The sequence below is a fragment of the Eleutherodactylus coqui genome, chromosome 1 (assembly GCF_035609145.1).
Source record: "Eleutherodactylus coqui strain aEleCoq1 chromosome 1, aEleCoq1.hap1, whole genome shotgun sequence".
NCBI lineage: Eukaryota > Metazoa > Chordata > Amphibia > Anura > Eleutherodactylidae > Eleutherodactylus > Eleutherodactylus coqui.
In genome coordinates this window covers 351,797,427-351,911,313 of record NC_089837.1, presented here as the reverse complement: position 1 = coordinate 351,911,313, position 113,887 = coordinate 351,797,427, and the positions used below count along the sequence as shown (strand labels likewise).

The window sequence follows — 113,887 nt, the reverse complement described above, 5'->3', positions numbered from 1 at the left end:
CGTCCGTAACGACGAGTACAATAGGTTGCACATGCTTTTGACTGTGCACGGAAAAAGTGTTTTAAAAAAACGCTAAAAAACTTAGGCAAAATGCTAATTTTTAGCATTTTGCCTCCCTAAAAACGCAATAAAAGTGATCAAAAAAGCTGTATGTACCCCAAAATGGTACCAATAAAAACTACAGCTCGTCTCGCAAAAAATAAGCCCTCACAGAGCTCCGTTCATCAAAAAATAAAAAAGTTATAGGTAACCTGTTCCACTCATTGATCACCCTCAATGTCAGAAAGTTTTTTCTAATATCTAATCTGTGTCTCCCCCCTTTCAGTTTCATCCCATTGCTTCTAGTCTTTCCTTGTGCAAATGAGAATAGGGCTGATCCCTCTGCACTGTGACAGCCTTCAGATATTTGTAGACAGCTGTTAAGTCTCCTCTCTGCCTTCTTTTTTGCAAGCTAAACATTCCCAGATCCTTTAACCGTTCCTCATAGGACATGATTTACAGGCCGCTCACCATCTTGGTATCTCTTCTCTGAACTTGCTCCAGTTTGTCTGTGTTTTTTTTAAAGTGGGGTGCCCAGAACTGGACACAGTATTCCAGATGAGGTCTGACTAAGGAAGAATAGAGGGGGATAATTACCTCACGTGATCTAGACTCTATGCTTCTCTTAATACATCCCAGAATTGTGTTTAGCTCATTTCCTCCCATTCTCTTTGTGCTTTTTTCATTTTTCTTGCCCAGATGTAGGACTTTTCATTTCTCCTTGATACCATTCTGTTAGTCGCTGCCCATTGCTCAAGCTTTCTAGATCTTTTTGAATACTCTCTCTTCCCTAGTGTTAGCTATCCCTCCTAGCTTTGTGTCGTGTACAATTTTGATCAGTTTCCCCTCAATTCCCTCCTCCAGATTGTTTATAAAAATGTTGAACAACACTGGGCCTAGGACAGAGCCTTGTGGTACCACACTTGATACATTCTTCTACTTGGATGTGCAGCCATTTATGACCACTCTTTGAATACGATCACTCAGCCAGTTGTGAATCCACCTAACAGTTGCCTTGTCAAACCCATATTTGGTCATTTTTTCAATATGTATAGTATGAGATACTATGTCAAAAGCTTTACTAAGGTCAAGATATACTATATCCACCACATTTCCCTGATCAACGTAGTGATTTTGTCATAGAAGGAAATTAGATTCGTCTGGCATGACTTGTTTGTTACAAACCCATGCTGGCTCTGGTTAACATACTCCACTTTTATTCAAGTACTTGCATACATGGCTTTTAATTATTTGTTCAAAGATCTTTCCCAGTATAGAAGTCAGGCTCACAGGCCTGTAGTTTCCTGGATCCAACTTCTTCCCTTTTTTGAAGATACGGACAACATTTGCCCTTTTCCAATCTTCTGGGACTTCTCCTGTTTTCCAAGAATTTTCAAAGATTATGGCGAGTGGTTCAGCAATTACTTCTGCTGCTTCCTTTAGTATCCTAGGATGTAATTCATCTGGACCTTGAGACTTGAATTCCTTTAAGTTAGCTAAGTGTTTCCGGGCATGCGCAGTGCCTATCGCAGCCTTTATGCTATCTCTGCCAGCAGAGTGTAGGGGCTATGATGAGTACAATGGTGCAAGACTTGCAGCGTTGTACTCATGCAGCCATGTGAACGAGCCCTAACTGACAACAATCCTGGTTATTTTTTTTTTGCTTCTCAGAAATTGATGGCACAACTATGTGCATTGTAATCAAACAATATCAGGTAGTAAGTTTTAAGGAAGTTAGTTAAAAATGCCAACCATCACTTTTGCTCAGATAGACAAAGCAAAATATATGACAATAACTTTGTAAATACAAGAAGTATAATTACTAGACTTTTGGCTTCTCATTAGAGAAATAGATGTAGTGAGTTAAGGTCCCTTTATAGGGGATGACTGTTGCTCCTATGCCTTCATGCAGTAGCGGCAGTCATTCAAGCAATGGAGGTGGAGCGTTCCGGGGATGTATTCCAGCCACCCACCTCTATTCACTGCAAACATGCAGTTGTTCATAGATTGTCAGTTTACATGGGCCAATAGTGGCTTGGTTTTTAGGTAATCTAAAAAGTGATTTCTCACTCAGTGCCCTGTAGAGGTGGCATGCACATGTACAACTATTGGCCACTGTTTTCAGGGTGATAAGTATACCATGTAATGGGGCTCTGTGCAACTTATTTCAATTCATTTTAGTGGGACTAGAGATGAGCGAGCATACTCGTTAAGGGACAATACTCGAGCAAGTATCGTCCTTTTCGAGTACCTGCCTGCTCGTCAGAAAAGAATCGGGTGCCGGCAGAGGAGAGCGGAGGAGAGCGGGGGGAACGGGGGGGCCCCCCGCCCCCCGCTTTTCCCTGCTCACTACCGCAACCCGCCGCTCACCCCCGCCGGCACCCTGGGTTCACACAGGACGGATTTGCCACGGAAAGTTCGTGCGGAATTTCCCTGCGGCCGCTAATCCTGGTATTAGCCAGCCATGTGGACGGGATTTGCCAAAAATCTTGTCCCCACGGGATGGCCAATTTGTCGCGGCAAAGCCAGCATTAGCTGGCGCTGCGGCACAGATTCCCCGGCCGCAGCATGTCTATTTTTTTCCATTCCATTGCGGCTGTGCTCCTCTCTATGGGAGGGCTAGCCACAATGGAAAAGCATGCGGCCAAGCCGCTCCAAAACCCGCGACTAAGCGCCGTGGATTTTGAAGCTCCGCTTTCCAGGCGGAAATCTCTCAGTTTTTCACTGCGGCAAAACCGCAAGATTTTAAGGCGGGATTCCGCCCTATGTGAACCCAGCCTTAGTGTGGGAGGTGCAGAAAGCCTGCAGTGAGAAGGATGAGGAAAATGGGATCCCTGTTCTTGGGATTGGTGGAAGTCTCAGCATTGGGACCCCCGCAAATCAGACTTTTATCACCTATCCTATGGATAGATTATGAAAGCATATCTTGGGATAACGCTCACATAGGTTCACATAGAAAGCCTAAATCTTGCTTGAGTATTTGTGTTGAGTATTGCATCACTAGGCTATTGTGCCTTGCATATTTCTCATTTCCCTAGGGAACCCTCTTTCCCAGACTGTTATTATTCTTATGGATTACCTACCACATTGTGTTCCTCACAAATTCCCTCTTGAGATCCCTATCAATGTAATAATCTAAACTGTGCTTAGCTCACCTTTTTCAAGCAATTGGATTCTATTCATGACCCTCCTGCAGGGCTGGATTATTATTGGAGCAGCTGGAGTTCTGGCTCTGGGCCTGCGATATCTGAAGTCTAAGGGGCCCCCAGCTGCCCACTCTCCAGCGGGCTGAGGGAGGCTCCTAACACTGGATCTCAACAGTTCGGTAGAACAGGTGAAAAGCAGTCAGGCCCTTTTTTGGTCTGCTGGTTAAGGAAAAAAAACATACTCATCTGTTGCACGCTCCCCAAGCTACTTTTGGCTGTATTTTCATACTTAGGTATGTGTACATGCTAATACACATGGCCAGAGCTGGGCGATTACTGGGTTCATACTCTGAGACCAGGGATTCACCAGCATCAGTTACATGTATGGCCCGTAACGATGCTACCTGAAACTAGGTAGATACAGTCTAGAGAGGCTTGGGGAACAAGCAACAAGTATGTGTTTTTTTTAAACCAGAACAAAAAGGGGCGCTATTATTCTGATGGTGGGACAGGCAAGGGGCTCCATTACTATGATGGGGGACAGAGAAGGCGCAGTGTTACTCTGATGGGGGACTAAAAAAGGCTACTGTTATTCTATTGGCGCACAGACCATGATGGCGGCCAGTAAATGGGCTTTATCACTTTTATACGGGCCAGTGAAAGGACATTGTTATTTATGGGGGCTAGTAAAGGGACATTATTGTTGTGATGGGGGTTAGTAAAAGGACATTATTGCTGTGAGGGGGGCCAATAAAGGGGAATTATCACTTTTATGGAGGCCAGTAAAGGGACATTATTGCTGTGATGGGGGTCAGTAAAGGGGCATTTTCAGTTTTATGGAGACAGAAAAGGTGGCATAATTAATTATGGGGACAGAAAAGGGGCATTATTGCTCATTAGATCAAAACAGGCAGCATTAACTATTATGGGGGGAAGAGAGCGGGCATTATTACTCGAGGGGGCGGAAAAAGGGGGCATTATTACTCGAGGGGGCGGAAAAAGGGGGCATTATTACTCATGGAGTCAGAAAAGGGGTACTATTAATTATGGGGCAGAAGAGACAGCACTATTACTGATGGGGCAGAAAAGGAGGCATTATTACTCATTGGGGCAAAAGAGCATTAATACTGATCTTTTACTGTGTGGAGTAGACTTAGGCTGTCTGTCCACGGGCGTTGCGGTATCCCGGGAGCAGGAGTTGGCAGATCTGATAGGCTGACCGCAGAGAATCACGGCAAATCGCAGCATGCTGTGATTTGCCGGCCGCGAGTGGAGAATCGCAATAATTCTCCGCTCGTGGACAGGGGGGAAGGGCTCTCCATAGCAACACTATGGAGAGCTTTCACTACGTTCCCCGCGGCCGGATTATCACCACGGGTAACGCAATTCAAACTCATCCGTGGATAGGCAGCCTAAAAGCCACACTTACTGTGTGGGGCCTAATTACTATCGGGACACTATGGATTGTGTAAAGGTGTGGGAAATGTAAAGAATGTGATGGAAAAGAAAGGAGCCAAAGATGTATGTGTGTCAAATTCTGCAGAGATAATCATTCATGTCTGTGCCTGCTCCGGGACCAGGATGAATCTGCTAGAGCTGACCTAGGAAGTAAGTGCAACAGCGCATTCATGTTTCATGGTATTTCAGGTCTCGGTCCTGGGGCAATCAGCTGTCACTGTGTGTTTCTACACTAAAAATACAGAAAATCTAAAGAAAAGGTCAGCAGTGCAAGTAGAGCTGCCTGGGTGCTCTTCTAACTTTTTCATTTCTTTATCTTTATTTTCTATATCTTTATCTTTGTGTGTGGAGCGAGGGTAAAAGGTGGCTTGGGAGGTCCGTCCACATCTTGCTGGTATTTCTTGTTGATCGATTCCAAAAGATGGAAGTGTCAGATGCTTCACTTCTCAGCATGCAACAGACCATATCGACTGTTGGGTTCCCAGCATGCTTCCTGGCGCTTTACCGAATAAAATAGTGCAGCATACTGCATTATTTTATCAAAACTTTATGCTAGATCTACATGGGTGGCTCTGTACATAGCCTTAGTTACAATCATTTTTTTTTGTTGAGGGGGGGGGGGGGGCACCTGATTCCAAATTTTGCTATGGGGAAAAGAGGGGATCAGAGTTACTCAGCTGTATGCTTTTCAGCTTGTTCTAGAGACTAAACTGCTTTTTGACTTTTTAGGGGAGTTTCCTTGCCTTTCCGGCTACAGTGTTCTGCAGTTGGGTGTTGTCATAGCTCCTGGTTTGTGTGTGTGCCATCATTGACGCAGCTCTTGTAGCATAACTTAGAAAGTTCTGGCCCAATTTTTTAATGGTCCACCCCATGAGCATGAATATATACCAACCCACTGGTGTAACTATAGAGGATGCAATTTCACCCAGGTCCAGGAGCCTTAGGGGGCCCATAAGGCCTCCCTTCTCCATATAGGGAGCCCAGTACTATGAATAAAGCATTACAGTTGGGGGCCCTGTTACAGGTTTTGCATTGGGGCCCAGGAGCTTCAAGTTACGCCTCTGTACCAGCCCCATGTAAAAAATTCATGTAAGGACACATTTTACTGCAGGATCACTCTTAAAAAAACTAGGCTGCTAAGTGTGCCCATATCCTTAAAGGGGTTGTCCCGCGGCAGCAAGTGGGTCTATACACTTCTGTATGGCCATAATAATGCACTTTGTAATGTACATTGTGCATTAATTATGAGCCATACAGAAGTTATCAAAAGTTTTATACTTACCTGCTCCGTTGCTAGCGTGCTCGTCTCCATGGTGCCGACTAATTTTCGGCCTCCGATGGCCAAATTAGCCGCGCTTGCGCAGTCCGGGTCTTCTGCTGTCTTCAATGGGGCCGCTCGTGCAGAATGCCGGCTCCGTGTAGCTCCGCCCCGTCACGTGCCGATTCCAGCCAATCAGGAGGCTGGAATCGGCAATGGACCGCACAGAAGCCCTGCGGTCCACAGAGAGACAGGATCCCAGCGGCCATCTTCAGCAGGTGAGTATGAAGACGCCGGACCGCCGGGATTCGGGTAAGTACTACCCGGTGTGTTTTTTTAACCCCTGCATCGGGGTTGTCTCGCGCCGAACGGGGGGGGGGGGGTTTAAAAAAAAAAAAAACCCGTTTCAGCGCGGGACAACCCCTTTAAATGCTTAACAAACAGCTAAGCACTGATATGTTTTCCCAGACCAGCAACTGAGAAGTAACTACTAAACCATGCCTATTGCTTCATTTTTGTGTTGTGAATATGTAGCAATCTTGGTGACTGAGATTATTTGTGAAAAAAGGATCATTTGTGCTCACACATGGCCTAAAGAGATGGGAGAAAGCCTCCAAAACTACCATAGCTGGATGACTGAGAGATGATACTAGCGCTAGCTACAAAAGTGAAGGTATCCCCAACTGGGTGTCTGTGCTCCCTCTACCAAAACCACAGCAACGTCATGGGCAAAACTTGCTCAAATTCCAGCTGAGAGCATCTGTTGGGCGAAATCATGAAGAATACCAAATATCTTCATCCATCATAATAGACTTCTCTGTAGGTGAAGACTCTTCCCTTGGTCATTCAGTTTTTTCAGTTTTGATTTCTGATATTCCCCCCCCCCTCCCCCCCCCCCCAAGGGAATAAGAGAATGTGATATATTCCCATATGTACAGTATGTACTGCTGTGAAGAAAGTCAGGAAAGGTGGGATTTATTCCTCTTTCCTGTAGTCCAAACAGCAGCCCATAATTACCCTCCTAATAAAGTTTTTATGTATGTGCTGCTGTTTCATCTACAGGAAAGAGGAACTGCTTAAGTAAATGCTACCTTTTTATTGCCTACATTATATAGTTGCTGTGAAAATTTTTTGCCAACAGTGATTCTCAAAAACTGGAGCTGGAGTAGGCACTCGTGTCCTTGTGCACAGCTCTTAGGTTACGACAGCTTACATTGACTTTGAGGGCGGCACTGTTTATGGCAGACTTTATTTTATAAGTGAATCTATTACAGTATCATAATGCCTCAGTACATTACAACATTCTCAGAGTATAGTTTAACCCCTTCCATATATTAGTATGCAAACAAGCAGCCCTTGTGGCTGTTGCCTGTTAATTTATGTGATTAATTTGATGGATTCTTTGTGCAGATGGGCTTAGAGGTGCAGCGTCCGAGGAGCAGGCCCTCAGCCGAGGGGTAGAGTTGTTAACCTTGTCACTGGAGCTCTACCATCTCCTCCCTATGGGTAGCTCGGGACCTGACCTCATTACTGCTAGGAAAGATCACAGGGACATTAACCATTATTACCTATAGTCCAATTTGTCACTCATTGTCACCCCAACGTTCCGTCCTCTGCAGTGTATCCTTGGAGACATGAATCCCAAGAAATAAAGTAGTCAACGCACAAAGAATACTGTTCTGAACAGGAACAGGGAACGTTCGGTTCTGTTCGTTTACTTACCGGGTATTAACAACAGTCCAACATTTCTTACAGTGGTGATGCAGGGAGGATTCATGGGGTGTTTGTATCTCTACAGTCCCAGTTATCTGTAGGTCTTGACTCTCCCGGCACCTCTCTTTCTCTCTCCTGCCAGTCACTCACACTCCTCAAACACATGCGGATACCTCGCGTTTCTTTCAGTCCAGGGCACATTCACTTCCCTGGAGATGGCGGCTAAGGTTAGGCCCAGGCGGAAACAACGGACCACCTCTCAGACTCTTCTATGCTCCTGTTTCTCTTTACTCCGTAGATTCTATCACTCACTAGTCATCAGACTCACTTGACTTGTCTGACTCACAAACTCACAGACTGACAGACTGAACCTACTTTGCTTTCATGCAAACACATATATCAAGCATCATCACGTCACCACAAACGATAAATTTTCAAAACAGGACAGAACATACCAGACATTAACCCATTGATGCCTGCAAACAGTAATAAACATAAATTTAATGCACTCTACAAACAAGACAGTGACATGAGACAGACATTGAACATTCTGGGGGGGACCCCATAAACTCTGGGCCACTACAGAGGCATGGAGAGAAGGCATGATGTGTGTCCTTTCTGCATGTATGTGCATACAGATCACAGGTAACAGTGATCAAATGGTCTTACCATTAGATCACTGTTATCAATGATCTCTATGTGAGGACAGCAGGGAGAACATAGATAATTTTACACGGGCCGACGGTCTTTCAAACGACCTGGCAGCATAAACAGGTGCAGATAACGTAGATACGTTTATTCTCCCATAACGCACAGAAATAGCTATGTTTTGACCTCCACAGTCTTTTTCAAGTTGGATCGCGGGCTTCTTGTCTGTTTCTCAGTCACCTCCTATCTGAAGAGCTAAGCAGGGAGCATTTACACAGGACGAGAAGCCAGTGAGCCAACGAGATTTTTAAAGCTGACTGAAAAGTCAGCTTAACATACTGCGACCGAATAGTGAGCAAATTTTTTGCATTCACACTGAAAAATTATCACTTAAATTATCTAAATGAATTTTGAGCAATAATCGTTATGTGTAAACGAGCCTTTACTCCTACTGTGAAATAAAATATTATAAATAAATACCATAACATATACAATAAATACAAATAAATGGGAAAAAATAAAGAAAAAAATATAATAATAAAAATCCTCACTCCACCCCCTAAAAAATGATCATCTCTCCAAACCCATATATACAAATTTCAGAGATCCTGCATGACACATTAGTGTCTTGTGTGAGGGTCAGGTGCTCAAATGTTACACAAAACATGCAAAAATTACCGCCAGGGACTAATTTTATTTCTACCACAATCCTATATGCTTTTGCACCTTTGTGTAAAAAACTATTTTACTTGGATGATTAACATCCATGAATAGACGGGAGGGAGATACATTAAAAGTTAAAATGCGGCTTATGTTTTTGGCGCTGTAGTGACATCATACATTAAACAGCGTGCAAAGAATTGATTTTTCTGTGCAAGGAGAATTAGAGGATTCATTTTTGGTATCACTATTAATTGAACTGATTACCTTAAAGCATACTATGGGAAAATGAGAAAAAATGTATTTTTTCCTATTTCTGACCATTCTCCATAAAAAGACCTACAAAATTAATCCATATTCTGTCTAATTTTAAATAATAAGAAAGGTCCATGTGTCTCAAAATAAAGCCAAAATAGTTTGAGGTAGGGCTTATTCAGACGCCTGTATAACGGCTGGGTTTTCACGCCCGACTGATATACGCTGTCTCTCTCTGGAGGGGGAGGAGGCAGGACGTGAGCAGTGCAATGAGCTCCCGCCCCCTGTCTGCCCCCTTCTCCGGCCCTCGTCACTGTTTGCAACGGGAGGGTGGGGTGGGGCGGAGCTAAGTTCCACCCCGCCCCTTCCCATTGCAAATAGTAGTGAGGGGCGGAGAGAGGGCAGAGAGGGGGCAGGAGCTCGTTGCACTGCGCCCCGTCTCCTTCCCTGTAGAGACGGACAGCGTATATCGGCCGGGCGCGACATAACGGGATATAACAAAACTTTTAATGTTAATGGTTTCATTTCCACTATTAGGATTTTCGTGTGTTAATTGTATGTGCGAGAAAAGATAGTACTTGCCCCATCTTTCTCGCACGTAGTTAATACTGTGTCTGATAAACATAGGGCAGGATCGATCTTCCCGCTTTTCTTTTTTCAAACTCGTATGCAATAGTTTGAATCGTCCAGAAAATAAAAACACGATCCATGCGCTAATACGCTGCATGCGCCCATGTGCTTTTGCCCTAAAGGTACATCTTTTTTTCTCTATGCTCACTGTGCGGCTCTTCCTGGTGTGATTTCAGAGCTGTGCTGTGTGTGTCGATCTAATTATGAGATGTGATAGATGTAAGTTACAATATGTCGTAGTTGTCACCTCCCTGCTTCTCTCCCTCCTATTTCACAGCATGAGTATCAAACACAAATGTTCTGCACTAGATGGATTTTATTGGTGACAAAGAAGATTTGTGAACCTTTGTAGAGAGAGCAGGCTGTTAGAAGGTGAAGAAAACTACACTTTCCCCAAAAGTTCATATATTCACATGTACTACAAATTCATGTAAAAATACATCTATTAGTACTCTCTGTAGCTATTTGAGTTAGCACCATTCTTGCAATTTGTAAAATTGTAGACAACCATTTAGGAATACAAAAGAGTTTGGGTCTTTATCTCAAAATTAACTTCAATGTATAGTAGCATCCCCCGTGATAACGTGATCACCAGGAGCTGCAATGACATTTTAACTAGTGCTTAAAGGTACTTATATTAAATATTAAATGAAGGCACATGAAGTCCAGTTACTGACCAATCTGTCCTTCTCAAGGAATATATTTTAGTGTGAACTAAGCCTTGATGCAAACCACTTAAAGGCTGGGGTCATACGGGACAGAATTTCTGCAGAATCCTCGCGGAACAGCAGCGCCGAAAAAACGCAAGATTTCCGCCGGATAAGCGCACTGAAAAACCTGCGGCATTTGGCCGCAGGTTTTGGAGCGGTTTGGCCGCCAGCATTCCACTGCGGCTTTCTCTCCCTCAAAAGATGTGTTGTAGAGAAGCTGGTATATATTGCTATGTTTGGAGGAAAAAATACTACACACCAACACCAAAACCTCATCCCAACTGTGAATCATGGTGGAAAGAGTATCATGGTTTGGGCCTACATTACTGCCCCAGGACCTGGAAGTCTTGTGATCATTGAGGGAACATCTAAGATGTATCAAAACATTTTACAGGAGAATGTAAAAGCAGAAGTTGATGACCTTCAGCTAAATTGATGTTGGGTGATGAAAACAGGAAGGTTGTAAAGGATGATTTGTGCTTTGCATGGCCAAGTCAGATTCTTGAACTTAACCACATGAAGATGCTGTGCTGTGGTCTGAAAAGGGCTGTGAGCGCAAACTGAAATGCATTTCCAGGAAGGAAAGGTTCAAAATTCTTCCTCAACATTGTACAAATCTACATTACAGCTACAGGAAATGTTTGGTGGAACCGATTGCTGCTAAAGGGGGAACTACAGAGTATTCAATTCAAGGGTTCACATTCTTTCTCCTTGCACTGTAGATGTTTACTCAATGTGCGCACTAAAATACATTAATATTACTTCTGTATATTATTAGTTTAGTTTGTGTTTGTCTATAACTGTAGCATAGATAAAAATCTGACATTTTATTAGTAATCAATGCAGATATTAAGGAAGTTCGCAAGAGTTCACTTACTTTTACTTGCAACTGTACTTACCTTTTAAAACCTGGGTGGGGGGAGGTTCTTTATTTTTGCATTGATTTGATACATGATACTATACTTCTTCTGAAGCGTTCCGTAGGGAGACCCCGGACACCTGACATATGTGGGGAGCTGGGAGGGTAGAGTGCTAACTTGCCACGGTGGCACTTACCAAGCTCCATCCTGGAGGGACACACGCAGCCAAGGCCAGAGTAGCACTGCAGCCCATTAAATGGAGAGAACAGGGAAACATTTGTCACGCATGACGCCAACGTTCCTACACACCGATATGTCCCTCGACGGATAAGAAATTCAGCCATATACAGTTCTTAAGTACCATGGGTCTCTAGGAATGGTTAGAGCCCAGCATAAGCTTTACTTGAAATTGGAAGCAGATGCCCGTAGACTCAGAGCAAACCCTCCCATGAGTCCCTGTTATAGACTACGTACCAAAAGTGGCATAATTACAGCAAACCTGCTCACAATAGTCTCAGAATTTTGATGCTTTCTAGTTAAATTATATTCTTAACCTCCCCCTTCAGAATAATTATCTTCAAATTTTCAAGTTATTACGCTTTCCTTGGTTACTAAAACATTTATAGAAATTCTAGCATAAGTAATCACTTCAGACGAGGTAGCAGATGCCATTAAAACACTCAAGGTTAGTAAACGCCCAGGCCCTGATGGCTTTTTAGCTTTATATTATAAAAAGTTTTCCTCGATTTTAAATGTACACCTCGCTAATTATTTTAACACTATGCAAGAAGAACGCCAAGTATGACAATCCACTCTCTTAGCAGCTATCTCAATGATTCCCAAACCAGAAAAAGACCCATTAGATAAGCAAAATTATCGCCCCATTTCTCCTATTAATGTGGATTTAAAACTGCTCACCAAAATCTTAGCCTCACGTCTAACAGTCAGCCAAGGCCAGACTAGCACTGCAGCCCAATAAATGGAGAGAACGGGGAAACATTTGTCACACGTGACGCCACCATTCCTACACACACTGATGTGACCCTTGGCGGATAAGAAATTCAGCCACAGCCAGTTCTTAAGCACCAAGGGTCTCTAGGAACGGTTAGAGCCCAGCATAAGCTTTACTTGAAATTGGAAACAGATAACACAAGGCAGTTCAATTGTAGACTTCACAGTGCAGGCAAATGAATAGACTTCAGAACTTAGTACCTCCACACGGCTCTTACAGGCTCAAAGGCGCACATGTGAACAGAGATTATTATCTTGTAGTACCTCCACCCAACTTTTGGAGACGCGTGGCTGTTACAAATAATGGGTGTGTTTCTACGCGGTGATCCAGACTTCAGATGGCCCCATAGGAAAATTAACACTACAGATAGTACCTCTGCAATGGCCTTGATGAAACCCAGATTAGAACTTACAGATGCTCTCTCTCTCCTGGGGCTCACACTCCTTACATCCAGCTCACAAGCAGTATGGGAAATCTCTCCTCCTCTTCTATCTTCACCACATGAAGGCTGAAGGTGCCCCCATGTGACTTTGTACTTTAGCAGCCTTAGAAGATGGACGCTTGAAATTCTAGAAGATGGAACTCTCTCCCGTTCTCAAGCACTCACTTTTATAAACTCTCTCACACCACATGACAGGACATAACTGATACATTTACATGCAGTCTCCAAACTCTGCAAACACTTAACCCCTCACTTACTGCAGCTGTGCAATACACATAACACTATGACAGGACATTTTGCACAGCGCATCTACACAGGACATACATGTATGACATTTATGCAGGGGACCAGGATAATGTACTGGGTTACTACACTTCTCTTTCATATTACTGATATCCTGCTACAGTATATTCCAGGAAATAGCATAGTACATTGTATAATAATATTATCAGCACTATGTTACTGTGTTATGATTCTATGCTACTACATCTCTTCACTATCTGGAGAAAACAATAGGAGTGGACAGATGAAAATCCAATTGATCAGATTTCCCTAAGTGGGGAGATCAATGGATCCCAATAAATGACAGATTTTTCCATCAAAACCATCAGGATCTGCAAACTAATTTCAACTGACCGTAATCAGTTTCCAGAAGAAAGATAGCATCCCTGACAGCTCTTTATACGGTCTTCAGCAGTTCTCAACCTCATGTGTTTTCCAATGCATCCAGAACTTGTTAATGATAAAGAAGCTAATCATCTTTCCTTTAAATTCACATCTGCGCTAGGGATTCCGTTTTTCTGTTCTGATATGAGAACAGGAGACCAGAATCCCCTGAATAAACGGATCCTACTTCTAATGTGCCGAACATACCCCATTGACTATAATGGGGTCCGTTCAGTTCCTCCACCTGTCCAGCATGTTTGCCCTGCATGCATTACATAGCTATGAACAGAGCCTCTTACGCAGATGTGAATAGAGTCTAACAAGTCAGTAGCTGGAACCTCATCATATTGTCTTGATTTGGATGCTTTCAGCACTGCAGTTCCACTTTACCATATATCACATGTGCTTGTGGTGTTAGTAAATTCTCATGCACAGCCAACTACAGTGAAGTTTAGCAATGATCACACCCCTCCTACTTCCACCCTCAGTCCAGAATCGACAGCATGTACTCATATAGGTCTTCTCTGCTGTCCAGGAATCCTACTACATCCTGCCCTCTGTCAGAAGCTCACTGGAATACTACTGTGCCTCTTGAGCAAACAAGAATTCAGTAAGATACCAAGGAACTCCACCCTGCCACTCCAAGGAGCTGCTCCAAGCTGTCTGTTCTCAGAAGACAGAGCTCAGAATGGGGCACAAGTTTAAGAAAGAGATATCCGACTTCTTTTTTGAATATGATACCCCAAGGATGGTCCTGGTCCGGGACAAGAAAGTTGGGCTGACTTTTAGACTCATCCAGTTTGGGGTCCTGTGCTACATCGTGGGGTAAGCAATTGCATTGAGATGACAAGTACAGAAATGATAAGAACATGCTTATTTATATGACTCTACAACTGCAATACTTATATGCTGTCTGTGTTATATAAAATACCAAAAGAACTTTGAATGTTATCAATCAAATAGTCTGCAGCTCACATCATTAATATTTGATATTTGTGAATGCTATACTATTATAGACAAATACATTATATAATACTATAGTCCAATATACTACCACTGTCTACATTTTCACTGTTTCTTATTACGTTTATTTATACTATTGCATTGGAATTTTTTTTCCAGTGCCCTATGGCTATATGTGGCTTTCACAACCTCCTGTACATACCACTTGCATGTGCATGCAAGCATTAAAATAGTGGACTGTAACTTAATTGTCTATAGGGCATGTATTCTATGCATATTCTTCTTTATGTACTTACATGTGCCACATATTAGTATGTCTATAACTCTAAAACAAACTGAATTGTTATTCTATGGAATATAACTTTATACTACTGATGATTACATACTTCCTTGTTCTGCGACTGCTTTTACTTTTTGATGTCAGACGTAGTGACGCGTCTGTTTATCCTCACGCTGCCCTACCAATCCATTATTATTTGCAAAAGATGTTGAAAACACAGGTGCTTCCCATCTACATCAGTAACATTAACCTCATGAAGGTGTCATTTGAATGCGTTCTAGCATTACCGTATCTTATTTTACAGGTACATTACACCGTAGGAGTAATGCATAGTAATCACTAACTATGGTACATTCTAGTATTGATGTGATCAACATATTATTATACGTTTTATATATATATATATATATATATATATATATATATATATATATACACACACACACACAGAAATATATCTATAAACACCATTAGCACATTACAAGAATTGAGAGACCGTCTCTGTAATGTTAAAGAAATTACTTTCCAGTAAAGTGAGGAAGACTGCCTATTATCAGACAGAAACGAGTGCAGGAAGCTGTCTGCTATCTGCTTTCCTTTTAGAAATGTATCTGTTGAACCCTTGTGACTCAGCTTGATCAAAGACAGTTAGAAGATCTAGTATATATTACTCAGAAAGTAACATTTCCCGATCATTTTCAGTTAGCTTGTAAAAAGTGTATATATTTGGTGTGTTGGTGGAAATAGGGACCTGCAGCTTGCAGACAATATACTTCCTGTAAGTAACTTTAATTAAGATAACGGATAACAGCGATAACAACAGGCTTCTACGCACTGGTATAAACATACTGCAAAGTGACAAAAGTCTTTAATTCCTTCAAGTTATGGAATACTCTAGATGTATGTAAGTAAATGCTATTCAGGGTCAGTTTCAGACAAAGTGTGGTCCTGTGCAAAATTAAAAAATTGGGCCCCAAATGCTGAAATACTGTACTAACAGGTAGAGAGGTATTTAGAGTTCATGTGGCCCTAGGCATTTTTAGCTTTCACACCTCGTATTTAGTCAGGTTAAAGCTGCTAACATAACATTTTTGGTAGTTGTCAACAAACGCTTCTCAGGCGGGATCCATATGGGGCTGATTTCCAGCGGAATGTCCGCAGCAGCCACGGAAAGCCTAGCCTGGTGCGGGTTTCATTACGAATTCCTGTGTGGAATATACCCTGTTGTTCAGAGGGGGAAAATTCCACAGCGGAGATGGCGATAAAATTGCCATGTCGCGGATTTGAATGCCACACGGGTTTTGTGCGGGTTATTTCCGCAGCTTGTGGACGAGATTTTCAAAATCTCATCCATTTTGCTGCTACTGTAAATGTTGCTGAATTTCTGTGTGGAGGGTTCATACAGAAGTTCTGTGGCAATTCCGCTCCGTATGAACCCCACTTTAGGGCCAACAGCTGTCCCTCCCAATTCCTACATGCACATAAACGCTTGCACAAGATATGATACCAAAACGAAGTTTACTAACTACAGTTGCAATCCAAATGATTCACTCCCTCTTCTAAATTAGGTTTATTTGCCAGATTTATAAACTTTCAGCTGTTTGCAAAACAACAGTCAAGTAAGAATAATAATGACGACTGCATTTTCAGAATTATTCAACTCCTTCATGACAAGCTTCTTTAGTACTTGGTAGAGCAAATAAGCCTATTTTGCAATGAGAGTTGAATACTTTTGATTGCAACTGTAGATACGGTAACAGGACCAAGCTTAATGTATAGGCACGGTAACAGAACTGAGCTTATTACATAGATACAATAACAGAACCATGCTTGCTATGTAGCTACTGTAACAGAACCAAGCTTAATACAAAGATGCAATAGCAAAAACAAGTTACTGCATAGTTATGGTAACAGAACTGAGCTTACTGTATAGATATAGTAATAGAACGAAGCTTATTACATAGTTATGGGACCAAAACAGAGCTTACTACATAGATAAGGTAACAAAACTAAGCTTACTTTATGAATGTAATAACTAAATAAAGCTAACTGCATATATACAGTACCAGAACCAAACTTATCACAGACTCCTGAAAACAATAGCGCCAGAGAGATAGTGCTTCTAAAAAGAATACTGTCAAATAATGCCCCATGTTGTTCCCCATAAAGTAGCAGTACCCTTAATGGTAATAGTGCACAATATAGTAAAAGTGTTATTTTGTACCCCACATAGTAGAAGGGCCACACAAAGTAATAGGACTCTTCTGAGTGCCAACTAACAAAAACTATTCCCCCTTTAGACCTCACACAGAAATAGAAATATAAGAAATTAAAGCTGTGCAGTAATTGGTTGCCATAGGTCTTCCGTTTTGACAGTTTTCATGATTCTTCCCTGCTTTTTCTTAGTCACTATTGCTTAGTACCAGTTCTCATGCAATTTCTTAGTAAGTAAATATTGTAAGTGCACTTGTCACTATGAGGGGGATTTACATTCACGGATTGGGCTACCCCTGCAAATCATTGAGAGCATGGACGATCAAGTTTAACTAAAAACAATAGTTTTAGAACTTATTGCTGATCTTATTCTTCAGTCACACCAGACTATTATAATGACAGAAATGAGTGAATCGTAACAATAAATGATCATTGTAAAGTGGAGACTTTCAGAAGACCAGAAGTCTCAACAGATGCATTTGACTGCACAATGTGTAGAAAACATACGGGCTGTGTATCGATGATACAACTAGGATGAATATCTAATATTGTCACTAACCATATTGGGGGAAACATATTACTACCTTAAATTTAGACAGCATATAACTAGATAAAGCTGGCAGAAGATTCTCCAAAGTTATTATAGTCAAGGAAAAAGCAGAAGGGCATCAGCTCACCTGCATGGACACTGCAATGTGATCCCAGCTTGATGGAACAGGTTGGCTCTGTGGATGCGTATACCATACTGGGAGGAAGGTCAGCTTGTCCAGAATCACAAGAAAAAGCTTTATTATTATGCAAACAACAGAAGTAAAAACCATAACTAGGTCTAAAAACATTCTACGCATTTGGAGCTTATTCATAGCATGTTGCATAAGGCCATGAATAAGAGCTATTGCTCAAAACACAGAGGATATTTTAAAACCTATGTATCTTTTTTTACGCCTGTTGTTTTGCATAATTAAGCTTTTTCCTGCAAGTCTTGATGGACTTTCTCAAAGCATATAAATTTATCATAGTGGTTTACGTTGTATGATAGATTTGGTGCACCTTGCTAGACATAATAAAGACTATTGTGTTCCTTATGCCACCTCCTGATTGCTTTATTATAGAACATTTTGTGACAAACGTTGGCACACTTTGGGTGCGATTTTATGCCTTTTAAGATTCCTATAAGCCATGCCTCCTTTTCCAGACAATTTTTCAAAAGTGTTTAGTGAGGCACAAAAAGTACATACTAAATCTGGTGTAAGGTAGGTTTGCCAGTTGTTTGGCATAAAATGAGCCATCTTAGTAAATCTCCCATTCTTTAAAATGGTACGTATCACTGATAATGTAGACCTTTCTAAAACAGACACTAACTGCACACTAGATATAGCCTGCCGCATACTTATTCTCCATTTTTATAAATCCCAGCCGTGGTGCTTTCATAGAGTCTTAAAACATCAGGGGCACATCATTCAAGTCTCCCTCCCTCAAAAACATAATCGGAGACAACATAGTAGTGTTACAGTGTGTGTCCATGGCTGTTGACTTATCCCTCTTGGCGACGGCTACAGTGTACACTCAGCTCCTCTTTCTGGCAGATGCCCATCACTGGCATCTTCACTGACTGTGACAGAGGCCCAGGAGACACCTGCATCTGGGTGTGCTCTTATAGGGCCGGTGTACTCAAGCTAAATGCCCCCTTTCCAATCATATTTGACACCTGCCTATATCAGGCACTCTCCCTATTTGGAGGCTGTCTGAGCATTGTGATCATTTTGGTCCTGCTCAAATTAATATCAAATTGTTCATACTCTCTGATTTTCTGACATTGGCTATCTCTGACTATGACCCCGGATTGTTGTACTGACTACGCTACTGTCTGCCCTGGCCTGTGGTCTGATTTACCATGCTGAATCTGTTATATGTGATTTGATCTTTGGTTTGTTCCTCATGCTCATTGTGCCGCCTGCCCTAAACCGGAATGTCTGACTACATTCCCATTTCACACCCTCAGGCAACGCACGTAGGCCTATAGTAGAGTCAGCTGCACCAGAACTGGGACCCCTTCCTGACTAATGGCCTGGGGACCCTGTAGTAAAGTCCACATCCTGAGTGGTGGGGTAAAGGGTGAAGACCGGGTTACCTTAGATGGCGCCTCCTGATTTGAATCAAAGCAGTCTGTGGGTTGGTGCATCTACTTCTGTGTTGCTGACAAATACAACTTTTATAACACTACTGGTTTAGAAACAAAAGCTCAGCTCTAGTATACCTGTAAATAATGCAGTCACCATAGAATAGTCAGATACCAACTCTACACTGTAATATTGATTCTAGTGAAGTTACTTCCTGTAATTGCAGGTGATGTCCTCTCTGATTTGGTTTTATTCACTTTCCTTTTTCTTCTCTATCTGGGCCCAGACCACCATGAAGATTTCTTCCAGCCACTCCTTCAACCAGTTTCTGCACGTAAACTCACAATCTTGCTGCTACTTCTGCACCCCTCAGTACCCCCTTTGCTCCCCACACAATATAGTTCCCTTTCACAGAACATTTACTGTGCTCTGTGTGAGGGCACAGTATAATGCCTCCTTTTTGTCCTCACACAGTACAAATTCCCACTTTTTGCCCAAGCAAAATAATATGCACTCTTAGTGGTCGACAGTCATAGTGTCCTTCTTTGTGCCATCCACAAAGTAATAATGCCCATTAGTGTCTCCCACAAACTAATCATGCTCAGCAGAGTTATAGTGCTCTTCACTGTGCTCCTCACAAGTAATAGTGCCAACTTAGTGGCCCCTCACAAAGTAATAATACCCCATTAGTGCCTTAGGCTGCCTGTCCACGGGCGTTGTGGTATCCCACAGCGGATCTCCGCCGCGAGAGCTGCCGCCCGGGAGCAGGAGCCGGCAGACGGATCTCCGCTGTCAGCCTGATAGATAGGCTGACCGCAGAGAATCGCGGCAATTCACAGCACGCTGCGAATGTCCGGCTGCGAGCGGAGAATTCACAGCATGCTGCGAATTTCCGGCTGCGAACGGAGAATCACAATGATTCTCCGCTCGTGGACAGGGGGCCAGCACTTTCCATAGCAACGCTAAGGAAAGCTTCAGATAGCGTGATTCGCCAGCGATTTACCGCCGGCAGAATCACACCCGTGGACAGGGGGCCTTACACAATGCTTCACAAAGTAATAATGCTCCCCTAGTGCTCCTCAGTAATAGTGCTCTTCATTGTGCCCCCACAAATCAACAGTGTCCCACAGCTATAGCACCCTTCTTTGTGCACCTTGCAATGTATATGTCCTTCACAAAGTAAGCTAATGGTGGCATCTTAATACCCTCATAAGCCCATGGCATTTTCTTAGTGTCCTCACAAGCCTATGCTGCTCCATGTGTATCCCAACAAGCCCGCAGTGGCCCCTTGTACACTCACAGGTTGACATGTCAATGTCCACTTTGGGCCTCTCAAACCCATTTTGTCCCCTTTGGGTCTCACAAGTTCATGCTACCCAATTTGTGCCCCCACAAGTGCATGCTGCTCAGTTTGTGCACCCAGAAGACCCTCTTTGCATCTGCCTTATAGCTCTGTTTTACTTTTAATATGTGTCTCACATTCTTCGATCACTTCCCTTTACACTCCCCATGTGGCTTCAACCACTTCCTGATAGAGCATCTGAACATCTCAATGAATCCTCCCTGGCCTTGTCTCTGCTTCTCAGATGTTCTGAGGCACCAGATTGGGTGAGAGTAGGATGAGAGGATTTATTGAGGTGCTAAGAAGTCAAACATTGACTATCATAAAGCTATTGCCACCATACTGTATATAGGAGCAACAGCCTGAGGCATTGCGTCTTATCATCAGGTGCATCTTATTTTTCGCTATGAGATGCACCTGATGATAAGATGCAATGAAGAAAATAGGAAAAAAATATTTTGAACTCCCCCAGACCAGGCAGTGAGAGAGGTATTATGGGAGGAATAAAGAGCAATAGTACCGCCTCGGAATGAAGTACCGTATATACCACTTGTAAACCTGCCATTCAGGATCCAGGAAAGCTGGGTGTAAATGTAATGGTGATCTTATAACTTGTCACCCATCTTTCCAGGAGCGCTGAATGTTGTGTCTCATTATGGTTATGTATGGTATATAGATTTGTGCACAACTAGGCATGTATAGACCATACAGGCAGCTCTTTCTCTTCCTTCCTCTCCTTCTTCCTCTATGTAGCCGGCAGATGTGAGAGCCATCTATACCAAAAGCTGATTGGTGAGAGAGGGGGGTGGTGGCAGCAGTTTCCTCTCACCAGAGGCGTAACTTGAGGCTTCTGGGCCCCAGTGCAAAATGTGTAAGAGGGCCCCCGACTATAATGCTTTATTCATACCACTAGGCTTACTATATGGAGAAGAGAGACCTTATGGGCCCCTTAAGTTTCCTGGGCCCGGGTGAAATCGCATCCCCTGCACCCCCTATAGTTACGCCCCTGCCTCTCACTAATTAGCTGTTTTACGGGTGCTGAGCGCTGCTATGGAATGGACCTGCGTTCTTTATCATACTGTCAGCTACATAGCAGGAGCTGCCCTCCCCTTTTAACAGCTGATTACTGAGCTCCCTGCTGCTGCCCTGCCTCCAGCAATAAGCTATTGTATGGCTGCTCTGGTTTCCTGCTGTGCCCGCTTTATATGTGATCCTTTTGAGCTGCCAGCTGGGTCCAATTTCAGCATGTTCGCTCTACAGGACACACTGACTTTTCCCCCTCACTTTGGAGGGAAAAAAATGTGTCTTAGGGCTCACACCCTCTTGCATTTTTTTAACGTTGCGATATTGCTGCGTTTTTTTCACGAGATTGTCAATTGGAATTTCTAATGTTAAAAATGCACCGTAAGTTTGTGCTTCGCAATTTTTGTGTGATGCGTTTTTAACATTAGAAAGTCCCATTGACAAACGCAGCGATATCCGTGAAAAAAAACACTCAAGAAAAACGCAAGTGTGCAGGAGCCCTTATAGAGCGAAAAATACGGTAGTTATAATGCAAAAGGGTCAGCTATTTCGAATAAAGGAAATACCCTAGGCAAACCAATGTCAAGGCCCCTTCATTGTCTTGCTCTGATTGTGCAGCTCAACTCTTCTCTTTGCTATTATATATATTAGACGATGTGCCATGATTTCACAGGACTTAAGACTGAAATGTGTTAAATCAAGATTTAGCCACTTTGTCAAACCATTGTTATGGATCTTCAGCAGATGACTGATAAAAAGTGTACGTTTTATGATATAGGCTTGTGTGTTTGATTGAGAGAGGTAGTTTCACGCCACTTGTGTAGATGTAAATGATGCGAGGTATGGTACGGTGATGATGAGTGAGTGTGATGCATAGCGTGTAGTGGTACATAATGCATACACACAGGGACAGAGTCATTTTAATAACATCAGGCTAATATATATATATATATATATATATATACACTTAAGATTACAACATTTCTTATCTTCCGTTTTTCTATTAATGTATAGAAAGTCATTTATAATTGGAGGTATGCGTTAAGCAGCATCTGATCTGTCTTACACTATGATAAGCATTTACAAGTTTATTCTTTTGCCTTAGAGATGTTTAGATTAGCTAATCGTTTCCACATTAAATATTTGTAAACATGTACATTGCCAGCTGTGTTTTGTTATTTACAATGAATTTCATTTATTGAAGACGTCAAACAACATTTTTTCAAACACTTATTTAGTTTATTTTCAACAAATAATGATGTTATATTGAAACACATTGTTACCATCTGTGTACTATTAGAAATAATCATGTAATTCTGGTTTCACTTCCTTCATATTGAGGAAACCTGGAAGTTATGTTTCCTGCTACACAATATTTGTTAATGATGGCGACAACTGGTTGGTACTGTAATCTGGGTTTGGTACTTAGCAGAGCAGAACATTTCTCCTGCACATTTGTATTTCACAATATTTATAACATGTATCTTCAAAAGTCAGGAAACACCAAAGTATCAGATGGCTTCTCTTCCTTTGAGATAAAAATAAAAAAATTAAAAAAAATACACTGAGACTCGATGATAGCAGTATGGCAGATAAATGTGCTGTTTATCAGTCTGCAGGACTTTCAACATGTTGCAAAAAAAAGTCTTATAAAAAGAAGATAAGTTTAGAGTACATCAATACAGAGCAGATTTGCTGTGGAAATCCCATCCCTATTTTCTGCAACAAATCCACAGGGAATTCCACAGTGCAAATCTGCACTATTTTGGTACAGATTTGTTTGTGGATTTCTTGTCACTGACAGGTTTTTTAAAAAAAAGTATACTCACCTCCTCCCTGCTCCTGTACAGAGGCTTGACTATTTTCCTGCCAGTATTTCCTGGCCTACAGCAATGACTTTTCGACCTATGACCACTGTAGCCTGTGATTGCCTACAGTCATAACATGTCATTGCCAGAGGTCAAGATGCAGAGACCAGTGCGGGAGCAGGCGAACCTCTGCATGGGATTTTCGAAAAGATGAAAATCTACAGTAGAATGTTTTTTCTTTTATTGTTTCACTGCTTTTTCATATTTTATAAATGTATATACAATATATATATATATGTGTATAAAGCCCCATGCACGTTGTAGAACCGCGGCAGAGTTCATCTCTGCCAGCAGCCGTGCCCATGCATACCTGGTTAGTTTCATTGTTTGCAGTACTGTGGATGGTCGGCGCGGCTCGCCGTCTGACGTGCTCAGTACAGGTTTATCGGTTTAAAACTGCTGCTTTTCCTGCATCATCGCCTAGCGAAGACATGGAATGCGCGAAATAATGCTGCATGCTGTGACTCTTCCTCTGTTTGGGGAAACCGCAATTGCTTTCCGCAAGTGTGCAGGTAGAATGGATTTCCCATAGCATGCTATGGGCGCTATGTGCTGTGGAGCCGTGGTGCGGACACCTGCCTCGGATTCCGCAGCAGATATCTATCTGTGGGCAGGAGCCCTTTGTGTTTATATTTTAAAAACGTTTGCTGAGGACCTGGAGGTAATCTGCAACAAAGTCCACAACAGTTGGGATTTGTTTAACATTTTGACTTCAGTGGTTAAAATCTGCAACAAGCCTGCAGCATAAATTGACATGCTATTAATTTAGAACCTGCACTGCAGGTCAATTTTTTAGAATATTTTTCCATAGTATGTAGATGAGATTCCTTACAACCTCATCCACTATGCTACTACTGCAATACACTTGGCCACTACATTCTCACTGTAGTGGCCAGTCTTCATATTACACCTATTTACTGCAATGGGAACTTTGCATGTAATACCAAGATTGGTCAATGAGAATGGAGCTGTCTGCTTCCTGCTAAAATCAGCTCAGTGGACAAGCACACTTACCTGGTGAATAGCAAAATTGTGCGGGTCCCGACTAGCAGACCCCTGCTGATCTCTTATTGTTGATGAGCTATCCTAGGGATAAGTCATGAATAGTTTAAGACTGGACAATCCCTTTAAAGCGGGTTCCTTATGAAGAAAACCTGTCTCTATATGCCCTATTAGGGCTATTATCTACGCTCAGATCCATTGTTCTCCAGCAGGAAACAATGCTATCAGCACTCCCAGTCGAGAACTGCTGATAAGGCTGAACAACGATTTTTAGGTTGGACTGAATTTAACGATCAGCTAGCAGTGCACGAAACGTGCACAATGGGCGCACATTTTGACGCAACGATTATCGCTAAAATGATCGCCTTTTAGCGATTTTTTTTTAGCTATCATCGCTCTGTGTAAATAGGCCTTTACTCAAGCAAGAATTGTTCAGGGTGACACTCTTTTTAATTTTAAGTCCACTGAGCAATCACATTTACACACAGCAATTTACTTTAGAAGTGGTCTGCAAGTCTTTACACATTGGGAAGATAGTAAGGGATTATCAAAACTAGTCAGAAATTGTCAATTTATATTCATAATCAAAGCATATTCAACCATCCTTAAACCCAATGTTTGCAAACTGAGCAATTAACAAGTGGGACTGCTGCTGTGTGACTCAAAAGATAATGAACACAGCAGCACTCCCAAACAAACACCACTGGTGCGAGGCAAATCGCAGCATGCTCCATTTGTCGGTGGATTCCGCGCAAACGGCTTCACTAAAGTCAATGGAGGCCGTCCGATCCACGGCCCGTCCGCAATGACCATTCGCAGTACAGATGAAAACAAAACAGACAAGGTACGTGTGGACGCTGCTGCTTCCAGGGCTGGATTGCACTGTGGAATTCTGCATGTGGAATCCGGCTCTGCCATGTGCAGAAGCCCTGACACTAGGGATTACTTTTTACAGTTGTGAAGCAGCAGGCATTTAGGAGAACAGTAGGATAAAGTCTCTAGATTTTTTATCTTTATTATTGCTGTCTGTGAAACTTTATTTACTAGAACCTAGACAACTCTACATTCTTTGAGTTTAGTAGCTGTCATAAAACTAGCTTAGATCATGATAACCTTATCTTTTGGCATTTATATAGTCTCCACCTGTTGTGCTTATTTAAATGTTAACAAATAATTAACACAAGGTAAATAAAGGGAGGAGGTTGACGCCAGGTATATTTATATAAAGGCTATTCTGTAGTGATAATAAAAGGTAATAATTGTGTCATGCCATTCTCGTATATCAGCGCATAGTATCTGTCTATCTGCCTATCTACTGTATATTGTAAAACATAATATTATACTGTACATTGATTGTAGTTGATTGCTTGAGGTGGATGGTCGATCTTGGGATTTATTCTGATTTTTACGTTACAGATGGTAAGGAATATTCCCAGTAATGCGGCAAATGTAAAGGTCCATTTACACTGGATGATTATCGCTAAAAATTCGCTAATCGGCGATCGCTTTAGCGATAATCGGTGCGTGTAAATGGGGGCGGGGCACCCGCATTTCGGGCACTTTTTGCTGATCGTTAAAATCAAGCTATCTTGATCTTAATGATCACTTTTATCAGTAGTTCTCCATGGCGGGGTGGGGGGGCCTTAATATGGGCTCTTTTTCTGTCTGCTCAATCAGCACTGTAGGTTGAATTTAATGGACTTAATCTCTCAATTTACCATACTGTATTTATTTACATTACTGTTTACTGTACACTTTGGTGGTATAATTTTCAGTCAGCGGATTTCTAAAGTCTTAAGCCCCATTTACACTGATAGATAATCGCTCAAAAGTCGCTCAAAGGATAGTCTGAGTGTCAGTTTTGAGCGACATCTTTGCATACTTTATAGTAGCTAATTAGCTACCATAGAATATGCAAGCGGAGCGGGACACAGCTGCAGCCACTAATAGAACAATACAGCTGTTTTGCATAAACAAACAGCTGTATTCTTCTCCGCTCTGACTGCCAGTGAATTCACAGCAGGACACAGGCACAGAAAATTTTATCAGCACAGCTGGCTGATAGCTTGCTCCACCGATAAGAGATGATCGCTCAGTTCTAGCACGCTAGAATTCAGCGATCAGCGGCTCGTGCACGAAAACTGCATGATGTCCCTGCATTTAGACAGAACGAGAATCGCTCAAAAGACAGCCTTGGAGCGATTTTTGAGCGATTCTCGTTGTGTCTAAAAGGGCCTCTATAGATTAGTGGCCCAGTCTGTGGTGTTCATTATCAACCATTTTTTCTACTTCCTCCTATGCTCTACCCCAACAAACAGGACAATGAACACATTCAACTGACCTGCTGTTTCTTTCTGGACCAACGTATTTATAATACTATTAGATAAATCATTTGAATATGTTCATTGTTTGGGGCAGAAAAATAGGATAACACTGCAAGCAGAATTTTGCTTACTTTACCAAAAAATCAAACTTTATGAACAGTTCGCAGTTATCTAACCTCAAGGATGACTAAAGGATGTCCCCGAGGTGAGCTACACACAGGGGCTGGATATCATCTACGTAGTGACCAAGAATGAAGCGTTTTTTTACTTGGACTAATACTCTTTTGATTGAACCTTCTGAAAAAAGGACTCTCCTTGAAAGGGACCTCCTGCAAAGAGTAAGTGGTTTTACCTATATACCCCTATTTTTGCACTCGTTCCATGAGCACTGGATCACTTTTTTATATATCAATATTGTTCCAAGGATTAAAAGGCAAGCCTTGAAAGTTTTCACTTGCCTGGCACCTGAGCTACATGGGCACGATGATGCTATAAACAGAGACTTTAATCAGAAGGTTTAACCTCACCAAGTGGTATACCACAAAACGTTCTGGAGTCTGCAACAGAGACCAACTGATAGATATGCAGATATTGTGAGCAGTTTCAGGACCACTTTCTGGCAGGGAGTTGGATTGGCACGGTCAAGGACCAATTTCTCCAATCTGTTCCATGGATGTATGCAACAGGGTTTCTAAAATTGCTGATCAGGCTGCACAGATTGCAGTCTCCTATACCACTAACAGGATGTCTGAGACAAAGAGTGGAACATCACTGCAGAGATCACCAAGCCAGGAAAACACTACACCCTATTGTTTCCAAGTCGGGTGAGAAAATCCCTTTGGAGGAAACCCTACATCAGAGAAATTTGCGTAGATGTGTAATGAGAATAAGCCCAAGAAAACAGTATGACAACAAAGTAGCAGAAACATGGCTGCCTATGACAGAACTAGTAGTGTCCCAGTGTGAGAAAACAAAGGGTGGGAGTTGAGCAATCCCTTGGAAATCTCCTAGTCATTAGCTAATATTGTTGAGAGTACCAATCATTGCTCTACAGACCTGTGTAAAGGGTCAAGCATTGATTTGAAGGAATCCTGCCATCCAATAGGTGGCGCTGCAGAAGTATTGTTCCATCTTTCTTAAGTGCTCATAAACACACTCATGAGCACGTTGGTTGACATCCCATGGTCTAGTAATGTATTGATGTCCAAGACTCAGAAGACTGAGGTATATGATTTACTAATGTGATTCCACCTAGAACTTGTCTCAAAATCATGTCACTTCAAATTGTAAACCTATTTATGAAGCAAATGTGCCAGAAAGTATAATCTAGTATGCCTCACTTGTCAAAGAAGTGTCGCTTTACAGGATAGAGGTGTAGCTTAGTGGGAAACAGTGTAGCTTAAATATAACAACATATATAAAAATTGCATCAAAATTTGGTGCAAACTAAACCAACCAATAGATAAAAGAGTTAAAGTTGCACAAAATTTATCATTAATCAAGTCAATTTGATACAGGTGTTTATATGTTGTTTGCATGTAAAATTTTGTGAAGTCAAGGTTACTTTTGAGTAACTGAGGAGTAAAATATGTATACACATAGAGGAGTGTTAGATTCTCCTCAGGCTGCTTGTACCGATGTCCCTCTGCAGAATGCACCATCCATCACACTCTCCTCATTTAGCACCTAAAAAATACTCGCACCAAATGTCATGCTTGTACAACACCGAGAAGTTACATTACATAGGGGTGCACTTACTTTTCCAATTAGCATTAAATAATCGAATTGTGACCCCTTTACTTTTTCTATTTAGGACGTAAAGAATGCTCCTGACGAATTTCATGTTTGTATGAGACTGGGAAGTTACATTACATAGGGGTGCCAATACTTTTGCACTTAGCATTGAATAATCAAGTTGTGACCTCTTTACTTTTCCTATTTAAGACCTAAAGAATGCTCCTGCCAAATTTCATGTTTGTGCGACACCGTGAAGTTAGAGAATTAGTGGTGAGTCTGTCAGTCAGTGAGGGCTTTCAGCTTTAAATATATAGATGATACTGAATTTTGGATCTGTTATTGGTAACTGTTATTGATTTGTGGGCATTTAGGATGACATGCTGTTTTGAATTCAAATGCTCTAAAAGGGGGAGATGCAATGAAAACAAAGGTAACGTAACTGTGTGTATTGGGCATCCACACAGTTACTTTTATAAAAAGAATGAACTCTTTGAACTGGCCACGCATTTTATTGCAGGTTACACGGATGGGCACATGCTGGACCATGTGGCCAGAGCTTATCAGGCTATCTTTTGAAGCAGAGAAAAAGAGTGACATTTGACACTTAAGGGTACATTCACATGTAGCAGAAATACTGCAGATTTTCTGTAGTGGAAAATTCCACGACAAAATCCACAGCATTTCCGGAAAAAAAAACAAGTCAAAATCTGCAGCTGATTTTGGCAGATGCAGTGCTCCCCTCATCTTCCAATTCTTTTCGCTTATTGATCATTGCTTTTTTCACGGGCCCAATAATCCTACCCATGTACAAGGACCTTAGATACTTTTGTTATTTCTCTAATTTGGAACTGCTTGTATTAGTATGTCACCTTATGTTCTCTTTTTTGGTACTATTTTTACAAGCATTGTACCTTTTCTATTAAAGGGGTTGTCTCGCAAAAGCAAGAGGGGTTATACACTTCTGTATGGCCATATTAATGCACTTTGTAATGTACATCGTGCATTAAATATGAGCCATACAGAAGTTATTCACTTACCTGCTCCGTTGCTAGCGTCCCCGTCTCCATGGCTCCGTCTAATTTCGCTGTCTTCTGGCGTTTTTAGACGCGCTTGCACTGTGCGGTCTTCTGCCTGGTGAATGGGGCTGCTCGTGCCGGAGAGCTGGTCATCGTAGCTCCGCCCCGTCACGTGTGCCAATTCCAGCCAATCAGGAGGCTGGAATCGGCAATGGACCGCACAGAGCCCATGGTGCACCATGGGAGAAGACCCGCGGTGCATCGTGGGTGAAGATCCCGGCAGCCATCTTGGTGAAGGAAGAAGTAGAAAGAAAGAAGAAGTTGCAGAGCGGGGATTCGGGTAAGTAATATATATATATTTTTTTTAACACATCCCTTGGGTTTGTCCTGCGCCGAACGGGGGGGCCTATGGAAAACAAAAAAAACCACGTTTCGGCGCGAGACAACCCCTTTAAAGCTTAAAACTTTAATAAGTTTGTTCTTGGATGTTATTAACAATCCATAGCCTTACACAAAGTATTTATCTCTTTTCTTGCTGGAGAGCAGTATGTATTATTAAGACTTATTGCTCAAATTAATAATAATTGGTGACTGCAGGTTGTGTATCTGGGGTGTGCAGACTGTGTTGGAGTATGATTTATGCTCAGTCTACAACTTGAGTGGAAGTGAGTAGAATATTGACTGAGTGGATATAGTTTAACTGCCTACAGTTGTGTGCAAGTAAAGTTCTGTGACAGTGTGTATGTAACACCCAATATAGTTTTTTTTGTATATTAGAAGCACTAGGCATGTTTCAATGTCACATGTATGTCAGGTTAGACAGGCCTTACCTATAGATCTACAAACATAAATCAACCATGCAGATTCCAGTAGCAGAAATTTCCCAAAAGCCTGAGAAAGAGGTCTTCTCATGAAATGTCACCTGTAAGATTACAAACATCTATGGTAACCAGATCAGTAGAGGAAATAGAGAACATATTTCTTAGATGCTCTGTCTTCTGATTTTTCAAACTCATTACCCTTAGAAAAGTCACTGAGTGAAAAGCAGCATGTTTGGAACAATGAGCCCAAACTTAGAACTTCCTGTATCCAGATCTGCGAACACTTCTGGTATTAGCAGTGTCTATAGATATTGTATCAGGGTAGCTACTAAAGAATGAAATAAGTGTACCTCGCAAATGTATATGAGTATAAAGTAACCAGAACATATGCTTGTCAGGAAAAGGGTTTCTTTCTTGGTGATGGTTTTGGAAGAAAATCTAGAAAACGCCTATTAGATGGAGTGGAGAAAGTTATGGGTCCTTGCCCTCGGCTTTCCCTGCAGTCCCACTGAAAGTGAATGGAGTATCAGAACTCTTATGCAACCAGCACTCTATTCAGTCTTCTCCTCACTGCAGGAGGTGCAGTAAGCCTGAAGTGAGGACACAAGACCCCCTTGAATAGTGCATAACTTGTAATTCCAGTGCATAATTGTAATTTAATCTTTCAATCATAAGAATAACATATTAAAGTTAAACACCAAATTATTGGTTTAACTTTACTTCAATTACAAATAATATTTCACTTAGCATTTTGGAGCTAAACATAACACATTTCAAGTTAACTCTGAACAGGCTATGCATTTTATAGGAGTTGCCCAATGATTAAGTATTAATTTGCTCTCTCAGACTGAACGTAACATAACACGTTTTCAAAGGCTCTATGTAATTATTTACCCATATGATAAAACTCTGTTCTGATTCTGGGAAAGTTCATCATCACTAAGTCTTGTGTAAATGTAACCCATCATTCCTATCAGTGTGCACACACATACAGTACACACAATGGCTACTATTCAAGACAATTCAAATTTGACCATTAAAGGGATTGTAGCAGAATTACAAGTTGTCCATAAAGGATAGGGGATAACTTGCTGAACGGTAGGGGTCTTACCACTGAGACACTAACTGATATTCCAAGTTCAGAGAAACGTTAGAAGGATGGTGAACGGTCTGCAAATCATGTCCTGTAAGGAACTGTTAAAGGATCTGGGAATGTTTAGCTTGCAAAAAAGAAGGCTGAGAGGAGACTTAATAGCTGTCTACAAATATCTGAAGGGCTGTCACAGTGCAGAGGGATCAGCCCTATTCTCATTTGTACAAGGAAAGACTAGAAGCAATGGGATAAAGCTGAAAGGGGAGAGATACAGATCAGATATTAGAAAAAACTTTCTGACAGTGAGGGTGATCAATGAGTGGAACAGGTTACCACAGGAGGTGGTGAGTTCTCCTTCAATGGAAGTGTTCAAACAAAGGCTGGACAAATATCTTTCTGGGATAATTGAGTGAATCCTGCACTGAGCAAGGGGTTGGACAAGATGACCCTGGAGGTCCCTTCCAACTGTACCAGTCTATGATTTTATGGGGTTCCAGTGTCTCCTGTCCTCCTCATTACGGGTTTGCTTCACTCCCTGCAGTGAGGAAGAGAATGAATGAAGCAACAATCACAAAGCGACCCCCACAGTGACAGGAAACTTCTAAATAAGGTCTGGTTCAACTAATGAATTTCAAAAGCCACATAATTGCTTGAATAAGGTCCCCAAAGACCCCTGAGTCTTCAACACTAATAAGCAAGCAGCATGAAGACCAGGGACCAAGTGAATGGGGCCAGCTGCAGTTCTCGACATAGTAGTTGGCCGGGGTATTGCTGTACAGGGCAAAAACAGCTAAGGGGATTCAGTGCTAAAATTTTGCTGCTTCTCCTTCATTCCCATTAAGTGTTACTGCTGCATGTGTAACTACAGTATAAATGTTAACAACACTTTACTCTTGTTTGCATTTAGATGGGTGTTCTTGTATGAGAAAGGCTATCAGGCCGTAGATGACATCATCAGCTCAGTCTCTGTAAAAATGAAAGGCATAGCAATTACCAATGTTCCTACCATGGGCACAGAAATCTGGGATGTTGCTGACTATGTTTTTCCTCCACAGGTGAGATAAAGTTTTTAATTGGTTTTAAAGACATCTGCATACTTCTAGTATATACAGGGCTTTATGAAATATTCGAAAAATATAATGACTAAGGCTGCCGGTCTACGGGCGCTTTTGAATTGCGTTCCCTGCGGCGATAATCCAGACCCTCTGTCCATGAGCGAAGAATCATTGCCATGCTCCGCTCGCGGCCGGCAATTTGCAGCTTGCTGCGAATTGCCGCGATTCTCCGCGGTCAGCCTATCTGTCAGATAGGCTGACCACAGAGATCCGTCTCCAGGCTCTTGCTCCCGGGCGGTGGCTCTACCGCAACGCCAGTTGACAGGCAGCCTAACTAGAGTAAACTTGATTCATTCTCATTTCTTTTAGGCTCATATTTTGTGAGCACATAAAAGAGGAGCATGCTCTACTTTTGTGCATATTTGCTGACCTGTAGAAGTCTATGGAAAGTGTGCATTAAGAACTCATTAGACTAAATAGTCATTTAAATTGAGGTGTGTTAGTCTACAGTGTGCAAATAAACATGCCCTGTGAGCCCAAAAGGTACAGTAAAATATGCAGAAATACCTTGTGCTGAGTTGTATGCTATAATGCAATGCAGAGATGAAGTTGACATCTCACTGCAGTTCTTTCTACACGTGGATTCCCATTGAAATGCATAGGACACTTTTGGATTCGATTTCACCGTGGATTCTACATCAAATCTGCAATTAACCCCTTGATGACATGGCCTTTTTTGGCGTTAAGGACCAAGCGATTTTTGATATTTTTCAAAAGCCATAACTTTTAGAGATGAGCGAGCGTACTCGGATAAGCACTACTCGCTCGAGTAATTTGCTTTATCCGAGTATCGCTGTGCTCGGGTCTGCAGATTCGGGTGCCGGCACGGAGCGGGGAGCTGCAGGGGAGAGCGGGGAGGAACGGAGGTAAGATCTTTCTCTCCTTCTCTCCCGCCCGCTCTCCCCTGCTCCCCGCTGCGACTCACCTGTCAGCCGCAGCGGCACCCGAATCTTCAGGGACGAGCACAGCGATACTCGGATAAAGCACATTACTCGAGCGAGTAGTGCTTTTCCGAGTACGCTCGCTCATCTCTAATAACTTTTTTATTTTTCTGTCGATGCGGCCATATAAGGGCTTGTTTTTTGCGTGGCAAACTTTAGATTGTTTTGGTACCATTTTTGCGTACATAGACTACATTGTAAAACTTTTATTATTTTCTTTTATGATCGTAGGGAGAGAAAACGCATCAATTCTGCCATAGATTTTTAGTTTTTTTTAAAAAGCGTTAATTATGCAGCATAAATGATACAACACATTTTTTTTTGCGGGTCGGTACGGTTACAATGATACCAAAATTCTTATATTTTTTTTTAGGTTTTTCCACAATAAAAACCCTTTTTTTTTAGAAATTATTTTTTTTTCTAAACTCGCTGCATTCAAAGGGCTATAACTTTTTTATTTTTCCATCGACGGCGCTCTGAGGGCTTATTTTTTGCAAGACGAGCTGTAGTTTTTCTTGGTACTATTTTGGGGTACATACGTTTTTTTTAATCACTTTTATTGCGTTTTATGGGAGGCAAAATGCTTAAAATGAGCATTTTGCCTCAGTTTTTTAGCATTTTTTTTACGCTTTTTGCCGTGCAGGATAAAAAGTGTGTTCAATGTATTGTACGCGTCGTTACGGACGCGTCGATACCAAATATGTGGGGTTTTTAATTTAAAATTTTTTTTTTATGCTGATATGAGAAAAAGCATTTAAAAAAAGGATTTTTAACGTTTTTTTTACATTTTTACTTTTTGAACTTTATTTTTCTCTTTTTTTTACCACACATGTGTCCCTCTGAGGGACTTTTACTGAGGCACTGCAGATCGCTGCAGTAATGCATGGCAGGGCTTCTGCCATGCCTTATCACTTACTATAGGGATCATAGGCTATGGCAGTACAGTACGCCGGTATCCATAGCAACCGGCCGGGCTCTCGCGAGACAGAGAACCCTACTTAGAACGTGGCAGGGAAGGGGTTAACAGCGGGGGTTGGGGGCTGTTGCAGCGGGACGCCGGCTACTAGTGACAGCCGGCTCCCGCTGCGGGATAGCGCGAGATCTGCTTTGATCTCGCGCTATCCCTATGACGTAAAGGTACGTCATTTTGCGGGAAGTACCTGTCTCCCATGACGTACCCTTACGTCATGGGGCGGGAAGGGGTTAAACGCACCGTGTGAATAAGGTGCGTTTAATTGCAGATTTGATGTGGAATCCACGGGTATATTCACACTCTGCCAAAATTCTGCAGACTTTTCTCAGTAGAATGCTGTGGAAAATTTACTGAATTTTACCATATTAGCAATGTGGATGAAGTAAAGAAACCTTGTTCACGTGTTGTGGAGAAAAACATTTCTGTAAGTTGATGTGCGCTGTAGATTTTCACTTTTTTCACCCCTTCAAACAAGGCGGTGAAATCTGTGGCAAATCTGCAACATTTTGGCAGCAACTCTGTGGCAAAATCCATACCGATCGGTGTGGATTATGCCTGTGAAAAGTTTCCGCTATGGAAAAAGTGTAGAGGATCTGCAAAATGTGAAATTAAAGGTGAAACCTTCTCTTAGGGCTCACGCAGGAGTATTATCACTGTGTATTATGCACATAACATGCATATTTTCTGGGTGTTTTAGGTACTCATTGCCTATAAGGGGTGTATTACACACCAAAATGGAACATACTGTGTATTATGCTTGCGAGAAAAATGCAGGTGAGAGTGGCCCAATATAAGGCATTGGGCTTTTACCACTGCATATTACACATGTAAAATATACGAGTGTATTACGGCCGCGTGAGTAAGCTCTTACACTTCATTTATGAGGTTTCCCTATTTTTACTGATAATGCCTACTAGAAATGCTTACTAGCAAAATGAAATGTACATGCCTTCCATGACCGCTAAATGTCCCATAGCATTCATGGTGTATCGAGACACAGAGTGAAAAGATTTTAAATTATTCACACAACTCAAAAGAACTTTCATTTATTAAGTATGTCCTGTAACCTACTGACATTGAGTAGTTCAGAACCTAAGGACACAGCACTGTTCTGAAGACATAGAATACACAGTGTATATATATATATATATATAGTCAAAAGTTCTAGAACCCCTCAATTTTTCAAGCTTTTATTGATATTTACACAGTTTAATGTCTAAAATGACACCAAATAACAAATAAACAAGATGAATAAAAATAATGGATTAACTTTATTTCACCAAATAAGGCCGCCTGCAGACGGGTGGAAATTCCGCGGCAGGATTTCCTGCGGAATTTCCACCCTTGGAAGCTGCCATAGGATTGCGTTAGCAAACACAATCATAGGCAGACGGCCGCGGTTTGTCCGTGCGAAATTTCGTGCGGCAAATAAACCACAGCATGCTCCATTTCTCTGCGGGGCTCGCAGAGCCCCGCAAAGAAACGTCACCGCCCAGCTGCCGGCTCGGTTTGCGCATGTGCCGGCTGCCCGGAGCGGCTCCATTGAACACAGCAGAAGACCGCACAGTGCAAGCGCATCTAAATGGAAGGAGAAGACAGTGTTAGACGGCACCATGGAGACGAGGACGCCAGCAACGGAGCAGGTAAGTGAATAACTTCTGTATGGCTCATATTTAATGCACGATGTACATTACAAAGTGCATTAATATGGCCATACAGAAGTGTATAACCCCACTTGCTCCCGCGAGACAACCCCTTTAACTGCATATTTTGCTTTAGATGTGATTCCTTTAATGTTAGTTAAGCATAAATAGCAATTTGTTAAATGGTCCTATTGTTCCCTCCAAATTCTCAGAATGGCAAATGCCATATAATGTGAACCATTATTCCAACCAGTAAGAAGCCTAACACATGATGTACAGTGGGGCCCAGTTCTTGTATCACCAACTTTATACAAGCAACACATTCCCCCCAACCATTATAAAAAACTTTCTAGGTAAAGTGTATTTCACATTATGTTGACCTACATAAGTAGTAATATAAAAAACTTGAAATGTGTGTCACAAAAAAAACCTTGCCTGACGGGAATATTCCAAATAATTCAGGAGGTGAAATAGTACTAGAATCACCATTAAATATTCTTTTGAAAAAAATTCTGTTGACCATCTAGAATAGTTGAGACACCTGTACTAATAGTTTGCATCCAATTTCAAACCATAATTTGCTGTCTGTGCTACAGAGCAGCTGTCTTTGATGTGTTCCCTGAAAAAAAGCCCTATAGTTAAAATCATAAATTCAGACTATTGTTGCGTTTCATGTTACAATATTTTTACGTTTTTAACTTCTGAACCCTTTAGCAATTTCAGATTACTTGCTGGACTTGAACTGTGTTAATGTAACAAATAACTGGACAAATTGAGGTGTTCTATAACTCTTGACTGGTAGTGTATATATTATATACACACAGAGATGAGTATATACACATATACTATTAATATATACTCTTATCTTTGTCCAGAGAGAGCTAGGGTTATTGACTTTATTTTACATTATTTGAATCCCACCAGAGGGCTTTTACATCATTAGGAAATTATCAATATTCCAGTAATACTTTACAATTATTATTGCCAGTATATATACTATGTGCAGCCATTTGTTAGCAGATCTCCAGGACACTACTATATCAGAGTGCAGCTCAAACATGGTAATCCGAATGTAATAGCCTGGCCATTTGAGGAAAGAGTTAATTGAATAAATAGTCTTGGTAAACTATTATTCTTTATCATCTCCCATTGGCACTGACTTAAACCTCTAAATATGGGTCCTCTTTAACCCAACGCAGCTTTCATCAATTGGTTTCCTGTGAAATAGTCATAAATAGACCAAGCTAGAATAGTTCTCTAGCAGTACCAATAGATCATATGCTAGGGTCATGCAAGAGTTCAGTTGACATTCCATGTAAATTACCAACATCTTTCAGCTACTGAAACTTTCTGCTTTCTGCTAACTTATGTTGTTCTTTGCTTTTTCAACAGGGAGACAGCTCCTTCGTTGTGATGACAAACTTCATAATCACTCCAGAGCAACAAATGAGAAACTGTAATGAGGTATCTACAACTGATCATAGGTCAGAAGCGTTGATTTGTTAGGCTGTCTGCACATGAATGCGTCAGATTCCGCAAGCGGATTTCCGCCACGGACCAAATTGTGATTGTTTGCAGACGATTGCTGAATCAGTCGTTTTTCCATGCTGATATACGTGGATTTACAGCGTATCGTCCGTGTGGAAAAAAGATCGCAAGCAGGCGATACGCATTCCTGCTTCCTTTTGTATGTTAAAATCTGCGCCCATGCACAATGTCATTGCGGATGCACTGCAATTCAAATGCTTCCATAGAGATCAATGAAGCCCGTCTGCGCAAATATATAGCATGCTGTGAATTTTTTTCTTGCATGAAAAAAAAAAAAAATCGCAATTCACATCTGCACGTCTGCTTGAAGCTGCGGCAGTCAATGCCTTCCAATGGACGAATATTACAGCGGATCTTCTGCATGGGTGTCAATTGCGGATTCCGCAATTAAAATCCATTCATGTGCAGACGGCCTTAGTGTAGGGAATTAGTTGTATTCTTTTAGTGAAATGGGATGTTTTTTGTCAGCAACACTGATCTATCTTGTCTCCAGCAAGGGCTACATTGTACGCTCAGCAGTGCGTTCTCAGCAATACCATATGCAGCTTATGTAACTTCACTCACTAGATGTCACTTTTCCTTTCTGTCCTCCCATAGCAGAAGATGGAAATATTATGAGAGTCGATGTCCCTATTCAACTGTGTAACTATGACGAGTGTCACATGTTTGCAGTCCTATCTCTCCACATAATGTTTCCCTGTGGTTAGATATTTTAACATAAAATGATAAATTTTGTGATTGTCCAAAGTTGTCTTTCAGCTGTGGCCTAAACGTCCAACAGGCTAAAAAGTTAAAACTATTTTGAGATGGAAATAGAGATGAGCGAACGTACTCGGTAAGGGCGATTTCGCAATCGAGCACCGCGATTTTCGAGTACTATACTACTCGGGTGAAAAGTACTCGGGTGCGCCGGGGGGCAGAGGGAGGGCGCGGCGGAGCGGGGGGTAGCAGCGGGGAACAGGGGGGAGCCCTCTCTCTCTCTCCCCCCCACTCCCCACTTTTTTCCTGGTTGAAAGATACCTTGAAGGGGTTTTCTAAGTTACATTTTTTTCACTAAAATAAAAATGTTTGGCACTGTGTTAGGCCGTCACCCTGCGTTTCAGATTTCTCTGTATTGTGGATGACCACGACGGCTCGTACGTTTTTTTTTTCACTCATTATTTGTATTTTGTACGTACCCACATCCCATATGCAACGCCAGCACCGGAGGGGGTAAGTATATAACTTCTGTATGGCCAATATTTAATGCACGATGTATATTACAAAGTGCATTTATATGGCCATACAGAAGTGCTTATCCCCACTTGCTATCGCGGGACAACCCCTTTAAGTGAATGGAAAGGGGCGGAGAAGAGCGAGGAGTGAAATCTTCTGCAGCTGCCCCGCTGTGAGGCAATGATGCTCGCTCCTGGGCAACATCACAGGAGCGAGTACATGCTGGGACGAGTGTTGGGCATTGTTTGCCCGACATTCGGCCAGTGTAAATGGGGCCTAATAACACACAAACAGTTGTACTGCTCATGCAGAACACAAAGGGTAAAAGTGAATCCTTGAAAGTAATAAACTGTTGATGCCCCTCCAGGTTACGCCAGAGCACCTCAAAACAGGTAAGGTCAGGACTTGCAAAACACAAAGCTTCTTCTGTTAAACTATTTGCGTATTTCACTGTGTTTTTTTTCCTTACAGAATTGTGCATTTGTGCCAAAAAGTTCCCCCTGCTGGCCGCTCTTTCAGAGAGCCAGCGATACTCGCTCCTGTGCAGCAGCACGGGAGCAAGTATGTGCAGGGACGAGTGTCGGCCATCGTTTGGCTGACATTCGACCCCCGTATCTGGGGCTATAGTTTAGTTAGATTACGTTTGTCTATGATTGCGATAACTTAGATAGCAATCAGACCAGGTATTTTTGTAGTTAATGCAGAAACCCAGGTAATAGGTAAGTGTACTTTTTCCTGCATCTTAATAAGCCCAAGAGTGAATGTAAAAATTCTTTATAATGGAAATAAATCCTGTGGGACAAAAGCTAAAAGTGAAGGAATAGACATTTGTTTGAACAAAAGGTTGTATAACACAAGCACCCTGCTAAGCCGAATCTATCTGCATGTGCTTGAAAATCCTGGGAATATGAAACTACCCAGAGCCAAATAAGGTCAGCTTCTTTTCATTAAAGGTTATTTTTGCCAAGTAGCCTAAGAAGAATGCAATAAATCATGTTTTAAATAGCAAAAATGGTTAATGTCCTCAAGATGAAGACTTCCAGGGCACTAGTAATGGCAAGAATAGCTATTCCAGCACTGCAATTCTTACCAGTAATCTTCATGTTTTCCAGCTTCCTGAGGTAGCACCTTGCAAAACTAATGATGATTGTAAAGCTATGTCTACTCGACTAACCCAAGGTATGCAATGTTTGATTTAAAGAATGTTTACAAAAGTACTGGGGATAGTATATGTGACTAAGAAATTCTTCATGCTCTTCTAATCATATTCACAGTATTCACAACATATGTATTCTTGCTTTTTGTGCATTATTAATCATCCTGCATATCCTGATGTCCTTCATTCTCTTCTGTGCCAAAGAAGTGTTCATACTGTATAAGACACTCACAAATCATAACCTACCAGGGAAAAATGAATTTTTAGTTTTTTTATTGATGGAGTGCTTGCAGATATGCCCCCCTTTTTCTGTTAAGCAACACTTAGTAGAATATCGAGCACTGGCTTGACATTTCATAGCAAATACAGTTCTTGACTGAAGCTATGTAAATGACAGAACAACTTGGCATGAGTTCTTCATTTCCATATCATTTCTCACTGGTAGTTGTCACCATTAATCATCCTATGGCTGGTTTCAGACAAGCTTATTATGGCATCTGTAATACGGAGATATCCCAACTGCCGGTTTTACTGACCCGAAATTGGAGCATCATAAGCCCCGATGCTACCCAATTCCTACTTACTTAAGTTAAAACGTATAGAGTACAAGAATATAAATGTTGAACAAAATGTTTGAGAAATGTAATTGGAATCTGTTTTAGCCATTCAGATTTTGGCAAATTAAAACATCGGGCTGTGTGGTTTTACAGTAAAAGTAGATATGACATGATCACAACGTTGGCATATAAACAAATGAGAAATTTAGAAAAAAAAATTACTAATTAAAACCAGATATTGACACATATTCTAGTTTTCTAATCTGTTTTTATTTTGAGAGTGCAGATTTTTTAAATTCTATTTTACCTGTGCTGCATGTAACAGCATTCAGAAATGCTTTACAGCTGAAACCATGGGCCATTCACACAATGGGCAGGAGCTGACACATTGACTTCTATGGGAAGCTATTCTAGGCATGTCCTTTAATCTGTGTAGAAGTCACAGTGCAAGGGGAGAATATATGCTCTGACCATCACCTATTGTGAATGGTGGTTCCTGTTTTAGCTATAAATGGGTACCCCCTTAGACTGTAATCTTGCCTATGATACTAATGAGATGACTGCTGAAAAGTTTTCTCTACAGAACAAGAAGCATCAGAATCTTATTAGACTCAGGCCGAGCTCACATGGCCATAAGCGTAAAAGGTCGCGGGGCTGCCGCAGTATTTTACAGCATTTTTACAGCTGTGGACCTGGCCATGACCCTGCGTATGGCCACGTAAGTTGGCAAAATTGTACTGCGCATGACCGTGTACTCATGCAGGCGGTTACGGGCAGTACACTTGCTGTTTATATCACCCACGTTGTCGCTTTGTGATGATGCGTATACCCGCAGCCCATGCACAATGTAATTGTGTATGGGCTGTGGGTATATACACAACAATAGAGAACAATGGGCTCTATTTCACATATATACATGGCAAAATAGAATCATAGAATAGTAGAGTTGGAAGGGACCTCCAGGGTCATCGGGTCCAACCCAATAAAAGATGCTGCGTTCTATTTTGCGCTCGCGGATTAAGCAATTCTAACATGCTAATGTGAGTGGAACTGCATAATTGATTGCCTGTGAGCTACCACGTATCACACTGGCGTACAGAATCTGCGTAATACACAATTCCTATACAGTTGTGTTAGCCCAGCCTTAGTGTTCAGTATGAAAAATGCAGGATTTAAAAAAAAAATAATTGTGAATTCGAAAAAAATAAATAAAATTCGTAAACCGTTTAATGTAAAAACTTACATAACACAGTAGGTAATTTTGTGATTACACATTCTTTTAATATTTGAAGAAGTTCTATAGAATTGAATCCACCTATAGGAAAGTTCCTGCAAACTAGAAGCATAAATAGAACTGAAATTTAATTTGCAATCAAACTTAATTTTGCATGAAGTTGTAGCAGTCAGTACGCCCATCCAACTTCTAAACTTGTAGCCATTTCATATAGTTTTAGGTCTTGTTCTGTGCAGCTGTACACACTGGGGGGAATTTATAACTACTGTCATACAGATGAACACTCTACCTTCCTAATGTCATGCTTCGCAGACCATAACTCATAATGTACAACTTGGAGTCTTGTTCTTATTAGGTGTTTGTTACTTGTTTTCCCTCTTCCCTCCCACATTCTGAGACCAAACATTTAATTTTAGATAACTGAGTTCAAGCAGCAAACTTAACCCTTTCCAATCCACTGTCTGACCTCTGAAGACATTATGATTTAAAGCTGTACAGCTCCGATGTTGTAAAACATCCATCGGGGTTCTCTTACTGTATATTGCCAGCCTCTTTGCTGTCGGAACCTATCCAAAGTACCATCTCATGCAGTACTGACTTTAGCCAGCATATAGCGCCATTGTATAACGGCTGAAAAAGAGTAAGCCCTCTAGGAAAACCAGGATACAAATTGGATTGGAAAGGGTTAATACTGACAGAATAAGATTTTATACAACTCTACAATAGTGAATTACAATTATATTTCTGGATTGAACTCCTAGTTAATTACCTTTTGGGAAAAATTATATGGTCAACATTAAAACCCAATAATATTGTTACATGGAAGACGATAGCCACTTGATGATCACATGTCTCATAATCTACTGCATGCATTTTTGTATAAAAATCAATAAAATATATATCAAAGAAAAAAGCATAAAACTAGACAATTTTATCACATGCTGTATGATAAATAAACCCATGCTGGGCCCCAACAGGAGCTTCAGCATGTCAACTACAGTGAAAGAGGCATAGGAGGAAGAAGAGTCTGACAGCTATAAAATCGGATCGGCTTTTCTACTTTTTGCTCAGCTTTCAGAACCAGAGTTCAGTACATCCTGCAAGTTTTTATCTGCAAAAATGGGGAATTCATAAAGTGAATATCTGTCAGACTGGTATCTCGCCACTGCTGGCTATATCAGTTGGAAGTTTGCAGTGATGTTTCATTAAAAATTATAGAAGGTTTGAGTTAGCAGCTCCCAACAAAGTGAAAGAAATGTGCAGGTCTGCTAGAACTGCAATGCAAAAGTAAAGGAACTCCAAGATGCAGCAGCATCCTGCGGGCACTAAAATGTCTTCAAGCATGTAATATGTTTATTATTTTAAATTGCATTATTGCTATATTACCTATACTTATAAGGCCGGCTGCACACGACCGGGTCGGATTTCACATGTGCTCGGCTGGCGTCCACGTGTACCTGTCATTTCTTCTTGTGTTCTGTACTGTGGATGGTCTACACGGATCGCCATCAGACATGCACAGTATGGTTTTTTTTTCGAAAGCCCAACTTTCGCGATCTTTCCGCATTGTTATTTGTGGAAGCACCACAGGTCGGATGGCTTCAGAGAGGAATGCACGCAAAAATAGAGCATGTTGCGATTTTACCTCCACGAGCGGAAAATCGTAATTAGTTTCTACTTGTGTGCAGGAAAACACTTTTCCGTAGAATGCTATGGGCGTTATTAGCTGCAGAATCTGGAGGTAGATGCCCGGTTCGGATTACGCAATGCAAATCCGTCCGTTTGTAGGCGGCCTAAGGGTGCCTTCACACTTGCGATCGCAATATCTCTGCGTTTTTAACGCAAATGTTATAGGACATTTTAATGTTAAAAACGCATCGCACAAATATCACAAGTTTGTGCTTTGCATTTTTAAACACCAGAAAGTCCTATTGACAGTCGCGTTAATAAAACGCAGCAATATCACAATCGCAAGTGTGAAGCCACCTTAGATCTGAGGTTTTTAGCGTGCCTGTTCATCAAACAACAAAGTAACTTCACTCAGATTAGTGCGTACACTAAATAGCATATCTGCACAATAAGAGACCAACAGCTGTCTCTTTGGCCTTGGCCTACAGAAAGAACTCAGGATAGGTAGAAATCAGCCTTAGGCCTCCCTCACGAAGGCGTATGCAGTAATGCAGTGTTTTTCAACTATGCGTTTACGGCTGTTTCAGGATTTGTCCTATCTTTTGACAACACAATGCAGGAGACTCCTATAGACTCACATAGGAGTCTATGGGAGCCGGCCAGCAAGGGGAGGGGAGGGAGTTTAGCAGCAGTGAGCGCTACTAAACAATGACAGGTGCCTCTAGTGAGGCATTTCATGTCATTTAACATTGTTCTGGCAGCCAAGAGATTTTGGACTGCGGCATCAGTCCACTGCAAGACTCCGCAGCCAGCTGGGTAAAATTGCAAACAATAGCCGCGACTTGATCGCTGCTATTCTTTATTCACACGATTTTATGTAATAGGAGAGAACTGTCCATGCATGTGTATGACTCAGCCAATTTTATGGGAATTATGGAAACAGCAATGATGGGAATACCCCGTTAACAGCGTTAGCTCTTTTACATCATTCTTACATGTAGTAACTAGAAATACAAGAATATTAATTTTAAACAAAAATGGTCATTTCCCCTGTGTATGTTTTATTTTGAAACGCTGCCGTGTTGCAAAATAAACACACTTTGAAGTTTGCCTCAGAGCTGTGCTCTGAGTCAGAGGTGGGCCATGCCAGCTTCTCCCTGCCAGTGTAATGTTACAGCTCTCTCCTAATACACAAAAGCGGCGAAGACGGCTGCACTGCAGGTGCGGATGACTATCCGCAGCGGCGGAAGAAAGAACACATGATCGGCAATAGAAACGGTCATGTGTTCTTTCTTCGCACCTGCAGTGCGGCCGTCTTATCCGCCAGGAAGACGGGTGCATCAGTGCCCTGATGCGCCCGTGTGACTGAGCCCTAAGAAAGTAAAATGTCACTACTTGTTGAATTTCAAGTCTGCGTATGGAAAAAAAAAAGTCTGTGACGCATACACTACATTTTAAAGCAAATGGGATACTTTAGATGTGGATTTTGCTGCAGATTTGATGTGGAATTGGTACTGATTGACCCATCGGCATAGCAGTAGCATTAGCAGCCGGGATGTTGCCATGGTCTTAAGAGATCAGGGGCACAATCCCTAAGAATTCCCTCCCTGCAAAGTAATAATCTGTTTTTCTGCCCCCACAGTGATAGTGTCCTCCTATGTGCCCCTCCATTGTGAGATGTCTTACCTGCTCATGAAGACATCCTTATTTCCATACTGTAGCAAACAAATGCAAGGACCTCCCATGGCAGCACAGCCTGAAATCTGACTCTTCCTACTCATGTGACTGATCACATGATTATCACATCAAAGACTCATCAGTCTTTCTCTGCTTTCCTGCAGCAAACAGCTCATTGCCTGCTTTGACTACACTCTCACTGCGCCCAAGGCACATGCCCCGCCTGACCCCTCAGCTATGCCCCTGCTCCCTTCTTACTTGTCTCTCTTGCAGCCAGTCAGCGTTATTCCATATTGTACTTGCTTTACAACAATTAGTGTGGCCTAAAAAGTTATTCCCATTAGCTACGATAAACTGTGTCTGATGTACCTGGCAACCATCAAACAGCATAAATGCTGGTTAACTTATATTGTAAAACTCATCAGAATTCTGTGACTATGGAATTCTGGCTCTGAACCTATAGAGAGGACAGTGCTTCTTACCATAAGCTTATTCTATATTATCTGTCTGAATAAGGTGATAACTTGTTAGAGAACTAATTGTTTACTGTACATCCAGAGGGGTTAAGCTATAATGTATACTATCTAGGCAGCCATCAGCGAACTAAACATCCTGCATTAATCCTGCTTTTTGAACACATTACATACATTCATACTAATTTTACCATCTCACCCCCTGTGACTACACCATCCCTAATTTCATAGATTTTCATCATTATCTTCCGTTCCCAGCTAAAACTATGTTTTTAAATAGGCTGCTTACAATGTAAAACATGTATGTTAATATACTTAGAAATAGATTTGTTAATGCAGCACATACTACACTTGTTTTTACTTACTATACAATTAAAGGGATTGACTAAGAAAAAATGTACAAATATTGAATTACAAGGTAAAATAAGGGGAAAAAAATGACTTTTTAAATGCCTCTCTCCCTGTCAAGCGCCGCCAATCCAGTCCCCACCTATTCGCTCCTGAAAACAACTGCAGTGGTCACATGCTGTTCATCACTCACATAGCTGCTCAGCCAATCACTGGCCTCAGCAGTCATGTGCAATTTATGTACACAAGCCCACTTAGGCCACTGATTGGCTGTGCGGCCATTGGAGTAATGAAAAACTGAATTGCATGTGACCACTGCACTTGCTTCTGGGAAAGGACATGTGGGGATGAACCAGTGGTGCTGGTCTGAAGGGGCCAATTAAAAAGTGTGTATAGATTTTCCTTTTTTTCACATCTGCCCCCTGTACATTTTTTAATTTAAAAGGAAAAAAATAAAATACAAGAACGGAAATAAATTGAATTAAGGCATGTTTTATTAATATGATAAATGTTTTTGCTTTTTCTTCTTGCAAACTTCACTTATAAGAAGGAGAGAACAGTGATCCATCACTGAGTATATCAGGTAACCTCAAACCATCTATATATAATTTGGTGGTGGTATTTTTACTCTAGCGCCAAATCAAATGTACGTATATATATATATATATATATATTCTTATTAGTATAGCACCAACATAATCTACTGCAATTTACACGTACAATATAAGCAGCAGTTTTGATTTAGCTGATGTGTTCACTGGGCAGCAATGCAGAATCTGAATTCCTCCATACTGCACAGTACTGCAATTTTACATGGGGTTCTTGGGTATAAAATTATGAGACATATATGTTAATACAGATTAAAGGGGGTTTTCGCTAAAAAAACCCTTCTTTTCAGCTGTTTAAATGTACTGTCTGCTCTACTTACATGTAGAGGGAAGATCTGGTAATCATCTGTGCCATTCTGCCGTTTCCCCACCAGTCATGTGACTATTTCACTGCTACAAGGTTATGATCACCAGTTCCCTACATCACAGCGCCCCCAGTGGTCAGCGCATTACAACATTATGTGACCAAATGCTTTCCCTAATGGCGTAACTTCTTCCATTTTCTGTCTAGTGCATATTGTAGGTAGTCAAGTTGCATATAGCACATTCAAGCCTGCCTTTCTATTACCATGAGAACCCACAATAAGACTACCAAAAACCAGGAGAACATGGAGCAGAAGGAGGGATCTCGCTGCATTCTTTGAGAATCAGAAGCAGGGGTTGGGCTGTGAAAATGGAGGAAAGGGCGGGGTCTGAGCTGCCTGGATGGAGGAGAGGGAGGGGTTTTCTGCTGAGTTGAGGGGTCAGAGGGGTATAAGAAAAGGAAAAAAAAGCTCTCTGTTATGTATATAAAGCAATCAGACCCACCCACCTCTTTCATCTCACTTGTAAAGAGAAACAGAGCACCGTGATCATGTGACTGGCATTGAAAAGTGGCAGAACCTGGTACCTGATAGCCTAAAAAGCCATATCAATGTTAGTAGACTGCACAATAAATTTAAACAGCTGAAAACAAGTTTTTACCGGAAAACAATTTTTTTTAAAGAATCCTTTTAAATCTCAAAACCAAAAAGATCCATAAATTACTCAGAGCTTAGTTTGTTCTCTTTGAATAAATACTTGCTTAAATCGAAAATAGTTTTAGTACTGTATGTAATACATGCAGTGGCATTAAACTGGTCTTCTTTCCAAAATGCCCAATGCCCAGGGGAGGATTAGCCACAGTCTCTGCAGGAAGAAATCCCGATAGGCTGTCAAGTCAGAGGTTGGTCTGATTAAGTGGGCACGGCATCAGCACTCGGGCAGTTGCTGGTACCCACTGCACTACAATGGGTTCACTGCAGCTGAATTAGTGTTGATAAAGGATGATGCACTTGATACAGATCTCAATCTTCTGCTACCTCAAGGGGGAGTGGATCCAGGAAGCAGCTGTAGGCTGGTTGTGGGGGGTGACCTTTAGTACGGAACACTATAAAATTAAGAGAGAGTGCTCCATAATGTAGAGATCACCAAAAAATATATGTGGAAAAAACATAAGGATGATGCTCACCTGGAAGAGTTGTACTACAGCAGGCACAACTCTGAAAATTAGTGTATCTATGCTGATGTCTCTCCTGGGAATAGAAGGCATAAATCCACCTTACAGGACTGTGAAAGAAGGGAAAACAAATAATAGAACCAAGGCACTGCCAAAATGAGTCCTGGGTACAGAAAGGTGATATAGAGATGCTTTAGTGATTAAGTGTTTCTGCACCGGAATGGTTTCTTCATCAGATCATAGGCTGAACATGGATACTGACAAATTTTAAAAGTTTGGTGGGTTGCATCACTGGATTCAAAGTTAATCCTGTCACATCACATTATGGGCTGCTAGCGTGATAATAAGGAAAACAAACTATCAAAGCAATTAAAAGCATGAGTGATAAAAAATAGTAATAATTTAATTTAATTCCAAACTTATATGACATTTAAGCCATGATAATAATACAAATGTTCTAAATCACAATTAAAAGAACAGATTGGATGTTGATTAAATCAAGCTGAAGGCAAGGGGAAACTAATCAACATATGATAAATTGATCAGTGCATTTCCATTGGTATAAGACCAAAGAGAAACCAATGAATACATGATGAATGGATTTCATTAACTTTAATTTAAATGATGCCAACTGTCAGATTGCTTTCCTGCTTCCTGCTAATCACTCTTTAAATTTGTCATTGTGTTACTTAAGATCTGATGAGGGTTCTTTTGATTTTATTTCCCTCTTTATTATAGAAGTCAGAGTGGAGCTGGTGCTAACTCTTGTGTCGTCATCATGCGCCTGCAGAGTATATTGTCATTCTCCTTCTCATACCGTAGTAACATAGTATGTAAGGCCGAAAAAAGGCATATGTCCATCCAGTTCTGCCTATTACTCCCCTACTGTTGATCCAGAGGAATGCAAAAAAAACTATGAGGAAGAAGCCAATTTACCCCATTTAAAGGGAAAAAAATTCTTCCAGACTCCAATCTGACAATTAGAATAATCCCTGGATAAACAACCGTTCTGAAGTTATTAGTGATTATAAATAGAGATGAGCGAGCACCAAAATGCTCGGGTGCTCGTTACTCGGGACAAAATTTTCGCGATGCTCGAGGGTTCATTTCGAGTAACGAACCCTATTGAAGTCAATGGGCAACCCGAGCATTTTTGTATATCGCCGATGCTCGCTAAGGTTTCCATTTGTGTAAATCTGGGCAATTCAAGAAAGTGATGGGAACGACACAGAAACGGATAGGGCAGGCGAGGGGTTACATGTTGGGCTGCATCTCAAGTTCCCAGGTCCCACTATTAAGCCACAATAGCGGCAAGAGTGGGCCACCCCCCCCCCTCCCAACAATTTTTACTTCTGAAAAGCCCTCATTAGCAATGCATACCTTAGCTAAGCACCACACTACCTCCAACAAAGCACAATCACTGCCTGCATGACACTCCGCTGCCACTTCTCCTGGGTTACATGCTGCCCAACCCCCCCCCCTGCACGACCCAGTGTCCACAGCGCACACCAAATTGTCCCTGCGCAACCTTCATCTGCCCTCATGCCACACCACCCTCATGTCTATTTATAAGTGCGTCTGCCATAAGGAGGAACCGCAGGCACACACTGCAGAGGGTTGGCACGACTAGGCAGCGACCCTCTTTAAAAGGGGTGGGGCGATAGCCCACAATGCTGTACAGAAGCAATGAGAAATCCAATCCTGTGCCACCTCCATCTGGAGCTGCACACGTGGGCATAGCAATGGGGAACCTATGTGCCACACACTATTCATCTGTCAAGGTGTCTGCATGCCCCAGTCAGACCGCGGTTTTTTATAAATAGTCACAGGCAGGTACAACTCCGCAATGGGAATTCCGTGTGCACACACAGCATGGGTGGCTCCCTGGAACCCACCGGCGGTACATAAACATATCCCATTGCATTGCCCATCACAGCTGAGGTAATGTCATGTTAAATGCAGGTGGGCTTCGGCCCACACTGCATGCCCCAGTCAGACTGGGGTTCTTTAGAAGTGGACACATGCAGTTACAACTCCGTGTGGACCGACAGCATGGGTGGGTGCCAGGAAGCCACCGGCGGTACATAAATATATCCCATTGCATTGCCCATCACAGCTGAGGTAATGTCATGTTAAATGCAGGTGGGCTTCAGCCCACACTGCATGCCCCAGTCAGACTGGGGTTCTTTAGAAGTGGACACATGCAGTTACAACTCCGTGTGGACCGACAGCATGGGTGGCTCCCTGGAACCCACCGGCGGTACATAAATATATCCCATTGCATTGCCCATCACAGCTGAGGTAATGTCATGTTTAATGCAGGTGGGCTTCGGCCCACACTGCATGCCCCAGTAAGGCTGGGGTTCTTTAGAAGTGGACACATGCAGTTACAACTCCATGTGGACCGACAGCATGGGTGGCTCCCTGGAACCCACCGGCGGTACATAAACATATCCCATTGCATTGCCCATCACAGCTGAGGTAATGTCATGTTAAATGCAGGTGGGCTTCGGCCCACACTGCATGCCCCAGTCAGACTGGGGTTCTTTAGAAGTGGACACATGCAGTTGCAACTCCGTGTGGACCGACAGCATGGGTGGGTGCCAGGAAGCCACCGGCGGTACATAAATATATCCCATTGCATTGCCCATCACAGCTGAGGTAATGTCATGTTAAATGCAGGTGGGCTTCAGCCCACACTGCATGCCCCAGTCAGACTGGGGTTCTTTAGAAGTGGACACATGCAGTTACAACTCCGTGTGGACCGACAGCATGGGTGGGTGCCTGGAAGCCACCGGCGATACATAAATATATCCCATTGCAGTGCCCAGCACAGCTGAGGTAATGTCATGTTTAATGCAGGTGGGCTTCGGCCCACACTGCATGCCCCAGTCAGACTGGGGTTCTTTAGAAGTGGACACATGCAGTTACAACTCCGTGTGGACCGACAGCATGGGTGGCTCCCTGGAACCCACCGGCGGTACATAAATATATCCCATTGCATTGCCCATCACAGCTGAGGTAATGTCATGTTTAATGCAGGTGGGCTTCGGCCCACACTGCATGCCCCAGTCAGACTGGGGTTCTTTAGAAGTGGACACATGCAGTTACAACTCCGTGTGGACCGACAGCATGGGTGGCTCTCTGGAACCCACCGGCGGTACATAAATATATCCCATTGCATTGCCCATCACACCTGAGGCAATGTCATGTTAAATGCAGCATCCAGGATGCAAATTGATATCCAAAGTTTTATTCGCCCATCACAGAAAAACAGGCAACGTTTCGGCCATGTTGGCCTTTGTCAAGCTCACTCATAGTGGTGCACAATCACATATAAATAGTATCACAGTAAAGCAATTAACAAATCAAAACCCTCCACCTAGTTTGCAACCCCTCCTAGTCACAGATGTCCATTTGCATACAATTATCTCAGGTGCCAGCATCTCCCTCCTCCTCGAGGCTGTCATCTCCATGGTGATCACGAGTGTGTACTGTCGGCATCTGCTTTCTTCTACTACGCATGTGTGAGAAGATCGCCGGTATCGCGTTGTCCCATTGCAACGTCATCCACTACATCATGGGTGACGCCCACATGATCTCAATAAACATATACCGCTATGCTGTGGCTCAGCCGGCATAAAAAAACAGCATTTCTGAACAGACTGCACAGTTTAGTCAGTGAATAAATGCATCCGGGATCCTGCACTTTCAAGGGAGGCATTACGTTCCTTTTGCATTATGCAAATATCACAAGGTGTCTGCATGCCCCAGTCAGACCGCGGTTTTTTATAAATAGTCACAGGCAGGTACAACTCCGCAATGGGAATTCCGTGTGCACCCACAGCATGGGTGGCTCCCTGGAACCCACCGGCCGTACATAAATGTATCCCATTGCAGTGCCCCGGACAGCAGAGCTAACGTCAGATTAAATGCAGGTGGGCTTCGGCCCACACTGCATGCCCCAGTCAGACTGGGGTTCTTTAGAAGTGGACACATGCAGTTACAACTCCGTGTGGACCGACAGCATGGGTGGCTCCCTGGAACCCACCGGCGGTACATAAATATATCCCATTGCAGTGCCCAGCACAGCTGATGTAACGTCAGCTTTAATGCAGGTGGGCAAAAAATTAATTGGATTACACTGTAGGCGAGGGCCCCAAAAAATTGGTGTACCAACAGTACTAATGTACCTCAGAAAAATTGCCCATGCCCAACCAAGAGGGCAGGTGAAACCCATTAATCGCTTTGGTTAATGTGGCTTAATTTGTAACTAGGCCTGGAGGCAGCCCAGTTAAAATAAAAATTGGTTCAGGCGCAAGTTTCAACGCTTTAATGAGCATTGAAACGTATAAAAATTGTTTACAAAAATTATATGACTGAGCCTTGTGGGCCTAAGAAAAATTGCCCGTTCGGCGTGATTACGTGAGGTTTCAGGAGGAGGAGCAGGAGGAGGAGGATGAATATAATACACAGATTGATGAAGCTAAAAGGTCCCCGTTTTTGATGGTGATAGAGAACGATGCTTCAATCCGCGGGTGCAGCCTACGTATTGTTTAGGTATCGCTGCTGTCCGCTGGTGGAGAAGAAAAGTCTGGGGAAATCCAGGCTTTGTTCATCTTTATGAGTGTAAGCCTGTCGGCACTGTCGGTTGACAGGCGGGTACGCTTATCCGTGATGATTCCCCCAGCCGCACTAAACACCCTCTCTGACAAGACGCTAGCCGCAGGACAAGCAAGCACCTCCAGGGCATAGAGCGCGAGTTCAGGCCACGTGTCCAGCTTCGACACCCAATAGTTGTAGGGGGCAGAGGCGTCACGGAGGACGGTCGTGCGATCGGCTACGTACTCCCTCACCATCCTTTTACAGTGCTCCCGCCGACTCAGCCTTGACTGGGGAGCGGTGACACAGTCTTGCTGGGGAGCCAGAAAGCTGTCAAAGGCCTTAGAGAGTGTTCCCCTGCCTGTGCTGTACATGCTGCCTGATCTCCGCGCCTCCCCTGCTTCCTGGCCCTCAGAACTGCGCCTTCTGCCACTAGCGCTGTCGGATGGGAATTTTACCATCAGCTTGTCCGCCAGGGTCCTGTGGTATAGCATCACTCTCGAACCCCTTTCCTCTTCGGGAATGAGAGTGGAAAGGTTCTCCTTATACCGTGGGTCGAGCAGTGTGTACACCCAGTAATCCGTAGTGGCCAGAATGCGTGTAACGCGAGGGTCACGAGAAAGGCATCCTAACATGAAGTCAGCCATGTGTGTCAGGGTACCTGTACGCAACACATGGCTGTCCTCACTAGGAAGATCACTTTCAGGATCCTCCTCCTCCTCCGGCCATACACGCTGAAAGGATGACAGGCAAGCAGCATGGGTACCCTCAGCAGTGGGCCAAGCTGTCTCTTCCCCCTCCTCCTCATGCTCCTCCACCTCCTCCTCCTCCTCAACGCGCTGAGATATAGACAGGAGGGTGCTCTGACTATCCAGCGACATACTGTCTTCCCCCGCCTCCGTTTCCGAGCGCAAAGCATCTGCCTTTATGCTTTGCAGGGAACTTCTCAAGAGGCATAGCAGAGGAATGGTGACGCTAATGATTGCAGCATCGCCGCTCACCATCTGGGTAGACTCCTCAAAGTTTCCAAGGACCAGGCAGATGTCTGCCAACCAGGCCCACTCTTCTGTAAAGAATTGAGGAGGCTGACTCCCACTGTGCCGCCCATGTTGGAGTTGGTATTCCACTATAGCTCTACGCTGCTCATAGAGCCTGGCCAACATGTGGAGCGTAGAGTTCCACCGTGTGGGCACGTCGCACAGCAGTCGGTGCACTGGCAGATTAACCCGATGTTGCAGGGTGCGCAGGGTGGCAGCGTCCGTGTGGGACTTGCGGAAATGTGCGCAGAACCGGCGCACCTTTCTGAGCAGGTCTGACAAGCGTGGGTAGCTTTTCAGAAAGCGCTGAACCACCAAATTAAAGACGTGGGCCAGGCATGGCACGTGCGTGAGGCTGCCGAGCTGCAGAGCCGCCACCAGGTTACGGCCGTTGTCACACACGACCATGCCCGGTTGGAGGCTCAGTGGCGCAAGCCAGCGGTCGGTCTGCTCTGTCAGACCCTGCAGCAGTTTGTGGGCCGTGTGCCTCTTCTCTCCTAAGCTGAGTAGTTTCAGCACGGCCTGCTGACGCTTGCCCACCGCTGTGCTGCCACGCCGCGTGACACCGACTGCTGGCGACGTGCTGCTGCTGACACATCTTGATTGCGAGACAGAGGTTGCGTAGGAGGAGGAGGAGGAGGGTGGTTTAGTGGAGGAAGCATACACCGCCGCAGATACCACCACCGAGCTGGGGCCCGCAATTCTGGGGGTGGGTAGGACGTGAGCGGTCCCAGGCTCTGACTCTGTCCCAGCCTCCACTAAATTCACCCAATGTGCCGTCAGGGAGATATAGTGGCCCTGCCCGCCTGTGCTTGTCCACGTGTCCGTTGTTAAGTGGACCTTGGCAGTAACCGCGTTGGTGAGGGCGCGTACAATGTTGCGGGAGACGTGGTCGTGCAGGGCTGGGACGGCACATCGGGAAAAGTAGTGGCGACTGGGAACCGAGTAGCGCAGGGCCGCCGCCGCCATCATGCTTTTGAAAGCCTCCGTTTCCACAAGCCTATACGGCAGTATCTCCAGGCTGATCAATTTGGCTATGTGCACGTTTAACGCTTGAGCGTGAGGGTGCGTGGCGGCGTACTTGCGCTTGCGCTCAAACACTTGCGCTAGCGACGGCTGGACGCTGCGCTGAGAGACATTGGTGGATGGCGCCGAGGACAGCGGAGGTGAGGGTGTGGGTGCAGGCCAGGAGACGGTAGTGCCTGTGTCCTGAGAGGGGGGTTGGATCTCAGTGGCAGGTTGGGGCACAGGGGGAAAGGCAGTGGTGCAAACCGGAGGCGGTGAACGGCCTTCGTCCCACCTTGTGGGGTGCTTGGCCATTATATGTCTGCGCATGCTGGTGGTGGTGAGGCTGGTGGTGGTGGCTCCCCGGCTGATCTTGGCGCGACAAAGGTTGCACACCACTGTTCGTCGGTCGTCTGCACTCTCAGTGAAAAACTGCCAGACCTTTGAGCACCTCGGCCTCTGCAGGGTGGCATGGCGCGAGGGGGCGCTTTGGGAAACAGTTGGTGGATTATTCGGTCTTGCCCTGCCTCTACCCCTGGCCACCGCACTGGCTCTTCCAACCTGCCCTGCTGCTGCACTTGCCTCCCCCTCTGAAGACCTGTCCTCAGTAGGCTTAGCAAACCAGGTGGAGTCAGTCACCTCATCGTCCTGCTGCTCTTCCTCCGAATCCTCTGTGCGCTCCTCCCTCGGACTTACTCCAATTACTACTACCTGAGTGATAGACAACTATGTCTCATCGTCATCGTCCTCCTCACCCACTGAAAGCTCTTGAGACAGAAGTCCCCAGCCTCATCCCCTGGACCCCGGGAACTTTCCAAAGGTTGGGCATCGGTCACGACAAACTCCTCCATTGGGAGAGGATTCGGAACCATTGCTGCCCATTCTGGGCAGGGGCCCGAGAACAGTTCCTGGGAGTCTGCCTGCTCCTCAGAATGTGTCATTGTAATGGAGTGAGGAGGCTGGGAGGAAGGAGGAGCAGCAGCCAGAGGATTCAGAGTTGCAGCAGTGGACGGCGGAGAACTCTGGGTGGTCGATAGATTGCTGGATGCACTTTCTGCCATCCACGACAGGACCTGCTCACACTGCTCATTTTCTAATAAAGGTCTACCGCGTGGACCCATTAATTGTGAGATTAATCTGGGGACGCCAGAAACGTGCCTCTCTCCTAATCCCGCAGCAGTCGGCTGCGATACACCTGGATCAGGAGCTCGGCCTGTGCCCACACCCTGACTTGGGCCTCCGCGTCCTCGCCCGCATCCATGTCCACGTCCTCTAGGCCTACCCCTACCCCTCAGCATGGTGTATTACCAGTAGTGCAGAAACAGAACGCTGTAATTAAATGTGCCGCTTATTGGCCTGTGGTTGGAGGCTGACTTCGCTTACGGAACGCACAGCAGAGCCAGGAAAGCATTTTGCGCAAGCCTGCTGTAACACTTAGCTGGCTGCGTATTAATTAGGACTACTACCCCCAGCAGAGACGCAGTACAGTCAGGACTGTCACAGGCAGCCCAAATATATTTTTTTGTCCCAAATTTTTTTGGAAAAGCCCACTGCCTATATAGACAGTATATGTCTTTCACCTTTTTCACTGTCCCTGCCTCAGCACTACTGGCCCTATACTATGTAAAATTACTGCAGACTGTTTCCCTCTGGACAGGATGACAGCGGTGATGTAACGGCCAACGCAGAGCCAGGAAAGAATTTTGCGCAAGCCTGCTGTAACACTTAGCTGGCTGCGTATTAATTAGGACTACTACCCCCAGCAGAGACGCAGTACACTCAGGACGGTCACAGGCAGCCCAAATAGAATGTTTTTTCCCAAATTCTTTTGGAAAGGCCCACTGCCTATATAGACAGTATACGTCTTTCACCTTTTTCACTGTCCCTGCCTCAGCACTACTGGCCCTATACTATGTAAAATTACTGCAGACTGAGGACGCAATGCTCTGCACGGCCGATATACAAAAAAAAAAAAAAAAGTGCAACACTGCAAAAAGCAGCCTCAACAGTACTGCACACGGTCAGATGTGGCCCTAAGAAGGACCGTTGGGGTTCTTGAAGCCTAAAATAACTCCTAACACTCTCCCTATAGCAACTCCAGCAAGACAGCACTTTCCCTGAACTATGTCAGAATGCATCTGTGGCGAGCCGCGGGAGGGGCCGATTTATATACTCGGGTGACACCTGATCTCGCCAGCCACTCACTGCCGGGGGGTGGTATATGGCTTGAACGTCGCAGGGGGAAGTTGTAATGCCTTCCCTGTCTTTCTATTGGCCAGAAAAGCGCGCTAACGTCTCAGAGATGAAAGTGAAAGTAACTCGAACATCGCGTGGTACTCGTCACGAGTAACGAGCATCTCGAACACGCTAATACTCGAACGAGTATCAAGCTCGGACGAGTACGTTCGCTCATCTCTAATTATAAAATATAATACTGTGTCACTCAAGAAAGGGGTCCAGGTCCCTCTTGTACTCTTTTATCGAATTTATCATCACCACGTCCTCAGGCAGAAAGTTCCATAGTCTCACTGCTCTTACAGTAAAGAACCCCCTTCTCTGCAGTGTCCCCTGATATATCCATACATCGATCGTCCTTTTTCTAATCTGAATAATCACAATTTTGATAACGTCTCCGGGTATTGTAGTCCGCCCGTTCTGTCTATTACTTTAGTCGCCCTACTTTGTAGTCGCTCAAGCCCTGATATGTCCTTCTTGAGTACCGATGCCCAAAACCGTACACAATATTGAATGTGTGATCTGACCAGTGACTTATAAAGAGGAAGAACAATGTTCTCATCATGTGCCCTTATACCCCTTTTGATGCACCTCATAATCCTATTTACCTTGGAAGCAGCTACCTGACACTGGCTGCTCCTGGTAAGCTTACAGTTAACTAAAATCCCCAAGTCCTGTTCCATTACAGTGTTATGCAGTGGTTTCCCATTTAGTGTGTAATGGGGACATGTATTTCCTCTGCCTATGTGCATAATCTTACATTTATCAGTGTTAAATCTCATTTGCCACTTTTCTGCCCAAGCCCCCAACTTATCCAGATTCTTTTGCAATCTCCTTGTGCATCTCTTGTGTTAATTTCTTTACATAGCTTTGTATCATCTGCAAATATTGCTATTTTACTGTACAATCCTTCTACTAGATCAATAATAAATATATTGAAAAGAATAAGGCCCAAAAATGACCTCTGTGATACCCCGCTAGCAACAATGACCCAATCAGAGAATGTACCATTAATAATCACCTCTCTGCTCTCTATCATTAAGCCAGTTACTTATATACATTCTCACCCAGACCAAGCATTATCATTTTATATACCAACCTTTTATGCAGCACAGTATCAAACGCTTTGAAAAAGTCCAGATACACAAGATCCAGTGACTCTCTCTGGTCCAGTCTAGAACTTACCTCCTCATAGAAGCTGATCAGATTGGTTTGACAGGAGCGATCTCTCATAAACCCATGCTGATATGGAATTATGCAACTATTTTCCTTGAGGTACTCCAGGATAGCATCTCTTAGAAACACTTTCAAATATTTTACCCACAATAGAAGCAAGACTTACCAGCCTGTAGTTTCCAGTTTCACATTTTGACCCCATTTGGAATATTGGCACCATATTGGCTATGCGCTAATCCAGTGGAACAGACCCCGTCACTGTTGAGTCCTTAAATATAGAAACAAGGGTCTGTCTATCACATTACTTAATTTCTTTCAAAACCCAGAGATTGTATGCCATCGGGACCCCACAGTTTGTCTATTTTAATCTTTTTAAGGCAGGTTGCAAACGAACGGGTCAGATTCTGGATTCAGGATCCCGCAGCGGAATCTGACCCTGTGCCCAGCGGGTGTCCGCGTTTACCTGATTCTTTCTTTCTTTTTCTGTACTGCGGATGGTCTGCATGGCTTGCTTTTTTTAATCCCCACTTTTCCTGCGCCATCGCTAGGTGATGACGCGGGGACCCACGGCCTTTCCACAATGTCATTGCGGAAGGGCTGCGGGTCAGACGGCTTCCATTGAATTCAATAGAACACGTCCATGCAGAGGCCGCACAAAAATGGAGGATGCTGTGATTTTTCCTCCGTGAATAGAAAATCACAATTGATTTCCGCTCTTGTGCAGGAAAAAGCGCTTTTCCATAGCATGCTATGGGTGGTATTTGCTGCGGAATCCAGAGGCATACGCCCTCTCCGGATTCCGCAATGCAAATCCAACTGTGTGCAGCCGGCCTAAAATGACTCTGCACTTCATTTGACATTTCAATTACCTCTGTGAATACACTGGAGGGAAAACTATTTAATAGATTTGCTTTCACCTCATCAGCCTCTACAATTTTTTCTACATTATTTAGGGCCAACACTTTCAGTATTAATCTTTTCACTATTTATATAGTTAAAGAACAGTTTAGGGTTTTGCTTTCCTTGGCAATAAGTCACTCTGTCTCTATCTTTGCTGCTTTTATCTGATTTTTACATACGGTAATTTTTTTTTTATTATATGTTTTTTGTGCTACTTCGCTGCCTTTTTGTTTTAGTGGTTTAAATACTTTGTTTTTGCGGTTGATTGCCCCCTTTTCATTGAGCCACATTGGTTTTCTCTTATTCCTAGCCCTTTTATTACAGTAAGGTATGAAATGAACCTCCCACAGTAAGTAATTGGGATTTTTTAAACATTCCATTTCTTCTCTGTGCTCTTATTTTTGAGGGCATTATCCCAGTCAATATGGTTTAAGGCATCTGAGTTGGTCAAACTTTACCTTCCCTATAAAACTCTCTCTTGAAAGACAAGTTGAAATTATGGTCACTATTTCCCAGGTGCCCCCTAAACTGTACCTCTGTTATTCTGTCAGGTCTGTTGGTTACTATTAAGTCCAAAATGGCTCTCCTTCTAGTTAGGTCCTGTACAAGTTGGGTAAGGTAATTATCTTTGGTAATTGATAGAAAGTTGTTACCTTTATGAGAGGTTTTGGCTTCCTAGTTTATATCTGGATAGTTAAATTTCCCCATAATGATTACCTCATTGTGATTTGCTGCCTGATTTATTTGCTTCAGTAATAGATTTTCAGTAGCTTCTGTTATATTTGGTGGTCTATAAAAAACTTTTATGAGGATTTTATTTGTTTTTCCCTCCATGTATTTCTACCTATAGAGACTCCACATATTCATTTCCCTCCCATATATCTTCCTGTAATGTGGGCTTTGAACAGTATTTTACAGTTACAGCTTTCATCCAACCAGGTCTCAGTTACTCCAGCTATTTTGTAGTTTTCCTCAGACATTATAACTTCCTGCTTGTCTACTTTATTGGTCAGACTTATAGCATTAGTCACCATACTACAGTTTAGAAGGTTTTGGTTATTTTTTATTTTGAATTTATCCCTATTAACTGTTCTGCCAGTTCTGACTGTACTAGCTCCTCCAACTACTCCACCCCCATTTCCCTTACTTTCCCCTCTATCTCTGTGATTGCCGTCCTCACCAGTCCCTAATTTAAAGACTCCTCCAACCAGCACAGCTGCACCCTGCCTATTGAGATGCAGCCCATCCCTATGGTAGAACCTGTAGCCGACAACAAAATCGGCCCAGTTATTTGTGAACCCAAACCCCTCCTTCCTACACCGACTCTGGAGCCACTTGTTTATCTCCCTAATCTCCTGCTGCCTTTCTGGTGGGGTACGTTATATAGCTAGTATTTCAGAAAATACTACTTTTGAGGTCCTTGTCCTAAGCTTACATTCTAGTTCCCTGAAAGCATTTATAAGGACCTTCTACGTACCTTAAACTTTATTTTTGGTGCCTCAGCCTCCTTGTTTTGCTCTCTTATCCTCCTCTTCAGCTCTCATGTCCTTCTCTTACATCCTCTTCATTCTTTATGTCTTTGTTACTCATCCTCATCCTCCATATAATTCTCTCTCATGCTCTACATCCTTCATGTCATTTTCTCTCATTTATCATGACCTCTCTCATCCTCTTAATGAACTTCAACCACTGCTTCCTCTCTCTTCGACTGCATCGGCAACAGCCAGATACACAACACAGAAGCACAGAGGGATGAGGAACAGAATGGGGAGAGCAAAAGAGAAACAAGTAAATGAACAGGGACAGCACAAGATGATAGGTACATAATAAAAACACACACTAAGAGGGGACAAACACAGACAACAACGAGGAGGAACAGCATCATTGGAAGGGCCAATACCATGACTTTATACACTTTCTATATTACCTTCCTAGGCCCCAACTACCACCATTGTGGCTACACCTAATGTTTTGCTGACCCCACCTACTTGTGTTGGCCACATGAGGCAACTTTTAGATATTTTTCCAGTTCTCATGCTGCACCTGCCAATACCTATTTCAGATGTCCAAAGAGAATCACCAGACATTTGACAGTGCTTCAGAATCCATGTGCACGGTATCTGTGTACAGGCTTTCTTTTGTAGGCTCAGCTGTTTGTGCTTCAGACTTTTTACTTTCTGACACAAAAAGAAGCTGCTTTCTTTTAATCATATTGCCTTTCATAGTGTTATTGCCCATCACATAGACTGTACCATTTATTCCCTGCTTCTTAATGACATCAAATGTACTTTATCAAGTAATAGTGGTGGAGTGTAAATGATTTTTGAAGGTTAAAATCTAGGGCTGAGCGATTTCTTCTAAAATTTAAATCTAGATTTTTCCAATTTTGTCCTTGATTTTTTAATCTCAGCTTGTTTTTTTTGCCTGAACCAAGAATTCAAGTCATTTGGTATCAAACTTCACCTTCCTGAAGTTCAGTGTTTTTGTAGCTCCCTGACAAAAAACCCTATTGAAAGAAAAGTGGAAATTTATTATATTATGGTCACTGTTTCCTAGGTGCCCCCCAACGTGCACCCTTTCCAATACAGAGTCAGACTTCGTCCGGCTTTGAGATTTCCCTGCATACTTCGGGCGAGGTCCAGCACATGTCTCTAACATTATTCAGAAGAGAGGTCCATCATCTCAGAGTTCTCTTCTGCATATGTATATTCCAGTATGCAGGAGAGAAGTATGATGTCAGAGCGCTCTCCTGCATAGTGTAATATATTTATACAATATACATATAAAAAAAAAATGATATACATATTAACTCATGTTTAATTTTCAAAAGATTGCTAATAAAATCATCATGACAGGTCATATTTATGTGTTCAAAGGAATCCACAAAGCACTTTCCCACTCAAAATACATAAGAGCTGGGGAGTGTGTGGATAGCAGGGAAATGGCATTGGAAAGGGTTAATATTAAAGGGGTTGTCCCGCGCCGAAACGGGGTTTTTTTTATTCAATAGGCCCCCCGTTCGGCGCGAGACAAACCCAAGGGATGGGTTAAAAAAAAAAAGGTTAAGTACTTACCCGAATCCCCGCGCTGCGGCGACTTCTTACTTACCTTACCAAGATGGCCGCCGGGATCTTCACCCACGATGCGCCGCGGGTCTTCTTCCATGGTGCACCGTGGGCTCTGTGCGGTCCATTGCCGATTCCAGCCTCCTGATTGGCTGGAATCGGCACACGTGACGGGGCGGAGCTACGAGGACCAGCTCTCCGGCACGAGCAGCCCCATTCACCAGGGAGAAGACCGGACTGCGCAAGCGCGTCTAATCGGGCAATTAGACGCTGAAATTAGACGGCACTATGGCGACGGGGACGCTAGCAACGGAACAGGTAAGTGAATAACTTCTGTATGGCTCATAATTAATGCACGATGTACATTACAAAGTGCATTAATATGGCCATACAGAAGTGCTGAACCCCACTTGCTTTCGCGGGACAACCCCTTTAAAGGGGTGGTCTCGCGAAACCAAGTGGGGTTATACACTTCCGTATGGCCATATTAATGCACTTTGTAATGTACATTGTGCATTAAATATGAGCCATACAGAAGTTATTCCACTTACCTGCTCCGTTGCTAGCGTCCTCGTCTCCATGGTTCCGTCTAAATTCGCTGGCAGCTTGCTTTTTTAGACGCGCTTGCGCAGTCCGGTCTTCTCCATTCAGCACGAGCCGCTTCAGTGTGCTCCCCGCTACAGCTCTTCTGCGCATGCGCAGACGAGCTGTCACTGCTCGGGAGCGCGCTGAAGCGGCCATTCTGCACCATCCTCTGTTAGAGGAAGGTGCAGAAACTGGAGCTGCCCAGCGGAGAAGACCAGCCCAGCCCAGCAGCCCCGAGAAGCCTCCCAGGTAAGTGATGGGTCGGGGGGGGCTGCCGCTGCGCCGGGCTGCGCCGGGCTGCGCCGGGCTGCGCCGGGGGGGGCTGCCGCTGCGCCGGGGGGGCTGTCGCTAGGCCGGGGGGGCTGCCGCTGCGCCGGGCTGCGCCGGGGGGGCTGTCGCTGCGCCGGGGGAACTAGCGCTAGGCCGGGGGGGCTGTCGCTGCGCCGGGGGAGCTAGCGCTAGGCCGGGGGGGCTGTCGCTGCGATGGGGGGGGCTGTCGCTAGGCCGGGGGGGCTGTCGCTAGGCCGGGGGAGCTAGCGCTAGGCCGGGGGGGCTGTCGCTGCGATGGGGGGGGCTGTCGCTAGGCCGGGGGGGCTGTCGCTAGGCCGGGGGAGCTAGCGCTAGGCCGGGGGGGCTGTCGCTGCGATGGGGGGGGCTGTCGCTAGGCCGGGGGGGCTGTCGCTAGGCCGGGGGAGCTAGCGCTAGGCCGGGGGGGCTGTCGCTGCGCCGGGGGAGCTAGCGCTAGGCCGGGGGGGCTGTCGCTGCGATGGGGGGGGCTGTCGCTGCGATGGGGGGGGCTGTCGCTAGGCCGGGGGGGCTGTCGCTAGGCCGGGGGAGCTAGCGCTAGGCCGGGGGGGCTGTCGCTGCGCCGGGGGAGCTAGCGCTAGGCCGGGGGGGCTGTCGCTAGGCCGGGGGGGCTGTCGCTGCGCCGGGGGAACTAGCGCTGGGGAGCAGGGGGCTAGCGCCGGTTACCTGCTGTCTGGTCGGCGGCTGCGGGGCGTCTGGTCGGCGGCTGCGATGCGTCCGGTTGCCATGGAGACACAGCTGGCGGCGTCTCGGGAGCGCGCACGTCGGGCTGCAGCGAGCGACTGGGAAAGAGCCGGCGGCCATCTTGAGGAAACTTTTATAACTTGCTGAAACGCTGGAACGGTAAGTACGAACCAGCTAGAAATGTCATTTACAGGGGGGCTTAGTAATGTGTGTTTAATGGGGGGGACTGGGCAAAAAAAATAAATTAACTGCTTCCTCGAGACATCTCCTTTAAGTCCAAAATGGTCATCCCTCTAATTGGGATCTGTATCAGTTGGGAAAGGTTTCAGTTTTTGGCAGAAATTTGTTTCCTTTATATGATCCACAGGTTTCAATTTTCAAGTTGATGTCTCCCATAATAACCACATCATACTTGTAGTTCAACTTAAATGGTCAGACTTCTAGCATTAGTAATCATGCAGTAAAAAGATTATTGGTTATTTTTTATTTTAAATGTGTCCTTAATAACCATTCTGACAATGCTAACTGTACTTACCCCTCTAACCTTGTTTTCCTTACATAGTCCCCGGTCACTGTCAACACCATCTTCCCCTTTGCACTTCACCCAGGGTGAAGTTGTTATATTAAGGCTACACATCTCATGGCCCACTTAGACACACAGACGATCGCTCAAAAGATGGCTTTTGAGCGATCATTTTGCATAATCTGGTAATTGGTACTAATGCCTATTAGTACCAGTTAGCAGTGTGTGAGCCACCGGGAGCTAAATTTATTCAGAGGACCGCCCGCTGTTCTCTGAATAAATTCCTTTTGTTCTGCCGGTGGGGCTGACAACTGAAAACAGCTGAGACAATACAATCAGGTTTTCTGAGCAGTATTCGGGCATAGCACAGCATGCGGTCCGTCTTATCAACTGTTCTGCTGAACGACGGTTTTCAAGATGAACTGAAAACCATTGTTCGGCAAAAAATTGAAAAATGGGCCCATTTAGACACAACGATTATCATTCAAAATATGGTTTTTGAGCAATAATCGTTGTGTCTAAATGGGCCTTAAGTCTGTGCCTTTTAATAGATAGCCAAAAAGATGGGAGTACCCTTGTAGAATAACAGGACATGCGTGACTTATAGAGGAAGCTGATCCAGGAAAAGGAGATGGTAGAATGTGTATATAGGATCAGAATTAGAGGCAATATCAAACAATTTAGGTTCTGTTCACATCTGTGTTCAGGGTTTCTGTTTTGTTTTTTCACCATGGGAGTAGAAAAACATAATACTTGCCCGAAATGTATCCATCCTGTGATGGAACCAAATGGCACCGGATGGACTATAATGGCTCTGTCTGGCTTTTGTCATGAACTCTTAATGTAGCACTCTTGCGTCCAGAATTTTGGGACGGATCTTATGCTGCCCCCAGCACGGATGTGAACAGAGGCTTACATATTTCTGTGAACAAAATTAGATAGACATATCCAGAAGAGTGTGCTGATGGGTCCTATAATTTGCTTATTTAGTATATGAGCTGTTAAATAGAATACACAGTATTGTGCAACACTCAGTTTTGTATATTCAAATTGTAGTCAAAATGGTCAGTAATCCCTTAACCATCAGTGATGTACATGTACGTCATTGGTCTGTTGGGTGGGTATGGAGTGTGCTCCAGAGCCAAGCCCATTCTATTTCAGCAATGACCGAGATCCGTGCTGTTTAACTGTTTAGATACCACAGTCAATGTTGACTGCAGCATCTACACAGCTAGCTAGAGGGGGGCCCTGTGGCACTCCATTGGAGCCCCCATAATTCTGATAGGTTGCATTGGAAACCTGGGACCTTGTGAAGGCTCTCAGGCCTTCTATTGGATATTAGCTTATTAACCTCTGTGTGTCCTGTGGTAGGGCTTAATAGGATGATGTTAAATATATAATACTGCACTATTGAAGTATTGGAGTTAATTGTACAAGCCATCAGATAATCTCAAATTCAAGTCCCCTTTGGGGACTAAGAAAGAGGTTAAAAAATGTTCTTTTTTTTTTTAATTACAAAAAATAAAAATAAAAAAATAAATGTTCAGAAACATAATTGATATTGCCACGTTTGTTAAAGTCTGAACTATTAAAGTATTGAATTATGGTCAATTCTGTAAGAAAATAAAGAGTAAGGCTGCCTGTCCATGGGCGGGTTTGAATTGTGTTCCTATGGAGAGTGTTTCCCCCCTGTCCATAAGCAGAGAATCATTGCGATTGCAGCATGCTGTGATTTGCCGCAATCCTCCATGGTCAGCCTCTGCTGTCAGATAGGCTGACAGCGGAGTTCCATCTGTCCACCCCTGCTCCCGGGCGGCGGTATCCCATGGCAGATCTCCGCCGCGGGATACCGTAACGCCCGTGGACAGGCAGCCTAATTGAAGAATTGCAGTTATTTTGTCGCCACCGGCACTCCAAAAAAATTGAATAAAAAAGTTATGGGTATCAGAATGTGGTGAAAAAAAAGCTAATTTTTAAAAAGAAAAAAATATTTTTGTAAGTGCTAAAACCTTAAAACTGATATAAATTGGGGTTTGTATTAATCATACTAACCTACAGAATAAAGTTAACATCTCATTTTTACAAGACTGTGAATGCCGTAAAAAAAGTCTTAAAATGCCATAATTGCATCTTCTTTTTCAATTTCACCCTAAAGTTTTCAACGTTTTTCAATACATTATATGGTACAGCAAATAGTCCACATAAAAAATACAACTTGTCTTATCTCTCCTCATATGGCTCTGTCAATGGAAAAAAAACAAAAAAAAAAACGTTACAACTCTTGGAATGCAAGGACAATAAATGAGAACAAAAAACTGAAAAATGATTGCTCTTTATGGGGTAAAGTACAAGCCCAATTCCAAAATAGTTGGGACACTGTCTAAAATGTAAAGAAAAAAATGCAATGATTTGTAAATCTCATATAACCATATTTTATTCATAATAGAACATAGAACACATATACGAAGTTAAAAATACAACATTTTTCTATTTGATGAAAAAAAAAAAAACTAATTTAGAAATTGCACCTCACGACAGTTGGGACAGGGGTAATGAATGGCTGGAAAGATAAGCGGTACTAATGGAAAATGACTGGAAGGTCAATTTTCTACTACGTCAAATTATTGTGTATAAAAAGAGCATGTTAGAGAGGCAGAGTGTCTCAGAAGCAAAGATGGTGAGAGGTTCAATAATCTATGAAAACCTGCGGCAAAAAATTGTGGAACAATTTCAGAAAAATGTTTCTCAACTTAAAATTCTGAAGACTTTGAATATCCCGCCAACCACAATATATAATATCATCAAAGGATTCTGAGAACCCCGGAGAACTTCATATGCACAAGGTACAAAGCTGATGGTCAATATTGGATGCTATGGGCCCAAATAACTGCATGGGCTCAGGAAATACTTCCAGAAATCATTGTCTGTGAACACAGTTTCCGTGCGATCCACAAATATAAGTTCAAGCTGTATAATGCAAAGAAGAAGCTGAATATCAACGCAATCCAGAAACAACATTGTCTTCTCTGGGCCAAAGCTCATTTAAAATAGAAAACTGTTCTGTGGTCAGAGGTATCAAAATTTGAATTTTTTTTGGAAACCACGGACACTGTATCCTGCGGACTCAAGAGGAGAGGGACCATCCAGCTTGTTATTAGCACAGCAGTTCTAAAGCTTGAATCTCTGATGGTATGGATTTGCATTAGTGCCTATGGCATCGGCAGCTCACACATCTTGAAAGACACTATCAATGCTGAGCAGTATAAAGAGGTTTTAGAACAGCATTTGCTCCTATCCACACGTCTCTTTCCTGGAAAGCTTTGCATATTTTAGTAAGACAGTGCTACACCACATACTGCATCTATCACAACAGCATGGCTTCACAGAAGAAGAGCCCGGGTACTGAACTGGCCGCCTGCAGTCTAAATCTTTCACTAATAGAAAACCATTGGCTTATTATAAAAAATAAATCTGGCATAAAAGACTCAGGACTGTTGAGCAGCTAGAATCCTACATCAGACACAAATGGGACAACATTCTTCTTCCAAAACTCTAGAAATTGGTCTCCTCACTTCCTAGATGTTTACAGACTGCTGTAAAAGATAGAGGGGATGTTACAGAATGGTAGACATGACTGTGGCCCAACTTTTTTGAGGTGTGTTGTTGCCATCAGCTTCTAAATGAGTTAATTTTTAAAAATAAAATTGAAGAATGTCTCGCTTTAACTTTCCGACATGTATTATGTGTTCTATTGTAAATAAAATATGGTTATATTACATTTCAAAATCATTGCATTCTTTTTTTCCTTTACTTTTATTTACATTTTACACAGCGTCCCAACTTTTTGGAATTGGAGTTGTAAGTACGAGTTTTTTAAGCATTTGGGACATTATAGAGAAACAATGAATAGTGTGGATATGATTCCAGTAATTGTGAGACTGCAAAACATCTACTAGTAGCTGCAGCAGTACGTCTATATGTCTCTCTGCTTCACTTTCACTTGGCTCTTCCTCCATTGACTTTTATGGGCAGCATGTTACTCAGCCTGTCAGTGAGCTGTTAGTCTACCAAGATGGATTTTAGCAGTTTTTTGTGAGTGTACAGTTTAGGATGGAAGCGCAGGAAGAATGAATCCTGCAAAGTACAGTGTATTATTGTTATATGCAGACTTTGTTGAAGGATTAGTGACTGTTTAACTACAACTTCTGTTTATTCTGGGAGATTTTTTTTCTAAAGAATATGCAAGGGTATTTGTCTGCAGCTGAAGGTCAACTTTACCATTTGGGTGCATTTTCTTCCTCTCATGCTACCTGTAATTCTAAACAAATGCATATTGGACTGTAGGGTAGCTAGTCTACTTTTTTTTAGGTCTCCAGCATATTGCATTTTGCGTTCAAAGACTGTATAACGACGCCGGCTGGAAATAAGATGGTAGAACTGGATTTCATCTATAGCAGTCACCTTTTCCTGGTACTAATTGTGTCTTCCAGTATTCAGGTATCCTGAGGACTTTCATTAGGGAGGAATTATATGTCTTGTTTCCTCCCAATTTACTGTCCAATGCCTGTTATCAAGTGATGTTATATCTATAACTTCAGCTGGCAAAAGGGAGAACAAGCAATTAAGGAGGGGGATAAGTCATCCCGCTCATTGCGTCTGAGAGCAAAAGGGGAGAGGCAGAGAGGATAGAAGCAGAGACTCATACAAACCTGCTGTTGAAGCTAATGGTGGGTGACTTGCTGCTATTCATTCACATGTCCACTGCTTAGTACTGCTGTACACTGTGTTATATGATGGTGTTATGTATCTGTGTGGACATTTAAAGAGCAGAGTTTATAATTCTCTTTACATAGTGTGTGTGTATATATATATATATATATATATATATATATATACACACACATATATAATATTGAATTTAAGTGCAAGCAATACTGAAGAAACATTTTCACAGACATATTTAGCATTACTGGAATTGTTGTCTTTTTTCGTCGCAGTAAATGTTTCACTTTCCTGTATAAACTATTGCTGTTAGTTTTTTGCAGTACTGGTTCCACTCCTACTTATAGAAATGTTCTCTTAAAAATCAAATTAATTGTGACACAAAATAAGATACTTGCATACCAATAGAGAGCATGAGATATATGGTTATTTATGTTTAGTTTTTTCATGATTAAAGGGGTTGTCCCGCGGCAGCAAGTGGGTCTATACACTTCTGTATGGCCATATTAATGCACTTTGTAATGTACATTGTGCATTAATTATGAGCCATACAGAAGTTATCAAAAGTTTTATACTTACCTGCTCCGTTGCTGGCGTCCTCGTCTCCATGGTGCCGACTAATTTTCGGCCTCCGATGGCCAAATTAGCCGCGCTTGCGCAGTCCGGGTCTTCTGCTGTCTTCAATGGGGCCGCTCGTGCAGAATGCCGGCTCCGTGTAGCTCCGCCCCGTCACGTGCCGATTCCAGCCAATCAGGAGGCTGGAATCGGCAATGGACCGCACAGAAGAGCTGCGGTCCACGGAGGGAGCAGACCCCCGGCGGCCATCTTCAGCAGGTGAGTATGAAGACGCTGGACCGCCGGGATTCAGGTAAGCACTCTCCGGTTTGTTTTTTTAACCCCTGCATCGGGGTTGTCTCTCGCCGAACGGGGGGGGGGGGGGTTAAAAAAAAAAAAAAAACGTTTCGGCGCGGGACAACCCCTTTAATATTCAATTTTTCATCATATTTATTTCAATACTATTCTGTGCTCCATCCAATGAACACCTGCCCGGCTAGTTCCCAAGCTACCAGGCTGTGAGGACTCTCTGGAGAGTGCCCCTCATACATGACATTATTTCCTCTTAATTGCTCATTCTATCCATGAACATAACGAAACTTATAGAATTAGAGAAAAAGCCAAAGAAAATGAGAGAAGAGAATAAGAAGAGGGATCGGGGGGGGGGGGACAAGAGAAGAATTTAGATAGGGAAGGGTACTCTGGAATCATAGACCGTATTCAGTTATGGGGGTTTCTCCAACCTTCCGCACAGATCCACTCGGATTATCTCTCACAAGGCCAATCCACTGCTCAGCCAAGATGGGAGAGAGGGGGAGTGTTGGAACTCCACTCAGATGGCCCAGGTACAATAGGATTTTGAGTAATCTGTTTCAAAGTCACTACATTTGAGCTCCTCCATGTATTTCAAGGAGTCCATGTCCTCCAACCACACTATTCTCCGGATTGTGACACTCTGTTTCCAAAGATTTGGGAATGATTTGTCTCATTTCCATAAAAAATTACCCGAGCAGACCGTGTTTGAGCTGAAAGACTGGATCAGGTGGAATAGACAGGAGCGCCAGTTCTGGCATGAAATTAAGTGAGGATACGCATATAGCTTGATATAGTTGGGATACGTCCTGCCACAGGGGAACTATAAGAGGACAGTCTCACCATATGTGCAACATAGAACCTGTGTCAGACATACTACTCCAACACTGTTCAGAAACTGAGGGGTATATTTTGTGCAGTCTGTCCGAGGTTCTGTACCACTGTGGGATTATTTTGAAGTTGACTTCCTGTAGTCTAAGTGATGCATTAATGCACATAGTGTATAGAAGGCAGCATAACAGCGGGCTCTTCCCATCGGTTCTGAGAGAACAGAAAATCAGATATACATGCTGCAGAGAGAAAATGGCAAAAACTGCAGGATACAGGTCACATGGCCAGATAAAGTGTTATTCCTAATGTACAAACATTGCAGCCTTTTCTGAAAACTTAACTACTTTAATTTATAATTTATATCTAAACTCCTTATAATTATCATCTTTAGCTATATTAGATAAAATAATGATAACTTTACACCAGTACTAGTGTGCAAGTGTCTCTTTAAAAAGTAAAATAATGTCAGTAAAACCTGTGGGACAAATTGTATTGGAAGAATACACCCAAGTGTTTTTGTTTTTAAGCTTAGAAAGATAAAATAGATGAAGTTGCAGTAGGGTTCACAAAAGTAAAAAGCTGAGAAACTAAAACATGATTAATTTGATATATTTAATGTTGGAGGCTTTCAGGTAATTTGCTGGTATGTATGTGTCTTTCTGACACTGAAGAAGAAAGATGATAAAAAAATAGTTTTTCAGAATTTGAACTGAAAACTATTGCTGTCGGGTTTTTGTACAGTACTGTTTCTGCTCTTAATTATAGAAATGTTCTCCTTAAAAATGAAATTAATTGTAACACAAAATAAGATAATTGCTTACCAGTAGAGAGCACGAGATATATGGTTATTTATTTATGCTTGGTTTTCCATATTTCTTATTCAATTTTTTATCGTATTTATTTCAGGTGTCCTTACTGGAAAATGTTTACCCATCAACAATGAAATGGGCTCTTGTGAAGTCTATGCTTGGTGTCCTGTGGAAAATGACAATATTGTTCCTAGGTATATTTTTTCCTATTAAAATTATTTCCAAATACTTCTCTTATCAGAATTACTCGATTTATAGTATAGAACATTGACAGAAAAAACTATTACAAATGTCCTTAGTGTACACACTAAGGCAAATTACTCGAGCGAGTATTGCCATTTTCGAGTACATGCCCGCTCATGCCAAAAGATTCGGGGGCCGGCGGGGAAGAGCGGGGAGGAACGGGGGGAGATCTCTCTCCCCCCCCCCCCCTTCCTGCTCACTCCCGCCATTCACCACTCACCCCTGCCGGTCCCCGTATCTTTTGGCATGAGCGGGCATGTACTCGAAAATGGCAAAACTCGCTCGAGTAATTTGCCTTAGCGAGTACGCTCGCTCATGTCTAGTTAAATACAGTTATTCAGAAGTTCACTGCTAATTTATCTTCTAACAAAATTTATGTTTTCTAAAGCTACTTTGTTCCTGTTTGTTACCTGGATAACATATTATATCAACAATATTAACTAATACTACTACATTTTGGTTTTACAAGCTTAATTGATATTACAGTCTAATCAGTATTTTTTTATTTACAGCCCTCCATTGTTGTTGCAGGCAGAAAACTTTACTTTATTTATAAAAAACAGTATTACTTTTCCTAGGCATAAAGTAAATAGGTAGGTATAACTGAGCATACTAACATTCATTTCAGTAGTTGTAATTAAAATGTTATTATTTGCGTCATCAATAAAGTGACTGATTCATTACCTGTCATTTGCTTAAAAAAATATTTTCTGAGGTTTTTTTTTACACAAGCATAGCATTTTTAAGCCGGCCGGGTCACGGCCTGGCCGAAAAATGCTTGAATGGGCACACAAATCTGCCATTTGTGTGCTCGTTGAGATGGCCCTGGGACTGCTGCATATTACTGTGCCCGAATTGCCGCCGGGTGGCTCTTGGCAAGGGGAGGAGCAGACGGTAGGGAGCTAGTCTGCTAAGCCCCCACCACCTCTCCGCTCCTTGTCGGCAGCCAGCAATGGGAGGGGGTGGGACAGGGTGGGAACTTAGCAACCAGCTCCCACCCCATCCCGCCCTCTCCCATTGCAAACAGCTGGTAAGGGTCAGAGAGGAGAAGGGGGAGGGAGTTTAGCAGTCACACTGCTAAACTCCCTCCCACCTCCCTTCTCCAGCAGCTGTCATAGCCTCCCATACGAGTCCATGCAGCAGTCAAGTATTTTGGCCAGGAAGATAGTTCCAGGACTATCTTTTTTGCCGGCATGAAAGCGCCTGGATGAAATGCGCTATCATGGCCGGCCAGGTGCTTTTACGCGGTGGAAAAACACCCATCTGATCTGATGCATTGGAATCCAATGCTTCAGCTGGTAGCGTATATCGGCCGGCCATGAAAATGATGGCCGATAGACGTTTGTGTGAATAAAGCCTTAATCATATGAAATTTCTGTCTTTCTTTATTCTAATAAGTGGTAAACAACCTTTTTTTTATATTCCGTATAAAGGCCCATTTACACATAACGATAATCGCTCAAAATTCATTTAAACAAACGAATTTGAGTGATAATTGTTCAGTGTGAATGCGAAAAAAATCACTGACTTATCACTAACGGTTAGTTAAGCTGACTTTTCATACAGCTTAAAAAACCTCATTAGCTCGATGGCTTATTGTTCCATGTAAATACTCCCTGCTCAGCGCTTCACATAGGAGGTGAAGCGCTGAGCGGGAAGCGGACGAGAAGCCAGCGAGCCGGCGATAAGTCTTTCTGTTTGAGTGCTCTGCACGACTGCTGATGACCTAAGCAGTGATGTCAGCGCTTGTGCAGTCGTCCAAAAGACTGTTGGCCCGTGTAAAAGGGCCTTTAGAGTATGTTAGGTTGATACTGGAGGCTTCCTTCCTAAGATTCCCCATTATTAGGTATTCACCGAGTTGCATACACAAAAAAAAACGATAAATACATGAGGAATGTAGCAAAAGGAATCAGTATGCCATGAATAAAAAATTATATGTTGCAGTGGACAGGACTTTGGTAAATAAATTGTACCTCATTATCTACACTATTTATGCAATTTTATTCCATTTAGCTTTGTAATAGAAACTATAGTCAAGGATACACACACTATTGTCAGACAGTTCCCTAGCATCTGCTATCCAGGGAGTACCAGCAAATTAGAATGAATCTGTTTCTATCTCCCCTGACTATAGATATTGCCATAGGTATCTGACAGCCAAATGCCTCCCTTGGAATACCTTCATTGAAGTATCACGCTCATTTAATTGAATTTGTTTTTTTGGGGGGAAATAGTGACTAATTTTTATGGCCACTTTCCTTACCTCAGTATATTTCAAATTGAATAAAAATGGTGTAATTATCATAAAATATAGATGTGTTGTAGGCAGAACTGGACCAAAGTCAGTTGGGGCCCCTAGTCATAATATGGGTTTGGGAGGAAAGAAATAATAATAATTTATATTTATTTAGCGCCAACATATTCCACAAGGCTTACAAAACAGGGAGCAGATACAAAAAACAAAGATACAAAAACCACCATTATATTCAGTTACAAACAATCAAGAAATGGAGAGTAATACATAATAAAATAGTACCATACTGTGAATAACAACAAAGGGGCAAAATAACTGTACCATACATAACAATGCTATGCAGTGCCTAAATAATACCATACATAACAATTCTATGCAGTGCCTAAATAATACCATAGCTAATAGCAATGCTATGCAGTGCCTCAAGGCCCATTTACACGCAACGATTATAGTTTAAAATTTGTTCAAACGAGCGATAATCGTTACATGTAAACATGGCCATTGTGCACTTTTTGTCTGAACGATGATTTTAAATTGAACTTAAAATCCATCATTCAGCTGCAGAGAGATAAAGTCTCTTTCAACAGACCACATGCTGTATTGTCCACAGGAGGCAGCAGATAACATTGTTAATTGCTGGCAGCCCAGACATGAACAATACAAGGCATGTGATTAATCACACGCTGGGCTCTGCAAACAGCTCCTGGAGATTCACTTACATGCAAATGAAGATGATAAAGTGTTAATGGAAATTAGTGTCCATTAACACTTTATGTAAAAAGACTACAAACATTTTCAATCTTTCATTCGTTTGAAAGATTACCTTTGCGTGTAAATGGGCCTTAAATAAAAGCATAGCTGGTGCCACTATCTTAGCTTTAGACCATCGGGAAGGGACAAAGTTCAGAGCAGACCACGTGCTAGAAGCCACCAAATGGTATAGGTTTTGGAGCACATGCTGCTTTTAAAAATAGTGTAATCCAGCCCTTAATTCATTCATTCATCCCATGAAAGTAAAGTAAACAATTGCAAAGTTGAAATGTTCACCTTCTGCATTCTGCGTATTAGATGTTTGTCATAAGAATATATATTGCTATAACGTATTTCTATTTTTTAGACAGAATCTAGTGGAATCGGTAACCAGCAGTTACCTCAGAAATTGTTCTTATCATAAAGAGAAGGACCCATTGTGTCCTGTCTTTCGTTTGGGATATATTGCGGAGCAGACGGGACAGATATTTAGTAACATAGCCCAAAAGGTAATGTTCACTCCTGTTCATCAGTAATTTCTTGTTGTGTGCTTCAATGTGCATAAACCTGCATAACGTACTATATTTTAATCAGTTTTACTAAATCTAAATAGAGACAGAAGGCATGAAGGTGCAACTATGGGAGCAGTTTCTGTAAGGCCCCTTTCACATGGCAGTAGGCGTTTTCACTTGCACGCACCGCGCCACAAAAAAGCATGAATGGGCGCAAAAATCTAACGTTTGTGCACCCGTTCAGACGACATGGGCCCGGTGCATATATGCCGAGGCCGTAATGCCATTGCCTCCCTTTCCCTACCCCTCGCTAGCTCACCTCCTCTCTCCTTCCCTCCGGCTGTTTGCAATGGGAGTGGGTGGGACGGTGGTAGAGCTAAGCACCAACCCCCTTGTCCGCAGCCAGCATTGGGAGGGGGGAGCTTAGCTCCACCCTCACCCCTCCCCATCCCATTGCAAAGAGATGGAGGGGAGGGGAGAGGAGGAGAGAAGAGGGAGGGAGTTTAGCTGTCACGCTGTTAAACTCCCTCCCACCTCACTTCTCTGGCCGCTGTCATTAGCCCCCAAAGGAGCCAATGCAGCAGCCAACGTATACTGGGATATACATTGGATAGTTCCAGGACTATCTTTTCGTCCCAGTGTGAAAATGCCTGGCGCTATATTGACTCGGCTGGGCGCTTTAACGCCGCAGCAATACGGCCATGTGATCTGATGCTTTGGAATCCAATGCATCAGATCGGAGTGTATATCCGCCGGCCATGAAAACGGCGGCCGATATACGCTCGTGTGAAAGAGCTCTAACTCTATGACAAAAGGCTGTTCTTATTCCCTTTAAAATGGCTACAACATTTTATCTCCAGATACATTAAGGGTGGACACCCACTGGAGATATTTTCTTTCTTGTGCTGCGAGAGCACGGGAAAACACTCGCCTCGCAGCGCAAAAAAGACACCGAAATAGAACCGGCATATCGTTAGTGCTTTTACTGGTGCCAGCGGCAGCAGCGCTAGCCCCATTGAAAACATAGGGAGAATGCCGCAAACTTCTGCCACAGCTGTCACAGCTGTGGCAGAAGTCCGCGGCATGCTATCCCATTGCTTTCAATGGGATCGGCACTGCTGCCGATCCCATTGAAAGCACTGCTTTCTGGCAAGCCCCGCAGTATGATTATCGGGGAAGGGCATGAAATATAAGCCATTCCCCGATAATCATCAATATGTGGTAAAAAATATATTTTTTAAATTACTCACCTCTTCGCCGCTCAGACGCGTCCTCCGGCTGGCTTCCCTGCACAGCTGTTAAGCTCTCTCAGCAGGCAGGGATTTAAAAATCCCTGCCTCCTGAAAGGGCTGTGCTGATTGGCTAAGGGCTCAGCCAATAGCAGCTAGTGCTTAGCTATTGGCTGAGCGCTCAGCCAATGACAGATAGCCCTTAGCTATTCATTCATGAATAGCACTATCTTAGTGGTAAAAAAAATATTTTTTACCATTTATTGATGATTATCGGGGAAGGGCTTTTATTTTGAGCCCTTTCCCAATAATCATACTGCGGGGCTTGCCAGAAAGAAGTGCTTTCAATGGGATCAGCAGCAGTGAAGGAAACTCCTGCCACAGCTATCACAGCTGTCACAGCAGTGGCAGAAGTCCACGGCATTCTCCAGTTCTTTTCAATGGGGCTAGCACTGCTGCCGCTGGCCCCATTGAAAAGACTTGCGATATCCCGGCGTGATGCTGTTTTTTTTCTCGCACTGCGCTGCGAGACTTTTCCTTTACTCTCGCAGCGCAGGGAGAAAAAAAACGCCAGTGGGTGTGAGCCCTAAGGGCGCTTTCGCGAGAGTTTTTATGTTCAGTTTTTTGTGAGCCAAAACCAGGAGTGGGCCCAACATACGAAAGACATGCAAATCTTTCTATTGTACTTTCTCTCCACTACTAGTTGTGGCTCACAAAAAACTGAACATAAAAACTGTCCTGTGAAAGTGCCCTAAGGCCTCCAGCACACTAGCATTTTTTTTGTCCACGTTGAGTTCCATTTAAAAATGGGCTCCACATGAACAGCGTAGGGACATATATTATTTAATATGGAAACACACATCAGTTTTTTCATCCTCACAAAGACTGCGTGAAAAAACTCATGACATGCACTATTGTAATTGGATTTACGGACAAGACTCGTCCATTAAAGTCAATGGGGATAAAAAAACATCAGATAACACTCAGATGCAATGCCTTTTTAAAAAAAGAAATACACGAAAAAAGAAGTGAGCTGGTTTTAGTCTTTTTTTTTTTGCGAATGTGAAAAACAGATAGCATGCAGAAGTAAAAAGAAAAACAGATACACGGACATTGATGGCATACGAAGCTCCACGCGGTTGGAAAAATATCAGCTTTTTTACAAACACAAAACGGGCTTTTTATAGAAAGTGTGCTCCTAGCCTAAAAGAAAAACATTCTTGTAGATATGTTTGCCTGCACATGTATATTGGTAGTATGATAAAGCAGGTTGCTAATTAGGTCATCCATTTCATGAGTGCATTAATGTAAATGTTTATCTGCATCCATATTCTTGCTGTACTAAAACATGGAAGATTTAAAGTGATTCATCATTAATGAAACCTTAAAAAGGTTATCTCACCAAAACAACCCCGTTAGGGCTCAGTCACATGGGCGCCGGTCTGCCCGTGTTTCTGGACGATAAAGACAGCGGCACTGCATGCGGACGAATCTCCCCATGACCGGCTCCATTGCCAATCATATGTTCTTTTTTCCGACCAGTGCGGGGAGTCGTCCGCACCTGCAGTGCGTCCGTCTTATCTTCCAGAAACACGGGCGAATCGGCGCCCGTGTGACTGAGCCCTTATAAAGCAAAGCTGTCTGATTCCTACCAATTAATTTTTATTAAAATGGTCAGCTGCGGCTGTTCACTCATTTCCCTGCAGGGGACGCAGTGGCTGTATATTTAACCCCTTCCCATTGCAGCCTTTTTTTGCTTTTCCATTTTCAGACACGACACGTCCCAACGTTTGTTATGACAGATGATATCACCAGAAGTCAAGTGATCACTGTAGCCAATCAGAGGCTGCAGCATCACTTCTCGAACTCCTGACATCAGTGCTCACATCCTGAGTGCCATGATGCCAAGAGTTTGGGAACGTGACGCTACAGCCTCTAATTGGCTGCAGTGGTCACCTGACTTCTGATGATATTATCTGTCACAACAAACGCTGGGACCAAAGCAGTGTTTTTATTTTAGCACAGGGAACACTTAAGGGGCCATGTTATCCAGTAAAGGAGAACCCTATTAAAGTGATGATGACTGGAGAAAATAACAGGATTTGACAGGAGGAAAAATTATGGTTCACTGATGTCACGTTTTTTTTTACAGTTTTCTTTGGCATTTATCTTTAAAGGGAATGGATTACGTTTTTTTTTTAAATTCATTTAGGGCTCAGTCAGACAGTTGTTTTTTCAATTGCAGCGGTCATATGCCCGATATTTACCTGTGCACAAAAATGTGCAGCGGTAAATATAGGGCAGCGGATTTTAAAATGCAGGTAACTGCGGCATCCGTCTTTTTTGGATGTGAAAACCCGTGGATGCTGTCAAATCCAGGGGTTTCACCTTTTGCTCAATGGAGCCGGCAGCAGCAGCGCCGACCCCATTGAGAGCATACAGTGAAGATCGCAATCCTCCGGCACAGCTGTGGCAGAGGAGCGCGATGTTCTCCCATTGAATTCAATGGAGCCGGCACTACAGACGGATCCATTGAAAGCAATGGGCTGTCGGCAAACCCTGCAGTGATTTTTCGGGGAAGGGCTTTAATTATAAGCCCTTCCCTGAAAATCATTCCTAAAATGTGTAAAAAATAAAAAAATATATAAACTCACCTCTCTGCAGCTGCCAGGGCTCAGGCGCACCTAGGCGGGTCTTCTCCCTGCTGTGACAGCTGTGCCAGAGGATTTCTTCATCTCTGCGGGGAGTCCCCTTGTCACTGGACACTGTGACAATATGTGATGGTCTCTTTGTGTCAATGGGGCCGCCGTTGCTGCCGCTGGCCCCGTTGACAACAAGGTGAAGCCCCTGGATGTGACAGCATCCAGGAGTTTTACATCCAATGAATCCCTTGCTGCAGCTGTCACAGCCGCAGCAGGGGATAGCGGGCAGCGCACTATATGTGTGCAAAAACGTGGCCAAGTGCGTTTTTTCCCAGCATGACGCCCGCTTCGGTCACGCAAATTTTTTTAGGCATCCGTTTTTGCGCACATAAATTCGCACATAAAAACGCCCGTCTGACTGAGCCCTTAAGCATGTAAAAGATGTATTTACCTTTTAAAAGTTGTAGCTATTTGTTTTCTATGTATTGGAGGCGCAAACATTCTTCCAGCAGTCTACTTAAAAAGCAAGGAGTGTATGTGTGTGTCGATAGACTACTTCAGTCTCCTAGAACAGATGGTGTACATCAGAAACTAAGTGGCATAGAACCTTCATACAGACCCTTATCTAATTGTATGGTGTTGAGGGCGCAAACATATTAAACAGAACTCACATAAACCTACTAATTTCAGGGAGATCGGCCGTAGATCTAATTTGTATGATGACCACCCAACTCTCCCTTTCTGACAAATGTTGGAAGAAAGGATGATTGGATTTGTTGGATTTCAACATGCCCAATCCTTTGTTGCCACAGAGCAGAAGTTACTGCCGGAGGTCTGACAATGCACATAAATATAAAAATCTTGAAGTATTGCGGTTTCCACACTGATTACTACAGCAGTCCCAGTTAGCTGATTTTTATTGTTTTTCACCATTCCAAACTTCTGGCATCATGATGTCCAGGATGTGAGCACTTAAGTCAGGAGAATGGGCAGTGACGCTGTAGCCTCTGGTTGGCAGGCAGTGGTCATCTGAATTTTGCTTTCAACACAGACTGGGAGAATTTTCAGGGCTGAGGACAGGTGAGTACCATTTGTTTTATTCTTGGAACTCATTAGGATCTAATTTAAAATGTCAATTTCTAACTTGACAAAACCTTTAAATACTTGATACATTCCCTTTAATGTGTATAGCCACCTTTAGTATTTTGCCATATTTAGGCCCTAAGAACTGCAATAAAATGCTCATATGTCATTAAATTTGCCACCTACTAATGATAATAAGATGACTCTGCTGAACCTGGCTCAGTCTACACAGTAATGATCTGAAGAAAGCAGAAAATACGAGCTTGTTGTGTGTGCTCTATTGGCTGGTGTGAAAATTGAACTATTTCAGGATTTTTGTATATAGATTTGCCAAACAAGCTGCTCCAGTCTATGACCCTAATTTTAGGTGGACAGGTCCTGTGCAGTGAGCCAGAACATTTCTCTGGTCTCAGAAGTTACAGATAGATTTTCTATTTTACCCTGTCTGGGCCCAGGGTAGTGCATCTGAGGGAACTAGATAGGCTGGCAATCTCCTAGGTCTCATGTTCTCAGGTTATTGGTCCCGCATACTTGCTGCAATATATTTTTTGCAGTTAAGCTCTCAGACTTGATCTGACTATATAGTTGAAGACTAGAGATGAGCGAGCATACTCGCTAAAGGCAATTGCTCGATCGAGCATTGCCCTTAGCGAGTACCTGCCCGCTCTGGAGCAAAGATTCGTCTGCTGGCAACAGGCGGGGAGCGGCGGGGGAGAGCGGGGAGGAACGGAGGGGAGATCTCTCTCTTCCTCTCTCCCCCCGCTCCCCACTGCTCATGGCCGCAACTCATCTGTCACCTGCGGCGGCAGCCGAGCCTTCTCTTCCGAGCAGGGAGATACTCGCTAAGGACAATGCTCGATCGAGCAATTGTCCTTAGCGAGTATACTCGCTCATCTCTATTGAAGACCTCTTGGGTCTCTCTTACAGTAATAGGTTCTCAGTATTGGCTCTAGAATTTCCTGCATAATTTGCAGAGAAACGCGTTGAATATAAATCCGAGCTCAAGTCACCTATCTGAGTTCTGAGAATTATGAATCAAAACTCAATGAATGTAAACCTGAGTTCTAACAACCTACCTGAGTTCTGAGAATTTTTGAATTTAAGCTCAAAATTACTTGTCTGAGTTCTGCTACATTTTATCTGGGGCTCTGTGTTACTACTAGGGTCGCGGCAGGGCCAATGACATTCCAATGTGGCCCTGGATAGACTATTGCACCCTTGTGGAACCAAGGCACTATAGATGCTTAGTTCTTCTACTCTTCTGTAAGGTCTAGTTGTATTTCTATCATCTAAGACCCACGAAAGAGGAGATGATTGCCTTTGATGTTAGTTTGTCTGAGTGTTTGTATTGTTCGTTGACGTCCTGTCTTTAGTGTATCTAGTCACCAGTTGTGACAGTGCGCCTACCATGTGCCACCTGTGCCCTGAATGTGTGTGTTTTTAAGTATTTGTCTTAAAAAAAGTTAGTTTTTATATTTAGGTCTACTCGGTGAAGAGCTCTTCGGATACTTAGACTTAATCTGGTTCTGTGACAAGATTGCCAAACAACAGTCAAAAATGGTTATAATAAAAACCTGATTTATATAATATGGCTCTTACTGATGACACATTCCCTTTTATTTATTCTGGAAATAATATCAGTGTAATGCTATAAACCTTATGACTATTGCAATTCATGCTGCTAAAAATGTATCATGCTACAGGGAGGAACGATTGGTATTGTAATAGACTGGCACTGTGATCTTGATTGGCCATTAAAGCACTGCAAACCGACATATCATTTCCATGGCCTACATGATGACAACTCAGTGTCAAAAGGTTTCAACTTCAGGTAGGCCTGTTTTAATAAAATGTCATAATGCAATGTTACACAAAATACATGAAATGCATGGAATGTTTGAAAACAATATCCTATTAGAGGATTTCATTCCTTATTAGATGTTTGAAGTTATTATATCTAACATACACTAAAAATATTACTCTACTAATAGACATCTGAAATTCTGCCATTACTGTGAAAATCTCATGTATTCAGTACATACTCTAAAATACATTTGTTAATCATTGCGGTCACTATTATACAATATTCACATTAACAACTTGACAATTCTATCATTTGAAAAAGAGGAACTGCTAAAATATTTCCATTTAAAGGCATGCAAGATACTACAAAGAAGATGGAATTAAAAAAAGAACATTATTCAAGGTTTTTGGCATTCGCTTTGACATCCTTGTAAATGGAAAGGTAACGTACATGTTGTTCAATTGATTTGCCTTTGATATTTTATATTGGAAGGTCATCACAGAGATTACCCATTTCACAATATGAAAATATTAAATTTCTACCAAAATAGTTCTCTATATACGTCAGAGCAACATTTGTGCATGAAAGCAATTAGCATTTGTGTGAATGTAACAGAATATGGGATGCCAGAAAATTATGTTTTGGCATTTTCAAAATTTCATAACCTTGTTGGCCTACCATCCAGCGATCGCACCCTCGTTAATTTGCACGGGACATTTTGCTATTGGGAGATCCAGGATACCTATGAAATGATTATTGATTTTGCAGGGACTTCTTCTGCATTTGGGGACAGCAGGGAACACACCGATCATGTACTAATCTCTGCTATAGCAGTGAAATATAAATATGTTAAAAATAAGGGAAAGCCTGCAACAAAATTGAAGTACGCACCGAACTAAAAAAAAAAATAATTTTAGGCCACTTTTACCTGGCCAAGAAACGCACGTGAGATTTGTGTGTTGCAAGACGCACAAATCTCGTCTGAATATGAACCCCATTCTTTTGACACGGCTGGCCTATGTCTTCGTGTTCCTTGGAACACATCGCCCACTGATTTCAATAGGAGCTGTAATGCATCGCATGGCTCTCGCATGCCGTGTGATGTGCATGCAAGAGTTACACTTGAAATATATGGGAAACACTTTTGATCATCTATCACGCATGAAATCCGTGCAGGAGGATCGGAATTTCACAGATGTGATGCGTTTTCGCCTGAAAATCACCTCTCATCTGCAGGTAAATCTCACATTTACGAGCGAGATATTGGGACGAGTTTTTGTCCAGATATCACACTTGCCTGTGTCTAGGTAGCCTTACAATGTGGCAGTTTTGCTCTGAGCATCATGACCCAAAACACCGCCAGTTTTGAAAAGGTTAAAAAGAAAAAGAAAACTATTTGGTAAAAAGAAATTATGTTAACAGTGCAAGCTTTAGAGACTACTTGGGTGCCTTCATCAGGGATGGAGTAACAAATGTTACCATTTTATAACAAACAAGTGTAATTTATTTAGAAGCTTAGCAATATATCACAGGTGGCTACAGAAAGTGCAGGTATTTCTAGACAATATTATATAGTAAGCCTTAGTAGTTCACAAAAATACACCTGGCCAGTATTTAAAAGAAATGTATTTGTAGTCATCTACAGCAAGTGAAGCAACTTTACAGAGAGGTGTACTGTACATAATGAAACAAAATCTTCAATGTTTATCTTACAGGGAGGAAAATTTGATATAATTCCAACAATGACGACAATAGGATCAGGAATTGGTATTTTTGGTGTGGTAAGTTTATAAATATGTTTTATAGTGTGTCATGTTAGCACTCTTTATCCATATGTCTACATCATGCTTACACCTGCCATAGGGTGGTTTCACACACAGGTCTTTGTAGCAGTTTTCATGCAGTTTACTGACCCAAAGTCAGAAATGAAATCAGCAAGAAGAAGTATAAGTCCTTCAGGATCCGACGCAGAGTGCCCAAGGCATCTACACAAAGCATGAATTGATTTTCATTGCCTCCATTTACCACGTGTTACACACGGGATATACACATGCATATTACATGGTGAATGAGCCCTTACTTTTCAATATTTTCTGCGAGGGAGTATTGCAAAAATGGGAACACAGCCTTACCCACTCAGTAAATCAAAGTACAAATAATAGAATAATATGTAGTCAACATGGCCATATGAAATACAAATACTAGAGTCTTACAGGGTGCAGATAATTACATACATAAAGGGCAGGGGCGTCAAATTCATGCAGGATGCAGAAAACTAAACTATACAATAAGTAAATAAAGCAGCAAAACCGTGTGTAAAATAACAGCCATACAGTGACTAAAAAATAGCCAAACAAAGCCATACAAGTCAGAAATTCATTAACTTAAAATGAAAGTAAATTAAATAAAATAAATGGAAAATTAATTCATTGGTCATATTTAGTGTTGCTTGTTGTGATCAGCTGGGCAATAAAATCAGTGCTGGGGTCCTAGGTTCAAATTCAGTCAAGGATAACATTTGTGTGGACTTTAAAAAACTCATCCAAATGTTGCCCTTGGTCAGATTTGAAACTATACCTCCAGCACTGCAAACAACTGAGCCATCACACTTCTTCTTTCTTCTAAGGAGAAGGAAAAGATGGAGAAAAATAAAAACAATAAACAGAAAGAAAACATATATACTCCATGCAGATGGTGTCCATAGTCAGATGTGAACATAGAACAGCTGTGCTACAAGGCAATACTGCTAACCACCAAGCTTCTTCTTCTTCCTCAGAACAAAATAAAGAGAAACATAAGAAATAGACGATCTTGTTTTCCTTCATCTTCTTCCTTTTATCTGATTCCTTCTCCTCCTCCTTCTTCTTGTACTACTTCTCCTACTACTCCTTCTCTGTAGTATTATTATTATTCTCCTTCCATTCTCCTCATTCTCCTTCACCACAGAGGAGGAGTAGGAAGAAGGAAGAACAAGCATGAACAATCTAGCCCTGTTGCCTTGCTAGAGTTCTAGGTTCAAATCTGTCCAATGGCAACATTTGGATGGTGTTTTTATGTTCTCTTTGTGTTTATTTGTCCTGTTCTTCTCCTCTGCAGTTCTTCTCTGGAGCAGAATGGACAAGTGTGGTTGCTTAGTTCTTAACACTGCTGTTTGCAGAGCTGAAACTGTTTCAAATCTGACCAAGGGAAATATCCAGAGGGGTGTTTTTATTTTCTCATTGATTTTATTACTACTGTTCTCCCCCTTCCCTGGAACAGAGCAGACAAGAGCAGTGGCTCAGACAAGAGTGGTGGTGCACTGTTGCTTTGCAGTGCTGGAATTGAAGGTTCTACACTGACCAAGGGCAACACCTAGCTGAGTTTTTTATGTTCTTTTTGTTTATTCTTGCTGTTCTCATCCAGAGCAGAATTGACAAGTGTGGTGGCGCAGTTGTTAGCACTACTATTTGCAGTACTGGAGGTGTAGGTTCAAATCTAACCAAGGACAACATCTGGATGAGTACTCATGACCCAAATATTTCACTCAACACTAGTCATAATCTTTTAATGCCTGCTATGTTACCGACAAACAGCAGTGTCTTTCCTCATTTGAACCAAATGCTATATTTAGCAAAACCTACTTCGCATCTTTACCCCAATCATTTCCCTCCCTTCAGAGGCATCATCTCCACTACTGTAGCATTTTGGACATCATCTCCCACCACAGAACTACGTTTCCTATCATCATCTCCTCCACCTTACAAAACTCCCGTCTCGCATCAATATCTCTCCTCCACAGAACAACAACTTTCCCACATAACAATCTCCCCTTCCTCGGAACTACAACTCCCTGGCTCACAATCTCTTCCCTCACAGAACCGTTCTCCTTCCAACAAAAATGCCTTCCCATCACATTACGCCACATAGAACCTTTACTCCCCTATCACAATCTCCTCCCCTAACAGAACCACATCTTCACACTCATATAGCCTATAAGCATGACCAGAGCCTGCACTAGCCAGTGAGTGCTCTCCTTCATAGCCGTAGAAAGTGCTCATTGCAGCTCTGCTGCCACCAGCATGGGAGATCTTCATGTAAAAATACAGCTGATCGCACAGACTGGCAACCAACTGTGTTTCTCTCTAGCAACTCAAGTTCCACAATCTGCAGGTTGCGCACCTCTAGTAAAATGTATAAAGAACTGAAATAATCAATAATGAACAGAAATTGTAAGATACTTGGTACTTTAGCACCATGTGAACATATATGGATAATAAAAAAATATATATAATTCATTTTTCTTGAGAAATTTTTAGTACACTTGCTAAGGAGCCATGCATCTTTTACCCAGCCGGTTGCTGCTTGCTGCATGGAGTAATGTTCAAGGCCAAACTGAGAACAGAAAAACCATGACCAGGACACTGTGTCACTTACTGTTCATACATATCGCCACAATGTGTTACTAAGAGATAGGCGGCTTCATTCCCATAGATAATGTTGGTAAAAAATGCTGTAGATCTCTATGGTGCTATTTTATTCTGTAAACTTCAGACCTTTCTTTTAATCTTTGTGGCTTTGTTTTTCAGGCCACAATTGTATGTGACTTAATGTTACTACACGTGCTTCCAAAAAGAAATTACTACAAGGAGAAGAAATTCAAGTATGCTAAAAGTGAAAAGGTATCTTTCGCACTAAATTACTTGTCAGTATTCATTGCATCAATTATTCTTTTAGTAGCCGTCTTCACCTACAAACTTTGAGCAGAGACCTCATGCAGCCTGCAAGATGTTTCTGTCATATATCTTGTTCTTTCCCTGGAAAAAAGCAACCTTTTATAATGTTCGTTTTATTACAGAAAATACAGATTACAACTAGAATAAGTGTTCCATATTACAAATGTTTACAAGGCTGTGTTCACACATGGAATGTGGCAACAATGTGTGATCACAGCCCACTTATAAAGTACCTAACCCCCTCAAAACATCAAAGTATTAACCTGCAGCACTCACAAATAAACCAGTACTCTGGTGGAGTGGTGATAAGTTTTGGCGCCAGCCAAAAATAGGAGCGGACCCAAATTCTCAATACAGTCCAAGAATTAAATGAATAAAGGCAGCATCCACAATGCTTAATAAAGTAAAACCAACTTTATTCCCCCAGGTCCATGGTCGCCCTAGTACAGGCTTGAGAAGAACGAAAAAGAATTATTCCAAATTATTCCCATGTTTCGTTCTAATAAAAATTCTCCCCGGGATTCCAATAAGATTGATAAACTTGTAGGTTATTATGTTTAACCTATCAAAATTTTTTGAGTTTTCTAAATCCATTGAATTTATTAATTTCTGGGGGCAGCAGAATCATCTAGCTTCCAACAATTAATCTTGCATAGAAAAGTTATTTAGAAATTAGAGGTATATAAGTGATGTTATGCTGCAGTGCTTGCAGAAGGAACGGTGCATAGCCCACATCAAAACATCAGGTCATTACAGGGTGGCCACCTTCCTTGATCCTTGCTACAAGGATGACAAATCTCATTCCGGCAGTGGAGAGGAACCTCAAAATACAGCACTATCAGGACAGACTGTTAAACAGCTTGAGCAGAGCATTCCCCATGGCTGCAGTGATTCACCCGCAATGGATCGCAGTTCTGCAACTCATAGATCAGGAAGCTGCAGCATTTTGCTGCAATCTGGCAACACTCATGAAATATGTGACTTGAGGCCATCAATTTCTGCTATCGAAACTGATGAGATGAGAGTGTTGCAGACGTACTTTCATTGTTAAAGACATTTAGACCTATTCATTACTTCTGTAACATTTCATAATACAGTCTGTTGTTTTGCATCTACTCATTACAGAAAACATTAAGTGAAGAAGACAACTCACCTTATGCTAATAATTTTCATCAAGAGAATTCACAGAGCTCTGGGGCTCCAGAAACAGCAGTTCCCAGTTAATACATACAAGCTTGATATTTCTCAAAAGAACAAGGTATGTATCAGCAAAATACTCTGTGAATATAAAATTACTTATAAGCAAAATAATCAAATTTTTTTTTTAATTCTATTTTTTACTTCAATTTTTAACCCACACTTTGCACATTAAAAAGACTAATAAAGAAGGAATTGTATAACTGGATTTAGGTGGTCCATCAACAAAATTTCAAAATTGTATATTGCAATGCAGTGACTGTTATTTTCAAAATATAATTATATTTCATATCTTTAACTTGGCTTCAGTTTTCATCAGCAACTGTATACAACAAATTTGTATCTGCGTTAATCAATAGTTGATATTACATACAGTAAGCATAATCAATGAACTATCACTTGCTTAAAGGGTCCCCACACTTTGAAGCAACTTGTATCAATATGATGGCCAATGTGATAGCTTGCAATAGTGCAAATCACTTTATCTACTGACAGTACTGTGTGAAAGTTTTAGGCAAGTTTGGAAAAAATGCTGTAAAGTAAGAGTGTTTCAAAAATTGAAGTGCTAAAGGTTTTTTGGTCAATCAACAAAATGCTAAGTGAATGAACAAAAGAAAAATGTATTCAAATCAATATTTTGTGTGGCCACATTTTGTCTTCAAAACAGTGTCTTCACCCTGGAAATAGTTGTAAATTTTTTTCAATTAATGACCTATCCTCTAGATAGGTCATCAGTGGCTGATGGACAGGGGAACAACTGCTTGGGACCCCCGGCCATCAGCTTATTGTCCAGCCTGCTGTCCAGTGCAATAGGTTAGACATTGCCGTTAGCAGTTAGATGAGGAAGTCGAATTGTCCCATCCATTCCTGACCAGGAGAGAAGCAGGAAGTGGAGCAGCAGCGCTGTGCTCCCATTCATCTCAATAGAAGGGAAGCTGGCGCTACCACGTCCTGTGCTGACCACTGATAACAACATCTAGCCCGCTGCTATAGGCAGCGGGCCGGACAATCAGCTGGTGGACAGGGGCCCCAAGCAGCAGACCTACATCCATCAACTACTAATCACCTATCCAAAGGATAGGTCACCAGTTGCACAGAGAGCATTCAACCCCTTTAATTACATTGGCTGTATGTTTGGGATTGTTGTCCTGCTGCAGACTAAATTTGGAATCAATCAGAAGCCTTCTTTTTTGAAAAAAATGATTGCTTAAAAGTATTTTTTCCACCCCTGCCTAAAACTTTTACACAGTATTGTAAATGACTTTTTTGCTGAGAAAACCATCTAAAATGCTGACATGAGGGTTCTCATGGCCCTTCAATGCCAGTTCCCAATTAAACTGTGTCTCTAGTAACAGACAGCAACCTGAATTACAGGAAAGTATAGGTGGGTGTTGTCTTATGTTACTCATATAAATATATGAAGAGAAAAGGGGGATTAGGAAGCTGCTGCAGAGGGGGAAGAAGCAGGGATACTCACAAAGACATGCTGCTACAGCTAATAAGAGATTGACTGTGCAGCAGCTACTGAAATCATACCTACACTGTTGAGTACTGCTGTACACTGTCCTTTAGTATGCTCTTATTTTTCTGTCAGCACTACAGAGAGTTAGGGAACTGCGTGTGTATAGAAAACATTGTAGCAGCTACTGTAGTCTCCACCCACCATGTCAGTTAAAACTAAATTAGAGATACAACCTGCAGAGGGGTAATTGGTAGAGATGAGCGAGTATCTTCCCCGCTCGAGACTGCGGCTGTCAGCAGGAGGGAGCGGGGGGGGGGGGAGAGGGAGAGAGAGATCTCCCCTCCGTTCCGCCCCGCTCTCCCCAGCCCGCTGCCGGCACCTGAACCTGCAGTCTCGAGCGGGGGAGATACTCGCTAAAGGCAATGCTCGAGCAATTGCCTTTAGCGAGTATACTAGCTCATCTATAGTAATTGGTGAAAAATGCAGGACAGATGTCAAATAATGACCAGAAATAGTGCTATTCCTCATCTACAAATGGCAGCTTATTCTGAAAAGTCTTCTAAAAGTGCAGGCACATGGTAACCCTTTTCACACCAAAGATGTATCTCCTTACAGAGAGGCACTTATAAGAAGCATCTGATTTCAGTCAAGATTCATTTCTAGCTCCAGTATAGCCTGAGATACAGGAGGTTAAAGTGGAAGTTACATATTCCTGCAGCTCTCACTGCAGCCTTCACTCTCAACTGTATTCCTGCAGCGTGTATGCATGTAGAGCTTTGATTTTGGCATTGTATTACAGCTAATCTTACCATTAAAACTAGAGCAAAACCAATGCTGTACCTGCAATACTGTCTGAAATACAGCAAGTTGTGGGGAGTTTTAGGCATAAATGTATGTTAATGCAATAAAAAAAATTCTATTTGTCAGAAAGTTACTTGAAGGTGGACATGGCTGTAAAGAGCCCATCAAGACAGCTGTAATCAGCACCTTCTCTGCTTTCAGAAAATATATAGGGTTTATGGGTGCACTTACTTTTTCGAGGTATATAATTCCTGCATTTTATAGGTTGTTGTTGTTTTATTTTAAATTTCCTGCTTATAACAGGATTTTTGCCCTTTCTGGTTCTAGTGATTTTATGATGTGTGCATGTATGTATATAGGCCTAAGTATTAGTGATGAGCGAGCATACTCGCTAAGGGCAGTTACTCGATCGAGCATTGCCCTTAGCGAGTACCTGCCCGCTCGGAAGAAAAGATTCGGCTGCCGGCGGCGAGGGAGAGCGGGAAGGAATGGAGGGGAGATCTCTCTCTCCCCCCTGATCCCCCCTGCTCACTGCCGCAACTCACCTCTCACCCGCGCCGGCAGCCGAACCTTTTCTTCCGAGCGGGCAGGTACTCACTAAGGACAATGCTCGATCGAGTAATTGTCCTTAGCGAGTATGCTCGCTCATCTCTACTATACATGTACTTTTATTTTTAGAAGATATTGTCCATCTAATTTTCTGTTTGGGACACACATTTAGCCACTGATAGGAAATTAATGGGAATCTCAACTTTATGTATAATATCAAGCTGGGCCACTACAGTAGGATCAGCTTCCATCAGGAATCAGTTCTAGTCAGAAGCACACTGACCTGGCGCATAGCTAAAGGCCAGGGGTCCCAGGCAGTGGCTCCGAGCTGATCTACTACTGATGGTCTATAGTAAAAATAGGCTATCAATAGTTTACAGCTAGACAACCCTTATATCTAAATGTGAAATACATCTATCTGAATGAGCCCTTATACAAATGATAGTTCATTAGTTCTGCTTATGTAATTTCAAATATAAATTGATGTTAGACTCTATAAATTAAAATTAGATTCATTATACACTCCAAAGTACATAAAATAGAATATGTAAAATTATGACAAGTTAAAATAAAGTAATAGTTTGCATTGTATTTTTACAGAAATGTAACAGTTGGAGTCACTATTCAAATTCTTCATGGATTTGTTATTTGGACCTACAACCAACGCCTGCTGCATCCTATACCATGATGAACAATTGACATAGGATGTCCTAAAGGATTCATTATTAAAAAAAATGACTACCAAACGTTATACAGTATAATACTCTGTGATTGTATATAATAACCACAACCAAATTAGTTGTGAAAATGATAGCAATTCAATCCAGGATCTAAAAATAATCAAGGTTCAAAACTGTAAAACCATTAAAATCAAATACATAGTACTTGTAATTTATGCTGTTCAAATCAAATATTGAATGATGAGTTGATGTTCAGGCCTACAGTAATTGAAGCAAAATGAATGAACTCTTAAATTAAGAACTCCAAAACTTTTCAGGTGGTGCCTTTTTTTCATTATTATAAAAACAGTCACTGAACATCTTCCAGAAAAGAGGGGAATGATATAGAGCTTCAGCTCCACAGCACCTTCCCTCAGCGCCATTTCAGCTTATTTTCCTCTTAGCTCGGCTATACTACACTGCTTATCACACTCAGCCCATCAGACACTTTTGCTCTCTAGAGATATAGCAATTGTTTAGAACTGATTAAGTCTGATGCCATATGAACAGCTATTAAGGTTATGAGCCATTTACATGGGACGATCATCACTCCAAATCCACTCAAACGAACGTAATTGAGCAATAATCCTGCAGACTAAATGCAAAAACATCATTCACTATTTGTTATCACTGATTTTCAGTCAAGCACAAAAACCATTGGTGGATCGCGAACTTGTCATTCAGTGTAAACGTTCCCGCTTCACATGGAATGTGAAGCCCGCGATCCAGCGGTTAAGTCTGCCAGTCTAAATGCTCTGCACAAGTGCCAACGACCTTAGCGGGGACGTCAGCACTCGTTCAGCCGTTTACCCAACTGTCATCCAGCGTAAAAGGGACGTTACAAAGTTTTATAGTAAATTGTATTTGTTTACATATTAGTGGTAGGGGATGCACTTTATCACCTCTTTTCTTTTGTGATCCAGTGGTAAAATAAGTTTCAATTTACATGTAGTCAAGGAAAGGCTTAAGGTGGCCATATACATTAGATTATTGTTGGGAAATCTGCCAGTTTTGGCCAACCAGTCAATGTGCATGGGGGCCTCCTAATTCTCCCCCAACGACAGATGATCTCAGGTAAAATAAGCAGCTGCCAGAGATGTTGGGTAGTAGTTAAATCTCCTCTCCCTACTAAGAATACATACACTGTTGGTCAAAATTAGGTTGTTACTTGATTTTATTTTTACTAATAATTTAAGTCCTTATAATAGGGGGACTTGAACTAGCAATCATTTCAGTGCTTACACAGTATACTGCAATACATCAGTATTGCAGTATATGGAATTTCTGCAGGCATTGTATTAAAACATGCCACAGGTATGGCCGAATAGGCAGAAATACAAGGCATCCCTGGGGGCCTTCACAAAGCCTCAGGCTGCCATGACAATCAAATGGCCACCTGTGATCTTGTTACAGTGGAGCAATTCAAGTAACAGAGGAAACCCCTTCCTGCTTTTAGGCCTTTTAAATGTCACTGTTAGTACGGACAGTGACATCTAAAGAGTTAACATCCATCAATTGGCATTTTCCCTGATGCTGGCAGTTGTAGCTGGGTGTCAACTGCCAAAGACAGACAACACGCACCATGTATAGAGCAGACTAAGGGTGTTTTTACTTGGGACGATCTGTCTGGCAACAGATGCCCGACAGGTCGTCCCAGTGATAATCATTCCTGTGCTTTTACAGGAACAAGCATCACTAATAAATGGAGCCAGAGCACGCTGGGAATCATTCCATCCTGCCTCCATTCACAGAAAGTGAGCATGAGTGAATGACTGCCCGTTTACAAGGAACGATGCGCCATTCAGTTTTCTGCATGCAGAAATTGAACAACGAATAGAGAAGTGAAAGACTACTCATTGGTCGTTCAGTCGGTGCATGCACTTACACTTAATGATAACCGTTCAAAATCTAAATGGTAATCATTCCGTATAAAAGCACCTTTAGCTCTTGAGCCCACTGTATACAATAACATCTGACATTCACTGTGCATGTACTGATTGGACAGACTGTATAAGGACACATTCCATTGCACTGGCGTAACTATAGAGGATGCGGTTGCACCCAGGCCCAGGAGCCTTAGGGGGCCCATAAGGCCTCTCTTCTCCATATAGGGAGCTCAGTACTATGAATAAAGTATTATAGTTGGGGGCCCTGTTACAGGTTTTGCATTGGGGCCCAGGAGCTTCAAGTAATGCCTGTTTGTTAAGGAATTAAGAGAAGTTGGGGGGCCCCCAAGATAAACTTTTGCACCTGGGCCCATGAGCCTTTCTCTATATCCCTGCTTCATTGACAACTGTAACATCCATTTATCAATCTCATACAATTTCAGAATACTATAGAAAAAGCATAATGCAACTTCTAAGAAAATATGCTTCAAATGTGTTATTTTATGAGTAACGCAAGAATTTACTATGGGCTCATGCCCACGAGCATCGCGTGAGATGCCCGTGGATTTACGCTGCAGGAGTACCGCATTTCTAAACAAAGAAGTGCCTGCGAGTGGTTGTGGAATTCCGCGGTCTCCATTAATGCTATATTAATGGAGACCTCTCACAGCGTAAATCCACGGCAAATAGAACATGCTGTGATTTATTTTCCGCTGCGGAAATCCACAAGTGAGCATTGGCAGGCAGAAATCTATTAGGTTTAACAGAATCTAATAGCTGCGGAATTCACGCAGATTTCCGCTGCGGTAAACATGGTAGATATTCGTCTGCAGGCAATCACCCTTAAACCGACAAGTTAGGAGAGCAGAAAGATATCCTGTAACTATTTTCCGAGGCGTTATGAGAGCCTTTTACAGACCTTATAATTTAACATCCTAACAGTCACATTAATATTGGAAAAATCCTCACAAAAATGTAATTTTTAAAAATAAATAGAGATGAGCGAGTATACTCGCTAAATTGCCCTTAGCGAGTACCTGCCTGCTCGAGACAGGAGGTTCGGGTGCCGGCGCGGGGGAGCGGTGAGTAGCGGCAGTCAGCAGGAGGGAGCGGGGGGGAGAGAGTGAGAGAGAGATCTCCCCTCCGTTCCACCCCGCTCTCCCCTGCAGCTCCCTGCCCGTCGCCGGCACCCGAACCCTTTGCCCCGACCGGGCAGGTACTCGTTAAAGGCAATGCTCGCTCGAGAAATTGCCTTTAGCGAGTATACTCACTCATCTCTAATAATAAACATTTTTTTAAACATTAGATTTTAATAGGAATTTTATTTTTACAAAAACAATATAACATTTTCAGTTACACAGTCTCGAGTGAAAGTTACCTAGAAAATTACGTTATGGCTTAGTATGACTTTATGTCTCAAGTAAATGTACTGATATAGCAAAGTTTTTAGTCCTAAGGGCAGCCTCACACTGGGGTAAGCACATATACGCTCACTATTGCAAGACATGTATGCGCTATGTGGGGTGCACAATTGTAGGCTATTGAGCCCGTAATAGTGCTTTTCACTGTTCTTTACTGCACTGCAAGGACTGCTGGTCATGGCAGTGCCATGTTAGAGTAGACAGGGCTGCCTACTTAGTAAGTGGGTCAGCTGACTTGGTATTCCCAGGTGTTCTCATTTAACCCTTTCCAATCTACTGTCTGACCTCTGAAGACATTATGATTTAAGGCTGTACAGCTCCAATGTTGGAAGATATCCGTCGAGATTCTCTTACTGTATATTGCCAGTCTCTCTGCTGTCGGAGCCTATCCAATGTGTCGCCTTATGCAGTACTGGCTTTAGCCAGCAGATAACGCCGTTGTATAACGTCAGAAAAAGAGTAAGCCCCCTAGGAAAACCAGGATACAAATTGCATTGGAAAGGGTTAAGTCTGTGAAATCGCGCAATGAACTTGTGAATTTCAGGCAGACGGAGGCCTTCCGTGTGCATTTGTGCATGAAAATTGAGAATGTCGTGGTTTTTTACCTGCATGTGAAGGAACCCATTTAATTCAAAGGGTTCTGTTTGCTGCGCATTCAGTGTGTAGATTTTGCGGCTGCAAATGTGCACGTGTGAGGCCGCCCTAAAGTGGTTTGTCCAGGATTAGCAAAGAGAATCTGCAGTGTTTACAGTGCATATCTGTCCTCGTGCGGTGTATGGTATGAGCAGTTTCATTACATTCACTTAAATGAGGATGAGATACAGCCCATAGACAGATGTTGTGCTGTTTCTGGGGAAAAAAAGCAAACCGTTTTTTCTAGTTCTGGACAAACCCATTTAAAGGGGTTCTGTCAGAAAAAAACAAAAAAATATATACTCACCTGTGTCGAATGGGACCGGTCACTGGGAGGCTGCTGCTCCTCTTCTTTCTCTCCGGCAGCTGTCCGATCGCAGGGCAGAAGCTGGCAAAGTGCCAGCTTCCGCCCCTGCTCCAACCATGCCGGGCAGCAAGTACTGCCACCCGGGTCAGTGGTCAGCACGTTGCCCACTGATTGGCTTAGCCACATCTAACCAATGCCATCCTCGGAGAGTCAATAGCGAGTGTGCATGCGCCCCCCTTCTGGTGCACATGCGCACTCGCCATCAACTCTTCATGGATGGCAGAGATTAGACGCGCCCAGGACGGCAGGAGCGCGCAGGAGCCGACCCTGCACGCGGCAGGTAAACAGAGAAGGGAGAACAACAACAGGATTAGGTGAGTTTTTTATTTTCACTCTTTTATTTTTAGAGGCTTAACTCTACAGGGATGCAGGGCAGGATGCAGGTGAGTATACATTTTTTTATTTTAATGACAGAACCCCTTTAAGGGCTCTTTCAGACAAACATAGTTGTTGCACCATGTGAATGCTTCTATAGGAGCCTATTGGTTCCTTATAGAAGTGCATTCTGTGCACTGCAAACGGCGCAAAAACTCGTCTGAACGAGGCCTAAGGATCTGTTAAATCTTTTCCCCTTTGTATTCCAGTATTCATATCTGTTTTTTATTTTTATTTCATGTATCTGTATAAGATTTTTTGCAAGATGAGTTGTAATTTTATAGGAAGCATTTTAGGGTACATAAAATGTATTAAATAATTTTTATAAATGTTTTGGGGGGTGGGAATGAAAAACAGCAATTTAGCAATTTTTGGGAATTTATACATATTTATAGAACTCTGCATGAGGTATAAATATATTATCCTTATACTACGGGTCATTATGATTATTATATTATTATCAAATTTATACAGTCTTGTTAAGTTTTTTCTACTTTTGCACAAAAACACAAAATATTCATTTTTGTGTCACCGCATTACAAGACCCAAGCAATTTTATTTTTTCGTCAACGTGTTGTTTTTTGTGGGACAACTTAGTTTTCATTGGTACCATTTTAGGGTATGTACAACTTTTTGATTGCTTTTTATCCCTGTTTTGGGGATGCAAGATGATTAGAAAACGGGTAATCTGACATTGTTTTTTTCTTTTTATGGAGTTTGCCATGCATAATAAATGAATATGTTTCATTTCATAGCATGGGGCTTCATGGATGTAGAAGTAACAATTGTGTAGATTTGCTATTCTTTTTCTTTTCTTTTAATAAAGGAAAAAAGTTTATTCTGTAGATTCAATTAGATGCTGCAATCAACATTGACTGTGGTATCTGAAGAATTAGGCCCATTTACATGCAACAATTATTGCTAAAAATTCGTTCAAACAAGCATAAGTGAGTGATAATTGTTCTCTGTAAACGCGAAGCCATCATGCATTATTCGTTCACTTGTCGTTGATCGCTGAGTTTCAGCCTGCTTAAAAATAGTCATTAGTTTGTTCGCTTTTCCTTAGGTTTAAACAGCAGTTGTTTAGTCGTTCAGTCTTTCAAACAACTAGAGGTGAGGGGTGATTGTTTGCCTAGCTAAACACAATGATTCATGCAGCACTAGACAATGGCTTTTTCTTCACACTAATTAAAAACCTCCTGCTAGAGATTCTTCACATAGACACACACAAACACATGGCCACCTGAGCAAATAATCCTCCACTTATCCTGTCTATGTCCACTTTACATATAAACATTACCAAACAACCTAGCTAAAGGCCCATTTAGACACAACGAGAATCGCTCAAAAATCACTCAAAGCCGTCTTTTGAGTGATTATCATTCTGTCTAAATGCAGGGACATTGTGCAGTTTCCGTGCACGAGTCGTTCATCGCTGAATTCTAGTTTGCTAGAATTGAGCGATCAGCTGTTATCAGCGGAGGAGGCTGTTATCACAGCCGGCTGCACTGATAAGATTCTCTCTGCTAGTTTCTCACTGTGAATTCACATTGGGGACACTAGTAGCCAGAGCGGAAAGGAATACAGCTGTTTGCTTATGCAGAACAGTTGTATTATTCTATTAGCGACTGTGTCCCACTCCGGCTGTATATTCTATAGTAGCTACTTAGCTACTATAAAGTATGCAAAGATGATTGCTCAAAATTGTCACTCAAACTATTGTTTGAGCAAGTTTTGAGCGATTATCTTTAAGTGTAAATGGGGGTCTTATGAGGGAAATGGCAGTGATGTCAAACAATTATCTTTACGTGTAAACATGAGTCCTTTGTTCTTTCAATCGGGATAAACGCTGTGGCTGTTTTTTCCCGAAGTGATGTGAGACGGTTTTTATTCATGGTTCGATATCGCACTCGCCCGTGTGAAGTTAGCCTAAGGGTATAATCAGGCGGCGAGTTTATTGATAGATTTCCTTTTTCAAGATGCACTAAACCTAATGGGCAATTTAGACTGGATAATTATTGCTCAAAATTCATTCAAACGAAAAAAATTGAGAGATAATCATTCAGTATAAATGCAAAAAAGTCATTTACTATTCATTCACTTCTTCGTTATCACTGACTTTCAGTCAGCATAAAAACCATTGCTGGATCGCGGGCTTGTCGTTCACTGTAAATACTCTCCGCTTCACATAGAAGATGAAGCACTGAGTGAGAAGCCCACGATGAAGAGGTGACATCTGTCAGTCTAAATGCTCAGCGCGAGCGCTAGTGACCTTAGCGGTGCCTTTAGCACTCGTGCAGTTGTTTAGATGACTGTCGTCCCATGTGAAAGGGACATAAGCTATAGGTTAGGACATTGTTCTCCCAATGGATGCTATCTATTGAGGAATCCCTGGTGTGGCGAGCGGCTGATTCTGAAGTTGCTGCATCTTCTCTGATGTCAGAAGAGATGTTGGGTAAGTGATAATAGAATATGAAATTATTGCTACAGAGACGTAAGACTGAGCATGTGTGACCACCTCATAACATTTACTGAGGTGGACACAGAATAAAAACAGCAGGTTGCACTATTCTAACGTTAGTCCTGGAATATCTTTTGTGAGAGAACACCTTTAATCATGCAAAAAAAAGTAAGATTAGTTACTCTTTAACATGTAAGTGGCCGTGGATTAGTAATTAGTTAGAAGATCAATAGCTGATAATGCAGATGCCACTTCGAAAAATCTTTTATTGCGCTATGCAGATAAGTAATGATCATTGGTCATTATGAAAGTTGATACCTGTTCATTTGTTCTGTGGATTGAGTCAAGTAACTGCACTGAATATCTTTAACCCTTTCTAATCCACTGTCTGACCTCTGAAGACATTTTGATTTTAGGCTGTACAGCTCCGATGTTGGAAGATGCCCGTCGGGGTTCTCCTACTGTATATTGCCAGCCTCTCTGCTGTTGGAGCCTATCCAACGTGTCACCTCATGCAGTACTGGCTTTAGCCAGCATATAGCGCCGTTGTATAACGGCAAAAAAAGAGTAAGCCCCCTAGAAAAACCAGGTTACAAATTGGATTGGAAAGGGTTAATCTATCCATGAACATTAGAACACATTAGAATACAGTCAGCCAAACCAAAAACTTTTGGAGGGAAAGGCAAATAATCTATGTTGTAGCCTGACAATTTGGGGGGATGGGGGTGTAAATAAACTTGTTCCCTAGAAAGAAATCAACATGTGAACCCATGCATTCATGTTTATAGGGATTTTTGGAGAAAGAGAGCTGTCAGCCAAATGAGCAATGTTTGCTAGATTTAGTGTTGCACCCTTAATGTCAGTTTCACACCACAATTCTCCAGACCTGCTGCGCTTTACACTGGATCCACATGCAATCTAATTTATGAGACTTTTGCAGATCACTCTTGTTTTATATTTGTATATTTTTGCAGTAATTTTGAATATGTTTCAGTGTTAAAGGGGTTATCCAGGATTAGAAAAACATGACTGCATTCTTCCAAAAACTATGCTACATTTTCCCACAGGTTGTGTATGGTATTGCAGCAATGCCAAGCACAACCAATGGACAGGTGAAGAGCTCTTTTGGACAACCCCTCGAATGATTGAACCAATCACTGTCTTTTATTGTAAACAGTTTGATGATTTTGTGCAGTTTTACAAATGTGACACGCTGTTGATAGAAGCCTAATAAATATTTTTTCTTACAAATGTGGTAGACTTATGTAAATGAAGTGACTGTACATTATCAGAGTGCTATATTTTGTTTAATTATGTGCCAACAAATAAAATGCCTTTCAAACAAATATTCTTTTCTCTTGATGAAGTCATTACAAAAGTAGCATTTTGCCACATCATTCATCATCTGTAACATTCTATCTAAAATCTGCCATTTTATATCAAATGTGTTAGTATTTAGTAGTACAGATGCAAAATAGGTTAGCACTAGCTACATCTAGGGAATACATCACATAAACAGTATTTTGCGTGTTATGTGATGTTTTGTTTCTTTTGGACACATATCCATCGTATGTGTTGTGAAGGGATATGCTGTAATGAATGCGCTATGTAGTTTATCCTATGTCTATGGATAAGTATATATTAATAATCCAATGTTGGAAGAGAGGCAGAGCAAGATAGGCTGTGGAAGGGGATGAGGCTCACTTCGGGTCATAGGCTGTGTCAAACTCAACAGTTATTGCGCAACAGCCAGTGATCTTACTACTATGTATACACAAATTAATCAGTCTGAACCCATACTTAAAAATATTTTTTTGACAGTTACTAAATGTAATAAGTTTATATTTCCTCTCTGGCTGTACAAATAGGGAATATGAAAGAGGATATCACCTTTCTCAGACATAATATCCAAAAGATATCAGAATGCACTACAGCAGCAGAGAAACATATTAGTGATTTGGAGGATAGGATCACCAGAGCTTTGAAAGATCTTAGTATATACAACCACTCAATTATGGCATTAAATGCTAAAACTGATGATCTGGAAAATGGGTTACGCTGAAACAACATACATCGAGTAGGAGTGCCTATATTGAATAATGTCTCCAATCTGCGTTTGGCAAAGAAACACTAACCCAGGTATATGCTGTGCCACTATCGACCGATACACCGCCATAGCCTATATTTGTAAAATTGATACACTACAAGAATCCTGATATTATTCTCGGTAAGAAACGTGAACATCCAGATATCACTATTGATGGCAACAAAATTTCCTTCTTTCCGGATTATTCAGCAGAGATCCAAAAATGTAGAGCAAGGTTCATTGCTGTCAAGACGTCTCAGGAACCTACAAGTCACATGTTCTATACTTTATTTATACAGTGAGGCTTTGGGTGGTAGCCTTTGGTACAACATGTTTTTTAATGACCCCAAGCAAGTCCTACTAGATCAACATGAACAAAAAATAAAAAGCTCCACTGTGCCAAGCTTACAATAGGATGGATTCAATTTGATAAGCCTTTAATAAAGAAAAAAGCACTTCGCTATATGGATGACAGCTTTAATAACTTTAATAGCAACTGTAGATAACATAATTTGTTTAGTGTTTATTAATTCCTTGCTACTCAAGTCTTTGCTTATATGCCCCCTTCCCTTTTCTTCCTTCACCCCCTCTTTTTCCTCTTCATCCCTTTCTTCTCCTCCCTCTCTTTCACTTCATTTTTCATCTTTGCTAAGCCCTTTCCCCACTCTTTATCTATGTAAGATGCTGTGGATTACTTTACAAAATAGGCAGCTTTACAGGTACGAGTAGAAAACGTTACATTTACTGCAAAATCGCATTGTTCAGGTGGACTTTTGATTCTTTTTGAAGTTGGGTTAAGAGTTTGGGGTAATAAAAAGGAAAAAGATAGGGATTAGTATAGTTGCTCTAGGATACATATGGTTAGTTCTAAGGTGCATAACTGAAAACTTTGTTATAACTGCTCTTCACAGTATATATATCCTGTTCTTATAATGCTTGTGGGAATGGCACAAGTTATTATTTTTCTTCAATGTGGTGAAGGCTGCAGGTGATTGGCTACTATTCCTTACTTGGAATATTCGAGGCATGGGAGAACTGGTTAGGTGCCAGATCATGTTTTATTATATTATGCCTTCTCTACCTGCAGTTCTTTGTTTCCAAGAGACCCATTTGACTGCAGACACTGTATGCCGCCTAAATAAATCGTACATTGGCCATTCTTATCATACTACTCATGCATGCTATTCTAGGGAGCGAGCATCCTAATTTGCAAATCAATCCTTTACTTATGTACAAAAAAAATTGATGAGATATATTTGTTTATACTGTACTTTCATCACACTCTAATTTAGTGTCTGAGCTATAAACCTCCTCTGTTTTCTTATGATGTTCTCAATAAAATTCTTCTATTTGTGGAAAGGATGTCCAACTATTACTTTTGGGAGATTGTAATTATGTTATACATCCATACTGGTATAGACTACGGGCGGACCAAGATCGGGCAAGTGATCCTCTTACAACCTCTGGTATCTTGCTTGCAGAACTATCTTTAATAGATATATGGAGGGTCAGACACCGTAGTATGAGCCATTTTATGTTACTCTAGCACACATAATATATATCTTTGAAATGACTAAGAAGAAGAGCTATTTCTCCCAGCAGTACTACTATATCAGACTTTCTTGGATGCAGTGATACTAAATATGTCTTTTTTATTTTAATTTACTTATTATACATTTGGCAAAAGGTTTTTTTGTTTTATTACCTTTTACTTTTTTAAAATAATTAATAAAAAAAACTTTTTGAAACTGATTTCTACATTTCTTTAGCCCAATAGGGAACAAGAACTTGCAATGGTTTGATTGCTTCTGCAGTTTGATTTAATACCATAGTATTACATTATACCACGATCTTTCAGCCAAATTGTCAAGCCAACACAGGCATGGCATGATGGGCAATCTGCAATGGCAGCCCTGAGGGCTTTCTGCTAAGATCCTGCAGCTCTGCCATGGATCACGTGTTCACTGAGTCGAGTAGCAGAAGCAAAACTTTGGCTTTTTCTATTCAATACATAGCACCTGCTCCTGCTACATTCCAGGAGCACAAGCTTTAATCCCGTGCTACAATTTTACTATGGGCCAGGATTAAAGCCCAGGACCACCGGATTACATAAGGTTTACCCATTGACATTTCTTGCCAGCACTTTACATTCTTGTTTACTCTAGCCTATACCAAATACAACTCATTGGTAAATGGTTTTGTAATGTTCCCAACAGTTATATTGGAGGGATTGAAAAAAAATTGAATTTCTTTTAAGTAACATCTATGTGTGACAGAAAGTTGGAAGAAGTAGAATGTTTCCAGAATGTAGCTATTTCAGTACACACAGTAACCAAGACAAGGCACGGTCATGTCTGTAGAGTTCTATTGAGAGAAGGTTTAGTTGGTGGGGGTGGGGGCTGTGCAGTCAATAATGACAATAATATAACCATCTAGTACCTTCTCTGATCATAATCACCTGCCTTCTATCCTTTTGTCTCACAGATCATCCATTGGAGTGGATCAGCTGATCTCATTGCTCATCCAACTTACTGCAGTTTCAAGTTCACATGACTTTTTAGCTCAGCTATATCTCCTAGGTGCATAGGGTAGTTGCTGATCACCAGCCAGAATCACAACATGAAGCAGAGTCATCTGGCAGCACTGTGTAAGGCTGCCTGCACACAAATAGATGTTCGCTGGGGAATCTGCAGTGGGTGTCCGCACCGCGGATCTGTAGCAAATAACGTCCATAGCATTCTATGGAAAAATGCTTTTTTCCTGCTTCATTTTTGAAAAGTCTGTACTGCGCATGTCCAACGGCAAGCTGCCAGGTCCATCCTCAGTACAGACACGAAATGACAGGTACGCGCGGACACTGCTGCTGTAGGGGTCGGATTCCGCTGCGGGCTCCCGCATGCAGAATCCGACTCTGCCGTGTGCAGGTGTACTAAAGGTTTTACTTTTATTGAAGTTTAACCCCTTAGTGACCAAGCCTGTTTGCGCCTTAATGACCAGGCCAAATTTTGCAAATCTGACATGTGTCACTTTAACCTGGAAAAACACCAGAAAGGTTTTGCATATCCAAGCGATTCTGACATTGTTTTTTCGCCACATGTTGTACTTCATTTAGGCGGAAAAAAAAGACCGATAGAATTTGTGTTTATTTATTAAAAGCGCCAAAATTGGGAAAATTTTGAAAAAAATCATCATTTTTTCACATTTCCAACTGCAATATCTCAAATATGTGCAAACATAATATATACATTTTTGCTAAGATAAATATTTCCATACGTTTACTTTATTTTGGGTGCACATTGGAAAAACTTTCGTTTTTTTTTAACCATTTAGGAGACGTACAAATTTAACATAACTTTTCAGCATTTTGAGGAACACTTTGTTTTCCTACATCAAGCCAAGATTCCAAAGGCTCATAGGAGTCAAAATGATAGATACCCCTACAAATGACCCCATTTTAAAAACTACACCCCTTAACGTATTCACTGAAGGGTGTCATGAGTATTTTAACCCCACAGTTTTTTTTCAGGAGTCAATGCAATTTAGAAGAGAAAAACTAAAATTTCCTATTTTTGCAAATATGTCATTTTAAAGACAGGACTTTTTTCTATAGTACACAAGAAAATGAGGATTTGCACCCCAGAATGGATACCCCTGTTTGTCCCGTGCTCAGAAACATACCCATTGTGGCCCTAGTATTACGTCTGTATGCACAATGGGGCCCAAAATGAAAGGAGCAATCGGTGGCTTTCGGTACAGAAATTTTGCTTGAAGGAGATTTAGGCCCTATTGCACACTTGTAGAGCCATTGAGTGACCAAAACGATGGAGAACCCCCACAAGTGACCCCATTTTGAAAAGTAGACCCCTTAACGAATTTATCTAGGGGTATGATGACTTTTTTTACTTCACAGTTTTTGAATGAATCTAAGCCAAGCAGAAGGAAAAAATTACGATTTTTATTTTTTTGGCAATTTTGTCAATTTAAAAACTGTTTTTTTTGTACACTGTACATAGGAATGAAGACGTTCACCCCAAAATGGGTACCCCTGTTTGTCCCGTGTTCAGAAATATACCCATTGTGGCCCTAATCTACTTAAAGGAAACATGGCTAGGCCTATAATGGAAGGAGCACCCGTTGGATTTCAGGGTACAACTGAATAAATTCCAGGCCCCCTTGCCCACTTGTAGAGACATTGAGCGGTCAAAACGAAAAAGAACCCCCACAAATGACCCCATTTTGAAAACTAGACCCCTTAACAAATTCATCTAGGGGTGCACTGGATATTTTGACCCCACAGTATTTGACTGAATCTAAGCAAAGCAGAAGGAACAAATTACGATTTTCATTTTTTTGGCAATTTTGTCAATTTAAAAACTGTTTTTTTGTACAGCACACATAGGAATGAAGACGTTCACCCCAAAATGGATACCCCCGTTTGTCCCGTGTTCAGAAACATACCCATTGTGGCCCTAAACTACTTACAGGACACATGGCTAGGCCCATAATGGAGGGAATACCCGCTGGATTTCAGGCTACAACTGAATAAATTCAAGGCCCCATTGCCCACTTATACGGAAAGAAAATTGACTTCCTAAAAATAACCCCCCCACCCCAGCCATCCCCATTTTTTGGCATTCCCTAAATATTAGATAAAAGTGATAATATAAACCGCGTTTTATGTCCGAAGACAGGGGTAATTACGGAGGCTGGTTGGGTTGGGCACATGGGGCAAAAAAAACGGGTATCCCCCCTCCTCTCTTGCTTGGGGGTATTTCGTGACCTCAGCGGCGGCGATGGGGTGTAAAAACTGGCCCTCTGTGAGGCTTTGTAATCTTGCTGCAGTGCGGCTGTCTCACACAGAAGGCGCTCAACAAGCTGCTCCTGGAACTGCATGAAGGCGAGCGTTCCGGGGGCTTCTTGTAAATTATGGATTAGAGGTAGCGGTCTGAATAACGCCGGGCTCACGCAGTCGTAGGTGGAATCCGCTTGCGGAGGCCTGCAGCGGATCCCAGCTGTGAGCCCGGCTGTGACCCTGCGTACGGCTGCGTAATGTACTGCACATAACTGCCTACTCACACAGGCGGTCATGCGCAGTACTTTTTTTTTGTTTGTATTTTCCGCACCGTCGTTTAGCGATGACGTGGGTACCCGCAGCCCATATACAACGTAGTTGCGTATGGGCTACGGGTATATCCACGACCATGGAGCACAATGGGCTCTATGTTGCGGATATCCGCAGTAAAATAGAACCTGCTGCGTTCTCTTTTCTGCGAGTGGATTACGAAATTCCAACCCACTAATGCGAGCGGAATTGTGTAATCCAATGCGATTGATCTGCGTATTACCGCTAATCAAACGCATGCGGAATCCGTAATTCGTATTCGTATGTTAGACCGACCTAAGGTAGATCGCTACCTTTTTATCACGTGACCTGGGACCACTTAACGAGGCCACCCGTCACTGCCCCAGGCTCTCGGCGACCGTTGGGCTCCCCGACTCCTGCGCATGTGTGTTGCCGGCGGTCGCATGTGCAGAATCCGGGAAAGTTCACGGAGGAAGATCGCGCCGGGGTGCAAATACGCAGGCCTCCGGTAAAAAAGTTTCGTCTCCTCTCACCGATCACATCGGCGAGGGGAGATGAAACTAACTTTTTTTTTTTAACTTTTACGTGACCGCCGTTATACAATGGATAACGGCGAACACGTGATCAGGAACCGCTCACCGCGGCCCCCCGTGAAATCTCCAGGCTCTCGGCTAAGTTTTGTACCCAAGAGCAGGGAGATTTTAAGTTATCCTGGCAATCCACGGCTTTTGCGCATGCGTCTGCCGCTTTGACGACGGCCGCGTGCGCAGAAGCTGTGGTACGTAATTTCATCTTCCCTCACGGATATGATCCATGAGGGGAGATGAAATGTAAGCGTTTAAAACTTTTTTTTAAACTTTTTTAACTTTTTTTTTAACTTTTTTACACTTTTTTTACTTTAAATGATCACTGCTATCCATTGGATAACAGTGATCATCTCTGCAGTGACATTCCTCTGCTCCTGGCTACACATGGCAGCCAGGAGCAGAGGGATTTTAAATTTCCTGGGTCCTGAGCCCCTCTGTGCACACGCCCGATGTCAATCATCGGGCGTGCATGCGCAGAAGGGGACTCAGGTCCCGGAAGACCTGGACGCCGCTGAGGACCGGGGGTGAGTATTTTCACCTCCCCTCATGGATCTGATCCATGAGGGGAGGTGAAATTAAGCTGATTTTTACTTTCTTGAAAACTTTTTCGCGATCGCCGCTATCCAGTGGATAGCGGCAATCGCGGTCCCCGGGGACATCTCCTGGTTCTCGGCTACCTTCAAGAGCCGGGAACCAGGAGATTTTAAACTCCCCGGGGTTCCCATTCTTCTGCGCATGCGCGTGACGTCATTCGTCTGGTGCACATGCGCAGAAGAGCCGCGCCGGGTCCCGGAGGACCCTTTCTCCGCGGCAGACATCGGGGAACCTGGGTGAGTATTTTCAGCTACCTTGATGGATCCGATCCATCAGGGCAGCTGAATCTTTAACTTTTTAAACTTTTTTTACACTTTATTGCGATCGGCGCTATCCATTGGATAGCGCTGATCGCAATGCCGGGGGGGGGACTGCCCGCAGCCCAGGATGACTGCTCCATGCTGTCGGCTACCTGTGGGCACCGACAGCATGGAGCTGTCACGTCCATAGCCCACGGGGCTTTATTCTCTACAGGACGCATGTTTTTACGTCCTCAGAGAATAAAGACCACTTGGGCAGGACGTAAAAACACTATGGGCTGGTCGTTAAGGGGTTAAAGGATAAAATTAACACTGGAGAACTGTGGAGGTTTGAAACATATATGCGTCCACTATTTTAAAGGACTACGTCTTAGGCCTCATTCTTACGAGCGCGGTTTTAGCACTCAAATAGCCATGCTTAAAGAAAATCATTTCTTGCCCGTGCAAAAATCATGTGCCAGGCGGCCTGTGCCAGCAGATCTGAAAGCTACCTTGAGGTGGCAGCACGGTGAGTTAGTGTAGGAGGGAGCTTGTCATCACTCAACCACTCTAGTGCCAATGTGTCTGCAGTAATAGGGAGGACCTAGGGCCCTGACTTTTGGGCTGTGTGGGGTCCAGGAATTTCTGTCATATTGAGAAGACATTCCTATTTAAAGTAAAATAAAAGACGATGTTCTGGAAAAGCAAACATTTCATACCTTGCTCTCAGTATGACTTGTATATGTGATGCAAAATCCTCTTTCCTACAAGTAGCCAAGTACGTTTCTGGCCAGTATGAAAGACTAAGCTCATTGCAGCCCATTGCAGTGCATTGGGGGGGATTCATCATCCTGAAAGAGCAGAGTTGGCTGTAAGATGGGTAGGTTTCTATGGCTCCAACTGCGTGGGGGTAATTAAATATATTGAAGCAAAGCTGCTTACCGATAAATTAAACAACTAGGCAACATGTTTAATCAGCACATCTCCGGCTTATTTGAGTGTCACTGAAAAGTAATACGCTGATGCTTCCCTTGATTACCAATGATGACTACATACAGATGGATGTCTAATTAAAGGCAGAGCGAAGGGTATTTCCTACTTCAAACTCATGTATTTATCATTAGATGAAGGCATTGCAGGATATCAAAAGTTAAAATGTCTCCCAATAACATTATTAACTTCTTAATGGCTGCCCATACCTCTTTTGATAACGGCCGTTAATAGGCTTCCACACGAGCGTATACATTTTTTCATTCACGGTACTGTTAATTCTTATGAATGAATGATTTTCCGTGATCAAGTCCTGAGCTTAATTAGCGTTTTCTCGTCCATTCACACGACTGAGTGCGACGTATTAGTGAAAAAATATGCCGCAGCCTGGAAAACCCTCATTCAGCATAAATCCTCGGAATAACTTCAAAAGCCTAAATAGAGGCACCTGTAAGCTTTTCCCTGCATTGGACGCTGCTAAACTCCCTCCCCCTCTCTTCTTTTCCAGCTCTCACAGGAGTCTATGGGAGCCACAAGCGTATATCAGTTGAAAGATAGATTCAGACCTATCTTTTCACACAGCATATAATAGCAGTCGTCGATTTCGGTCGCAATGTTCTATTTTTTCCGGCGCAACGTTTTTGCGTGCCACAAAATCGCTCATGTGAACGAATGCATTGGAATCTAATGGCTCAGATGGTCACGTGTTTTTGCCCGGGGCGTGAAAATGCGCCTACATAGCCGCGTTAAAACGCTCATCTGAATAAAGCCTTATTCTAATGGAATCGCCTTTTTATGGGAGCTGCATTAGCAGCCTGGCACAGATCTCCTGAGCCAGGGGGAGCAGGTGCTCAGCTGTCAGATATCAGTCTGGCACTTGCTCAAACAGTGGAGACAGGAGTAACCTCCGATCCCGGCTGTTTAACCCTTTGCATGCTTCAGTCAATGCAACTGTGGCATGTAAAAGGCTGACACAGTAAGAGGGCTCCCTCTGTCACCCATCGGACCTCCTCCCAATGAGTATCTATGGCATCCGGAGGCTTGACTATGGCCACTGGGTTTGCCAGCTATGGTGGCCTATGAAGCTCAGCCTCTGGCTGAGCTTGATAAGAGTCATAATATGCCTCTATACTGAAGTATAGTAGTGTATTATAAGTATGCAAAATGTGGTGGAACAAAAATAAAAAGTAAAAACAATGATTTTAAAAAAAAATGTAAAAAGACAGAATAGAAAGTGATTAAGGGCTTATTCACACGGGCGAATATCGACCGTTTTTCATGCCCAGGCCATATACGCTGCCCCTCTGATGCAATGGTTTACAATGCATCAGTGCACAGGGGCGTATCTCCGCAGCGTAAAAGCGCCCTCTCGGGCGCTTGTATGTTCGGCGGGGGCAGCTGCAGTGACTCCTATGGGAGCCAATGACAGCTGCAGGAGAAGGGAGGTAGGAGGGAGTTTAGCAGCATGACTGCTAAATTTCGCCCCCCTTCTCCTCTCCGCCCCTTGTCACTGTCGCTCGATCCAATCACAGCGCTTACTTACACAGCGCTGACCGTGGGGGAATTCAAAGCCGAACAGGGAGAATTCTCAAGCAGCTTGCCACACCACCAGGGAGACCATCACGCCGGGGACACAGGCGCTGGCTGGGAGGTGAGTATTGCGGGGTTTTTTTTTTAACCTAGTATATACTCGAGTCTAGCCAGGCTGATACTCAAGTTTGTGGTAAAACTTATTGACTCGGCTTATACTCGGGTCGGCTAATACTTGAGCATATACGGTAAGCGACAAAGCCTGTTTGTTCCTTAATGACCAACCAATTTTTCGGTTTTGTTCACTGTTGTATGTTCCAAAAAATTGGATAAATGAAGACTAGAGTTCATCTGCCAAAATACAAGTGCCCATAGAGCTTCGATGATAGAAAAATGAAAATGCCGTGGGTCTTGGAATGCAGTGACGCAAAATCTTTAAAAAAAAAAAAATGGCTTTAGCATACAAAAATAAGAGAACATAAAAAACGGAATAAACTTGGTATCGCCATAATCGTGCTGACCCAGTGAATAACATTATCACATTACTTATTTTGCATGCTGGATCCCGTAAAAATGAAATCCAAAAAACAAATGGCAGAATCTTTTTTTTTCCAATTCCCCTAAAGAAAAAAATTAATAAAAGTTATACAATACTTTATATGTACACCAAGATGTTGTAATAAAAAAATACAATTTATCCCTCAAAAAACAAGCCCTCATATGGCTATGTCGATGGAAAAAATTAAAAAGTTATGGCACAAACAGGCTTTGTCACAAAGGGGTTAATATCATGCAACTAATCATCAGCCAACAGATTAGTTGAAACCACTGATGTCTGATTCTTTGTTTTTGCAAGAGATAAGTGCTGTCAGAGGTTTATTGCGGCAGCTTATCCATAGGGCATGCGAGAAGATGGCATTATGCACCATCAGTTTAAATTCAAATCTTCATACTTAAATATCCTTAATTTTTCATTTTTAGCAGACAGAATAAATATTGCAATTTATGCATCGCCAAATGATCCAGAAAATCTTTATTATGCAGACTGTATTTACTGCTAATTGTCATTATGCATATAATACAAGACAATCATAGTGGCTAGAAATGTTTATTGGAAAATGTCACACTTTAAGCTATCTACCACCAGAGGAGGCTAAAGCACTTCCAAATAGAAGCAAATGCACTTTATAGAACACTCATTGTCAAAAAAATCAAACACCTAGAATTCTCAGAATCAGAGCAAAAGGGTAATTTATTGCAGAAAACTGAAGACTTGAAGAGAGGCTCTAGTACCCTGTTGGTCCGCCTCTAGCTTGGACGCAAGATGTGATACAGGTGGGCATGGAGGCATACAGGTTCTGTATGATATCTTGCGGAATTTCAGTCCACATCTGCTATAACTGAGCTTCTAGATCGCGCAAACTCGTAGGCTGTCAAAGTTGGCTTCCAAAATGTTCCCATACATGTTCTATTGGTGATAAATCTGCTGACCGGGCAGCCACAGAAGTGTGGCAATGTTGTGGAGGCATTCCTGTGACATCCTTGTGTGTGTGGCCAAGCATTATCCAGCTGAAAAATGCCTCTTGGAAGCCGCCATGAAAGGAACACATATGGCTGCAGGATGTCCTGGGCTGTCGTTGTTCCTCGTACCACTACTAGGGGGGACCGACTATTATATGTGATGGTCCACCAGACCATCACCAGCAGTGGGGGCAGTGTGGTACTCGCCAGCAGAGGCAGGATTGAGGCTCTCACCCCTAGCTCTCAAGACATGAACATGGCCATCGTCAGTGCCCAAACTAAACCTAGATTAGTCGCTGAAGACAACCCAGTTCTACTCCATAACAGGGGGAAATCTCTTCAAATGCGTCGTAGAGGCATCTAGTGGTTAACAATCTCTACACAAGTGGAAAAAAAGGTCACTACATACAAGTAGCCTCTGAGAGCCTTTTTATAGACTAAGTGTGGAACCACTGTTAGGGCCTTCATCTAATCAAGGCACAACTCGAATCATTTGAATATCTGCCTGCACTCTTGGTAGGAAAACATACTGCAAAGTAAGAATTTTTTTCAAGAGCCCGATATTACGCTCGCCAACATGCAATTTGCCCATGGATGTGAGGCGCGTTTATATCAAAACCGCCTTGCATCACTTCGGGGAAATAGTGATCACAGAGTATTTTCAATGGGAAGACTTCACATCACATTCACGTGCACCTATCACATGGTGCAATGCTACCGTCGGCCCCATTGAAAGCAGTGGGTGGTGCGATACAAGGGCATGCCCAAAAATAGGACGTACCACGATTTGTTTCCTACACCGTGATGCGATGCGGAAAGAAAAATCACTCGTGTGTATAACCCTATTCAAAAGAATGGGTTTCATATTTGCAACGCACAAAACTTTTGCCTGATACTGTGTGTGTTTCTATATATGCATTAAAAGGGTATGCCAGTTCCAACAAGTTATCCCCTCTACAAAAGATATGGGATAACTAGCTGATCGGTTGGGGTCTTTACTCTATATTTGCTATTATAATAGTTAAATAGTTTCTATATTGTAGGAGTATATGCTTTTAATCCCATGCAAAGGCGTAACTTGAAGCTCCCGGGCCCCGATGCAAAACTTGTAACAGGGCCCCCAACTATAATGCTTTATTCATAGTACTGGGTTCCCTATTTGGATAAGAGAGGCCTTATGGGCCCCCTAAGGCTCCTGGGCCCGGGTGCAACCACATCCCCTGCACCCTCTATAGTTACGCCCCTAATCCCATGACATATTTTTGCATTCCAGGTAAAGTGGCCAACACACACGTATAGCTCACTGGTCTCCAGTATAGACTTCATACATAAAATCTTGAAAATGGAAATTAGTGTTGTCCATCCAATTGGTTGCAATGGGCAACGCTAATACCTTTTCACTGCTTTTGATCCTGCTTCCTGTGACTTGTTACCTGGTTTCCATAAGTGTAAAGGCTATGGACACCTCTGCTGACTTTTAAAAAATCTAGACATTTCTACAGAAATACTATTTGTTAAATTGGACATTCGTAAAAATGTTAACCATTTATTTCTTACACTTCTAGTTTGCTCCAATACACTGCAGTGATGGAGAACTCATGAGTCATACAGGTTCAATCAGTCAGGTACATTGACAAGTCTCTGAAACTAATGGTTGGAGGGGGGCGAGATGTGTGACCTATAGTTTATGGTAGGTTAGGGCGAGGGAAATATGTGTGAAACCCTAGTTACAGCAAGGATGATGAGATGTAGTGGGACATAATAAGCTAATTAATCATGATTTTAGTAAATTTCCTAACTAGAAAATGCTAGGGTGAGGGGGCTGCTAACAAGATGCCATTTACAAGCGGTGACACTGGGATCCGGCTTGCTGTGCTGGACAAGTACCAGCTCCATTCTCACATATAATTCATTTCCTTTCATTGCTCTCCAAATCATGACACATCTTATTGGGTCTTAAAGATTAATATCAGCAAATATGTTACAGTGATCCTTTTACTCATATGATCTTAAGAAAACCCGCTTGTTTGATTCCATTTATAAATTATCTATAAGCAAAGGAAAGCTTTAGGATGTACCCATGGTGTCTTTCTATAACAATCTAGCCTTTTGTAGTTATATCTTCTACCTTTAGACATTATGAAATTGAAGGGGAAGCTCTTGCAGACATGGCAGGAGACTGTGTTTGCTGTGAGCAGGATGTGAAAACTGCAGGTCAGAGCTTTCATTCATCATAGGCTTAGTAATCTATTGTTCAGAAGGAACTGCTAAAATACTGCTGTGGAACGTCAAACACTCATTGAACTTTAATATAAATGAACTGTGCTGCATTGGTGAAATGGGTTGCAAATCAATACATCTTGTTACTGGGGACAAACGCTATTCTGGACAAGGAATTTCATAGACATTTTTAATATTACGGTATATGTGCGCTTTAATTGTTTAGAATTTATCATATTACTTTTTAAATGTATTTGTGTATCTCAGTTTGGGAAGATTCCCTTCATGTCTGATCGGGATGTACTGAAACTGGTCCCCCAAACAGTTTCTGAGCAAAGGATATATACCACCACAGGAAACATGTGGAATAACAGATGGAGAGAGGAACTTTCCCTACATGACTCAGAATGAGAGACTGTACCATCCTATAGCGGATGTCCTGCCCTGATAGGAACGCACCCGACCCACATTTCTTGGTCACTAAGTCCCTACCTAGGACAGAAGTAAATAACTAAGAAGAATACAACTTTCACCAGTAACCATGGTACTTAGCATGAAATGAGCAGGGAAAGGCAGAAGACCAAGATCCAGCTCTGAATCCAACAACCATCAGATGAAGACTGAGAATAATCAGCACAGATCCACAGCCAAGACAGGAATAAAAGCCCTCCCTAATTGCTAAGCAGGTGCAACAAG

General features: G+C 42.5%; 1 protein-coding gene across 2 annotated transcripts; it reads left to right on the top strand.

Moving 5' to 3' along the window:
• The first annotated feature begins 14,035 nt into the window (after positions 1-14,035).
• On the top strand, positions 14,036-99,687 carry P2RX1 (purinergic receptor P2X 1). 2 transcript variants are annotated; one of them, XM_066576921.1, is made up of 14 exons: positions 14,036-14,322; positions 32,208-32,355; positions 37,365-37,436; positions 39,848-39,914; positions 46,357-46,392; positions 71,339-71,435; positions 71,997-72,077; positions 74,856-74,997; positions 81,658-81,785; positions 82,109-82,199; positions 83,474-83,539; positions 86,324-86,416; positions 87,596-87,728; positions 91,080-99,687. In XM_066576921.1, the coding sequence occupies exons 1-13, from the start codon at positions 14,186-14,188 to the stop codon at positions 87,692-87,694; spliced, it is 1,257 nt and encodes a 418-aa protein (XP_066433018.1). In that variant the 5' UTR covers positions 14,036-14,185; the 3' UTR covers positions 87,695-87,728; positions 91,080-99,687. The 2 variants fall into 2 exon arrangements, with proteins under 2 accessions (XP_066433018.1, XP_066433028.1); XM_066576931.1 differs by lacking the exon at positions 46,357-46,392.
• The last annotated feature ends 14,200 nt before the right edge of the window (positions 99,688-113,887 follow it).

Excerpts from the sequence above, each read along its gene's own strand:
- P2RX1 (XM_066576921.1), top strand. The coding sequence starts at position 14,186 with ATGGGGCACAAGTTTAAGAAAGAGATATCCGACTTCTTTTTTGAATAT. Across the intron at positions 46,393-71,338 it reads TCCATCACTGAGTATATCAG|GTGTCCTTACTGGAAAATGT; the intron begins GTAACCTCAAAC and ends TATTTATTTCAG. Across the intron at positions 71,436-71,996 it reads AATGACAATATTGTTCCTAG|CCCTCCATTGTTGTTGCAGG; the intron begins GTATATTTTTTC and ends TTTTATTTACAG.